We start from the raw sequence: 139,327 nt of genomic DNA, 5'->3' as shown, positions 1-139,327 counted from the left end.
AAATGTCTGTTAAGTCTAAATTATTGATTGTGTTATTGAGATCTATGGTTTCTTTGTTCAATTTTTGTTTGGAAGATCTGTCCAGTGGTGAAAGAGGCGTGTTAAAATCACCTAGTATTATTGTGTTATGGTCTATTTGGTTTCTAAAATTGAGAAGGATTTGTTTAACATACATGGATGAGCCACTGTTTGGGGCATAGATGTTTATGATTGTTATATCTTGCTGATTTATGCTTCCCTTAAGCAGTATGAAATGTCCTTCTTTATCCCTTCTGACTAACATTGGCTTGAAGTCCACTTTATCTGAAACGAGGATGGATACTCCAGTTTTTTTGCTGAGCCCATGTGCATGGTATGTTTTTCCCCATCCTTTCACCTTTAGTCTATGGGTATCTCTTTCTATGAGGTGAGTCTCTTGCAGGCAACATATTGTTGGATCTTTCTTTTTAATCCAATCTGCCAGTCTATGTCTTTTGATTGATGAATTCAGGCCATTAACATTCAGGGTTATTATTGAGATATGATTTGTATTCCCAGTCATTTGGTTCATATTTAAAATTTTGACACATCTTGGTTCCTCCTTTATTTGACAGTTCCTTTAGGATAATTCCTCCCTTTGCTGATTTGCTTCTTTGTTTTTTATCTCTTCCTCATGGAATATTTTGCTGAGAATGTTCTGTAATGCTGGCTTTCTTTTTGTAAATTCTTTTAGCTTTTGTTTATCATGGAATGATCTTATTTCATCGTCAAATTTGAAGGTAAGTTTTGCTGGGTATAAGATTCTTGGTTGGCATCCATTTTCTTTCAGAGCTTGAAAAATGTTGTTCCAGGCCCTTCTAGCTTTTAGGGTCTGGATTGAAAAATCTGCTGATATCCGTATTGGCTTCCCCCTGAATGTAATTTGGTTCTTTTCTCTCACAGCCTTTAAAATTCTGTCTTTATTTTGTATGTTAGGTATTTTCATTATAATGTGCCTTGGTTGGGTCTGTTGTAATTTTGTGTATTTGGAGTCCTATAAGCCTCTTGGACTTGATTTTCCATTTCATTCTTCAGATTTGGGAAATTTTCTGATATTATTTCTTCAAATAGATTGTTCATTCCTTTGGTTTGTTTCTCTAAGCCTTCCTCAATCCCAATAATTCTCAAATTTGGCCTTTTCATGATATCCCATAGTTCTTGGAGATTCTGTTCATGATTTCTCACCATCTTCTCTGTTTGTTCAACTTTGTTTTCGAGGTTAAATATTTTGTCTTCAATATCTGAAGTTCTGTCTTCCAGCTGTTCTATCCTATTGGTTGTGCTTTCTATGGAGTTCTTAATTTGGTTTATTGTTTCCTTCATTTCAAGGATTTCTGTTTGGTTTTTTTTCAATATCTCTAACTCTTTATTGAAATGATCTTTTGCTTCCTGAATTTGCTCTGTTAACTGTCGATTGGTGCGATCGTTCAATGCCTGCATTTGCTCTTTCATCTCATCGTTTGCTTCTCTGATCATTTTAATTATGTACATTCTGAATTCCCTTTCTGTCATTTCTTCTGCCATGTTGTCATTGGATTCTATTGATGTAACATCTACATTTGGTTGGGGCATTTTCTTCCCTTGTTTTCTCATATTGTTCAGGGATCAGTGGGTCATTAAGATATTGCAGATTACCTCTATTGACTTATAATGTCCCTGAAGATTGCTAGTATATCCCCTCTTATCCTTCAGTAGCCTGAAGTCTTGGAGGAGGTTGATAATGCAGAGCTCCACGAAGAAGCTGCCTCTCTAGGGTGGTGACCCTCAGGTGGCGTATATTCCCTGCTAGTGGGCAGAGGTGTCTCCACTTGTTGACCAATGGTCATCCAACGGGGAAGTAGGCTGCGGGCTGAGGCAAGGCCTGTTTGTGCCTATGTCTCTGACTTTACTGTCCCTGTGGGAAAACCTCCCTTGGCCGGGAAGAGTCACTCGGTGGGGACGTCTCGCTAGTCAGTTGCCCTCCTTGAGGTTCCCCTCAATCTACAACTACCGCCTGGGCTGGGCTGTCTTCTTCTGCAACGATCCCAGGGGCCCGGACCTACGTCCTGGGCCTGGGAGCCTCACCCTTCGCAGGCGAGTCTCCTTAGGCTGCCTCTCCCAGAGAGTCTGCCCGCCGCCCTGGAAACTTCGCTCCGCCCCTAGGCGTGTCTCTGTGCGGCTCTTCCAGCAAGAAGCCACCTAGCTCCTGGGACCCTGCTCTGCACCAATCGCCTGGCTATGCGGCCCCTCCCCTGAGCCACCACCTGGAGCCCCGTACAATAGCTCCGAGACACAGAGACCCGCCACACACCTCCTCCTCCGGACAGCCGCCCGGTTTCCGACGCAGTCACTAGGAATCCAAACAACTCAGTTTGGGTCTCCTCCTCCCACCAACCACCCGTAGCCCTAGGCAGTCACTCCAAGTCCAAGTGACCCGCCCTGTTCCTCCTCCTGCCCGGGTGTTCAGGAGCGGTGGCTCCGAGACCAGGTGACTCACCACGCTCCTTCTCCAGGCAGGCCACCGGTGTTCCGGAGCGGTTGCTTTTAGACCAATCAACTCACCACTCGCCTCCTCCTCTGGCAACCGCCTGTGGTTCTGATGCAGTCACTCACAGACTAAGCGTCCCACCGCTCTCCTCCTCCAGGCAGGCCACCAGTGTTCTGGAGCAGCTGCTCCGAGTTCAAACAGCTCGTCACGCAGCTCCTCCTTCGGCAACCGCCCGCAGCTCTGATGCAGTCACTCCCAGGTCAAACAACAAGCCACGCTCCTCCTCCTCCTCCGGGCAACCTCCCGGCACTCAGGAGCGCTAGCTCTGAGTTCAAACAGTTCACCACACAACTCCTCCTCTGGCAACCGCCTGTGGTTCTGATGCAGTCACTCCCAGACCAAGCGTCCCGCCGTGCTCCTCCTCTTCCTCCGGGCAGTTCCCCGGCGCTCAGGAGCGCCCACTCTGAGTTCAAACAGCTCACCACGCAGCTCCTCCTCTGGCAACCGCCCGTGGCTCTGATGCAGTCACTCCTAGACCCAAGCGACCCGCCGGGCCTCTCCTCCTCCTCCGGGCAACCCCCGGTGTTCGGAAGCGGTCACTCTGGGTCCAAACAGCTCACCACGCAGCTCCTCCCCAGGCAGCCGCCCGGAACCCCAGCGGCTGCTCGAGTCCAAGCGCTATGCTGAGCCGCCTCCTCTACGATGATCCCAGTTGTCCGTGTTTACCGCTCCAGTGGGGGGAGGGGCGTCTCGCCGAGCAACTCCACTTCACAAATTCCCTGCGTTCCGGGGCTACCGCCCCATCCGGGACGCCTCCCCAACAGGAGAGACTCACCCGGCAGCTTTGAGTTGGTCCCAAGTCCCAGGGTTTTTATAGACTGGGATGGGAGGGGGTCCTGTTGAGTGACAGGTGGGTGTGAAGGGTCAGTGGAACTTTCCACCTTGCTGCGAACTTTCTGGTCGCCTTTGGTGGGCTGGTCTTTGTTCTGGCTGCTCAGCTTTGCCTCCTACAGTCGCCTAATTTCCGACCTAACAGAGGTCATTTCCATAAAGAAATTTCCATAAAAGTAGACCACAAAGCCTGGCACATGCTTGGGAGGCTGAGACAGGATTACAAGTTCAAAGCCAGCCTCAGCAACTTATCGAGGCCCTGTCTCAAAAATAAAAATAAAAAGGGCTGGGGATGTGGCTCAGCATTTAAGCACCCCTGTGTTCAATCCCCAGTTCCAAAAAAGAAAAAAAAGGAAAAGAAACTTCCCCAAATTCACACAAGCAGACAAATCTTACCTGGGGCTACTTGCCTATCAACACCCTTCTCCCCTCCTTTCCTAGTACAAAACACAGCAGCATTCAGAGCTCAGCTAGAAAGACCACATAGGAGCTGGGCATGGTGGCACACACCTGTAATCTCAGTGACTCAGGGAGCTGAGGCAGGAGGATCACAAGTTCAAGGACAGTCTCAACAATTTAGCAAGACCCTGTCCGAAAAATAAATGGTTGAGGATATAGCACAGTGGTGTAGCGGCCTGGGCTCAATTCTCAGTACTGCAAATAAATAAATAAATAAAATAAATAGGGGACTGGGAATGCAACTAGGTGGTAGAACCCTTACCTGGCAGGCATGAGGCCCTGGGTTCAATTCCCAGCACTGCAAAAGTAAATAAATAAAGTAAACAGAACCCCATCTCCCATCCTCTCCTGTATCCAGGGCAGGTTACATGATACAGTTCTGGACAATGAAATGAAAGCAGAAGTTGCTGAACAGGGTTTGCTCAAAGTTCTTTTAAACTTTGTCACTCAGAGTGTGATACCTTTTTAGGTTTCATTTGTTTGTTATTTCCAGAAGCCCAGAGTGCTGGGGACTCGAACCCGGGCCTCCAGCATGAGAGGCTGGCACTCTACGAGGTGTGCTATATGGTCTGCACTGGTACCTTTTTAGAAATAAATGTGAATCTTGGGCCCAGCCCATGCCTGGTGAATGTGAACCTGTATTTTAACAAGATCCCCCTATGGATTGACACACGCTTAAGGGGGAGCTGACGTAGCTTCCTCTTTCTTTCTGCCTGGAATATGGATGTGATGGCTGGAGGTATGGCTGTCATTTTCTGATCATGATGTGACCTTGAAGACACATACTGTGGGTGCAGTGGCCCATGCCTGTAATCCCAGTGGCTGGGGAGGAGGAGGATAGCGAGTTCAAAGCCAGCCTCAGCAATGTAGGAAGGCTGTAAGCAACTCAGCAAGACCCTGTCTCTAAATAAAATGTTATAAAAAAGGGATAGGGATGGAGCTCAGTGGTTAATGCCCCTGGGTTTAATTCCTGGTACTAGAAAAAGGAAAAAAAAAAAAAAAAAAAAAAAAAGACACATGGTGGGGATGGAAGTGGGAAAAACAGGGAGCCTGCAGTTACGCTGCTTGGAACCGCTTACCTCTTGACTTCTTTAACATAAGAGAACTTCGACCACGTGCATTTACTACCAGACGTACAGACTCAGGAAGAAATCAGAAAGCCCAAAGCAGGAGTAGATAAACCCGCTGGTCACACCATGGTACATGCATGTAATTCCAGAGACTTGGGAGTCTGAGGCAGAGGACTGCGAATTGGACGCCAGCTAAAGCAATTTAGAAAGACTTTTTTTTTTTTTTTTTTTTGGTACCACGGATTGAACCCAAAGGCGCTTAACTACTGAGCCACATCCCCAGCCCTTTTTATTTATTTTTTACTTTGAGACAGGGTCTCACTACATTGCTTACAGCCTTGCTAAGTTGCTGAGGTTGGCTTCAAACCTGCGATCCTCCTACCTCAGCCTCCAGAGCCATGGGGATTACAGGCATGCACAATCACACCCAGCTAAGACGCTGTTTTAACATAAAAAATAAAAAGGACTGGGAGTGCAGGCCATATAGCCCACCTAGTAGAGTGCCTGCCTCTCATGCTGGAGGCTTGGGTTCGAATCCCCAGCACAGTGGGATTGTGGAAATAAAAAGGACTGGGAGGGGCTGGGGTTGTGGCTCAGTGGTAGAGAGCTGTGTGAAGCACTGGATTTGATTCTCAGCACCACGTATAAATAAATAAAACAAAGATCCATCAAAAAAATAAAATAAAGATCCATCAAAAAATTAAAAATTTAAAAAAATTAATAAAAGGACTGGGGATGTGGCTCAGCAGAAAAGCACCCTGGGTTCAGTACAAAGATCCATCAAAAAAATAAAATAAAGATCCATCAAAAAATTAAAAATTTAAAAAAATTAATAAAAGGACTGGGGATGTGGCTCAGCAGAAAAGCACCCTGGGTTCAGTCCCCAGAACCAAACACAAAAACAAAACAAAAAAGTTGTGGCTCCACCTACTCCTTGGGTGGACAGTGAAAAATCTGATCTTTTCCCACATTCCTATATCATATCCATGAGTAGGCCAGTAAAGGAAAATTCAGTTGCTATTTTATTACTACTACTTGTGTTTCCCAATATGAGAATTGATATTAAGTAAATCTATTATTTTTAAACTATTAAGTATTCCCACTTTATGTAACATTATCTTTTTCTAATTTTAGGTAAACCTGGACATACTTTTCATCTATACAGAATGTCAGCTATTTAAGATGTCCTAATGAGTCACACATACTTATATAAAGTTTTCCGGAGACATTAAGCTTTTAAATTTGTTTATTTCTAACAGTACCTTATGTCCCACATTATAAACTTTACATATATCCCAAAATATGTAAATTTTTTAATCACTGCGTTCTTTTTGGAGTTCAGATAGCTAAGCCCTGGAAATAATCTGCAATAGGTCAGATCCCAGACATACTGAATAAACAATGTTCTGCTATATTTTTAGAAATGTTCCCAAAGATTTGTCACATAAAAAATTAGCCAACTAAGAACAGAAGGAAATTTCCTTTACTTGGTAAGGATTACCTATCAAAAAACTTTAGAAAATATACTTCATGGAAAAACTCTAGACATATCCTCTTTAAGGTCAGGAAAAGGGTTATGGTACAGCTCAGAGGTAGAGCTCATCTGAGCATTCACGAGGCTCCAGGTTCCATCCTGACACACGCACATGCACGCGCGCGCGCACACACACACACACACACACACACACACAGAGCAAAATCAAAAAAGATCAAGAAGAGGGGCTGGGGTTGTGGCTCAGTGGTAAGAGTGCTTGCCTGAAATGTATGAGGCCCTGGGTTCGATCCTCAGTACCACATATAAATAAATAAATAAAATAAAGGTTCACTGACAACTTAAAAAAAAAAAAAAAAAAAGGATCAGGACGTGCTGCGGATGTATTTGCCTAGTATGTTGAGGACCTGGGTTCAATCCTTAGTGCTTCAAGAAAAGAAAAATAATCAGGAACAAAAGGTAGCCTCTACTACTGTTACTACTTAACATAGTACTAGAGATCCTGGTCAGTAGTGTAAAGAAGAAAAACAAATAAAAGGCATAAAGTTTTGGAAGAAAAGTCCACTATTTGCAGATGATCTAATTTACATGGAAAATCAACTAGAATCAATCAAAAAACTATTAAAGAAAAACTCTGTTATTGCTAAAAAGAGAGTTCAGCAAAGAAGTTAGATAAAATATCAACCAATACCATTTCTCTCTACATCAGTAAAAAAATAAAAAATAAAAAATAAAACAATATATGTAGCCAGGCATGGTGGTGCATGCCTGTGATAACAGTCACTCGGGAGGCTGAGGCAAGAGGATTGCAAGTTCGAGGCCAGCCTCAGCAACTCAGTGAAGCTCTAAGCAACTTAGCAAGACTCTGTCTCAAAATAAAAAATAAAAAGAATTGGAGATAAAGTTCAGTGGTAGTACACTTACCTAACAAGTGTGAGGCCCTGGCTTCCATCCCTAGCATCACACACACACACACACAAAAACAAGAACAAAATAACTTAAATAAAAGAAGGAGGCATGAATGTGAGGGCAATCTGTCTGTGACATCTGTCACTCCATTGATTGCCAGGGTTGATTTGGCTGATCTGGCTGGGCTCCTCCCTCATGGCTCCAATGTGCGTCCCTCCTGAAGATGCGCGCTAGGTTGAAGAGGACGACCTTCCCCAATAGATCTTCCCAGATAGAGGAGGATCATTCTTCAGTCAAGGGTATATGAGGAGCTGCGCTCCCCTGCTAGAACCTCCAAACAAGCTCTCAAGAAGGAGGCATATCATGCTTTTGGATGGACCACTTACTGTCAGTTTCCTCAAAATAACCTATAACATCTATGCAATTCCAGTAGAAATGACATATGTTTATTAGTTTCAAAGGCAACTCTGCAAACATTTTAAACAAGCACAGCAAAATTCAACCAAGTCTGAGTGTTCCAGGAGCCCATCTTCACGAGGAAACCACACACACCAGGTCCCTCTCACGTTTATGAAGCACTGCAGCAGCCTGTGCACACACCGCGCGCTCCTTTTCCGGCGTGCTTCCACTCTCACATCTCACACGTTGTCAGAAAAAAACTTAAGTTAAACAAAACAAAATACCATTATTTAATCTCTTCCCCACCACCACCACCTAGTACTGGGAACTGAACTCAAGGCACCTTATCACTGAGCTATGTCCCCAGCCCTTTTATTTTATTATGAGACAGGGTCTCACTAAGATGCCCATTGTGGGGGGCTGTGGCTCAGTGGTAGAGCGCTTGCCTAGCATGTGTGAAGCACTGGGTTCGATCCTCAGCACCACATAAAAATAAATAAAATGAAGGTATCATGTCCATCTACAACAACAAGAAAAAAAAAAAAAAAAAAAAAGATGCCCAGTTTGGCCTTGAACTTGTGATCCTCCAGCATCAGCTATCCAAGCTGCTGGAATTACAAGAGTGTGCCGCCCCACCCAGCTTAAACTATATTTTGAATCCAGTTATCATAATTTGGATCTTTTTTTTTTTTTGGTACTAGGGATTGAACCCACCAGCCCTTTTTATTCTGAGAGAAGATGTCACTAAGTTGCTTAGGGCCTTGATAAATTGCTGAGGCTGGCCTTGAACTTGCCACCCACCTGCTTCAACCTTCCAAGTCACTGGGATTATAGGCGTGTGCCACTGTGTCTGGCTATAACTTGGATCTTAAGTATCTCTCAGAGGCCCATGATTAGTCCTCAGTTTGGGAGGTGTTCCAGTCCTTGGGGCTATGTCTTTGAAGTGGGACCCTGGTCACTTTTCTCTCTCTCTCTCTCACCCTCCCTCTCTCTTTATGGCAGTCCTAGGAATTAAACCCAGGGTCTCAGACATGGCAGGCGAGTACTCTACCACTGAGCTGTACCTCCAACCCCTTTCTTTCTTTTTTGCTTCTCCACCATGAGATGACCAATTTTGCTCATCTACACGCTCCCCACTGTGATGTACTATCTTAACACAGGACCAACAAGTATGGGCTGAAACCTCTGAAACTTTAAGCCAAAATAAAACTTTTTACTTTATAAATTGATTGTCTTGGGTATTTTGATACAGTAATGGAAAGCTGACCAACACACCCATTTTTTTTTTTTTTTTTTGCGGTGCTAGGGATTGAACCCAGGGCCTTGTGCTTGCAAGGCAAGCACTCTACCAACTGAGCTATATCCCCAGCCCAACACACCAGTTTTTTAAATTAATACCTATTACAACATCCAAACTGGCAGAATTTTCTGGAGCAAGGGTGCATGCCTATAATCCCAGCAACTCAAGAGACTGAGGCAGAAAGAACACAAGTCTAGGGCCAGTCTGGGCAATTTAATAAGACTCTGTCTCAAAATAAAATTTAAAAAATGGGCTTAGGATATAGTTCAGCAGTATAATAACCCTGGGTTCAATTCCCAAACCAAAAGAAGAGAAGAAAAAGACAAGAGGGCTAGGGATGTAGCTCATTTGGTGGAGCATCCTTGCATTGATCCCCAGTAGCACAAAAAAACAAAGAAAAAAACCCAAAACAAAACTGGAAGAACTCACACTAAATCTGTAACAAGAGAGTAGATAAGCAGATAGCAGTATACTGATGCTATACAGTAAAATTCAACAGTACCCATGCCACTAGAACATAAACTCACAAGAGAAAGGATTTTGGTTTTTTATTCACTGATGATCCCAAGCATCTAGAACAGTAACTAGCACATACAGGTGTGCAAGGAAAAAAAGTTAAACAAATGAGTACATAGAGAAAAAACAAAAGACTGTACCTTTTTTTTTTTTTTTTTTTTTTTAATAACACATAAGAATGGCACACAGTGACATGTACCTATAGTCCCAGCTACTTGGGAAGCTGAGACAGGAGGATCATTTGATCCTAGAAGTAGGAGACCAGCCTGGGCAACATAGTGAGACTCCATCTCAAAACAAAATGAAAGCAAGAGAAAATAACACATGTTAAATCATTTGCAAATGTATTCCCCCAAAAGGAGTACTTAACAGGTTCCCACTTAGCTATGTATTCATCCAAGAGTGCATAAAGCCACTACAGGGTTTGTCGAATGAATACTGAGATGCTATAAAGATCGGGGTTCTCTGCACACAAGGAAAAGAGATGTAAGTCATGGGTGAGGGGGAGCCTACAAGGTAGTATATACTCACAAAGGTCAACTGTGGGAGGTGTTCAGATGCCAGTCCAAGGGATGACAGTAAAGGGCCCTCAGCAACTTGAGAGTGGGAGGGGAGAGAAGATTAATCACCTGCAGAACCATTCACCTCAAGGGATCTCTAGATATATGACTGAGGAGATCTGGAAAGCTGCAATGTAGACAATCCTACTGGAACACTGTCACATAGCTTGCTGACTCCAGTGGCTGAGCTCAATCAATACCCCTTTTTTGAATTCTATACAGTTTGATTTCCTACATACTCTCTCATAGAGAAAAGACGTGTGACGAATTTGCAGAATAGTCTTATTTGCTTGTCAGATATAAGATCGTAAATTGGCATGCTGGTTAATCAGAACAGCTTGGAAGTTACATAAATGTCCAACAATAGGGAATCGGTTAAGAACAAAATTCATTATAGTGCTCATGTATAATGTAAGACTATACAGCCATTAAAAAACTATGTAAATGAGAGTAGAAAATGCCATAGGGAAATGTTCACAATAGGCTTTTCCTTCTTTCTTTCTTCTTCTTCTTTTTTTTTTTTCCAGGACCAGGAATGGAATCCAGGGCCTTGCAAATGCTAGGCAAATGCTCTACCACTGAGCTACACCCCAGCCCTCACAAGAAGACATTTTAAAAATCAGGTTGCAAAACAGATGTATCAAATGATCCCAGCTAAGTTTAAATATATACTCAGGGAAAAAAAATACTGACAGAACTCTTACTAAACATGGGGTTATAGCTCAGGATGGGATCAGAGATGGTTTGTTTCCTTTTGTAATTTTGTAAATTATGTCTTTTCTATATTTCTCAAATATTCTATAATGAACAATAATTACAATTACTTCTATTGTTAGAAAATGAAAAGCAAATTATAAAAAACAATTATTACTGCCAAGCATGGTGGTGCATGTATGTAATCCCAGAGACTCAGGAAGCTGAGGCAGGAGGATCACAAGTTCAAAGCAAGCCTTAGCAATGTAGCAAGATCCCCAGCAACTTAGCAAGATCCTGTCTCAAAATAAAAGATTGCAGATATAGTTCAGTGGTAAAGTGACCTGTGGACTTAATACTCAGTACCAAAAAAAAGTGGGGGTCAGACTGAGGATGTAGCTCTGTAGCTTAATGGTAGAACCCTTGCTTGGCATACATGAGGCCCTGGGTTAAATCCCCAGCACTGCAAAAGAGAGAAAGAAAAAAGACCTTCACAGCAATCCTACATCAAAGCAAGACCTAAGATAAAAATCAATAAAGAGGAAAAAACATATAACTCAAAAACTTTTAGAATTATTCACTCCCCTACCAGAACTGAGGGTGGAACCCAAGGGGCTTTCCCACTGAGTTGCAGTTCCAGCCCTTTCAAATTTTTTGAGACAGTGTTTTACTAAGTTGAGGAAACAGCTTCTGGAGCTGCTGGGATTGCAGGGATGCGCCACCGCATTTGGTTAGAATTATTCACTTTAATTTCCAAGTGAAAGGAGAGCAGACAGGGGCCCCGATCCTTTCTACACTCACCAGTCTGGGTCTCTCAGTACACGTGGTTGCAGCTTTGCCCAGTATGGATACACAAGAACCAGCTGACCGCCACATTCATAAGATAAAAATCCTATTTGTGGGCAAAGGGTGAAAATGTTAATGAATTAGGTATTCAGCCAACTGTCTGCTTATTAATCCTCTAATATGGCTCCACAAAAAGTAGCCCTTCTTAATTCCTTACCCCTAGGCTCCTTCCCACTGACTCTAGATACCTAATTTGTTTCCCTCTGTGACCAGAGCTCCCCCAGTTGATGATTTTAGGACACACTCTCTCCAAGACTAGCTACACACTCCCCAGTACGCCATTTTCTCCCTGTCGGAGTTAACCTGAAATGGCTTCTCAGGTCAAGGTTTTCTGCTAGTCACTACAGAAATACTAACAATGGTCTTAAAGCCTGGTCTATATTTCCTGGTTTCCTTTTTAGATGTTATCCTGGGAATCTCCTTTCTACCACACCTCCATATCAAGTGCTGAATCGAAACCTACACCATTCTTCCATAATTTTCTCCAACACTTAGGCACTTGGGTTGTGGGCCTTTTATTTTTGTACTGGGGATTGATCCCAGGGACACTTTACCACTGAGCTACATTCCTAGCTCTTTTTAATATTTTATTTTGAGACAGGCTCTTGCTAAGTTGCTGAGGGTCTAAAATAATGGAAGTTGGCTTTGAACGTGAGATCCTCCCACTCAACTTCCAGTCACTGGGAGCTTGGTCTTTGTCTCTGTTGCCAAACTGATAAAAAGGAAAAGGTTTTGAGAAAAAGGAAAACTACCTTTATTGATTTGCCAGCAAAGAAGAAACATGGAACTTCTGTCCCAGAGGTGTTGAGTCTCCCTGCCCTGGGAAGGCTGGGTTTTAAAAAGAGGAATACAAGGGCTAGAATCCAAATATTATCAGTAGATATAATTAATTAGTGTCCACTGAGTGTCCTTCAGAGAATCATTGCTCCAGTTCCCAGGTTTAGAGGACTTTTTTGTTTGTTTGTTTTGGTGAGCAGTGACACTCTTCCAGGCAAGTGGTGAAAATGTCAGTCCTTTCCGTGGTTGCAAGGGAGGAGGAAGAAAAAAAAGTGAGTTTTAAGATAAGTCACTTTGCTGGGTGCAGGAGTGCATGCCTGTAAAGCCAGCAGCTCAGGAGGCTGAGGCAGGAGGACGGCAAGTTCAAAGCCAGCCTCAACAACTTAGCAAAGCCCTAAGCAATTTATCAAGATCCTGTCTCTAAATGAAACACAAAAGGAGGATTGGGGTGCAGCTCAGTGGTAGTGTTTGCTTCTCATGTGTGAGGCACTGGTTTTGATCCCCAGCACCATATAAATAAAATAAAGGTATTGTGTCCATCTACAACTAAAAAATATTAAAAAAAAAAAAAAAAAAGCTAACAAAAGGAAGGGTTGGGATGTGGCTCAGTAATAAGCACCTGGGGATTCCATCCCTGGTACCTAAATTAATTAATTAAATAAGTCATTTGGCTGGGCATGGTGGCGCATGCCTGTAAGTTCAGTGGCTCGGGAGGCTGAGGCAGGAGGATAGCAAATTTTGAGATCAGTCTCAGCAATTTAGAGACCCTGAGCAACTTAGTAAGATACTGTCTCAATGTAAAAAATATAAATATTGGCCTGTAGTTCAATGGTAAAGCTTCCCTGGGTTAAATCCTCAGTACCAAAAAATAAATGTCACTTGCAGTGAAGCAGCAAGGTTTGCACTCAAAGCATTAAGTGGAGCAGCTTTCCAGGATTACAGGCATGCTCTCAGACTTACTTAGAGAGAAAGGGACTTCTTTTTTAACTATAGGAGTAAAAGGAGTTGCAAACACCAGGTGGAAGTCTTCCACCCTAATGTCCCCCCAATTTAAATCTAAGTCATTCTAACGCGAGATTATCATGACAAAAAGGGCAAAAAAATCCCATTTCATATATTTGAAGAAGTCAGACAAATATATTTTCTCTGGGGCTGGTGTATAGTCTGAGACCTGGAAAGCAATATGGTCCTTGCAGGAAAGTCCTCCTGTGTGTGGGTCATGGGCCGGCCACCCAATAACTATAGCTCAGCTCCACTCCTAGGATCCTTCTGTGGGACTAGTTCCAGAGAACTCCAGCTGTACAAACCCTTAGGACTGGGTATTTTGATAAGAATAAGAAACGAATCTGGGAGTATTCTTTCCCTGTCAATACGGGGCATCTGGAACTACAGCTCTACTCGGCAATGCTCTGCCAAAAGGACCTGCTGCATCAATAGGGGACATGGGCAAATTCCAAGCCTTTTGTCTAACATAATAATAGTTTTAAATAACAAATACTGACAAGGAGAAGGAAGAGACTGCTTACTATGATAGACAGTTCAGGGTCTATTTTGGCACTCCCCACCACACACGAATGGGGTACCGGAGGAACTCCCTCCCACGCCCCAGTTAGTAAGAAACAGGTGAGCCTTCCAGTCCGAGCTGCTCGGGGTCACCGCAAAGGTCCTCCCGCGGTGCGATGGCATTGCCACAATTCTCCAGCGTCGGTCCCTGCCGGGACCCGTCCCGAAGCTGCCACCCTTCGTATCCGAAGCCAAAGGAGCGGACTCCAAGACAACGGGTTCCTGGGTTAGGAGGCTAGTCCGATATGGGTGCTGTCACGCCCCCCTGCTCTTCCAAAGACACACGGGCCTGGAGACTCAGAGGTGTGGCGCGGGAGGACCGGAGGCATCGGACGGCACCGAGGCTCTCAGGGACCGACGGAGCCAGGCGACGGCAACACAGCTAGGAGAGCAGGAAGGGACGGGTAGTGGGTGAAGAGTCGGAAGTCCACGCTCCAACGCAGTTTCCCACCAACCGCGCTGGATCTGAGAAACTCCGCGGTGGCTGCCAACTCCGCCCCGGAGCCCCAGGCCCCGCCCCGGCCGCCAGCCGCGTCCCCTCTAGGCGCACGGAGGACCTGCGTCTCCCTGAGCTGGGTACCGCTGTCCAGGCGCCTGGAACCCGGGGTGCCCGGCCCCGGGCCTCAGTCCCGGGCTAAAATGAGCTGGTGCTCTGCTGCTGAGGAGGCGCGACCTCCTCAGTGCTCAGACAGTATGTGAACTGTCAAAACGCCTTTCCCCCAGGCGTTTCCCAGTCTTCTCTGTCAGGCGTCAAAAGAAAAGCAATTCTCCCAGTAGAATGGAAATCATTACTTCTACATTTTAGTGAATCTTATTCCAAGGTCAAAGGACAAAATGACAAATTTAAAGTTGTTAGTGGGTCTTATTGTGCGTTTTAGAATCGGGCAAAAACCTCATCTCATAGGACAGAAGTGTTCTAATGAGCCCAGCTGGGGTTGGTTTTATAGACAGAGGAGGCTGAAAATAAAAAAAATAAGAAAGCAGAAACAAAGAACACAAAGCAGATTGGTCATTTCAAAGTTACTTTCCTTTGAAGGCGGGAACAGAGAAAGAGATCAACAGAAAAACAGCAGATTGGTTAACATCAGATTACTTCAGGTTAGCTTTTTTTGTGTATAAGGATTAAGGAAGAGGAAACTTCATCATCATACCAATTGAAACTAGCCAGTTTGGGAATTTTGGCTGTTATCCCTCCTGATTTTCTGGAAGGTCAAATAAGAATTTAGAGTGCCAGGAATGGTGGCGCACGCCTGTACTCCCGGCGGCCCGGGAGCAGCCTCTGAGGCTGTAGGATCACAAGTTCAAAGTCAGCCTCAGCAATTTAGCGAGGCCCTAAACATTGGGTTCAGTCCCCGTTAGCAAAACAAACAAACAAAAAACTTAGTTTGGGTTTGATGACAAGAAATTTTAGCATGAATGACTCCATTTTCATTTTCAACCTAGTTTGTTGGGCCCTGTGCAGGAGCCCAGTCCCAAACCACTGTTTCCTGAAATCTTATTTAACATCATAAAAGGCAAAGCCAGGTCAAAGAGTTCTCAGGAAGGAAAACACTTGACAACAGAATAGTCATGTCTAGGAAAAGATATTTGAGAGCAAAAAGGACTATTCACAATTGCTTATGTTGAAAATAATATTCATTTTCTTATATTTGTAAATTTGAAAGCAGATTTTCCCAGATTCTTAAGATTAATTTGTATACCCTGATTTATTTAGAAATCTTATAAATTTTGTATAAAAATAAGAGCAATAACTTGTTCCCTGATTAATGTTCAATTAGCCCATGGGCTTGACATATTAAATTTGGTTGAACATTTTTCATACTATTTACAAACCTAGTTAATTAAATTCTCTTAAATATTTAAACTACACTTACAAATTTAACATACTTGATTTTTTTCCCAAGCACTTCAAATTCCTCAAAGGACAGATTTACAAGTCAAACGAGAAAAAAAAAAAAAAGTGTGAAGCATGTAAATAATTCTCATAAACCTAATAATTAAAACTTTCAAATGTGGCAAATCAAGTCATCTTAAAGATTCTAATATTGTTTACAAACATAATCAAAATATCTTCTACCCTTCAGCTGCAAGTCACAAGTCTAAAATAAATCACTAAATTCAATTTGAAATCACAAGAGTCATCTGTGAGATTCTTCCACATGCCAAATTCTCTTCAGTATTATAGACAAATTAGGAAATAGACACATTAAGCTGGACCCAGTGGTGCTTGCCTGTAATCCCATGAATTCTGGAGGCTGAGGCAAGGAGGACTGCAAGATCAAGGCTAGCCTCAGCAATTTAGCAAGGCCCTAAACAACTTAGCAAGACCCTATCTCAAAATAAAAAAAAGTGATGTGGCTCAGTGGTTACATGTTCCTGGGTTCAATTCCTAGTAGTACCAAAATAATAATACACACACACACAGACACACACACACAGACACACACACACACACACACACACACACACACACGGAATATGTGTTCAGATATACAGACCAGAAGAGGTTGATGTAGCTCAGGGGCGAAATGTCCCTGGGTTCAATTCCTAGTACTGCAAAAGAAAAGAAAAAAGAAGAAATTGGTTTTATTGATAGAAAATGACTGAAAAAAAAAAAAAAAAAAAAAGCAGAAACAAAGAACGAAAAGAGATTGGTCATTTCAAAGTTACTTTCCTTGTAAGGTGGGGACAGGGAAAGTAAGCAATAGAAAATAACTAATTGGTTAACATCTGCTACTTTTTGTAAGAATTAGAAGACTAAGAAATGTAAGGATTAAGGTACAGGGAACTTCATTGTCATGCCATTTGAGACTAGTTTGTTTAGGAAACCTGGCTGCTATCTTTCTATCCTGATTTCTGCCAAGGTCAGATAACAGATTTGGTTTGGGAACTCAGAACTTCAGCATGATTGACTCCATTTTGATTTTTGATATTTTAATGTAGGAACCTACCTCAAAACAATGGCCCCTTGTTATTTTTATTTAACAATATTCTTTTAAAAATTGAAGGGTTGGGGATGTAGGTTAGTGGTAAAGTGCTTGCCTAGTGTGTACAAGGCCCTGGGTTCAATTCCCAGCATGAGAAAAAAAAAAAAAAAAAGAATTGTGAAAGGCCAAACAAACTATTAAAAAAAAAAAAAAAAAAAAAAGCGAATTACAGCCCTGTGTGGTGGTGCACACCTGAAATCCCAATGACTTGGGAGGCAGATTCAGGAGGATCACAAGCTGAGGATGTAGCTCATTTGCCTAGCATGCGTAAGGGCCGGGGTTCCGTTCCCCAGCACCACCACCAAAAAAAAAAAAAAAAAAAAAAAGAGGAGGATCACAAGTTCGAGGCCAGTCTCAGCAATTTAGCAAGGCCCTAAGCAACTTGGCGAGACCCTGTCTCAAAATAAAAAATAAAAAGGGCTGGGGGTATAGAAGGATGTAGCTCAGTGGTAAAGCACCCCTGGGTTCAATCCCCAAGACAAAAAAACAAAACAAAACAAAAAAAACAACTTATACATAGGGTTCCAAAATGTAAAATGCAATACTCTTCCTACTTGAACAAGGCCACTAACTATCCAAAGAATAGATTCCACCTGGAGAAACTTACCCAGAGTTGGTCACTGAGGGATTCCTGGGAGAAAAGGAATTAGCAGGGGGTGTTAAAGGTTGGACATTGATATAAAGAATGGTAGGAGGAGACATCCCAGGTGATATTGTTAAATAGGGAGTGTAAACCAGGTGTGGTGGAGTGCATCTGTAATCCCAGGAACTTTGGAAGCTAAGGCAGGAGGATGGCAAGTTTGAGGATAGCCTGGAAAATTTAGCTAGATCCTGCCTCAAAATAAAAGAAAAAGGGCTGGGCATGTAGCTCAGTTGTAGAGTGCTTACCCATCATGGATGATGTCCTAGGTTCAAACCCCAGTACTGGAAGTAAGGAAAAAAAAAAAAAAATGTGGGGGCTGGGGAGATAGCTCAGTTGGTAGAGTGCTTGCCTCACAAGCACAAGGCCCTGGGTTCAATCTTCAGCACCACAAAAAAAAAAAAAAAAAAAAAAAAAAAATTGTGGAATGGGCTGGGGGACTGGGAGAGGTGAAAGTTGCTATAGAGACTCCAGAAAGTGTCTGGGTCATCTGACTGCAGGGAGTAAAAAAAATGTCTGGAAAGTCAGAGAGAAGGTCAGGAGTACCTGTGTGAACGTGACACGTGAGTTTGTTAAAGGGAATGGCTTATTGTTTCCTCCTCTGAAAAGCCTCCCTGGGTCACCCCAGACCAGATTTGACACATCTATTCTAGGCCCCACAGGTCTCCTGAACCATTTTTTATTTTATTTTTATTTTTATTTTTTGGTACCAGGGACACTTAACTACTTAACTACTGTGTCACATCCCCAGCCCTTTTTATTTTTTATTTGAGACAGGGTCTTGCTAAGTTGCTTAGGGCCTCACTAAGTTGCTGAGACTGACTGAACTTGTGATCCTCCTGCCTCAGCTTCCTGAGCCTCTGGGATTACAAGTGTGCACCCTTCTATATACAAAGGGATTCAAAAATTTCAATTGTGTTTAGTACTGTATTAAAATGGAGTAATTTATCTAAATTCAGAAATTTCATAAGAGTTGTTTCGGAATGTGAACAAAAGAGGGTCAACATACAGGAAAGAAAAATAAAAGGTTCTAGGTACAAAAATATATTTAGTAGAAGGGAGAAGAAAATGTTGCTGGGTAGAAACCTGGGATGGAATCCACAGTCATTGCCTGCTGGCTCTCCCCTCACAGGGATCCGAGTTGCCTTGACCATGCCCGCTCCTCCCTAGCCAATATCCACCATAGGGTGTCTCTGCCTCTTGCCGTTGCCGACCTCCTCACCCACCACAGAATTCAAAGCTGGACAGTCTTCCCTCTCCTGGTGTAGAGTCCTCAGAGCTCTTCTATGGTGGCTCTGAACTCACACTCTCTCTCCCTCGCTCTCTCTCTACGAAAACCTCAGTACTGGGTCAGGGTCTCCCTTGGCTTTGGACGCAGACCTGTCAGGGATGGTGATGACCCTCACTGAAGGTCTGCTCCTATGTGGGAAATCAGAGAAGTTGTGGGGACACCCCTTCCTCTCCTGTTTCCCTTCTCCCGGCTCCTGAGAACTCTTAGCCATGGGCTCTGCCCAATCTAACTTCTGTCACCGCAGCAGCAAGCTGGTAGAGATTCCGTGTTCAAACCTTCTCTTCTCTTCACTCTCGCCCCTCTTTGTGTTAATAAGAAGAGTATTTATATCACTTAATGTTCTATAACAGGACCCTTAGAGCATGATTTGTTTAAAGTTTAATAGCCTGAAACATGAAAGCATTTTGCCACTTTGCCACACAAAAGGAAAATTAAAAGTTCTGCCAGTCTTTCTTTGAACTAATGTTCATATAGACTCAGGAAACAATAGATGTCTCCTGAAATTCCACTACTTAAGAATAGCTCCCCCGCCATTCTCTCTCTTTCCTCACTTTCACTCTCTCTCCTCCTCACTCTTGCTCCCTCTCTTGCTTGTTCTTTCTCTCTCTCTCTCTCTCTCTCTCTCTCTCTCACCCTGAGTGCAGATACTCTGCCTGTCCGCTTAATAAAAACTCTTGTGTGAGTTCCCACGTCCATGGTTTCTGGGTGCTTTCATTGGTGCCGTGGCTCGGATGGGCTCTTCTACCGCCACTTAGGCGAATCCCATCTGGTGCCCCAGATGCCACCCCCGCAGATGCTGGTCTCACCTTCCATCTGCCTGGACACTCTCCTCCATATCCATACATGGGTCTCATTTGGTAAGTTGCTTCTCCCTGGCTTTTGGTTACCTGGGAAGTGACCCTTGAGTGTCTGGCACCCCAAATGCTCTCCGCAGGTGGGGGGAACCCCCAGACACCGTTCTTGCAACTACGGCTCAATCCCTATGTCTGCAGGGGACTCTTCCCTGAGAGGCGGGCAAACTCCAGACTGGGTTCTTTCCTGAGAGGACGGCCTCTTGCGAGACCTACTCTGGTCCTGGGTTCTCTCTAGGACATTTTTGTCTCTACGAAAGCCCCAGTGCCCGGGCACCCAGGGACCCCTACAGGCTTAGCCTCAACGCTTATCTAGTGGTAGCGATGACTCTCTGGATAACTTGTCCTTTGCTCCTGTGATTCCCTGGGGGCCGAGGGACGCCTCGCCTCTACATTCACCAATTCCTCTCTCACAATGGGCAGCTCGCTCTCAGTCCCCACCCAGACCCCCTGGGTTGCCCTTAGTTAAGAGTCCCTCCGCCTCACCCCAGACCTCAAACCAAATGGCACTTTAGATCCCAACATTTTTAGGAATCTTTTTAATTTCTGAGAGCGCTCAGGGAAATGGAGATTTCCCTATGTTATCTTTGCTCTTCCTGCAAACCCAAACTTTTTCTCCTTCTCTCTCTCTTCTCCCTCCCTCTCTCTTCCTCAAGCTTTTATGCTAATGGCCATTATCATTTTTTCTTCTAGGACTCTTGTTTTGTTTTTCTTAACTGTTATCTATAAAATGTCTAATATCAATTGTTTCTAAGACATTTCTTCCACAGGAAAGAGACGGCAGGTACTATACAATACACTTGTTTGATATCTTGGTTTTTACAGTAAAATCAGTAGATTTGACACGAATGGGATCACTCAAATGTGTTTGTTAGAGACATCTGATTAATTTACAAAGTTAAAATGCTAACTCCTTAAGTTCCATGTGGTAACATACTTAAACCTTATTGGTGTTTTCATAGATTGGTAGTTAAAAAGGGTTTAAGTTCTAACACATCCTGTACTCAGCCCCCTGTATTTTCTTGATGCAGCACTTCTAGCCTGGGTCATCCCTCCTCCACTGGTCTGGGTGGACCCAGAGGAAGGACCATTACCAAAATCTGGAACATTGAGAATATACCTCTGGACTGGGGTATAGTTTAGTAGTAGAGCATGTGCTTAGCATGTTTGAGGACCTGCAAAACAACTTTTTTTTTTTTTTTTTTTGGTGCTGAGGATTGAACCCAGGGGTACTTTACCACTGAGCTACATCCTTTTTATTTTTTGTTTTGAGATGGGTCTCACTAAATTGCAGAGGCTGGCCTTGAACTTGTCATCCTCCTGTCTCAGCTTCTTGAGTAGCTGGAAGTACAGATGTGTGTCTCTGCACCCAGTTAGTTATACCTTATTTTGTAGTACTGGGGATTGAACCCAGGGTTTAACCAGGGCCTGGTGGATGTTAGGCAAGAGCTCTACCATTGACCTACATCCCCAGCCCAGACTGGGATTGAACTCACAGTCTCAAGTGATCCTCCTGCCTCAGCCTCCTGAGTAGCTGGGGTTACAAGTGTGTTTCACCACACCTGGCATAAGGCAGGCATACATTTAACTTAAAAGCCATGTGTGGTGGCACATGCTTAACATACCTGTGGTTCCAGGTACTCAGAAGGATCATTTGAGATTACAAGTCTAATATCAGCTGGGGCAACAAAGCAAAATCCCCAATTCACCAAAAAAAAAAAAAAAAAGGGAAAACAAAAGCAGACACTCCAAGGCCTTTGCACTGGAATTGAGGTCAGAGATGGGAAGCTGAGTGAAAAGCCTACATCTTCCTAGGGAGGCCGCAAGCAGAAGGGGCAGAGTGACAAGAAACTTTGGTGCCAGGAAGGCTTCTGAGCAGCTAGCAGAAGAGTCCAATGTAGCAGGAGAGGGCCTCCTCCCCCTGGCCCCCTGTGCTCCAGCTCTCCTCCTTCACCCTCTACCAGTCACTTTTCACTTAAATAAAACTGCTCTAGTTCTCTTCCTGTCATGCTCTGGATTTGAGACAAATTATGCAACATCACACAACCTGGCAATAGGCTTTCTTGGGTAAAGAGAAAACAAGTGGTCAGCCAGGTGCTATAGCGCATGCCTATAATTCCAGCAACTTGGGAGGCTGAGGCAGGAAGATCACAAATTCACACCAACTTCAACAATTGGGTGAGGCCCATCTCAAAATAAAAAGGAAAAAGGGCTGGGAGTGTAACTTAGTGGTACAGTGCCCCCGGCTGGGTTCAACACACACACACACAGACACAGACACACACACGCACACAAGGTCAGGAGGAAGGGGAACTACATGGGTCCCTGATCCTGCTCTCCTCCTGTGGGAGGCCACCAGCACAGCAGTAGCTGGGTCCACTTCACAGTGTGTGTTCTCATAAAGGGCCTTTCTACCATCCCTCTACCTTTGCATAGGGCCAGCCTGAGAGAGTGACCTTGTAAACCAAGGAATACCAGGCTGCTTGGCACCACACAGTCTGGAGTAGGGTGCCAGTCCACTACAGGAATTGTCTGAGGCTGTTGTCATTGAGCGAGGCTCACTGTCAGATGCACACAGGAGTCAATACCTGGCACTGATTTTTGTTTTGATTTTGTTTTGCAAAAAGAGAAAGCTTTTTTTTTCCTTTTAAATTTTTACAGCACTGGGAATTGAGTGCGGGGCCTCACAACCCCGGCTCAAAGAGGGATTGTGGTCTACTGGCAAGGAGACCAGTAGGTATAAACTCAACTCTCCTCCCAGACTGGATTGGACTGGTTGGTAGTGGGGGAATTTATAGGAAGGGAGAAAGGAGAAACTGCTTATTTGTTGAATAACAAAAAGGTACATGTTTCTTGGGACGGTTGTGTTCTGCAAGAGGGATTTTGAGCTTGTGATGTCATTGAATTGAACAACCTGGCATCTGCTCATGTCCATTTTTGAAAAACTATAGTTTCAAAGCCCTAAGAATCCTTTTTTTTTTTTTTTTTTTTTTTTTTTGGCAGTGCTGGAAATTGAACCCAGAACCTTGTACACTCTACCACTGTGCTACAATCCCAGTCCTGAATCCTAGAATCCTTAGTAAAAGCCTGGAGGCTTTTCCTGGAAGACAACTTAAGAACTTTGTTTTTGAAGGAATTTACGTCCAGATGTGTCTAGGCCTCAGCTGATTTCCATGCCAGCCTGGATATGGTGGGCCTGCGCATATCACAGTGCCCCACAGGGATGCGGGGGGCGGGTTCTATGTGTGGGATACTCAGAGCCGTTCTCAGTCCTGTGGTAAGCTGAGTTTTAGAACCTAGGTGTGACCCCTTTCACCAGGAGAATTAACGACATTGTTCAGGCCACCCAGAATGAAAATCCAAGGTCACGTTAAGTCAGTCTTGCCAGGTGCGATCGTGCACACCTGTAATCCCAGCGGCTCGGGAGGCTGAGACAGGAGGATCTGGAGTTCAAAGCCAGCTTCAGTCATTGAGCAAAGCCCTAAGCAATTTAGTGAGAACCTGTCTTCAATTCCCAGTACCAGTACATACATACATAAACAAATACAGTCTTGCCCATTACACTACACATCTCACCAGGGGGATTTTCACAGCCCCTTACTAGGGTAGCACTTGGCTTTTAACACTGCCCATAACGCTTCTTTACATTTTTGTTGCTGTTGTTTTCTTATTTTCAGAACTGGGGATTGAACTGAGGGGCACATAACCACTGAGCTGCAACCCCAGCTCTTTTTTATTTTGAGATGGGGTCACCCTAAGTTTCCAAGGCTGATTTCAAACTTGAGATCCTCCTGCCTCAGCCTACCGAGTTGCTGGGATTACAGGTGTGTGCCACCACACTAGTCTCTTGTGTTTGTATATGAATGTGTGTGTGTGTGTGTGTGTGAAGGTGGGGATTGAACCCAGGACCTCGTGCACGTTAGGCAAGTGCTCTACCACTAAGCAACATCCCTAGCCCACTGTTGATTTTTGATAAAGCCTAACTATCCACTAGAAATAAACTGGAGAAGTTGCCAATGGGATCAGAGGTCAGGTTTGAGAGGGTTAGGTCAAAACTTGAGAAGGTTCGTGAACCCAGCTTCCATGTAGCCAGTTATCACATATGTCTGTGCCATGAACTTTACAGAAAAGGTTCACCTGGTGATGTCATGGGGCACACAGATTTGAGTTGTCTTCATGCTTGTCCTTAGCCAAAGCTGATTGGAAAAGATTGAAGCACTGGGAACCAGGGACAGTTCCAAGATTGCAAAGAAAGGGCTGAGAATAATGCAGCTGAGTTGTATTGATTCCTACGTTGATTCTAACCATCAATGCCCACTCCTGTTACTCACCAAATGTCACACACGTACATTCACGCCCTCACATGCATCCATTTGGTTCCTGCCCACATCTGTTGCAAACTCACATACTCCAGGTGCAGGGAGATTCTGTGGTTTTAGATTTGTGTCAACTATTGTATGGCTTCATTTGGACATGACTGCAGCCATCTTGAGTCATAGCTGCCATTAGTGCCCCTGAGTAACCCTAGAAGGTTCTTCCTGCATAATTTCCCAGCAAACCATAAATAGAAAAAAACATTAGAGTCATATGTGGGACTTTATAATCAGAACCTAGCTCCACGGATGAGCCTGACTCTTCAATATTTGCTTAAGATACACTGGGTTCATTCCAACCCAGATGAAGTCACCTTTTGTTCTAATGCAAATATGCCCCTCTTTCTGATCCAAACTGTGGGGTTCCAACTAGTCTTTCTGCTGCCCAGGGCCACACTTTTATCAATAAGTCCTCCAAGAAACTGCACCCTATGCAATCCTGGATCTGTTTACCTTTCATGGTCTCATACCCTTTGGGGCCAGTCCTTCATATTCTAGGATAACTCATTCCAGAATAGTTACGAAATGACTTTTCTCAAGTCTGGGTTTTGCCTGTTATACTCCATCACCTGATCTTGGTGATGTGAAATCACCCCTCTACTACATCAGTCATCAAAATTTCCAGGGGCTCTGCTTCTAGTCACAGTGCTCTCAGTAGGCTAGTTCATCACTTTTTGTTCTATTACCTGGTGGACTGAATCCTCCTGGCGCCCACATCTTACTTTTATATCCCAAGAGCCTTGTGTTCATTTTTCCCCCTTATGTTTATTTTTAACATGTCCCAGCAGTTGGTGAGCACACCCTAGAAGCTGGATTTCACTGGTTTTTTGACCCCTGATTTTGAACAACTCCAGCAATCTTTGGCAACTTCAGACAGACAGACAGACACACACACACACACACACACACCAGATTAGGAGTATCTGCTCTGCTCAAATTGAATTTAATCTGTCTGGAATCAGGGGCCTCTGCGTCTGAAGTGTGTATAACTAGAGCAGGATATGGTGTTTCCATTTATCTTAATTAACTAATTAATTCTTTTTAGTTTTATTTTTATGCTGTCCAGGTGGCTGGGTCATAAAAACTTGTTCAAATATAAGGAGTGGTTTTAGGAAAATAATTTTTTCAAATTGAAGGATTTGAATGGATATTCAGTGACCTAAAATCAACTTTCTTCGGAGCAGATAAAACAAATACATGCTTGGTGCAGCAGCTCATGTCTGTAATCCCAGTGGCTTGAGGCAGGAGGATCCTGAGTTCAAAGCCAGCCTCAGCAATTTAGTGACACTCTAAGCAACTCAGCGAGACCCTGTTTCTAAATAAAATATTAAAAAGGGCTGGGGATGTGGCTCAGTGGTTAAGCACCCCAGGTTTACTCCCTGGTACAAAAAACAAACAAACAAAACCACAAGAAGGTAAAACTTCTGGGTTGGGGTAGGGAGAATGCAAGGCTGCTGTCAACAAGGAAAGTTGGATATTGCAGAACTGAGCAGATGACAGCTAAACACTGGTTGGACTGTGAACTCAAGGGTAATAAACTATGATGAATCCAGACATATTGGTGGAAATAAGCCACAATTTCAGAAGAACTACAACTTCTGAGGAGTAAAATAAGTTTTTTTGATTTTTTTTGTTGTTGTTGTTGCACTGGGGATTGAACCCCAAAGGTGCTCTAACACTGAGTTACATTCCCAGACTTTTTCACTTTTAATTTAGAGACAGGTCTCATTAAGTCACCCCGGCTGGTCTCAAACTTGTTTTTCCTGCCTCAGCCTCCTGAGTCACTCAGATCATGGTCATGCCCCACTGTGACCCCGACCCACAAGTTCTCTTGATTCATTTGCCTTAACGCCTGCTCCCTATTGTCCCCTAGCCCTTGGCTTATTCTGTCTATCCTAACTTCAACCCCCTTGGTTTTGACAACTCAAGAATGCACTGGAGTTAGGTTTTAGAAACTTTATCTTGGCAGAATAGAGGGTATAGAGGGGGCCAGGCTAGGCAAAGACAAAAGTGGGGTGGGGGAAAAGGGGTGGGGTGGGGGTTAGGTCTGCAACTCAGTGGTAAAGTGCTTGTGGTCTAGTGTGAACAGTGACCTGGGTTTGACCCCCAGCACCATATGAAAAAAAAATCCAACCCAATTAGGCAAAGGCCAAAAGGCTAAAATCTTTTTTTCCGTTTCTTTCGGGACAGTGTTCCAAGTCCTTACTTAAGAGAAGCAGAGAAGATCACAGTTCCTGCCACTGCCTACCTCGCTTTATTTCCAGCCGGAAGTCAACCGCAGCATTTCCCTCCGTGCCCCACGCCGTTATTATCCTCAAAAAAACGCCAAAGCGAGAAGCGGAAGGGGGCGCGTCCTTGGCGACTCCGCCCACAAAAGGGTACGCTTGCGTGCTCGACGCAGCGGCGGCCATCTTGACCTCGGGCAGCCGCACATCTCCAGCCTTACTCTGTGAGATCAAGCATTGACTCCGCGGCTGCAGAGGGAGAGGCTACCTAGCAACCCTATTTCCCTTGGCGGACGTGCCCGCGAGACTATCGGCCTTTCCTTCCCTTCCTGTCTCCAAGTAAAGCCTGGAGTCATTATTCAGATGGCCTTTGTTAGCCGCCTGCCCTTACCTTCCTGGGTGACTCTGGGAAGGCACCTGTTTCCCGATCCGTAATTTGGGCCCTTGAGAACACACGCGCGCGCACCCATCACCATACCTTTTGCTTTGGGCAATGATAATAAATTCTCCGAATAAAGCTTGGCACAGAAACATAAATGTTGTGTATGAGCTTTTCCTGGTTGCAATTTGCCTTGTAGCAACCACCCTTCCAGCCATTACTGCCCTGGGCTCTGCTTTTTACTTTCCACCACTGCCATCTGTACAGACGCTTTGAAGCCCACGTGGAGAGGCAAGGGGCTTGGCAAGCCAGTACCAGGGGAGTGAAAGTGAAGGTCACGGGTTCTCCTGAACTCACATGTGACAGTTTTGGAATGGTGTCAGAAACACAGACCAGGGTGCCCAGGGCTGAAAAGACTTGGTAGATTTTGGAACATTTCAACGCCCCCGTGCTTGTTATTTTTATCACCTCTGACTGCCTCCCTATAGGGACTCCCATGCAGCATCAGACTCCTGGAATGAAAAAAGTCCTTTGTGTGTGTGTGTGTGTGTGTGGCTATGGGGACATCAAGAAAGGGGAGCTGGGACACTGTGTCCCAGGCAGAACTAAGCGTGGGGGAGAAGAGCCTTTTGAGCCAGCGTGGGCAGCAGCCCCAGAGGGAGAGAGAGAGAGAGAAAGAGGAATTCAGGCCAGGCTTGGGGTGGCCTTGGGGGTCCTCAGTCTTGGGTAGCTTCTATACCTGCTCTGTAAGTCAGAGTCCCTGGCTTACAAAGTGGGTAGGAGAATGTCCTGGAACCCAAAGAAATAAGAGGGAAGTGCATGCAGAAGTGTATAGAGAGTTGGTGGGGCAGGACCAAAGTCTTCTAATCCACACCCAATTTCAGGATTCTGGAGGCCTAGAGAGACCTTATTCAGTAATAAGATAGTTACCTGCCAGCATGCTCAGCTTCCTACAGTCGAGTCTGATGGACTGAGATAGCAGAGGATACAGAAATACCAGGTGGGGTGGGAGGATTGCACAGTTTATTTCCAAACACAGTCAGAGGACAGGGGTGTCAGGTGGCCAGCATTCTCTATCTGTATCCCCTCCCTGCATTTGGCTTAATCAACAACTTCCCTCCACTTACTCCCAAGTCCCTAGGCTGTGCAAGATAGAGAAGGTACTGCCTCCAGGAGGGGCCTAGGCAGGTGAGGAGCATGGAGGGTGGGGTAAGGGTGGAGTTCAAGTATTCACAGTTCTCCCATTCAGATTACACTGTGCCCAGGCCAAGAGATTCCAGGTCCTGGATGGCTCCTGGTGGTATAGACCTCTCCCACTCAGACACTCCCTACTCCTTTTCCTTGTAACAAACCAAGTCCTAGGCCCTGCACTTTGGGTAGGAGGGGTCTCAGCATACCTGCTCAACCGAGGACCCTGGGGAGTATCTATATCTGTAGTGACTGGGTTGGAAGCAAGTAGTTATCAGGTGAGGGGAAGGGGAAAAACTGAGAGGACCTGGGGGTGGGTGGGTGGCAGGCTTGGAGGGTCCTGATGGATATGTTCAGAACATTCTAGTCTACACTGCCACCTCCAACCCCACCTCTACCTCACACCCCAGGCCCAGAATCCCTGAGAGTCCAACAAGGCCAACATGGGGTGGGGGGGTGGAACAGGATCTTAACCCTCTCAGCCCAACCAGTCTTGTTCCTGGGAGTCATGTTTAGGGAGGGCCAGGACTGTGCTCAAGTCCCACCTCTTAGGCTCTGATCTTCCAGAATAGCTGAGTTCTGGGAAACACAGGTTTGACCCACTGACCACCAAACCCTAGATAACCTGACCTTGACAGAGTGGTGGGAAAGGGGATGGGTCCTCCCAAGGGTATTATAAAAAGCTAAAACCATTAAAACTTCCTGGGAAGAAGTGGTTCCCAGCCTCTTGCCTCCCTAAGGTATCAATCTCCCCAACGCCTTCAAAACAGGACTCAGGGGGTCCCAGAGAGCTGAGGGAAGAGGCTACAGCCCCTCTCTGACAGGATGGGGTACAGAGAGGTGGCCCATTAGCACCATGCAACATTGGGGCACCTGTACAACCTGAATGACCCCTGGGCAGGGCCCTCTGCTGGAATGCCCATTTGCTAAAGCTTCTGTACTCTTGTGGGGACCCCTGCAGGGGAGAGGGGAGGGAGTTTTGGCTGAAATTCAAGCAGGAGTCTCCACTGGGACCCCAATAGGGTTCCCCAGGAGTCATGACTTGAAGAATCTTCGTACCACAAACTGACCCAACAGAACCACAGCCAGAACCACCAGCACATTCCGGATTGGACCGTTGCCCAAGTCCAGGGCTGCCACCTGCCAGAAGAGATGAGGTAGTCAAAAAGAGGCTGGTACCCTGGCCCCAGGGCAACCCCAACAGCACGAAGGACTGTGCCATCCCAGGCACTCACCCAGCCTCCTCTCTGCGCGATCCACCGGGCGATGCAGCGGTGCAACATGAAGTCGGCCACAAAGCGGGTCACTTGGCCCAAGAAGCCTGTCAGGCCTCGCTGGTAGACGTGTAAGGCCAGGCGATAGCCAAAGCCCAGGAGAGCCACCACACGGCCCCAGTTGATGCCACTCTCAAACAGGCTGTGAGCAGAGCGTCCCATAGGTCAGTGGAGAGCTCCCAGGAGCCCCTTCCACCTGCCCTCCCTCTCTTGCCTCCTCACACTCCACCCCTCTCCCAGCTGGGAAGCTAAATGGCTTAGCTATGAATCAGAGCTGCAGAGGCTGCCTTAGCCTGGTCTTGATTTGGGAAAGGCCTGGGTCTCTGTGAAAGGAGAAAGCTCAGAGGGCATATGAGCTACTACTGGGGTGTAGCTCCCCAAGGCTATGGGCATAAGGGGCACAGAAGGGGCAGAGGGTAAATGAGTGGACAGAAGCAGCAGGGAGATTACCTGTGGGTGTTGCTGCTGGCCTGGCAGCCCGAGGGACAGCAGAGAGAAAATGACAGAAGAGAGATTAGGACAGGTCCCAGAATTACAGTAGCACGGGAGCATGGTGGCCTCTAAAGACATGGGCTGGACATTTCAGCTCTGAGCACTAATTCTAAATCTACCCCCACCTTCATCACCTTCGATTTTCCCTGACACTGACTCCCTAACTCATGTGAAATGACACTTTGCAAGTGATGACACTGTTCGAAGAGTATCATTCCTATTTCACAGACCAGGAGACTGAGGTCTAGAAGTTTCACAACTACAATCAAAGATAAAGCTAAGATTTGAGGCTGGGCGTGGTGGCACATGCCTGTGAGCCCATCAATTCAGGAGGCCAAGGCAGGAGAATCACAAGTTCAAGGCTAGCCTTGGCAGTTTAGTAAGGCCTTCAGCAATTTAGCAAGACCCTGCCTCAAAATAAAAAAATAAAGCTTGGCGTGGTGGCGCAGGCCGGTAATCCCAGCAGCTCAGGAGGCCGAGGCAGGAGGAGTGTGAGTTCAAAGCCAACCTCTGCAAAAGCTAAGTGCTAAGCAACTCAGCAAGACCCTGTCTCTAAATAAAATGTAAAATAGGTTGGGGATGTGGCTCAGTTGAGTGCCTGAGTTCAATCCCTGGCATCCCCCAAAAAAACAAAAAATAAAAAAGGGCTGGGATGTGGCTCAGTGGTAAAGCTCCTCTGGGTACCAAAAAAAAAAAAAAAAAAAAAAAGAGTTAAATCAAGATCAGTTTTTTTCTTTTTTTTCCTGAGGTTCTAGGAATTGAACCCAGAGCCTCACACATACTAAGCAAGCACTTTTCCACTGAGCTACACCCCAAGTTGTGTTTGATGTCTTTGGTCACTATGTGAGATTGCCTCCTAGGTGCCAGATTGCTGGGAGCCATTTCCAGGTCCTTGCGGAGTTTAGTACCCTTAGCATTTCTGGGCCATCCCTAGATGGCCCATCTTACCATCCCCACTCAGGGCTCCTCTAGTGTCCTGATCTAACTGGTCAAGTCCCTGGTGTCAGAGCTCATAGGATCTGTGAGCTTGTGCACACAGGATGAGTCTGAAACCCAGAGTGAGAGAGAGAGAGAAAGACAGGGCCCAAGACCACAGTGAGCGAACAGACACCAGGGACAGCACACATGTCCCGACACTGACAAGGAAGAGTGTGCCCACCCATGCTGGAGAGCCCATCGCATATGCGGGGTGCAGAACAGTGGTGATAGGACGGCAGAACAGAGTGACCACTGGGTACCTGGAGGCGATCTTGGTGAAGAGTTCATAGGCATTTGCGGCTGTAGGCTGCAGTTGTTGCAGCATGCTCTGAAACTCGGAGTCATAGCGCCGGTTGATGTCGTCACCGATGATGGCGAGCTGCCGACCCACCTGCCCCATGGTACTGCAGGAGCAGGAGGCAGTGGGTGGGCAATTGGCTCTGGTGCTTGGGCTTGCAGCAGAGGGGTTCCACCCAAGGGGCCCCAGCTTTGTGTACCTCTCCTTGGAGATCCCTGATAGTATTAGCCAACATGAAGGCTGGACTCAGGGACAAGGGGCAGGCATGGGTCGAAGCGGGGCATGATCTCATATGGGAGTGGGAACTAAAATGAGAAAGGAGTGGTAATGGGAGGAGAGAACTCCCCAGACCTCCCTGGCTCCCAGACCCACACATGAGCCTCTGTTCCGCTAAAGATGTCCCCGTGGGGGCTTGAGCTCACCTGGTAGGTTCTAGGGGCAAGGCAATCATCTCTGGGTCAACAGGGGCAGCCGCCCCTTCGGCCTCCTGCTCCTGCCGATGGCGATGAAAAACATAACTGCGGAAAACCTCCTCCGTGTCCCGGGCTACCTGCTGCTCTGAGAGTCAAAGCTGGGAGTCAGCAAGGGAAGACTGAACCCCAGCAGCTCATCCTTTGTGGGGGTGCTCTCTTCCTCAAAGCCACAGCTATCCTCATGTGTGGACAGAAATGTTCCTACTCCTGCCCCTGTGACCTAGTGTCACTCTGGGGTCCTCTGCTGGGATTTTCATTCAGTCCTCACAGAAAGCCAGGAAGCGGGTGAGTTCCAGTTTACAGAAACCACAGCAGAGGGGACCACAGGTCACACAACTGGAACAAGCAGTGGAGTCAGCCTGTAATTCCAGGCATGTGGGCTCCCAAGACTATTTCAGTGTGCATGAGGTACCCAGGCCCTAGGGCTTAGGAAGTCAGAGAAATAGAACCCCAAATGGTAGTCTTGGACCAAGAAAAGTCACAAAGGGAGATAGCGACATACAAGACCTGAACCCCAAGTCCGGGAAAACAGCCTCTAGTGGCTGCGAGCTCGGCCTCCCTGGCTGTCCACTTGGAAGAGGGAACACAGGCGGCCATCTTACTTCCTCCCCAAGTCACAACAATTGCGTTCCCTGTTCAGTGAACCTGACTCACTGATAAGCCAGTTCACTTCCTTATTTCTCCTACTACAGGGATACGACATCCAGGCCCCATCTTCCTGTCCTCCCTCACCTTCAGCCCTGCCCTTCCGCCCAGGGATGGCACTGTGCCCACTTGCACGCTGGCTCTGGGCCTCTCCCAACCTCTGGACCCTCCCAGCTTGGACTCCTCCCACTTCAGCTTGGCCTCAACTCCAGCTCCCACTTCTGAGCCCAGTGGGCCATCATCCTTGGGCTGGGAGATACTTTTCTCCTTTATCTGAGGGGCTAAGTGGAGGTAGGACCTCAGCCCTAAGTCCTCTTGGCCCTATTGTGGTTATGGGAATTCGTGGTCAAGAAGACCTTTACCAGAATCGGAGGTTGGCTCTCTACACTCTTCACTGGGAGGACCTGGACCTTGCCCAGATGCCATTTTTCAGGTTTCAGTAGAGGACAGTGTCAACCTGTGGGAATGGGTGAGAAAAAGAAGAGATGGTTATGGGCAGGGGCCTCTGACTAGGGACCCCAGAGATGTTGCCACTATCTTGGGTCCCAGTGGCTTCTTCCAAGAGGAAAGAGAGCTCATTGAGCCCTTCACTGGCCATCCTTCAAAGGAGATGGGGTCGGAGAGGTGAGGCAGTTAGGGAAAAGACCAAGGTGTCTGCATTGGCCCTCAGGACCTCTGGGAGGGTGTGGTCACAGCCATGCCCTGGTGGCTCTTGTGTCCCGTTTCACATCACTCCTGAGTGAGTGACACTAGTTTCAGAGGCTGAGATTTCTTTCAGCTACTCCTCGGGCCACCAGCACCCTCCCCAGCACACACCGCTGCAGGTCGACACCTCCCAGCCAGTGACCCATGAAGGCCCTCCTCAAAGGCCCACTTCCCCTTGGCTGGCAGGAACACACCTGTTTTCCAACTCAGGCCTTTTAGCCACAAACGCTTCCTGAGAGTCTAGGGTGTACTCCTACCATGTGAGGGTTGAAAACTCACATACCCTAGTGAGATAAGGCCTCACCACCCTCAGTGTACAGGTGGGGAAAGTAAGGCGCGAGGGGGGTGCCTGAGGCCATGGAGCTGGTCGGGGCAGGGCAGGGTGGTTATCTGAAGCTCTGCGAGTACACACCACGCTCATTTACCTTCCCGTCTGTGGATCACAAATGGTGTCCCTTTTTCCAGGGCAGCTCTCTCCATTTCCCTCCTGTTTGTGCCCTCTCCACTCCTGCCCTGCAGTGAGCTGATGGGGACCTCAGAAGTCAGGGTGACACGGCCCCTACCCTGCCTCACACCGCGCAGCCCCGCCGCACACCTGCGCTGCTGTTCCCAGCCCGTTTTCCTCTCTGCCCAGTCCTGGCATGGCCTGGAGCCCGGCACAGGGAGCATTTCCTGATTTCAACTGTTTCACTTTCAGTTTGTACCCCTTCCAGAGCCCCATTTCTTTCCAAGTGTCCTCCATCGCCCTGGCAGGAAGCGCCCCTCCTCCTGTCCTTGAAGAGGACACAGCCCCACCCTGTTCCAAGCATAGCAGACCCTCCACCCAGCCCTGGATCTGGATACCCTCACTCACCCTCCTTCCGCTCAGGCCTGGGACCATTTTTGAAAGTTACCCAAGAGCTCTCTGAGAAGGGGAAGAGGAGAGCTGGCCCACCTGTGCACTCAATTTTTCCTACCTCTACCCTCTTAGGGACAAGAATGAGGCAAAGGCAGACCCTCCTGTCCCCTGGGAGCCAGGCCTCATACAAGTCTTTGCCTGCACACTTCAGCCGGCGGCTCCTTCCTGAGAAAGACACCCTTTCCTCTTCTCTGGTCTCCAAAATCTGGTCCCCTCAGGACAGCACTGCCAGGGGATGCTGACTAAATCACCAACTCCCTCTAACACCATCCTCCCCAGGGACTCACTGCTGGAGAGCAGGCAGAGTCTCAGAACAGCCCCCAAAGTCAGTGGCCTGTGCTGACCAGGGCCTCCGCCTACCCCACCATCCAAGTGGCCTACTTCCCTTCCAACCCCACCTCCTTGGCTTGCTGGGCCCAGGATGGATGTTCCCCGGGAAGATATGCCTGGCCTGGCCCTAGACTCAGACTAGGATCCTGAGGCAGCAGGAAGCTCTGTGAAAATTCTATTCCCCACCCTTGACCTTGGCTCTGACCTCCACTCCCAACCCCCCAGATTGCTAAAGTATCCGGTTCTCTGGCATTCAGAGCCATCCAGGGCCGGGGCAAGAGGGGAAGCTGTTTGGTGGGGAATCTAGAGGTAGCCTGTGGTGTCCAGGCCCCCAGTGGGCATGGTGAATCTGCCCGGCAAAACCTTGAGGCTTCCCCTCTCCACCCAGTTTTCGGTGGGCTCACTGCCCCACCCTGGGGTTGGAACTGGCAGGATTAGGGAAGATGGAGGGAATTGCCAGCTTACCTGTTCAGACTCCGGTCCAGATCCAAATGCTCAGCAGGGCCAAGGCCCAAGATCCCAAGGGGCTGGTGGTCGCTCCCAGGGCAGGGTTTCGGGCCCAGCTTCCAGGAACCGGCGTCAGTGCATTCTTGGTGTCAGGATGCAGCTCTTGCTTGTCCCGGTGCGGCCCCAGGGACCCGCGCGGCTCCACCGATCATAGAGGTGCCGGCAGCACCCGGCTGCAATCAGCTCCCTCTAGAGGAAGTAGCTTGGTGGCCACCGGATGCGGATGCACAGGCCTATAGCCTAGAGGGATGGTCTGGGCGGGCTAGGGAGCAGCTGGTCCTCACCTCCCCCCGCCCCCGCCCACATCCCAGCCAGACAGAAAGGCTTCCCCGGACTCACTGCTTTTCCCACCCCTTATTCCAGTTCTCCTTATCTTTCCCCTCGTCCCTCAGTCAACACTAATAAGAAACCATGATGACAAAGTTTCTTAAGCACTGCCGTTAGCTATGCAGTTTAGCAATCCTTCTTTCCTTGTATGCTCTCCACACCTTTGGAAGTAGGGGCTGTTGACTAGACCCATTTTACAAATGGACAAAGTGAGGCTCCACTGGTTTGAGGAACTCTCCCAAGGTCACTGAGCTGGGCTCATAATTAGATTCATGGGTGGTGAATAATAATACTAAACTGAGATTCACTGTGTAATCACATCTGTACACCAGGTACTTTGGATCCCAAAACTTGAAGGTGACAAGCAGGGAAGCAGAGATGAAGACCCTGGAGTCTTTGCTACCACCTGGACCTGGGCAAGCCAGTCGGGGGAAGAGGGAGGACAGATGCCCCGTGGCTTTGGGAATGTTCCCAAGCACAGAATAAAACTCCAGAAGGACAGAAGTGTGTGCAGAGTCCCCAACAGTCCCCACTTCCTCCCTAGGGTCCCTTCCCTCCCAGTCTTCCTGTCCACCCCCTGCCAGGCCTCCTGGGCTCTCAAAACACTTTCTCCTCCAAGTCTTGACCTAGACTTTGGCCCCATGGCCGCCCCTGGCTTACCCCCCAGCATCCCCAGAGCCCCAGAGTCGGTGCCCTGTCTTCTGCTTCACCCACCCGCCTTCTCTGTCTCCAGCTACAGCTCCCCGCACTGTGCTCCCCGCCCCATGCCAAGCCCCCCACCCCCACCTCACCTTTGCCTTCTAGAACTCCTGGAAGTTTCCAACTGGAGGTTTTAATTTGAAAACTCCTGTTCTTAAGCAGTTGGTCCTGGGCTGCTGCGACCTCTGAGTCAGGGTCCCTCCCAGGATGGAGGCCCCAACTCGAACCCCTAGATCACGGTCACGAATTTTGGGCCGCTCCTCGGTGTTCCGCTTTTTCCGAAGCTTGGTGGGGAGCAAGGGCAGCCCAAAGAGCTCGGACAAGGCCCTGGCCAGGGGCCAGTTGTGCCTGCTACAAGAGCAGGACACCACCTCCCTGAAGACAGGCCTCCAGGGGGGCTCCGGGTGGAGGGAGCCAGGGCCACTTGCCTCGCTGCCCTGTACCCTCTCAGTGGCCGTCCCCAGGGGCTCCTCGCACTTGTTACGGCATGAGGCCTTTGGGCTGGGCATGGGGGACATGGGCACCCAGACCACTAACCCCAAAGGGATCCTGAGGCTTACGGCCCAGGGTGTAGAAGTGAAGTCATTCCTGCCCAGAGGAAGCCTGGAGGTGCCCGGCAATCTGTCAGAGAAGGACGAGAACCGCAACAAGGAAGCGGAGTCAGCAGGGGAGGCCTCTGGGAATTCAGAGGTTTTAAACAGGTGAGGTGTTGGGGTCAAGGAGGGTGGCTGTGTTGGGGATCTAGGTGGGGCAAGGGCCTAAGGTAGAGGTACTGGGAAGAGGCCTAAATGTAATGCCTGGTATGGTAGCTCAGGCCTATAGTCCCATCGACTCAGGAGGCTGGGGCAGGAGAATTGGAAGTCTGAGGCCAGCCTCAGCAACTTAGGGAGAACTTACCTCAAAAGAAAAAATTTAAAAAGGGACTGGGGATGTAGGTCAGTGGCGAAGTGCTCTGGGTTCGATCCCCAGTACGGGAAAAAAAAAAAAAAAAAAAATGGGAGAAGTATATAGGCCTGAGATGGGGGAACCCAAGTTGGGGAGGTTCTGATCAGAGTCAGTAGATGGGTAAAGGGCTGGAAGAGCACCAAGGTGTGAAGGCAGAGATGGGGTAGGACCAAGGGATGGGGGCCTCAAGAGTCGGGGAGTCTAAACTGGGCTGGTGGCACAAGTCTGGAATCCTAACCACTTGGGAGGCTGAGGAGGGAGGATGACAAGTTTGAGACTAGTCTCACCAATTTACTGAGGCCCTAAGCAATTTAGTGAGACCCTGTCTCAAAATAACAAAAGAAGCTGAGGATGTGCTCAGTGTTAAAAGGGTTCAAATCCGGTACCAAAAAAAAGTGGGGGAGGCTAGAGATGAGGGTTTGGAGGGAGAAGGCTGATAGGGGTCCTCCTCAAGTGCAGGGTTGTAGATGGGGCACCTGGCACGCTTGAAGCCTGGGTTTGGACCCCAGCACTGCTAAAAAAATCAGAGAGGGGGATGGGCTAGGGACTGGAGGGAGTGTACCAGGGTGGGTTCAGCTCCCTTTGCCACCAGCTCCTTGGCCAGGCCCTCCTCCCCGCTGGCTGCTGCCCCCATCTGGTTCCCCACCCCCCCACTAGGCCTGGTAGCCATCCCCTGTGAGGAAGGGGGATCACCTCTCTCAACTGCCTCCCTTCCTCGACACCGACTTTCTCCCAAGGGAGGATAGCCCCTTCCAGGGCCTAGGCCCCTGGGAGAAGGTGAATGGAGTGGGCCAGGCAGCCTGGGTGGCAAGGTGGCTGCCACTTCTCTGGGCCCATCTGCCTCCCCCAGCTGACTGTGCTTTGGGATTAGGAGCCACTTTGCTCAGGCCCTGGAGGTGGAGCAAGAATGCCTGCCCAAGAACACCGGGCTGCTGGAAGTCAGCCCTGAGGCCTTCACCAGGGAGGAGGAGGAGGAGGAGGCGTGCCTACTTGATGGTGAGTAATGGTGACCTTAGGCAGAGGGGGCTGCCAGAAATGAGCCCTCCTCTTGGCCTTCTGAGGGCGCAGGGTCTGGCAGCACACAGGACACGTTCTGAGGAACGCTGGAGTCAGATCCTGGGTTCAAAGCCACTTCCATGAAGCCATGTGAGGTGGCAAGTTGCTAACCTCTTTACCTCAGTTTCCTCGTCTGTAGAATGAGAGTAAATCAGTGCCCCTCTCCAAGGGTAGTTGCAAGGATTAACTGAGTGTGCTTTGTCAGGTGCCTAACACTGGGCCTGGCACACAGCAGGGGTTTGGTAAAGAGCAGCGGGTAAACCCACCCCAGCCCAGCTGACCCCACATCCCTGCCCTTGAGACACCTCCCTCCTCTAAGCTGCCAGCTCATCAGTGACCACTACCCTTTCACAGGAGATCTCAGGCTGGCCTCATCCAAGGCAGGAACCCCCTGGAACCGCCTCCTCGGTTTGTACAAGCAGCTCCAGAAATCGACCATTGCCAAGGTCTGTGGGGGTGGGGTCCAGGCAGAGCCTAGGCTACGTGGCTTGGTCCCTTGGGGAGCAGTCTCCTTTCTTGGCCTTTGGGGACTGTTCTCTCCTGCTTTCTGTTTTATGGAGGGAGGGTGGGTCTGCAGGCGTGGGGTCCTGGCCTTCTTCACCTGCTCAGAGACTTGGCACATCCTCAGATTCCTCTCAAGGAAGGGTTGCCCCATGAGGAGAAAAGGGAGGAAGAGGAAATGGAGGAAGAGGACAGTTCATTCAAGCTTTGTGTCCCAAGCATTGTCAGCTTCCAGTCACCACTGCATAAGACTTTTAGGTCCACGGATACAGTGGGTAAGTCTCTCCACCCCACCTCCCCGCCCAAACTGTTCCCCGGCCCAGGAAGCCTCACTTGCAAGTCAATATAAGCATTGACACCAGGTGGCACCAGAGGACCTAAAATGACCAACTGGGATGGGGACCGATTGGGAGACTGGAGGTCTCCACGGCCAGCAAGGGTTCTCGGCCCTCAGGGTTTCTGAGGCTGCAGGGCTGGGGTGGGGCCACTCAAGCACCACCCTTTCTCCAGCCCAGAGGCTCTATCTCTTTGGGAGGAGTCCCTGGTTCATGCACTGATGTGACAGAGCCTTAGAGAGTCCTCTCTCCTAGTACAGCCACAAACATGAAGGGCAGTTGGTTCAGAATTGGTAAGACTATAAGACAGAAATCATTGCTGGCCTGTAATCCCAGCTGCTTGGAAGCCTGAGAAAGGAGGATTGACTGGCAGGAGGATTGATCACAAGTTCTAGGCCAGCCTGGACACCTTATGGAGTCCTTGTCTCAAAATTCAAACAAAGGCCTAGGGATAGAGATTTAGCTCAATGGCAGAGGGCTACCTAGCATGCATGAGGCCCTGGGTTCAATACCCAGGACCACAAAAGCAAAACAAATGAACCAAAAAATTGTTGGGCCAGGGGTATAGCTCAGTGGTAGAAGGAGTACTTAGCATGTGTGAGACCCCTGGGTCAATCTCCAGTAACTACCCCACCCCTCAAAACCAAAAATCATTGTTGACACTTATATAGCCATCTCTGGGTGACCAGACCCTCATATAAGCACTTTTCATAAAATGGTACATTACAACTCTATTGTCATCTCCACTTACAGTGGAGAAGCACAGAGACATTAGATAATGTGTCCAAGGTCACACAGCAGTAATGAGCAGAGTAGGACTTGAACTAACAGATCTAAGCCTTTTTTTGTGTGTGTGGTACCAGGGGCATTGAAACATTGAGCCACATCCCCAGCCCTTTTTAATATTTTATTTAGAGACAGGGTCTCCCTAAATTGCTTAGGGCCTCGATAAGTTGCTGAGGCTGGCTTTGAACTTGAGATCCTCCTACCTCAGCCTCCTGAGCCGCTAGGATTACAGATGCATGCCACCCTGGCTAGACCCAAGCTCTTGAGTAGGTGGGTGGCGACATCTGCTCCACAGGCTCTTCCCAGGAGCAGCCTCACATCTCTGCTCTGCAGGAGGGAGCCCACAAAAAGCCTGTCCTGGAGCAGGAGAGCCTGGCTGGCTCCAGGTAATTGAAGAAAGCCCTTTGCTGGGGGCGATCTGGGCTGGCAGAGCTGGAGAGAGGCTGGAAGAGCAGTCGCCCCCTCTGGTTCCTTGTGTCCTCAGCAGCTCTTCCACTCTGCTCCTGCGTTCTCATGCTCTGGGAATATAAGAATGACAAACTCAGTTTCTCCTATACTGTCATAACACGAAATACTTGTGACACAGATGTGTGGCAGTACATTCCCACACGCAAAGCCATCAGCCAGCTCCCCAGGTTCTGCAGTGGATGCCACCCAAGGTCCTCTAATCTAATTTGGCTCTGACACTGTCTCCTTAGAGAGAGCATCAGAACCCACAGATTGAGGACTTAGTGCCATAAGACTGTCCCTCACTTCATTTGCGATACAGGGGATTGAACTCAGGGGCACTCTGCTACTGAACTATACCCCCAGCTCTTCGTATTTTTTTTTTTTTTTTTTTTTCAGCTACTGGCTAAATTGCCAAGGCTGGCCTGGAACATCTGATTCTCCTGCCTTAGCCTCATGGGTTGCTGGAATTATAGGTATAGGCCATTGAACCTGGCATGTCCCCTACCTTAAATGCCAATCTCAAGTGCCAGGTTGTTTTACCAGTGCTTCTGACCAACCAGCTACCAGTCGGGGTTCCTGTGACCCCCTCCTCCTTTACCAGTTTATTATGAAGGGTATAGATGAAGCCGAGGGCGGGGAATGGGGACTTCATGCCCTCTCCTGGCCACCCACCCCTGCACTGCAGCTATCCAGCACTTCAGCCACCCACAAGTTCAGTTCACCCCGAGGGAGGCCTCACTCCACTTGGAGTTCTCCGAGGTCCATCCTTTTGCTTTTTCCTAGGGATGATGGATTACATCTTTGACCACTGGTGATCAATTTAACCCTCACCCCACCCCCTCTCTGCTCCCTGGAGGCTGGGGATGCAGAGGTCAAAGTCCCAACTCTCTGACATTGCCTTGGTCTCTCAGGTGACCAGCTGGCATCCCCAAGCTGCAGAAGGGCTGCCAGCTATCAGTCATCCATCTGCATACTCAAAGACACTTACCACTTTGAAGATGCCAAGGATTTTTAGGAAACAGAATGCCAGGAAACAGAATGAAGACCAGATATATATTTCACAATATCACACATGCCCATCTCTCTGGCCCTCAGGTTTTGTGGAGTCTGAGTTGAAGAAACTTCTGGCAGTACAGCGAGAGGCTCGCCTCTGGAAGATGGGCAGCCTCGAGGGCCGGGAGCTGCTGACCCAGCCAGAGATGACCCTGGAGGAGGCCGGCATGGTGGATGGCCAGGTATGCCTAGCTGCCCCAGACCACCAAGCCCCCTGCCCAAGGTACTGGTGAAAGTGGGGCTGAGGCTTCCCACCTCCTCGGGCCTCAGCCCCCTTGCCTGGGTAGAGCTGGGGAAGACCCCTTCTTGGTTATAGCACTTCTGAGTTCCCTGTGCTCACATGCATATGCATGCGTGCTCACACACGCACTCACACTTCCTCAGGCATTTCTCACTTGAACCACAGTCACGAACAATGAGGGGATTTGGTCTAGACAGGCTGAGATCATATAATAGCACCATATTGCTATCCTCCTATTCTCTCTTCCACTCCCGCAAACTCCCAGAGGCTCTGGGGAATGACTCCACAGGGCCAGACCAAGGACCAGCCGCTGCTCACCATCCTTGACATCCACCAAGAACGCTTAGGCCTGTCTCAGCTTCTCTGAGTGCCTTGATGGATCTTTTGTTGAAAAACGTGTCAACGTTTTTGAGTTAATTTCCCCCCTGCCAGTCCATGCAGTTTCCAGAAGGAATGAGCCCGGGGTTTGGAGGCCAGAGTCTTTAGGCAAAGCCTCTACTCTGGCATTGACTTGCTCTGTGATGTTGAATCTAAGCCTGCAAGGTTCTACAGTTAAAGGCCCTGCCATGTTGGGGACAGTGGCATTATGCCTGCCTCACTTCTGGGTTGGTGGTTACCAGAAATATATACCCACTGGGCACTGGGTGTACCCCCCATTTGTCCTAAGCCTCCCTGAATGCCCAGGTCATGGGAGGCCCCTCCCACAAGTTCCCTTTTGGGGGCAGGCTACTCACTTTTACCTTTTCATGCTAGAGAGTTCTAATCTTGGGACCCCCATTCTTCCTTCCTTCTTCTTCTGAACTGTCCCTTGAGCTAGCCTTCCCTGTCCCAGGGCTCAGTCCCAGGTAGCCTGAGCAGCAGAGCATCACTGAGGGGCCCTAAGATGCCCTGGTGTCCCATCCAGTCCTTGCTTTGGGACCAGAGCTGCATCCAGAATGTCTGCCTTCTGTGGGTGTTTCAGGGTCCCCTCTTCACTACCACCCCCACTTTCTCCTCTGCTCTCAGGGACACCAAGCTGAGTGGGAAAGAAGCCACCTCCTAGTCTTTGGGGAATGCTGGGGACCCGGGGGGAGGGAAGGGTACAGAGCCCCCTTGGTGTGGTGTCCAGGATGGAGGTGAGGGAGGATGCCTGGATCCTGGGGTTTGCCGGAAACCCCTCAAGTTGAAGGAAGATGGGTGCCTCCATTTTATGGGAAGGAGGCACTGAGCCAGTGTTGGGATTCTGGAACAGGTGGCTCCAGGGTGCTTCTTTCCTGAGGCAGGGAAGCTTCTTGGCGTGTGGGGTGGGAAGGGAAGGAGCCCATGGAGCTGAGACATTTCCTTTTATCCTTTTCTGCTCCTCAGCACTTGCTCCTTGAGGAGGTGGATGAGATGGGAAACTGGCCTCCTCCAGAGTGAGGCCAGTGCTGGCCAGAGTCTGTCCTCCCCACACCCTCGGGCCCACATGTAGGAGTACACCGCTCTTCCCAGGACACATCCAAGAAGCCCCTAGAGCCTGGGGAGCTTTGGAATGAAGTGTCCACGCATCCGTAGGGTGTGACCCAATATACTGTCCCTATCCCTCAGACTCGGGCCTATGATGTTATTAATAAAAAACCTGGTTAAAAAAACAAACAAACAAAAAAAGCTGGTTTGACTTTGGCCTCCATGACTTTCTGTCTTTGGACCTTGCCGCCTCATCCTCCACCAGTCTGTTGGGGTCTCACCCTAGTCCCCAGTCTGTGCCCAGAGATGCTAGTGCAGCACTGGCTGCAGAGTGCTGGAGGGCCAGAGGGCAGGTGGGCCTGACCTGGGGTGGGGAAGGACCCCACAGCCCAGAGTGCCCTGGACTCCTGTTGCCCACAAGCTCTGGCCTGTTAGGAGGAACGTCCCTGAACTCCCTTGCTAAGTTCCCAGTCATGCTGTGGCCTCACAGGGAGGATCCGGGAATTCTCCAACAGGAAGTTCCTGCCCAGCCAGCTCAGGGACAAAGCCAGGAAAGAGGCCCTGGGACTGTGAGGACCAGCCTCAGGAGGGCTAAGCTGGGGGGCAGGGGTCCCTAGATTTGATGCAAGAGGAGTGACTCTTCAGGCTAGGACACCATCCCCTGCAGGCCTATGCCATGGGGCTAGGGCAGGGCCCACGCCGTGCCATGCTCGGGGCTGGGTACGTCTATGTATTCCAGGCAGGACAGGTCAGAGGGGTGTGGCATGGCCTCAGGACAGGTCCAGATTGCTGGAGGACCCAGTACTGCCTAATTCCAGAAGTAAGGGGGGGGGTGCTTGGGATGGGGGTGTACAATTATGTGTCCTTATGGTCCATGGAAGGGGAAGGGTTCCCAGGATCAGATGGGCAGGGAGGCCAGGCCTTTTTTGGACACCAGGGGGTGCTGTTCTCCAAGAGGTCTTGCTGGTTGGGGGTGGGGGGGGCAATTCTTCCGCTTCCACTTGTCCCAGGCTCTGAGCAACCCCAACATATGTGTGAGAAAGAAAGCTCAGTAGCCTCCATTCTTTCCTGCTGGTTTGATGTTTCCTGTGTGGTCCCTGCTGTGTCCAGTCTGGGGCCTGGTATGGAACTGAAGTTCAACACAAAACAAGGTGACCATCCTTTTTTTTGGTACTGAGGATCGAATCCAGGGATGCTCTACCACTGAGCTACATCCTCAGTTCTTTTTATTTTTGAGACAGGGTCTCACTAAATTGCTGAGGTTTACCTTGAATTTGCCATCCTGCTGCCTCAGCCTCTGAGTTGCTGGGAATACTGGCGTGTGCCCTGCCTCTGGGCCACTGTTAATAATCACTGTGATAGATAACAGCAGCTGTTAGATGACTGGCCCTGTGGCCACATGTTGGGGGGGAGGGAAGGAAACTGCAGCAGCTGATTCCCTGCCCCAACCCACTTCCCACTTCCTGCCTGCAGGGGGCTGGGGATCCTAGTGAGGTTTAGTGTCTTATGGGTGCACAAAATGGGGGAGTCTTTCTCCCGGGCTTCCTGGCCTGGAACCATGGAACCCTTGACTCAGAGTTGAGCAGGGCTGCTGGTAGGGCATCTGCAGCCTCTGAGTCAGCCAGGAGGCTGCCTTGTGACCAAATGACTCACCTGTGCCCTAATGGCCCTGCTAATCATTTCCTCCGAGTGTGGGCTCTCGGGAAGGGTGGGGCCTGGAGGACAGCCATGGGCCCTCTGGAACCTTGAGGCCTTTTTCCTCTCTGCTTCTCGTCTCCTAGTCTGTGGTGTGAATTGTGGCAGCTCCTCTCTGCTCCTGGGATGCCTGTGAATTAGAAAGGGCTGTGGCTGGGCCTTGTGGCACCTGGTGCTGTCCCTGCAGCAGGACGAGGGTCTGTGTGCTGGCGCAGGAGCGAGGGCCTCCTCCAAGCACCACGGGTCCTGGGCCTGTTTCTGCCAATGGCCTGGCTTGGCACTCCTAGGGGCCGTGGCAGGGGTGACCTGGGGCAAGGACCTGCTATGGGGGAAGGCCCTGTGGTGAGTGCAGAGGTTCAAGGTCAGCATGGAGATAGCCCCTGCATTCCTGGAAGGCTTTGGAGAAACGCTGCAGACATACCCAGGGGTCAGACCTGAGGACTAGGGCATTTCAAAGTTGCCTTGGTCCCTGGGTGTGCAGATAGTGGGGGATGGCTTCCAGGCACACTGTGTGGGCCCTGTGCCAGGGTCCTTGGCTGCAGGGCCAGGGGGCTCTGAAACGCAGTCCACCCGGCTCAGCTCACCACACCCTGCTCCCTGGCACGGGGCTGTGTCCTCCAGAGCGGTGCCTTTCTGATTTGCTCACAAGGGCCAACTGGGTTGGCAGTGACCCTGGCCAGGCCCATGAGGACAAGACTTGCCAAGTGTCTGTCAGCTCTTAGTTCCTTCCTTCTCTCCCATCTTCCTCCTCTTCCCTCTGCTGGTCTACATGTATCAGTGTGTCTCTGACTCTGTCCCTGTCCCTGTCTGTTGCCTAACGTCTCCCTCCCTCATTGCCTTACCCCCTGACATATTGTGAAATGAGGGCAAAAAAAGCAGTCCTCCTCAGTCCACTCAAAAGGACTCAGTGGAGACTGAAAAGATGGCAGTCAGTTGGATCATTTGGAAGCAGGGAGCGGGGTGGGTCTAACTGGAGGAAATACGGGTGGGTTCAAGGGTGGTTTGAGGGTTCACCTAGGAGATGCCTGAGTGCTCTTTTTGTGGACCCCTGGCCATGACCTACAAGGGAGATGGTGCCTCTGGCCCTGTTAAGGGTCAGCCTTGACTACCCAGGGGTGAGGGAGGGCAAAGCCACCTGCAGTGTTCCACAGGGGTTGGGGAGGTGGGGGGGAATGTGTTGGAGAGTAGAAAGGCAGAGGAGAGAGACTCGGTGGAGACTGTAGACCAGTCTCTGAATCTCTTTCTACATCTGTGAAATGGGTGAATCACAGGCTTCTCATGTGGGCTGAATGAAGAGTTCTTGGCTCTTTAATCCCCAGCACCAAAACCAAACAAATAAAAAACAAAACAAACAAAAATTGCTGGTTGGCTCAGAATGTTCCCAAAGGATCCATGGAACAAAAAAAAAGAAAAAAAAAATTTTTTTTCTTAAGCATCTGCTACATCTGATCCTATTCTGGGCATTGAACAAAGCACATAAAACCTCCATTTTTCAGGGGCTTCAGTTATTGCTGGCAGGACAAACAATAAACAGAAAATCTGTCAAGGAGTGACTAGGAGGAAAGACAAGTGACTAGGAGGAAAGATGAGGCTGGGTAGTGGGGTAGGGGACTGTAGAGATGCTGTTTTAGACAGAGTGATGGGATGGGAGGGTCTCTCTGAAGAGGTTATATATAGGGAGGGATCTGCAGGAAGCCAGGGAGGGAGCCATGGGAATATTTGGGAGAAGGACATTACTGGCTAAGTGAAAAGCAAATGCAAATGCCCTGAGGCTGAAGCAGGAGGGGGAGTTGATATGTTTGAGAAGCCCCAAGGGGCTGGAAGGGAGGGAGAGGGAGAAATCGGAGGTGAGGTTGGAAGGAAAATCACTAATCAGTGATTTTTGAGTTTCTTTTATCAGAGCAGGGTGATGTGGTTTACAGTTTGAAAGCCTCCTTTGGCGGCTGAGAGGGGTCATGGCAGAGGCGGGGCCTGGATAGGGAGGCCAGTTAGGAGGCTGCTGACAGGTCTGCCGGTTTGTGGCTGCCACTGTATGGAAAGGGGTTGGGGCTGGAGGGATGTTCCTGAGTTCTTCATCGCTAGGGGGCACCCCTCGGTCCTACCTCTCCAGGGATGATCTGGTCCCCTCCGCGGTGGTACCTCCCACCCAGAGGGTGGAGCGGGGAGGTCCGGGAAGGGCTGGTTCAAGGCCTGTGGGCGGCCCAGGTCACGCGTGGGCGCCCGCGGCGGGAGGCCGGGACAAGGCGGTTGGCACCGGCAGGGCGGCCGGGCGTGTGTGCGCCAAGGCGCAGCAAATGCGTCCTGACCACGCCAGTTGGGCCACCCAGGCTCCCGCGGAGCGCGCACACCTGGGACCCGCTGAACCGTGCGGAGTTTCCGCTCCCCGGGGCCTCGCTCTCCGCCTGACCCTCAGAGGGCGGCCCGCGGCGGAGCTTCGCGCTTCCACTTCTGAAGGCGGCTTAATCGAATCTACCTGTCGCCCAGGGATGAAACACCTCCCTACCCTCACGACATTCACAGTCCGCGGTGGGAGGGCCGGGACGGACCATGCAGGGAACACCACACCGGGCTCTAGCCAGAGCCCAAGCTGGGGGAGCTCAGGGGGTGCAGGGAGGAATCCAGAAGCCCTCCAGGAGGAGGCGCCGTTTGCGAGCGGACTTGCAGCAGGACACTGGACGGGGGAAGTAAGGGGAGCAGGGCCTGCCTGTCAGGGGAACTGTATGTTATGGGCAAGTGTCCAATCTGCACCATGACCCCACTTTGCACCTTCTTGACCAAGCCAGAGCAATCCCTGATGGTCTCTCAAAATGGGCCTCCTTGCTCGTTTCACGTATTTATGCTTATCCATCCTGCTCCACACCCCCACTCTCCATGCCTTAGCTGGGTCTTTAAATCACCTCCAGAGCTCTCAGTACATCCGCCCTGCCCAGCGCCAGGATGCCGTTTGCTCTCTTCCGGGCTCCCCCTCCATCACCCCATCCTGTGCAGCTCAGCTGCAACACCTCCCCCACTCTGGTGTCCTTATAGCTCCCTGGCCACCCCAGCTAACAGGACCCACAGCGTGTGTTTACTTGCTCTCCTCCAGTGTAGACAAACAGCAGGAAGGCAGGTTTGTCTCTGTTATCTCTAGCAGGTCCCAGCACAGGGGCAGTTTCAATAGATGGTCCTAGAATGAATGTGCAGAGTGGCTAGCAGGAGGAGGCTCAAGGATAGGGGTGAGTGAGAGCCAGAGAATTAGGCAGGGACCAGATTTCATAGGGCCACTTATGTCGATCTAAGTGGCTTGGCAGCTCTTCTCAGGGCAGTTGGATCCACAGAGGCTGTCAATCTGGGAGCGTGGCATGGTAAGGTGTGCAGTGGAGGATGGAGAGGCCTGAGCTGGTACAATGGAGATGGGGTGGACAGGTCACTTGAGCAGTGATTCTCAATGGGGGAGGGGGACAATTTTGTCTCCTGGGAAACATTTAGCATGGTCTGGAGATGTGTCTGGGGTCACAGTTGGGGGAGTACTGCTGACATTTAGCAGGTGACCTGGGATGCAGCTCACCATCCTATAGTGCACAGGACAGTCCAGACCCCCACGACAAAGGGTTGTCTCCATAGTGTCTCAACAGTGCTGATACTGAGACATGCTACACTCCATGAAACCCAAAAGGACAGCCTGCTGTGCAGAGGGAACTGGAGTAGGTCAGAACTCTTGAAGCCACACCTCCTGGGTTCATGTGAAGCCTGGCTCTTCTGTATATGGGCTGTGTGGTGACCATGGGCAAGTCTCCTAACCTCTCAGGACATTAGTTTCCTTATCTTTACTATAGGTTATTGGGAGAAGTTAAGTAGTTCAATGCATGTTTGGTGTCTATAAAAGTTACTGATAACTGGGCATGGTGGCACACCCCTGTAACCCCCGCAAGTCAGGAGTTGGGAATCAGGAGAATCGAAAGTTCAAGGTCAGCCTCTGCAAATTAGCAAGGCCCTAAGCAACTTAGCGAGATCCTGTTTCAAAATAAAAAATAAAAAAGGGCTGGGGATGTGGCTGTGTGGTTAAATGCCCCTGGGTTCAATCCCCCCCCCCAAAAAAAAATGACTGCTACATATGAAGCCTCCTATGACACGAGCTACCACTATTTAAAAACATAAATCCTCTGTTCAAAGCTTTGCACTGGCTCCCATTGCCAAAGTCCTTCCCAGGGCTGACAGGGCATCCGGTCCCCTGACTCTTCCTACATCTTCAGCTCCGTCTCCTGCTGCTCTCCTCACTTTCCGTGCTCTGGGCACACTGGTTTCTGGGATGTCCCCCTGGGCACACTCTGCCCATGTCTACCTCTGGGCCTTTGCACTTGCTCCTCCTACTGCCTTGGAGACTTCCTGTAGGATCAGTGTGACCCACTACCACACCCTGGGACTGTTCAGCTGTCACCTTCTCAGGAGGATATTTCTTTTTCTTTCCTTTTTTTTTTTTTTTTTTTTTGGTACTGGGGATTGAATCCAGGGTGGTTTATCACTGAGTTACATTGCCAGCCCTTTTTATTTTTTATTTTGAGACAGGGTCTTGCTACGTTACTGAGCTTGTCCTGGAAACTGTGATCCTCTTGCCTTAGCTTCCCAAATTGCTGGGATTACAGGTGTGTGCCATCACGCCCAGCTAGGATATTTCTTAACCACTGGCAAGAAACAAAAGAGAGAAAGAAAGAAAGAAAGAAAGAAAGAAAGCAAGCAAGCATCTGAATGGACAGATGGATGGAGGAATGGACTAAATGAAAAGCTCTACCTGGAGCCCCAAGTGGGAGGGGGATGGAGAAGGTGGGATTGTAGAAAGGAAGAAGGGGCAGGGTCCTGGCATGGCCTGGGGCACAAGCCTTGCTCATCTGCCCTCCTCTGGGGCTTGATTCTCTGGGGTTCCCCTGCTGGGCCCTGGACATGGCACCTCCAACAAAGGCAGTGGCCAGGCCTGAACAAAGTGTCCCTTTCTCTCTGATAAGTTGCCTCCTTTCAGGGACATGAAGGACAGGATGTGTTCTGCTGCTCAGGAAGTGCCCAGAGGGCCTGGGCGGGGCTCTGGAATGGCATGGAGGCCTTGGCAGCTGCCCTGTCTGGAGTCAGCCACAGGGAGCACGGGGCTGGGGCTGGCACACACCTGGCTCACCCCTGCCCCACAGCATGCACCCACTCCTCATTCATAAACAAATCTTTTTCGAGAGCCCTTGCGTGCCCCTGAGAACAGGTCACTGCTTGTGAGAGGTTGAGAAGGTCTGGGTGACTGGCCGCCCCTCACTGGGAAACTGGCCTGCCTTGGGCTCCTTTGTCCTGAGCTGCTATGGCTGGAGGTTGGGCTGGGTGGGAGGTTAGAGCAGCTTCAGAGACTGCTGGGACAGACTGGCTACTGTGAGGGGTATGCGGAATGCCCCTGGACCTCAAGGAGGGGACTGAAGGCCATGTGTTACCCAGGCCTTCCTGACCCTCCAAGTCCCCAGCTCCCTGTCTCTGAGGGCGCTTCCGTGCTCAGCCATGTGCTGCCAGGAAGCTGCCAGTGTGCCTCAAGATGGGCTGCAGCTCAGCTTCTCTTGAGCTTGAGACCAGGTCCAGAGTCCCAGTCCTTCCCCGTCACTTCCTTCTAGGCACACACTCCTGACTCTCCATGACCTTCATTGCCCCTGACAGGCAGGGCAGGGCAGGACAGGGACAGGTGCTTGGGCCAGGCATGACCCTGTGCCCTCTGGCCCCCAATCTTGGAATCTGGAAGAAACTTGGAGGCAGACCTAAGGTCTCTTAGTGTCCTCTAAACTACCACAAGAGCTGTTTGCCCAGGTCTTTGATAATCTCTGCTGGAAAGTCTTCCATCTGGCTATGGCAGTTCCATTGGTCACAGCCACCAGAATGTGATAGGAGGGATGAGTTAAAGCCCCAGAAGCAGCCCTCGAGCAGTGACCAGTCACCAGGAGTTGGTGAGCAGACACCTGGACTGGCTGCCTGACAGCAGAGGATGTCATGACTTGGTTCCCCAGCTCCCAGAGAAGCAGGCTCTCATCGCCTGCCCACTGCGATGGCTGCTTTGACAACAAGCCTGTTCTGGTGTCTTCCCTCCATGTCTTCCTGCCTGTGCATCTGGGGGCACCTGCACCAAGACAGATCTAATGAGGTTAGTCTTCACTGAACTTATAATCAGGTGGGGAGGTGAAATCAACAGAGACATGATAAGGAAGGACCAACAAGAATATGTGTAATTAATTAGCAATGGTGACCCTCCGCTATTGACAGTCAGCCCTGTGCCAGGGGCTGATGGTAGGGTTTGATGTCTGCTCTCTCACCGAATACGCACCATGGTTCTCTGCGCTTGCCACTTCCTTTCCCCATTTGAAAGATAAGGAAGCTGAGGTTTAGGGAAGTTGTTTGTTCAAAGTTAGGAGCGAGGAAGTGGCAGGGTGGTCTGAAGGTCCCTGTGCTAAAAGAGGTCAGAGATTGTTGACCTCTCAGGAAGTGGGACATTTAAGCCAAGCCTTGAAGAATGAACAGACATCAGGAAGATGAAGAGTCCTGGGAGTCTCTTGGGCCTCAGTGTTCTCATCTGTCAAGTGGACATAACAGCACCCCTTGCATAGTGTGTCTGGGGAGTAACTGAGTTGATACAGACATAAAGAGCCTGCAGTAAGGGTTCAATCTCATTGTTGCTGGGCATGGTGGTGCGCCTATAATCCCAGTAACTTGGATTGTGAGTTCAAGGCCAGCCTGGGAAATTTAGGGAGAGCCAGTCTCCAAAATAACCAAAAAACCAAAAAAGTTCAAAACAAAAACAAAGTAATTGTTATTGACCTTGAATGAGAACAGTGTGAGCTGTCGGGTGTGGTCCTGGTTGGAGGTCTAAACAAGTTCTACAGGTGACCTTGCAGCTCCCGGTCCCAGCACCAAGGAAAGGAGAGATCTGAAAAACCAAAAGTTATAGTCTGGAGCCCCTAAATGTGGGATTTTACACCAGCAGTGTGGCATATTCCTCTTTTAAGAACTGCACAGCCAGGTGCAGTGGTGCATGCTTGTAATCCCAGCAGCTCAGGAGGAGGCTGAGGCAGGAGGATCGTGAGTTCAAAGCCAGCCTCAGCAAAAGCTAAGTGCTAAGTAACTCATTGAGACCCTGTCTCTAAATAAAACACAAAAAATAGGGCTGGGGATGTGGTCTAGTGGTCAAGTGCCCCTGAGTTCAATCCCTGCTACTAAAAACAAAAACAACAACAACAAAAAACTATACAACCTCTGGCACCCAAGTCTTTATCTCCAATTATGACAACTTGGAAGTCCTTCTTGCCATCTAACCTCTTTACCTGCTGCTGTGCATTTTGTCTGTGGGGATAAAAGGAGAGATAATGAACTTCAGTGACTGGTGTTGGAGTCTGCTGGAATGGAGGCAGGTAGAACCTGTGTGTGGTTCACAGACTGGTGCCCAGAGAGGACACTTAGCTCAAGATGGAGAGAGTGTACACTAGGCACCCCTACCCCCTGGAAGGTGGAGCCAGAGGAAAAATCTAGATGGCTGTAGGTGGAGGCTTGAGACACAGGCCTTGACTGAGTCCCTGTCCCAGCTTCGGGGCTCCTCCCAGCCACTGCCAAGGAGGCGTTTGGGGCAGGATCTGCAAGGGCAGGAGAACCGCGCTCTGCCTTGCCTTTGGGCGTAACTCCTGAGTGTCTAAGATTCTCGAAGATTCCCTGTGTGTGACCCTTCTGCAATGTGGAGGTGAAACTCCGTAGTCAAGTAGCTCCGAGTTTGATTCCCACCTGTCATGTATTAATTTGCAACATTGAGTGAATCCCTTTACCTCACTGAGCTTTCCTTATGTGAAAAACAAGGACACCTTACTAGCTGCACAATCTTCACCAACCCATTAAGTAACTGAGTTTCCACCCCCATCTATGGAATGGTAATGATTTATTAGCTGTTTGTCCACGATTCTCATTGGCTCTGTGTGCCTCAGTTTCCTCATCTGTGAAATGGGACTAGGGGGAGTGAAGACTGGTGCTCTAATAGAGCCATAAGTGCGGCCACAGAGTCGGCCGTGGGTGGTTCCTTCTTTCTGAATCTCTGCAGGTGTCTGGCCTTGGACAGCCTCCCTCTGCTCCCTCAGCCAAACCTGGACAACTCCAGAGGGACCACTGATGTACTAGGACCACTCCTAGGAGTGACTATGCTTAGAAATAGAGCATAGGACCAGGGCAGTGCCACCCTAAGGAAGGAGCTACGGAGGCTCAACTGTACCCACCTCAGGTCTGTGAAAGGCCTTCCGGGGGTCAAGAGCTGAGTTGGTACTGGGGGCCAAGGCAACAAGGTATGCGTAGGTCCTTGGGAAGACCTCACCCTCATGCCCCTGCTTTAGCTGGGAAGAGGTGGGGAGATGTGACAAGAGGGTCCCAATGTCCTTTAGGGATTGGTTCATCCCTATGGACTGAGCAGGGGCACTTGGTGGGAATCTGCCTCCAGGAACACACACTTTGGGCGCTGAGGAGGCTGACCACAGGTCCTCCCAGTCCCAAGACTTCCCTTCTGGGGAACTTGGGATTCTATGCTCTAGTGCTTTCTACAGCAGAACATGTTACCTGTCATGCAATGGGCCCAGCACTGGCCTGGCACACAGCAGGTCCCCGATAAGGGTTTGAAGGATGAATGATTGAGTGGAGACACCCAGAGGAAAAAGCAGAGGACCTCTGCTAGCCCTCGACCTGTCTCTGAGTTCTTCTGCAACCCTGCCAGAGTCCTCTGCCTCCAGGCCTCCTCACTCTCCCCAGGGAGATAAACATGCTGGAAGTAGAATCCCTAGGATAGCCCTGAACCATAGAGAGGGCAGGAGTGAGTGGATATGTACTCCCAGAGTGTCACCAGCAGGTAAGTCTCGGGTACCCATGGCTGGGATCTTCCTCTAAGCCCTGGCCTCAGGGTCTGCTTTAAGGAAACCCAAATAAAGCCAGGGTCTTAGCCTGGTCACTACCGTCATGTGACCTTGAGCAAGTTAAATGACTAACCTCTCTGAGACTTGATTTCCTCACACATCAAGCGTCTCCATGGTGACCATTCTGAAGGGTGGTGAGGATAACATCTCCCAAGAGGTGAAGAGCGCTCTGTGGGCTGGAGAGCACTGGCTAGAACTTGCTTTGGAATTGCTCTCCCAGGGCGGTGAAACCCTCCGTACCATACTGCAATGGCGATCGCGCCACCTTCAGTACGTCACAAGGCATGGAGAGTGCACCGTAAAGAGGGAAGCCTGAGAATGAATGAAGTCCAAATCTAGAATTTTAGTTTTATTTCCAAAAATTAAAACAAGAGTAATCTATAGTAGTAAAAAATATGTATTAAACAATCAAATTTTCCCAAGTACTTAATGGAATAAAACTCTAACCCTGAAAAAAGAAGAGGGGAACCTGATGTAAATGATGAGCTTCAGTTAGCTAATAATATATCAATATTGCTTCATCAACTGTAACAAATGTGCCACTTAAATGCAGAATGGCAATAATAGAGGAAACTGAGAGTTGAGGTATATGGGAAACTTCTATATTATCTGCTCAATTATTTTGTAAACTGTTCTGCCAAAGTGAAGTCCATTAATGGAAAAAGAAAAAGATCAACCTATGGGCTAGAAAGGAGAGCTGGAACTTTCTTTGGAATTGCCCTCCCAGGGGCTCCACCCACACTGGGATGAGGTCAGAACTGAGGAGGACATCAGCAGGGCAATGATTCAGCCACTGGACTCCCCCCAGCCCCAGGGCCCAGGATTCTGGAACAGACGAGTCGGGTCAAAGCAGGGACCCAGAAGGTTAGAATCTTCTTGTGAAGCAGGTGGACACCCTGCGAGGTTCATCCTGGGAGGCTGGAGGAGGGAAAGCAAATGTGGAAGAGGAAGGAAGCCCCCTCCCCCACTCACGACAGCCTATCTGGTTCTTCAGCTCCCATGTTGTGACATGTCCTGCAACACCCTCGGATTGGGGGAGCCCGAGGGCAGAAAAGTCATCCTCATCTTCTGTATCTTGTCATCTCCAAGGACAGCTGTCACTTGCTCTGAACTCTTGGGCTGTTTGTTTCTCCCTCCCACCCAGCGCGCCCAGCACCTCCTGCCTGGACCCTGCTGCAGCCCCTTCAAGCGGTGCTGTATTCGGATGCTGGGGGTGGGTTTCAAAACCCAGATGCTAGTCAGTCAGCCAGTCCTCCCAAGGGAAACCCTCAATGGCTTCTTGCTGCTGCTGCTTCTTGTTCTCTTTTTTTCTTTTTTTGTGGAGCTGGGGATCAAACCCCAGGCCTCGCATATTCTAGACCAATCACTCTAATCACTGAACTATATCCCAGGCCCTTTTTATTTTATTTGGAGACAGGGTCTCATACTTTTGATTTTCCTGCCTCAGTTTCCCAAGTAACTGGGATTACAGGCTTGCACCACCATGACCGGCCCCAAAAGTCTGAGGCCAGATAGTACCTTCTAGAAAAAAGCTGGTGCAGATGTGGAGGGTTTTTGCAGCATCTGGGCCTCAGCAAGGCAGCATTTTCCTCAGCACATAGAGATGCCTGAGTGCCCTGGCTGCCCCAGCGGTCCTGGCCCACTGAGGTGGGGGCTGCGCCCCACAGGGCCTTAGGAAGGCCTCCTCTGTTCCTAGCCTCAGAGCTGGGTGGGGGTGTGGGAGGAAGAAGCCGACTCTCAATCCAGGCCGGCTGCTCTCCATCTGGCCAGCAGCCTCCCCCGCTGCCCCAGGACAAGGGCCCCAGTGTCTGTTCCACTCCTGTGCAAACAGCAGGCCTTTCTCTCCCTCCCTACTCCAGAGTGCCTCAGCTGTGACCCCTTCCTGCCCCCTAAGAAGAGCATGGCACACCCCTCCATGCACAACCTCTTCCTTCTGAATGATCCAGAAATACCCTGACCCACCCAGTACGTTTGGTGGGTGAACCCCATGTTTTAGCAGTTCCGAGCTCTGGCCAGGCAGCCTGGGCAAGGACTGGCTGGTTGGGCCTCAGACCTGCCAAGGTGGGTGTGGGTGTGACTGGAGGCCAGGGTCCCGCCCAGGTGGACTTGACGTCATCCTCTTCATCTCCTGTCAGACAGCCTGCTCCCGCCTGGTCCTGCCCAGGGGAGGTTTTTCATGCTGTCCCCACAAAATTGCAGGGCCTGTGCTCCCCACCTTCTAACCCACCCTTCTTGTTGGCAGGTGAGGCACCAAGGCCTGGCACACTCACAGAGGCCTGCGGAGATCTTCACCTGCAAGGCCTCTCTAGTTGTGACAGAGAAAGGGTGGCCAGAGGTCTCCTCTCCTGGAACTCCTGCCAAGATGTTGACCTGGGCATTGGGCTGAGGTTACCTCAGAGGGTGATGGAACAGCTCTCAACCTTCACTGCAGCCGTGCCCCTCCCCCTCTCTGACAGTTCTCAGGGGGGTTCAGCTCAGCCCATCCTCCAAGCCAGTGATGGGAGAGGCTCTCAGGAAGTGATCATGAGGAGGGGCTTGGAGGCCTGATTTGTGGAAATCTTGATAAAATCTTCCACCTGGGAGGATTGCAGGAACCCAGAGGTTCAAGGCCTGCATGAGCAATACCGTGAGACCCCATCTAAAAAAACAAAAATTGTACCTTGCACATGCCCTGTCCTCGGTCATCCATATAAACCAAAAGTCTACCATTAGATTGTCATTTCTTCAGATCTACCAGCACTTAACTTTTTCAGGAGTACTCAGGACCAGGCAATAAAGACAATTACAGAGAATATTTACTGACCAAGCTAAGTGCTTTGCAAAAATGGCTACTTAAGCTAGAGGTTTCCATTCTACCCTGCAGACCCACTCTTCTGTTCTTTCTCTGCACCTCAGGAGCTGGCCCGTGTGGCCTGAGTCACAGAGCTCCTTTGCCACGGGTTTCCCATTAGATTGTGCCAACAGGAGGCTCTGGCAAGAAACCAGAGGGCTGGAGGAGAAAGGTAGTGGCGTTGGTTCCATTAGTCCCCTCACCGGGTTGGCAGGGGGTGGGCCTTGCTCTTTGCAGACCTTCCTGCCCTCTTCTACCTTTCTGGGGCTGAGTGGGGACATCTCCCTGCAGTTGCCAGCTCTGGGCACCATCCCCAGTGGTTCTTGACCCTGCCCATACCTCTGCAGGTCACCGGGTCCTCAGCCTGCCTCTCTCCAGTCACTCACTGGGGCGGTGTGGCCAGTTTTCTGCCAGTCCCTGACGAGTGCAGCTCTGCATTCTCATTTCACACATAATAAAACTGAGACCCAGGGAGGCTGGTACCTTTTCTGTCCAACCAGTAAGTGGTCAGAGCTGGGACTCCAGAGGTTCTGCTCCAGGACTTGCTTTTTGCTGTGTTTGGGAAGGTGCTGGGTGTGGGAAAAGTCACAGGGGACCTACCAGCACCTCAGGGGAGGGGGAAGAGGTGATGCCTGGTGATGGGATGTCAGTCTGGAGAAGCTCCTGGGGTAGAGGCCCTTTGGTTTCAGGTCTCCAGAACCAGGGGCTTCACTTTAAGAAGGCCCACATTTGAAGGAAAGGAGGCCAGGCCTCTTTCTATGAGCAGTGGAATCTCGGTAGCAGATTGCTTTTATCTCTTGCTTTACTAGACCAGGACCATGTGGTCGGGTTGTCTAGCCGCATTCCAACAGTCTGTTTCCCCTCCAGTCCCTTGCATATGGTAGGTGGTCAACAAACGTCTGAATAAATAGATATGGCATCGCCGATGGGTGGGTGTGGATGTGGGGCTCAGAGAAAACATGGCAAGTTCCGTCTCCTTTTTAGGCTTCCCAAAGGCTGAGAGGGCGTCTCAATGTGTGGTAAGAGGATGAGAGAAAGTGTCGGTGCCTGAGCTGGGTGTGTGTGAGGGAGGGTGTGTGCGGAGGCTCCTGGGCCAGGCATCCTGCACAGTCTTCCTGGCTGTGGCTAAGTGGCTGCCGTGGGCTGGGGTGCCCGCCCAGGGCAGCTGATGGCATGGGGAAGGAATTCTCTGGGAACCCCAGCGGGCCTGGGCTGGCACCCCACCCACAGTAGTGACCCGGCTGGGTGGCTGTGGCACTGAGTCAGCCTTTCTGCCTGACTCCACCCCACCCATCCTGGCCTGGCTGTCATCAGAGTGAGGGGCAGAGGAAGCCCTTGAGAACTCTCTGTCATCTGCCCCAAACCACAAGACTGTCACAGCTAGCAAGAGGAGATGTTCCTACCCTTCCCAATCCCAGTCAGAGAGGGTCAGTGGAGAACAGTCAGAGCCTAAAGAACAGTCAGAGCCAAGGGTGGAATCTGGATCTGTGATGTGAACCCCACTTACAAGGAGGACCCTGAGACCCAGAGAGGTCTGTGCTTTGTGCTTTGTGTCACACAGCAGACCTGGGAGCAAGTCCCTAGGTTGGGTTTGAGGCAGTGGAGGAAGCCTAGGGCTCAGAGCTGGTGACCTTTCCGCATATATCACCTCCCATCCCAGTGTCCCCTTTCAAGTTCATGGAGAAGTTACCCCTCCTTTTGTTGCCTCCCCAGGTCCAGGTTGGGAGTAAAGTGTAGGGGTTGGGTTTCTTGGGGGTTTTCCTGCTAGGTTTGGAGTTTGGGGTCGACGCTTTGAACATCTTTATTTTTGGTTACTGTTATGTATATACATTGTCTGAATTCAAAATTTGAATAAAGATATGGTAAGCTGGTGATTACCCAGTGACCCACACCTGTAATCCTGGCTACTTGGGGGGCTGAGGCAGGAGGATTCTGACTTTGAGCCCAACCTGGGCAATTTAGTGAGAACCTGTCTCAAAATAAAAAGGGCTGGTTAGTGGTAGAGTGCTTGTCTAGCATGTGCAAGTCCTTGGGTTCAATTCCTAGGACTGGGTGAGAGGGAGACAGAGGGTGAACAGTAATCTCACCCAGTCACTGCCCCTCAGTTCTCTACCCAGAAGTCCCTGCTACTGGCTTCTGGGGAATCTTGAGTTGGAGATTTCTGATCTGAGCTTTCCGTCACCTCTGTTCTCCCTCTGGGAGAGTCTCCCCTGGAGGTGGGGTTAGTGGGTGCTGAGAGACACCCAGTCATTGAGGTTAGGGCCTGGGTCAGGCACACCAGTTGCCACAGGGATGGTGGTGACCTCCTTCCTGGACCTGAACTTGGCCTCAGCCTAACTGTCCCACTCAAGCCACTCAGGAGAGGTGGAGTCTATTATTTCTCCATCCAGCTTCTTAGAGCATCCCAGGAAGCTCCTCACTCTCTACTTGGGGGACTCAGGCACTTGTCACCTCAAGCTGGAGCTCCCGCAGTCTCCCTGTGTATTTATCTCCTGGTGGAATGTGTGTACTTTCCCATTCTTTCTCTAACAGTTTAATTCCACATAGATTTACTAAGCACTCACTATGTGCCTGGCCCGGGGATAGTGCAGTAGACACAACCTCTTCCTCCAGGAGCTCACAGTCGACTGAAGTGTGGGAAAGAAGATAGATCATTACTACCCATGACATGTGTCTGATAGTGGGGGAATAAAGAAATTGCATTTTTGAGGCTGCCCTCAAACTTCCAATCAAGATAGTTGACAACGTTCTGTCCTTATGACCCAGCAATTCTGTTCTTTAAGTTTTTATTCTAGATCAGGGTTTAAAAAAACTTTTTAACAGGTATCCTCAATAAGATATAATACACTGTGACCCAGGATATACACACAACATACCCACGACAGACAACTTTCACCTTAACAGTGACTCTAATTATGCATGACACATGTTGATATTTTCTAATCAATTTTGAATTTTAAAAATGCTGATCTTTACCCATTCAATTAATTTCATAACCCATAACCTATAGGCTTTAATCTATAGCTTGAACCAAAGGACCCTTGGGACACTTATGAATGTACACAAGGACAGAAGAATGTTTACTCCAGCATCGTTGAGTAGCAAAAAATTAAATAGGTCTTTTTTCTTTTGTGGTGCTGGGAATTGAACCCAGGGCCTTGAGCATGCTGGGCAAATGCTCTATTACTGAGATACATCTGCAACCCTTAAATAAATCTTATCACCAATGGAACGAATGAACAGTGATGTGGTCAGGAAAGGGACTATCACATTGAGAGACATGTATCAAAGGCAGCACACAGGGTGAGAGCATTTATATAAAATGTAGCCCCTGCAAAGTGATACCAGAGATTGGTATGTGGTACATTGGTACGTGGGACAAGCATAAAAATCTGCACGAAATGCTACTTAGCCAAATCAGGACAATGGCTATCTCTGGAAAGAAAAGGGAGGGAGAGGGGTGTAGCTGGAGAAGGGTGCATGAGGAATTTCAGCTGAATTGCAAAGGTTTAGTTCTTAAAATACTTGGAACTAAATTTTGCAAAATGCAAGCATTTGAACAAAGCTGGAGGAAAGGTACAAGAATATATATACCCACAATGCATATATATATATATGTATGTACATATACACATAAATGGATGTGTGTGTATATATATATATATATATATATATATATATATATATATATATATTTAATTTTGAGGTTTGGGGAGTTGAACCCAGGGCCTCACACATGCAAGTCAAGTGCTCTACCAGTGAGTTAAGTCCCCAGCCCAATCTATTTTTTTTTCCCACTGCCCCCATCCTGGGTACTGAACCCAAGAGCTCATACTCTGCTGCCGAGGTATATCCCCAGCCCTCATTGTATTATTTCTTACATGTATTATTTCTTAAAATATTCATGATAATATTTAAATGATTGGTGCTCCAGTACTTCAGGAAAGAAGGCTTTGTTCTGACCATGGCGAGAAGAAGCGGGGTGGTAGAGAGAGGAACAGGAGCCCTGGGCAGAGGTATGCATGGATGAGCACTGCAACTTGAGTCCTTCCTTCCTGGGGGCTGCTGTGCTGGGGTCTTGTGCCTCCTGAGTGTGGGTGTGATGCTCTCCCCATTCAACAGAGGAGGAAGCAGGGGCTGAAAGAACTGCTGTTAGAACATGGCAAGTCTTGCCTGCACTTTTTTTTTTTTTTTTTTTTTAAATGTGCCTTACTGGGGATCAAACCCTCCCACTGAGCTCTATCACTGAGCTACATCTCCAGCCCTTTGTATTTTTTATTTTGAAACAGGGTCTCACCAAGTTGTACAGGCTGGCCTGGAACTTGAGATCCTCCTGCTTCAGCTTCCTGAAGAGCTGGGATAACAGGCATGTGCCACTGTGCTTGGCTTCATGCCTGCGCTCTTGATCTGTCCACAGCACGGTTCCTCCTTGAGGGACAAATTTGTTGTCTGCAGAGGGGAAAGGGGTAGGAAGTGTGGGGACAGGGGTGAGGGTCTGGTTGGAGTAGGGCCTGCAGACTGTCCTGTGGGCAGCAAGGAGATGCAGATCTTCAAGCAGCAGAGCAAGAGAATGAACTCACCAGAGTTGTACCATCTGTTTCTTTCTTTCTTTAAAAAAATTCCTTTAGGTTCTGGGATTGAACCTAGGGCTTCACACATGCTAAGCATGTGCTACACCCCCAGCCTTACCATCTGTTTTTTAAACTTTTTTTTTTTTTAACCAACTGAACTTTTCTTTAAACAAACTCTAATTCAGAACCCAGATATATAAAGAGCTTACAGTGGGGCTGACTTGGCAGAAGCAGGTGATTGGGGCCTAGAACATAGGAGTGGTTCCTGTAGAAATAGCATGGGCCTTGTGTTCCAGAAAGATTCCTAGAAGCACTGTGTGGCAGGAGGCTGGCAGGACTTCTTAGTCAGCTGAGGAGGGAAGGCATGCTCTCCATCTCTGAGTCCTCCTGGATGTCCTGGTGGGCACAAACACAGAGACTCAGACACCTACGCTGGGGACAGAGTGGGGAGAACCTAGGGATGAGCTTTGGGCACACAGGCCCAAAGAGCGAAATGGCCTCTGCTTCCTGGCTGTGAGACCTTGGCTGAATTATGGCACCATCTACTTGAATCTCAGGAGAGGAAGGACATGAACATGTAGACATCCACAGGGAGACATGGGGAGGCAAAGTAGGCACAAGTCTGAGTATGGCCACTAAATAGTGTTTTCACCTCATCCCTCTTCATCTCATTTGGAAGGAGAAAAGGCAAGTAGGCCCAGGCTGGCGGCTTGATCAGAGCCTGGTGCCCAGTAGAGGTCTGACACATGGCAGGCCTTCAATAGATGCTTATGGAATGAATGTATATTTTCCCTTTCTAACCCCAGGGAATAAGGGGTGGCCTGACTCCTGGGAGCAAGTGGAACTGCCTTCCCAGTGAGGCTCCACCGATAAACAGGGACAGGTCAGGAAGCTCAGTCGGTACAGGGTGGTGGAGAGTATGGGCCAAGCGAGGAGCTTGGCTTCTGCCTCCAGTTGTGAGGAACCTGCTGTGTGACCTCCATAGTTGACACTCCTCTGGGCTTTGGTCATCTCTTTTTGGCAGAGTGGAATGTGTGAAGTTTTTCAAACTGCACTTGCAACTCTTTAATACATTTTATTTTTTAAGTTTTTGCCTTATTGGAGATTGGACCCAGAGATGCTCTACCACTGAGCCTTATCCCCACCCCTCTTTATTTTTTAAGTTGAGACAGGGTCTCCCTAAGTTGCTCAGGCTGGCCTCAAACTTGGGGTTTTCTTGACTCAGCCTCTGGAATCATTGGGATTACAGGCCAGTAACATTGGCCTGCTTCTTGATACATTTTTTAAAAAAAGCAATTTAGTGGATTACAACCAACATTTAAAACAAAACAATCGAAATAGAGTAGAAAATATCGGACTGCATCACAGGTCATAAGGGTAAGTATTGTTCTGTGAAACTATTGTTTTGTATATATATAGATGAAGGTGTGGACTGGTCTGATGTAAAACTTATTTGTGGGCCCTGGTGGAAAAGCTGTGAAACACTGGATTAAGCGATTCTGGAAGGGTCCTGCCTTCCCACGTTTTAAGCGTCTTTTGTGAAAACAAAAAAAAAAAACAAAAAAACAAAAACCAAAAAACAAAACACACACCCAGGGGTTCTTCTCCTGCCCGGGTCAGCAGCGGGCTCCTGGCTCTGAGTTGTCTCCACCCCTCCCGGGTCTCCGTTCTTCCTGCTTCAGTCTCAGAGTCCCCTCCTCCGCTTCTCCCAGGGACAAACGCCCCCGCCCCCACCCCTCAGGAAATAGGGGGGAGTAAATATGATCGAATGGGGGTGGCAGTGGGTACTCTACCTCGGGAGTTCAGATAAAAGCACTAGGAAGCAAACACCCCAGCATCCGCAGAACAGAACAGAAAGTAGGCGAGCTGGGGACGACAGTTTGAGGGCAGGACCTCCTCAGCAAGAGTCTGGCGGAGGCGTCGCAGCCGGTCACTCCCAGAGGGCCGGCAGCCGGACTTGTCATTGTCAGCGCTTGGGTGCGCTATTAACTAGCCAAGGTAATTTTCTCTTCCTCAACTCCATTTTTTTTTCTTTTTCTTTCTTTCTTTCTTTTTTTTTTTTTTTTAAAGGAAAAACAGAAGGAGCCAACAGTTTTGGAGCCAACTCCTGGAGAGGGAGCGGCTGAACTGATTCGGAAGTTGGATCCCTTTGTACACAGGAATGCGGAGAGAAAAAAACAAAACCCACCCCATTGCTTCATTTCCCCTCCAAGCCCGAGCACTTTCTATTGTGCAATGAAAAGTCTTTTCACGTTGAGAAAACGAATCCCGATTTGCGCTGCAAAGGGACGAGCGCTTCCGCAGGCGCAAGACGCCCCTCAGCTGGGCGCCGAGGCCACCGACAGGGCGCTCTGGGGCGCGTCCTCCGCGCGCCGCTCACAGTAGCGCTTGCTGGGGCGCTGGACTCCCCCTCCCGCGGGCGCCTGCACTGATTCTCGGCGACCCTGGGGCCGGAGAGTAGACAGTTCGGGGAACTCCGAGGGCGGAGAGCCCCCTACAACTCATGGGCTTCCTGGGGACGGCGGTTCCTCGAGCTTGCGGGAGCTCCGGAACTCCCCGGAGTCTCTCGGGGCGTCTTTGGGGTTCAGGAGGCAGGCGGTGCGCTCTGCGTCCGGGAGGCCGGGCCGGGACGCGCGAGGGACGCGGAGCGCCGGGAGGCGGGCCGGTGCACATGGGTGCCGGCGGGCGGGCCGCGGCTGGGCGCGGGGGGGCAGGGGTGTGGCCTCCCCGCCTCCCGGGCGGGATTTGCATGTGTGTGTGACGGCCCCAGACTTCCTGCTCCTTCTACGCTGCAGGTACGAGCGGGCCGGGCCGGGCTGGCGGGCGGCGGGCGCGCCAAGACGCGGGCACCTCCTCACCCGGACCCGGGGCCGCGCGGCGCCTCCTCCCGCTCCCGTGGCCGCCAGCCCGCCCCGGCCGCCCGGAGTGCCGGGCTCTGAAGTGGGAGTGCGCCCCTGCTCGCCCCCCGGACGCCTCCGTCCTCCGCACCCAGCCTGACCGCACGCCCCTGGGCACCCCTGCTGCCCCGGGCCCCGGGGGGCCGCAGCCATGAGCGAAATGTCCAGCTTTCTCCACATCGGGGACATCGTCTCTCTGTACGCCGAGGGCTCGGTCAACGGCTTCATCAGCACTTTAGGGTGAGTGAGCTGAGCTTAAGCGGGGCGCAGGCAGGGAGGGGACGCCGAGGGTCCGGGTGCCAGCTGCGAGTGTCCCGCCGCCGCGGCCCGCAGCCTTTTAACAGAGGACCAGGACTCCCCAGTCTTAAGGAGAGAGGGAAGGGCTCGCCTCCTTCTTTTACAGAAAGGAAGTGAAATGTTTGTTCAGGTAGGAGTCGGGGGCCCTGCGGGAGTTGGCAGGAGGCGCCCGGGTCGGTGGAGCCTCCACCCGCGGGCGCATGCCTTTCTTCGGAGGGGGGCGGAGGGGCCAAGACTTCCTCTCAGGTGGTCCCGCGGGCAAGCAGGTGGGTGCCTGGGACGTGAGTTGGGAAAGGCATCGGCCTGGACGTGGTCGGCTCCGGAGTGGGGCCGAGCTGCGGCGGTTGGCCAGGCTCAACCTGGAACCCGGAATCCTCTAGTACTCATCCAGTGGCGCCTTTGAGGGGTCGCACCTTCTCCTCACTGCCCTCTCTCCGTCCCGTCGTCTTTCTGTAGGACTGTTCTCAGCCCTCCCCTTCCAGGCGACCCAGGTTCTGGCCGGCTGCCCCCCTTCTCCCCGCCTCTACTCGTCAATTTCCTGTTCGGCTCATCTGGCGCCCCTGGGTCCCTGATCCCAGGTTTTCTAGAGCGCTTTACAAACATTAATTAATTCTGGTCGCCACCCCCTAGGGTCCCTGGACAAACAGGGAATCAATTCTTGTCCTTGGTGACCTGTACCTGGGATGGGGCAGAAGCCGAATTAGGCAGAGAAAATGGTTTATTTTTAGAGTAGTTGGTCCACTGTAGCCTTGGATGGGGTACAGCAGTTTGTCCACCTCTCCTGCCAGGCCCCAGGGCAGGACCTGCACCTTTTGTCCCATTTACAGTTTGGGGGCCTGTGTTCAATTGTCTTATCTTCTCAACCCATTCTACTCTGCTGACCCCACTCTGCTGAACACTAGCCAGCCCCAAGGATGTGCCTCCTCTCTGGGGGCTTTGGAAGTCAGTGATGGCACCCTCAGTCCAGGGCAGGCTCTGAACTGGGCTTGGCTCAGCCTTTTGTGGGGAGATGGGAGTCACATGTCTCCCTTGGTATTTTCTGCACTATCCAGGCTCTCCTATTCCCCTCCTGGGTCAGATGTGGTCTCCTACCCACTTCCCACTCGCTTGGATTCCTCCTGTTGGGTTCCCTGGAGAATAGGAGTGGAGCCACATCTGGGGCAGCATCTGTGCAGGCCTCCCCCAGAGGTCAGGGTCTACACGTATTAGGTACACAGTGAACACCTCAGAATGCTGAGGGAAGGGAGTGTGGGAGTTGTGGGGGAGAGTGGAGGCTGAAGGACTCTGGGGACCTCTGGAGACTTGGGAATTCACCATTTTTTTCCTGTTGCTTATGCCTGGCTCAGGGCCAACCACACAGTGGGTGTTTTTTAAGTATCTTGAGCATTCCCTCCCCTTGTATATTTTGCAGTACTGGGGTTTGAACCCAGGGCCTCATACCTGCTGGGTAGGTGCCTTACCACTAAGCTACATCCTCAACCCTTTGTATTTTGAGATAGGTTCTCACCAAGTTGTCCAGGTTGGGCTTGAACTCACAATCCTCCTGCCTCAGCCTTCTGAGGGATTAGGTGTGCACCACTGGGGCCAATACACATAAGACTTAACAGAGCCAAAGAAAACATCTTATTTCCCTCTCATGGGTTTCCCTCTGTTATTCCCTGACTTAACTTCCTCCTACTGTGACCCTTCCTGCACCACAATCAGCTTTTTCCAGTCTACCTCCATCCCAAGGCAAGTCCTGGTGACCTGAGAGCCCGTATACCCCAGGTCCCCTCCCTCTGCAAACACCTCCAACATCGATGGACATCCACCCTACCAGCCTGGCACTCTATCACCAGATTGTGCAGACCCCAACTTAATCTGGGTTTTTTCCTCATCTCCCTCTGCATACACCTGAAACTCCAGGTGCAGTTCCTGGAACCTGTCCCTGCGCTCTTTCTCTTTACCTTTGCTCTTGTGTTGCTCCACTATGCCATTTAGCTGCTAGTCTCCACCTGAGTAAGTCTGTCCCACCCTCTAAGACCTAGTGCAAAGTGGCCTCTTCTGAAAGATCAGCCCCCTTCCCCATTCCAGGGAAGAATTAACCCTTTTAACCCAAACTGCTCTCTGGTGTTATTCAGATTTTGTCTGAGGGTTCCCTGTAGGCCCATCTAATGATGGGTACTTTTCCAGAATTAATTTATTAATTATACCATTCATGTATTTGGCCCCTGTCATAGGACAGGCACTGTATTGGGTGCCAGGGACTTGGTGGTGAATAGGAAGTTGTGTTTCCCACCTTCTTCAAAGTCAATGAAGGAATGATTTGTAAGTGGTATAAGTCATTGATACCTTGCAGTTTTAGCATCACTGAGAAACTTGGTGGAAATATGGAATCTCAGACCCTGCACTCAGTCTTACTGAATTGAAGCCTACAGTTTAATAAGATCCCCAGGGTACTGGTGGGCCAAAGTGTGAGAAGCATGCTCTAAGTGATTCTTTGCTCCATTCCCAACTCTGGCCCCTGTTCCCTTTCCTGGGGCTAGTGTTGTCATGGTCTGGAACCCTGGAGACTGATATGACTGAGATCCTGGGCTGGTGTAGCGCCCAGTGCCTGCTGTCCAGGAGATTGCATAAGGGTTGGGTGAAGTGGATTTGTTGAGGACAAGGGTGACCTTGGTGGGTAGAGGGCTGGGTCAACTGGTGACATTTGGTGGGGTAGGGAGGCTGGGGCAGCCTTCAGATTCATGCCGGAACTCTTCAGGGCAAAGTGAAGGTAACCAATTACATCTTGCTGGATAATCTGGGCTCTGAGAAGATTGTACATTAACTCTGTGGGGAGGATGGGAGGGGTCTGGGGAGTGGATCCTGCAGTGGGTTGAGATTGCTGGCCAGCAGGGAAAGCAGGCCCACACCTGTTCTTGGCAGGAAAGTGTGGTCAGGGCCCTGCCTTGTCCCTCACCCAGGTGGAGGCAGTGAAGGCAGAACAGGAGCAGCTAATCAGGGCCAGCAAGAGGTGGAGGATTTGGTGTGGCTCCAGGCCAGCAGCTAGGGAGAACTGGTCATAGGACTACAGAGTGGACCTTTTGGAGCTCATGTCTAGTCCTCTGAAGATCTCCGTTGAGTGGCCAGAGGAGTAGCCCCAGACCCTCAGGAGTGGGGGAATGCAGGCGAACTTGGTCTTGAAGGTGATTGCCCAGCACTTATGCTTCTGTTCACCCTTGGCTGGCCTGGAGCACCACTGGGGAGCCCCCAGGGCCTCTGGACCTGGATCACCCAGACTGGGCAATTAGTGAATAGGATCAGAAGGGTCCCTGCCTTCTCCCATGGGGTTCTCTGTCCCTCTTCCATCCTGACATGCTTCCTGGGAAGGTGGGTGCTGGAGATCAGGACCCAAGAAATGTGGGAATAAGTGTGGAGAAGCCCCAAGTCCCCAGGGTTAGGATTCTCGAATAGGGAGCCCCAGGGCATGGCTCTCAGAAAGGGAATCTGTCTCCGTTTCTATCAGTAACTTGCTGGGTGTTTTTGGCATCCCTGCCTTCTCAGAGTGTGTTTCTGTCATCCTGCATATCTTCTAAGGTGCTTGGGCTTTACCTGAGAAACTGCTGGGGATCTTTCAGAAAATTTTAATTTCTAAGTCCCATGCCATATCAACTCTATCAGCATCTCTAGGGGTGGGATCTGGGTGTTGGATTCTTTAAAAATTCCCCAGGTGATTTTAAGGTGTACCTAGGTTTTGGATCTCTGAACGGAAAGTTTCCCAGGCTGATGGGCTATGATGAAGCCAGCCTCCTGGGTCTCCTGCCCCTTGGGTCCAGAGAGCCACCTCTGCCCTCATCAGACTTCATTAAGCCATTCAGTGATCATTTATTGAGCACCTACTATTGCCAGCCATTGTTTTAGGCACTGGGGAATCAGTAGTAATCAAGCTGAGTGCCAGATCGTTGCATTCTGTGCAGTGGCGAGAGTGAGGATTCTCAAGGACCTTTTGAGCCTTAAGTCTCTGAGACACATGTAATTCCACGAGGAGGGACTGCCCCTCCCAAGCTGACCGCATTCCCCAGGCAGATTTCAGACCTGCCTTGGCTTTCATTTAATTGTGATTTCACTGGAACAAGATGTTAGGCTTCTGTTCTATAGCCCAAGGCAGGGGCTTGGTCTTGGCTAGCCCGATCCATGCAATTCATTTTATGAAAATATGTATTTTTTTCTGATTAAAAAATAAATTCACGTTCCATGAAGAAAACTTGAAAAGCTCAAATAAAAAATTACCTAGAATACCACTGTGACTTACAGTAATATCCTGTGTAGACCTTCTAGCCTTTTATATACCCAAATAAACATTTGCAAACATATCGAGCTGCACATATGGCTTCGTATCCTGTCTTTTTTTGGATACTGTCATCTGTCTCTTCCCATGCCAACTCACCATTGTTATGGCTGCATAGCACCCATGATAGGACGTTCCTTAATTGATTGAAGCAACTCTTGCATTCGGCATTCAGACTAGGCGTTTGCTGTTATAGACAATTTGCCCTGAACATCCTGGTGCACACGTGCATAGATGCTTGTTCAGTTATCCTCTGAGGGTGACATCCCAGAATGAAGATCAAAGAGAAGGCACAGCTTTTGCCTCACTGGCTCCCAAAGCTGCGTGTTTCTCTGGTGCTGGAGGCGGATGGAGAAGGAACTCTGTGCCACCAAGGGTCTGACTCATTTCATGTCCCATTTGTGTGTGTTGCACTAGCTGGTGGGGAGAGAGACCAGCCCCCTGGGAGTTGGGTGTGGTGGAGGTCCCAGGCAGCAGGAGGGCACGAGAGGAAAGGGGGTGAATGAAGTGGGGAGGAGGAGAGTGTGGGATTGGCTGAGGATAAAAACAATCCCAAGTTTCCACCTTGGACTCCTTGGCCTTAAAGAATCCTGTTCTAGTCACTTGCCCACACTCTGCCCTACCCTACATTCCTGACCCCACGTCCCCTCCCTGACTTGGCCCATGGGGTGGTGGCTTGGGTTGGGGCTAGGGACACATGCTGGGTTTTAGGGTGGGGATGCACCAGCTTTCTGCTCTCAGTTTGGGGGAAGGTTTCTGGGTTTCAATGATGCTTGCACACACATCTGGAATCCTTGCATGGCCACCTCCAGCCCTGCTGTGTAGACTTATTCCAGGTCGGAGTGGAGCTGAGAGAGGAGGGGAGGAAACTTGGGGGGAAGGGAGCGGAGCAAAGTCCGAATCTCCACTAAGTTCATCTCAGGCCTCTGAACATGAGTTCTGAGCCCCCCAGTATTAGTTGGGCCCTGGGGCCTGTGGTACTCAACCTCAGTGCCTGCAGTCAGGACCCCTGGGAATCACACAGCTGGGGAGAGAGGAGGTCAAAGGGTCTTTCAGGTCAGGGCTGGTGGGAGAGGAATGGTGGAGGCAGAAATGAGACTGGGCTTCACCACAGCCAGTCTCAGATGTGAATTTGGGTTGGGGTCAGGTGGGGCCACAGGCGGAGGAACTCATCACAGGGGCTCGAGTGAGGGAATCAGATAGTCACAGGGAGCACAGTGCTGTTTGTTTGGCCAGCAGGTGGGCAGAACCAGAACAGGCAGCAAACACAAATCTCAGCCCAGGGGCAGCTGCAGGTGCTGGAGGCAGACACCTGTGTATATTTGGGTAGCAAATCTCTTTCCTAGCTTCTCAGCCAGCCAGCCCACAGCCCCTCCTCCAGCCTGCAGGACGGCTAGGATCTGAGTCTCCAACGTCTGAGTTCAGACCTTAATGACAGGGGTGATATGGGTCATGAGGAGAAGTAGGTCTGTCTCAGAGATGATGATGGTGATGATGGTGGTGGTTTCCATTGAGCTTTACAGACCATTTACAGTAGGTGGCTCTGGCCTTCATCTGTGCTGTCCCTTCGACTTCTCACCACCAGCTGAGGCCTAACTATAATTCAGGAAAAGGTCAGAGAATCATTTAGAACACTAATCTATTCACCACCTAGACATAGTAATTTCCCCATAGTTGCTACCTTTTTTTTTTTTCAGTATTGGGAATTGAACTCAAGATATTCTACTACTGAACTACATCCCCAGCCCTTTATATTTTCAATTTTAAGACAAAATAAGTTGCTAAGTTGCTCAAGCTGGCCTCAAACTTGTGATCCTTCTGCCACTTAAATCCCAGCCACCCAAGTTGCAGAGATTACAGATGTGTGTCACTGTGCTTGGTTGCAATGCCCTTTTTTTTTTTTTTTTTGCCAAACTATTTTATAGTAAATTATATACATTGCATCTTTTCACCTCCACAAAGTTCAGTATACATTCCTAAGAAAAAAGGGTATGTTCCTATGTAACCACAGTGCTGTGACCACATCAGTCATTTCCTAATAGCATCTAGTGTGCAAGCCATGGTCAAATTGTCCCCAGTCTGTCTTTGACCACTGGTTTCTTTAAGTTAGCATCCTGTCAAGGTCCTTGTGTTCCATTTGGTACTCAATACCTCTGAAGTCACCTTTCATCTAGAACAGGGCCCGCCCCCTGCTCCCCTACCATGATTCGGAGTTCTCATGTGGTGAGAACTCCCTAGGCTGGCTCACTTTCTGGATCTCATTGTCAGGCTGCTTTGCTGCTCTGCTTCCCAGAGAGCTCTGTGGAGGTCTGGAGCCAGGTGGTCTGGTCCTGAGGGTCTACCCTGCTGAGGTCATCCATCAAGTGGGACAGATTGAGTGTCCAGTTCTGGGTGATGCATAGCAGCAGAGAGGCCTGGACCTAGTAGGCCAGTGTGTGAAGCCAGGGCATGTTGGGTGGCCCATGGTTACTTCTTTTTTCTGTTTCTTCTCAGCTTTCCCTCTTGTCTTCTGCTCCTTCTCTTCTCCTTTGCCCTTATAGATACATCTTCCTGTGCTCCCAGCTGCACTGTGGAGCTCCTAAGACTTGTCACAGCTCACCTAATCCTGAGCCAGAGATGCAGACTTGGCTGGTACACGTGCTGAGGAACTTTATTTCTGTTGGGCCGAATTTAGTTGTTTTTGCTGTCCTCCTGGAGAGACTCTTGGGGTTCTCTGGGTATGCAGTTTACTGTACCTTCTAGGCTTTAGACCTTCTGAAAGCATGAGCCATGCCTATGTTTAAATTTCATATATTCCCTCTGGTGACACAGGGTGGATCCTGGGTAAAGATATGTAGAGGTAAAGGAAACAGGTGCTTTTGCTGGGATGCAGGAACTAATTTCTTTTCTCTCGTGAGCCAGAGACTCCAGCTAGTGCATTTGGGTCCTAATCTCAACATTCCTATCCCACCCCCACCTAGCAGGTATGACTGAGTATCTGGAGAGGGTCCCTTGGGTCCTCCATCTACCACCAGCCCATTAGTGCACTTCTGTTGGAAGTGACCTTCATCAGGGCTGGTCTAGATGTGTGGGTGGTGGCTGGTGCCTCTGGGAGGGGGCCAGTGGCTCAGGCTGGTAGTCAAGAGACTTAGGTCTGGAATAGCTGTTCCATTAACTCATGTGACCAGGGCTGGTCAGTTTCCCCTTCCATGTCCCAGTTTCTACAGCTGGATGGAGGAGGGGGTTTTTCAGGGTCCCTCAGGGATTTCCCCAGTCTGTGATTTCCCCTCCCATGGAAGCTCTGATGGTGGCCAAGCTGGTAGGTGCAGGTTTTGAGTCAGGTTCTCTGATAGTCACTATCCCACTTCTATCTGGCTCCCTTCTTCCTCCTCCTTATCTAATCTTTCCAGACAGCACTGACCTGCCCCACTGCCTTTCCCATGGCTTCTACCTGGATATCAAAGTCCACCCTGGGTGGAATAGGGCCACTCAGGTCCTTGAATGTAGGTCTTCCTCTCTTCCCATTTGAGGGACAGCACCCTCTTCCACCCCCTTCTACAGCATGCTATCAATCAGCTCCTCTCCTTGGGATCTAGGCTGGTCCTGCTCACATGTGATCTTCCAGGACCTCAGTCACACCCCATCTCCATGCCCTGCTGGGGCCTCTACAGATCAGACTCCAGTTGGTCTTGTGCCTCCCAGTAGGTGGAAGACTCACAGGAGGGACTGTCCTCAAGATTCTGAGTGGCTGCTGTCCCTGAGTCAGGGAAGCCTGATGCACAGGTATAGACCTGTGGCTCATGTTCTCTGAGCACTCAGCCTGGTGGGTACGAGCTTCCTGAGGGTGGGAACCAGACCCAGTGCCCTGGGATAGCTGACTTGCAATAAGGTTTTATTGAATAGATGGAGACTGGGTTGTGGCCCAGGTGGTTCCTTCCACTCTGGGATTCACATGGGACTGTAGTAGGAATAGAATGAGATATTTGGATGTAAAAGTGACTTACAGAGTTCTGCACATAGGGCATGGGTTTTTTCAAAAGTGTTCTTGGCCGGGGTGCTGCCAGCCGGTAGACAGGGGGTATACCTGTGGAGGGAATGACCAGAAGACCCTGCAGGTACCCAGCACCAGGTCTTGAAGGATTCATATGGGGTCCCCAGCATAAGTAAAAGGGGAGAGGCCAGAGGGTGAGATTGGTGGGCAAAGGTCCTTCTCAAGACCTTGGGACTAGGGACCCTGGGGGAGTGAAGCCTGTGCCACTTCAGCCTGGAGATCTCGGCTCTGGTTACAGCGTCAGTGCCAGGTGCACACCTGTGGCTGGGCTATTTTGAAAACACAGATGCTCCCTATGAGAAGAAATGTGGGGGTACCAAGACCAGAGACGTGGTGCCACCAGGTGGGTAGGGGTCCCCCGGGACCTCCCTTCGCGGGTACCCGCGCCGAGAGGAGAGGAAAGTGCCGGCGCGCGCAGTCACCTCCCCGCCCGGGGCGCGCCTGGCGGAGGCCCAGCGTCGCGGCGGCTGCTGGCAGTCGGAGGCAGGCCGGGGCGAGGCCGCGCTCATCCTCCCTCCGCGGCGCGGCGGCTACACGTGGGGCGGCGAGTTTCGCTCCGCCGCGGGGGCGAGGGCGGGCTGGACGAGACGAACGCGCGAGGGCTGCACGGGGGCGCGGGCGGGAGGGGCGTCCAGCGACCGCCGGATTAAGGCTCGGCCACCGGCGGGGGCCCAGGGTCGCTCCTACCGCACCGCGGCCTTGCGCTCCCAGGCTCCCCCTCCATCAGAACTCACCTGTCTGGAGTCTTTGGGCTCCTGGTCCTGGGTCTCCTGGGTCTCCGGCAGCCCAACTGATAAGGGCTTTCTTGTTTATCTGTCATTGGCTTCACGCTAGTCCCTTTCCACCCCCTCCCACCAGGGAGCACCTTCGTGGGATGCATCGGCCCTAATGAGTGCACAGAGGAATGGGTGCAAGGCTTGTGGGGGGTGTTTGGGGCACTCTGGGACTCTGCAAGCATCTCTTGAATGACCACCTTCTTTGGCCACAACTAGGTCGGGGTAGGGAGACTGTGCCAAGACCCAAGTGGAGAATAAAAATAGGAAGGCAAGGGGCCACCTCTGAGAGGATCTTTGGGAGGAGTACAGATTGGTGCCCAGTGTGCCCAGGTGGTGCTGGCTCTGCTGGTTCCCTGCTCAGGAGGCAGCTCTGATGGGTGGGTGGTCCTTTCTCTAGCCTCTCAAATCTTCACTACAGGGCTGGGTTGTAGCTCAGGGTAGGGAGCTTGCTCAGCTTGTGTGAGGCTCTGAGTTAGACCCCTGGCACTGCAAAAAATCCATCCATCAATCAATCATCTTCTTCACTCCTGACCTCCATCCCCTCACGGGTCCCATTTACCCCCACACACTGCTTGCTACTTGCTTTGCTTTTCCATCCTGCTCCCTCAGACAGCCATGCCTGACTCAGCTGCAAACCTGGCACGTTCTCCTTCCCATCCTTGTTTGCACACTCTAGCGTCCTCATTCCTCTCCCCAAACTCTCCTCTTCGCTAAGTGACTTCAGTTTGCACTCTGGGCTGTGAATCTGCTGGGCATTGGACATGGCTGGGGGGACTTCAGAAGGTGTGCCAACCCGGGCAGGGGCAGATGGATATCCACCTAACTACCAGGTGGGTTTGTGCCAGTGTGGGGGGGGGTAGGAAAAGCAGGTGAATATCCACATTTGCATGTCTTTCCCAGTAGGAGTGACTCAGACCAGGGGCTCCAGGTGCAGGCATGGAGGGGTCCTGGATTAGGATGGGTTTTCCTCAGATAGGTCATCTCTGTGGAAGGGGACTAGGACCTCTTCCTTTTTCCTCTTGCACAAGGCCTAGTGCACTGGCCAAGGGGGTGCTGCAGGGTTGCCCCAGTCTCCCCTCAGAGACAGGACTTCCACCCTGGCAGAGCTCAGTCCCAGGCCCTGGTCATTGCTTATGCTCCTCCCCACCAAAATGGATTCATCTTGTGTCCTCTCCCTTTAGACTTTGCTAAGAGAAAACCAGCTGATCTGATTCACTGATGTCTTACAGGAAATTCTATGCATTATTCAAGGCCCTGAGCTGCTGCTTCTTTCATACCTTGTCTGATTGGCCATACTTTGACCTCTCCCATCCGCAAATCCGGACACAACCTACAGCAGTACCACCAGTTGGCACCAATGCATATTCCTGATATCATTATTCTTCTGAGTATGTGACTTGTCTTCCCAATGAGATTTTCAACTCCCTGAGGCAGGGACCTTATCTTTTGCTTCTCATGCACTTCCCTCCACAGCTAATGAAACGAATTAATTTACTCACTCAATATGTATTTCGTGTTGGCCACTCTGCACCAGGCCACTGCTGGTCTGGGTGCTGGGGATACGGCAGGGAGCCAAACACACATCTCTGTCCTTGTGGAACTGACATCCCATGGGGCGGGAGTGAGGGACAGTAAACAAAACAAGGACGATTCTGTAGAGCTAGGGTGGTGATCTAGATGTGTGGAGAACAAGAAAGCAGGAGGGGCCCAAGGAGTGTGGAGGAAGGAGTGTACAATTTTAAAAGGGACAGAGGGAGCATCTCCATGGGTGGGATCATGTGAGCTGAGATGTGCAGGAAGTGCAGGGGTCTAGAGGAAGAGGGTTCCAAGCAGAGGAAGGAGCCAGTGCCAAGCCACCTGGGAGGTTTGAGGAACCTGGAGGAGGGCTGTGGGGCTGGACTCGGTGGACCAGGGGAGGATGAGATGAGGTCACAGAGGTGAGTGGGGAGGATCATGTGCCATATTTGGTGTTACTCTCAGATGGGTGGTTTTGGAGGATTCTGAGAAGAGTGCAGTCCTTACTTTTTTATTTTTATTTTTATTTTTCTGGAGCTGGGGATCAAATCCCAGGCCTTGCCCTTGCTAGGCAAGTACTCTACCACCGAGTGCTTACCACAACTTACCTTTTTTTTTTGGTACCAGGAATTGAACCCGGGGACCCTTTATCACTGAGCTACATCCCTAGCTCTTTTTATTTATTTTTAAAATTTTGAGACAGGGTCTTACTAAGTTGTTTAGGGCCTCACTAAGTTACTGAGGCTGTTCTTGAACTTGTGATCCTCCTGCCTCAGCTTCCTGAATCTCTTGAATTACAGGCATGCACCACTGCTCCTGGCACTAACTGATCTTTAAAGGGATCCCTGTGTTGTTTTGTAGGGTACAGGGTTAGGGAGCAAAGAGGAAGCCCAGAGACCTATGAGGGGGCAGTTACTGAAGCAGAGGTGAGAGTGTGGGTACTGGCCCAGGATGGTGGTGGAAGTGACAAGAAGTTGACAAGAAGTTGGTTCTCATGTATTTTGAAGCCAGAGTCCACAGGGTTTCCCATTAGGTTGACTGTGAGGCATGAGTGGAAGAGGACTGGTCTGAGGTTTCTGACCCCAAGCACTCCAAGGGATGGAGTTTACATTGACTGAGTTGGGGACATCTTCAGGAGAAACACATTTAGGTGGAAGATTAGGAGTTTTTTTTTTTTAAATTTATTTTTATTTTTTTAAAATTTTGTTCTAATTAATTAGGAGTTTGGTTTTGTACCTACTGTTTTTGAGCTGCTAGTGGATTCCTGAGCAGAGATGTCCAGTAGGCAGTTTGGGGGAGGAGGAACTTGGGAGTCATCAGTGAGAGTATTAGTGGTACTTCTGAGCCCACGAGTGTGGCCAAGATGAGCTGGACTGTAGTGCAGATGAAGGGAAGAGTGTTGGAGGCGCAGGAGGGAGACAGAGGGCCCTCTCCCTCTCCCCTTCACCACGAGGTCCCCACGGCACCTGTTGATTCTGGCCAGCCTGGCTTCAACGCCCAGCTCTGCGGTCTATCTTTTAACTTCTAAAATGGAAGTAATAACTAAGTAGATTTAGAAAATTAAACAGCAATATATGAAAACATTAGGTAACTTTCCAATTCTCCGCAGACACCAACTGGATGTTCTGCAATTCAATTTAATTCTGACACTCTCTGCCAGGAGTTAGTGCCAGATCCCACTGCATCCCAGGATGCAGGTCAGCCAGATGGAGGGGATGATTATGGTGAGGCATGGGGGAGGGGTGGAGCCACCAGGGGCACACCACCCTCCTGCACCTCCACGTGCTCTGAACCTGTCCTTTTGAATTTTCCTGGAGCTTCGCTATATAGACATGATTAAATCATTGACCACTGGCCATGAGTTCAACCTCCTGCCAATCTCCAGCTCCTTCTTCCACTCCAGAGGAAGCTGTGATGGGTGGTGGGGCTGAAGTTTCCACCTTTAATCACATGATCAGTTCCACGGGCAACCAGTACCTTGCCCCCTTCCTTAGGGGCTTTCCAAAAGTCCCCTCATTAACATAAATTTAGGTGTGGTTGAAAGGGACTTGAGATGAACAAAATTCATACCATTTCACCCTTATTGTTCTATAACTATTCCAGGAACGGGGGACAGAAAATCCAAATATTATAACAAAAGATGCTCTTATCTGTCTTATCACTTAAGAAGTTAAAAGGGTCTTAGGAGCTGTGGCCAGGAGCTGGGATGGAGCCCAAATGTCAATTTTTTATTATATCATTATTTCCCAGGACTGTGTTGTGCAAAGATTCCAGGTGGAAAAATACAGTGGTCCCAGTTGCGAGGAACTCAGCAGCAAGTGTGGAAGTAGACAGGCCAGGATCAAGTGCTGAGGGTACAAGGGGAGGGGTGCCCCCCAGGAGGGGCCACAGCTGCCTTCACAGAGTAGGAAAGAGGAACTCAACGGGGAGGAAGGAGTCTGCTAGGCTTGGGCTTCAGGGTCCAGGGTTGGGTGGGCATGAGGCCTTGTAGGCTGCCAGGACTGCCTGTGGAGAGCTCCCAGGAAGGGGCCTTGGGGTGACCTGGAGGTTTAGTACAGCTGGATCAGGAAGTGGAGCTAAAAGACCAGTTGGGAAGTGGAAGGAGGTTAGATCAGAAAAGACCTTGTTAGCCAACCCAAGGGGGAGGTGTGGGAGGAACATGAGCTATCAGCTCTGGTATCAGCTCTGTGATTTCAGACAAATTATTTAATCTTTTTTTTTTTGGTACTGAGACTTGAACCTAGGGACTTTACTACTGAGCTACATCCCCAGACCTTTTAATTTTGAGACAAGTTCTTGCTAAATTGCTTAGGGTTTCAGTTGCTGAGGCTGGCCTCGATCTTGTGATCCTCCTACCTCAGTCTCCTGAGTCACTGGGATTACAGGTGTGCACCACACACCTGGCCAAGTTATTTAATCTTCAGATTCAGTTTCTTCCTCTGGAAAATGGTGCTAATGGCCATCCCCTTGCTGGGAAGTTGATGAGAGTTCAGGGGCAACAGGTATGAAGTGCTGAGATAGAGTTGGCCTTGGAAATGGCAGGTGACTGTCATCACTTTCTCCTGGAGATGCTTTGATGATTTTAAGTGCAGGAATGGAATAGATGAATGGAAGGATGGGTGGATGGAAGGATGCAGAGGTGGGTGCATGGATGGATGGATGGAGGGAGGAATGGATAGGTTCTTGGATGGGTGAGTGGGTGGATGGATGAGTGGATGTCCTCAGGGGATGTAGGATTAACCCCAGCCCTGTCTGAAGGGGGAATTTTCAGGCCATAGGATAGGTCAGAGAGGCTAGTCTGGAATGGACCCTGAGACTGGGAAGGCATGAGGCTTCTTGTCCTGCCTTGGAGACTCTAGCTCATGCCCCTGGCTTGGTAAACTTCTCTCATTGGTGTCTCTGGTCTCTTGCAGTTCCTGTATCTCCTCTTTTTGTCTTTCTCTCTTTGTCTTTCTTCCTCTCTCTGTTTCTCTCTACCATGCTCTCACTCTTCTTCCTCTCTTTCTGTCTCTCAATCTGTCTTCTTTTCTCTGTCCTTCCTGTCTGGACAGTAGGATCTCAGAAATTAGATCTGCAGTGTGTGACAGCCCAGACAGGTGGCAGACCCCCACAGGAAAGCTCCAGTGCTAGTCAGGGAGCTGGGGTGGGCTGGGGGTCTCTGAGTGCTTCCTGGAGTCTCTGTTCCAGTCCAGGAGAACTTGCCTTTTAATAGTGGAGAGAGGATGATGTGGTGGGGTGGGGGGGCATGGTTTGTCAGTGACGGAGGGAGTTTCAAAGAGGCCTCTTTGTTGACCTGGAATCCCCTGTTCCCAAGGGAAGGGTGCTATGGAATCTCTTCTTTCCCACTGACTGAGCTGCCTTGTCCCCTAGGCTGGTGGATGACCGCTGTGTGGTGGAACCTGCAGCTGGGGACCTGGACAACCCCCCCAAGAAGTTCCGAGGTAAGACCTCCTCTTCCACTGTTAGTGTCCCTCCCAGGCTCCTGAGTTCTGGACCTGGCTCTGAATTTATTCACCTTATTTGGCCTCAGTGGCCAGATTAGGCTGGACCCTTGCCGTCTGTGGAGTCGCCCTTGGTCTGTGCAGTGCCATCTTGGCACAGTACACCTCTCCCTTTCTGCAGCCACACCCCCTCGCAGGCACACCCACTTCTGGACAGGGGCCCATTCTTTGCCTAAGTCCCTGCCAGCCACAGGGCTTTCTTTGTCTATGTGAATGGACTTTTTCTGAAGGATTAGAGGTGAAAGAGAGTCTCCTCAGGCAGTAGGAGGTCCTGGGGAGAGCCCTTCCATGTGCCTCAGTCTCCCCATCTGTGTGGTAAAGGGATTAGACCTGATGCTTTCCAAGGAATTCTGACCCTGGTTGTGTCCTCGGGCCTTGGCCCTGAGCTTTGTGGGTGACTCCTGCTAGAGGGGCCTCCAAGTCTACACCTAGCTCAGTGCTGTGACCTGGGCGAGTGGCTTCCTGAGTGGGGCCTCCATGTCTTTCAATATCAGTGGGCTTCTCTGTCCAGCCCAGCAGGCCCAAGGGCCTTGTGAAGAGGAAAGGATGTCCTGGCTGTCCCTGTGTCAAACTGTTACTGTTGTGATTACCTGTGAGTTGGGACAGACAGACAAATCCTGGGCATGGTGGGCAGGGTGGGAACAGACCAGAACATGCCTGCTGGTTGCTGCCACCAGGCCTGACATCTGGTTGCTCCTCTCCCCTGGGGGAGGCTAGCTGGGATGCCCTCAAGGGATGAGGGGATGGGGATAAGACAGTCTTGCTGCAGCCTTGGCTGTCTGTCTGCTGGGGTGTAGGGAGAGATGGAGGGGGACGCTCCCAGCTTGCAGTGGGGCCCATGTCTGTTCTTCTGATCCTGCTGTTGCCATGGGATTCTGAGTGGGGGCTTTGCCTGGGGATAGGGTCCTGGGTCAAGTGGGAACTGCCTCTGGCCTGGATCACTCCTCGCCATCAGTCCCCGCTGCCCTCCATATCTGGCCTCTTCCCTGCTCCCTCAGCCGTACCAGCCTCCTGCTGTTGCTTTTGGTTATGGGCCACACTGGCACCCCACAGCCTTGCACTTGCTGTCCCTTTGCCTGGATGTTCTTATCCCACCTATCCTTGTGGCTTGCTCTCAGCGGCCTCAGGTCTAAGGCTTCAGCGAGCCCTTCCCTGACCACCCACAGGAGGCTGTGCCTCTGATCCCGTCTTTTTCACCTGCTCCATTTTTCTCCACAGCTCGAGTCTGACATGCTGCATGTATTTTAATTAATTTTTTAATCATTTGTCTTCCTCGCTGGAATGGCAGCTCTGCCAGGGCGGGGATCTCTTTGAGCTTGTCTTGTTCACAGTTTTATCTGCAGAGTCTGCTGCCTAGTTCTTTCTGAAAAACTAGAGATTGTGTGGTGAGGGCTCCCAGGGGGCCTCTGCCAGTCGGGAAGGGACTGGGACTGAGAGGGGAAGGTTGTGCAGTCAGATCTGTGGAGTGACAGGCTGGCCACAGGGAGGTGGGTGTGGCAGAGAAAGATTTGCTCTAGGCTTCCAGTGGGCAGAGTTTGGGGCCAATTTTTGACAACAAAAAGCCACTTAACAGAACAAATGCTCCTTTGACATCTTGCTTTCCTCTGCTATGGCTTTTTTCCCACACTCCCTGTCTCTTCCTCTCCATTTTCTTGAAGCCTGTGAGTGCCTCCCCCCAGAAACCCTGGGCCATGCCAAGGTCCCCATGGCCTCTGTAGGCCCATCCCTCAAAGTGAAGTGAAGAGACGGATTCAGACTGTACCCACCCCCTCTTGTCTGGCCCAGGCTTTTGGTGTCTTGATGAGGTTCAGAGGCCACTCCAGATTTTCTGTGGTCCTATTTGGACCTGAGAGGAGCTGAGGTTGAACAGGTGCAGGTCTTAGTGCAGCCTTGTGGCTGTTGGGTACAAAGTTGAGCACTTGAACTTGGGGTGAGAGATGTAGATTCCAAACTCCTATTTTGAGCCTAAAGCCCAGAAGAGCCTGGCCTCAAACCAGGAGGCCTCACTTTCATTGTTTCTGTGTCTTTCCTGTAAACACCCTGACCTGGGAGGGGAGGAGGTGTGGGGGCTGTGGCAGGCATTTGAGAAGTTGGCTGGTGGTCATCAAAGATGGCCTTACCCTGAGACCTCCCAGAAGTTCTATCCCCGCCATCTTGGGGTAAGCCTGCCTTTGCAGGGGACTCCCTCAGTCCCCCACAGCTCACCATTCAGTGCTCTGCCAGCTCCCCCTGTACCTGCTGCCCCTGGAGGTCCCCAGCAGGGCTGCAAAGCCTCCATCAGCCCCTGTTTGGTTTCTTGTCTGTGGTTTCAGTTCTGTCCCCCTTCTGAGGCCACCCCAAGCCCCAGCATGTTCAGGGAGTTCTTTCCAGACTTGGCAAGGCCCTGGAAGCCCAGGCTGCTGGCGCCTGAGCATGTGGCACCCCATGCCAGCCCAGCCTCCTGATCCCTGCTTTGCTGCAGGTTTTAGGGTTTGGCTGCTGTGAGTCCTGCCCTGCTGACTGGGCCTGGGGTGGGGGCTCATTGCCTTCCTAGGCCCTTTCTCTTCCCCCCATACTGGGGCAAGGGGAGATCCTCTGCAGAGGGACTTGGCAGCCCTCACCTCTGAGTATACCTTAAGAAAACTCAGAGCTCATTCATCAGTCACAAAGATCCTAGGACAAGTGTGTTGGGGTACCAAACTGTTGGGGGACAGGGAGGAGGAGGAGGGTGACAAGGTGGCCTTTTTCTGTTTGCACAGCTGCTTCTTCTCTGGCCTCCTCCTCTGCTTTACCAGAGCATCTTCCAAACCCAGTTTATTGATGTTATTATTATTATTTAGTCTTATTCCAACTCCATACAAATGTGGAGAGAGAAATAACACTCATCTCATGGACCCACTACTAAGCCATATAAATCCTTTTTGCCACGTTTATTTCAGATCTTTTTACTTTGAAAGAAATAACATAGCTGTGGTGGAAGTGCACCATGCCTTCCTCCTTCCCCATCTCCCTACACCCTCTCCAGAGGAGAGTAATGCTCAGGAATCCGTGTGCCTGTTTTAAGGCATTTGCCCTTAATACATAGGGAAATATCCGTGAACAATGTGAGGTAGTGTCCATTTTTCGAACTCTGTGTGTCGTAGGTAGTCTTCGGTACAAATCTTTTCTGCACTGGTTTTTGAGATTTATCCATGTTGATACATGTGGCTCTGGTTCATATGTTTAATTGCTGGGTAACATTCCACTGGGTGAATTAACTTCAGTCTGTTGCTTGGTGCTGCTGGTGATGGACATGTAGCTCATTTCCAGTTTTGGCAATCATCCACATTGCCGCATTGAGCGTTCTGTGCGAGGCTCCTCGGGCTTGTTTCTCTGGTATGTTCCCATGAGGGGACTTGCTGGGTGGGAGGAAATCTCCTCTCATGAGCAATGACCCTGTTGCCTCCTGCAGGGGCTGTCACCTTCCCACCCTAAGCAGGCTGTGGGTGCAGCTCCCCAGGGTCTACCTGCATCTTTGCCAGTACTGGTTTCATCCCACCTAGATTTCTGGGTGTGAAATGGCATCTTGTTGTGGGTTTTAAAAAAATAGTTTAATTTTTTTCAGTGCTGGGCATGGAAGTTTAAAGTATTTTAATGGCTAACTTACCAGAATAGCCCAGAAAACAGACAGCAGTAAAAACAAGTGCTTGTCTGAAGGACAGCTCAGAAAGGTCTACAGAGTGGACGGACTCTCCTGTAGGAGAAGAGTGCTGCAGACGCCCTTCAGGTGCCATTGATAAGGAATTTACTTGTTTAAAAAAAAGAAAGAAAGAAAATTCAAGTGCTGGCATTGTCCAGAAAAATCAAACAGATTTATTTACAGTTGTTACAGAGCTGAACTGCTGAAACTTGTTCAGGGAAACATTTTGGCTTGCATTAATGCTATACATCCCTGCATTTAGAGTGTATTAAAATTTCACGCATGGTAGCCCAGCGGGGTGGTAGGAGCCTGTGCTCCCAGCTACTCTGGGGCACGAGGATCACTTGAGCCCAGGAGTTCGAGGACAGCCTGGGCATCACAGTGAGACCCAGACTGCCCCCCCCCAAAAAAAAAAAAAAAAAACTAAAACAAAAACAAAAACAAAGAAGAACTCATGCATGAATGAAAATGGGAAAAAATGCCAACACCTGATTTCTGTGTTCACTCACATCATATTTTTAGGTATCTTTCGGCCCCGTGGGGTGGGGGGCTATGAGTCTAATGTTCAGAACTATTAAGAAAAGCAAGAAGAGAATTTAAAAAAAAAAAAAAAATTTATTTTTGAGAATTCATTTATTTTTTTGAGAATGAAATATTTCCCTTCATGGTGAATTCTTATGTGTGTGTAATGGGAATTGAACCCAGGGCTTCACGCTTGCTAAACAAGAGCTCTACCACTGGGTCACACCTCTAGTCTGTTAGTGCATTCTTTTTTTGTTGTGGTTACTGGGGATTGGACCCGGGGGCACTTCACCACAGAGCTACATTCCCAGCCCTTTTTTTTTTTTTTTTTTAATTTTTTTTTTAAAGTTGTCAATGGACCTTTATTTATTTATATGTGGTGCTGAGAATGGAACCCAGTGCCTCACACATGCTAAGCAAGCCCTCTACCCCTGAGTTACAATCCCAGCCCTTTTTATTTTTTATTTAAGACAGGGTCCCTTTAAGTTGCTAAGGCTGGCTTCCAGTTTGGGATTCTCCTGCCTCAGCCTTCAAGTCACTGGGATTACAGGCACACTACACAGTGTCCAGATAAACATAATTCCTGTTGTGGTTTTAATTTGAATTTCTGAGACCACTAGTGAGGTTGAGCATCTGTTTATACGTGTACTGGCCACTTAAATTTTTGTTCTTGGGCTGGGATTGTAGGCTCAGTGGTAGAGCGTATGCTTTGCTTATGTAATCCCAGCTCTGCAAGACAAAGACAGAAAACCAAAACGAAATAAAAAGTCCTATTCTTACTCATCAAGATTAAAGCATGGTCCCCAACCCCAACCCCAACCTGTTCCCATCCCCAGGGGCCACCATACTAGAAAATGTGACTAGGGAGTTTATTTATATGGTTAAAACATCAAAATGTTATGCAGTCCAGTGACTCCAGAAGCTAAAACAGGAGGATCATGAGTTCAAGCCCAGCCTGGGCAGCTTAGTGAGTTCTTGTCTTGAAATAAAAAATAAAAAGGGCTGGGAATGTGGCTCCATGGTAGAACACTTGCCCTGCTTGCAGTCCCCAACACTGCAAAAAAAAAAAAAAAAAAAAAAAAAAATTGATACCAGCATACCTTGAGAATCTTGTTCCCACTCTCTCCCTGCCAACTCACTGCCCCTTCAGGGAATTATTTTAGTTTCTTTTGTATTTTCTAGTGTTTTCTTTTCCCTTTTTGGTACTGGGGATTGAAACCAGGGGGGACTTCTACTGAGTTACATCCCCAATCTTTTTATTTATTTATTTTTTAAATTTTGAGACAGGGTCTCGCTAAGTTGTTCAGGGCTCTGCTAACTTGCTGAGGCTGGCTTTGAACTTGTCATCTTCCTGCCTCAGTCCACTGAGTTGCTGGGGTTGCTGGGATTACGGCGCTGTGCCACTGTGCCCGTTCAGTGTTTCTTAATGCAAAAACAAGCATATATTCACATTTCTCCTCTTTCTCACATGAAGGTAGTGTTCTGTATCACTGTTCTGTGCTTCGCTGCTTTTCCTTTGTCAGTCATCCTATGGAGAGAGGTGGGAGAGGTTGGGATTCGAGATTCCCACCAGTACTCCCGCTAGCTGCCCCCACTTCCGCCCGTTGTCATACCATTTTACACCCTGACAGCTTTGTAACAATCCCACTTAGTTCTTTTCATTGTTCCTTCTGTTATGCTTATTCCACTGTTTTTGGATTTATCAATTTTAAATAGTATCCATTTGTGTCTTTATTTGTTGTTTTTTTTGGGGGGGGGTCACAGGAATTAAACCCAGCAGTGCTTAACCACTGAGCCACATCCATAGCACCCTACCTTTCTTTTTATCTTATTCTGAGTCAGGGTGTTGGTAAGTTCCTTAGTGCCTCACTAAGTTGCTGAGGCTGCCTTTGAACTTGGGATCCTCCTGCCTCAGCATTCTTAGCGGCTGGGATTACAGGTGTGCACCACCACACCCGGTCCATTTGTGTCCTTCTAAGATAGATGAAAATTTAGCTTGTGCGACCCACTTCTCCTTTCCTAGCCTGCATCCTCCCCAAGGTATCCTGATTCTTCCTTGTCACCTTTATAAATCCAAGTATCCCATTTACCCCCTTTAAAGTGGCCTATCCCGAAGGCTGGGAACGTAGCTCCGTGGTAGAGTGCCCCTGCGTGGCATGCCCAGACCCCGGCTTCTATCCCCAGCACTGCAAAAAGAGAAAAGTATGTGCCCAGCCACCCCTCACCACCCCTAGCTCGTCCCTCAGACTGCGGAGTTGGTGCTGTTTGAAGCTCCCCACCCCAGGGATGATTCTACATGGCAGCAGTGGGTTTTTGGATTGAGACCCTTCTTAGTTTCCGGTGATTGTCAATCCGGTTGTAGCCTCACAATCCTTGTGCCCTCTCACTCCCAGGCACACGCAGCCTTGTCTTTTCTCTTGGCCTGTGGTGCTGCGGCTCCTGCCTGCCCAATCTCCTTGCTTCCCTTCCCCCTTTCCTCTCTCTGCCCTTCAGCCCTGCTGTTTGATGAGAAGGAAGGTTCTGGGGTTCTGACAGGGCTGCCTTTGGGCAACGCACACAGCACAGTAAAAGAGTGGAGATATTCATTTGCTTATTTATTCCATAAGCATCTTCTGACATGTACCGTGGGTGGTCAGGGCTGTGAACGAGGACCTGTGCAGAGGCAAAGATGGATCTGACAGTTTTCAGGCAGTGAATTTCCATGCAAGTGCAGAGAGATAGGGAGCAGGAGGGGGCTTGCATGGCAGGCTGAGGGACGAGGGTCTTCATGCAAACACAGGCTCTGACCCTTCAATGGCTTGTAAAGTCCCTTTAATGGGGTTCACCTGGCCTTTAAAGAATTGGATAGGATGGATTTAGAATATGCAAATCATACTCAACATTGTTATTGTTTCATTAATTTTTTTTTCTTCAGATCTGGCTCTTCTTAAATATATCCAGTGAGTTTTCAATTTTGGTTATGGAGTTTTTTTATTCTAGAAATTCCATTTGGTTCATTTTTAGTCTGTGGTGTTACTTTTACAGTTGCCTGTTCTCTGCAGGGATCTTCAGGCTTTTCTTTTATTGATGGAGTGGAGAAGGCCTCTCTGCTCTCCAGGATGTCTTGTCTGAAGTCTCTGCACGTCTGTTTCTGGGTCTACTTTTGCGGATTGTCTCCTTGATAGAGTCTGCTTCTAGGGCTCTGGTTCTCTGATTGTCATTATTGCATTGAAGTCTGTTGTGGGTGGTGGTGGACCAGGACAAAGGAACCCTCCTTTAGAGAGGCCTGTCAGGCCACCTACGGCCACACACCCGGAGGCATCACCGATCTCAGTCTGCCTGAAGCCCAGCTCCAGTATGGGGCTTCTTGAGCTAACCAGGGGTTTCCACCTGGGCTCCAGTTCCGGTAGGGGCTGTTGAACTCTGGGCTGAGCTTGCTTGTGAGGATAGCCTTCTTGAGTCTCAGTCTCTTGTTAGAACCCTGCCCTTATACTTGGCGAAACTGTCAAAATATATGTTTTCTGGAGTCTGCAAGTATCCTCAGGGTGAAAGAAGCTTGGGTGTTTCTCTGTTTGCCCTGTTTCCTGCCCACACCCCCTGCCCTCCATACTGAGGATTGAACCCAGGGGCACCCTCCCACTGAGCCCCATCCCCAGCCCTTTTTACTCTTTATTTTGAGACGGGGTTTGCTAAGTTGTCCAGGCTGGCCTTGAACTTGGGCTTGTCCTGCCTCACTCAGCCTCTGGAATGGCTGGGATTCCAGTGTGCACCCCTGCGCCTGGCCTTGTTTCCCTTTCGATCATCACTTCTGGCTGGAGAGTTCCTCTCTGACTTGTCAGTTCAAGAAGTCTTAAAATAACAGATATTTGAAAAATCCAGTGATTTCAGTTGTCCGGTTGGGTTGGTCCAGACATGGTGAGCATGGATCTCGGCCCTTTCAGACCCAGAGCCCACTGCAGCCAGGGCAGGGAGTCCTCATGCTGTTTTATGGCAGGTGTTTCTTAGGTGGGATGACGTCAAAGAGCTTGAGACCCTGGCTGTAGGGCAGCACCTGTCTCTGCCCCTTCTCCTCTCTCTGGATTAGGGTGATGGGGGGGATATGTGTGCGGAGACCAAGGAGTGACAATCAATGGCCAAGGCCTTGGGGTCCTGGCCTCACTGCCTTCCCCTGGCTCCAGGTCCACCCAGACTCAGGGCCTGAACCTCTCCCACAGCCTCAGCCCAGGTCACCAAATTGATGGGTGACCAGCAGGAGTTTCACCATCTCTGCACCTCTCCTGCCTGACCCCTGTTCCCATACGTGTTCCGTGTTCCTGCCAGGAGGGCCCTGTCCTGTTCCTAGACACACCAAATCCTTCCCTACCTTTTACCCTTATTCCAGTTATGGAGGCCATCCCTCTTCTTCTCTTAAAAGCTAATTTGAGCCAGGCCCAGTGGTGCCACATGCCTGTAATCCCAGCATCTTGGGGAGGCTGAGGCAGGAGGATTGTGAGTTCAAACCCAGTCTCAGCTACTTAGCAAGGCCCAAGCAATTCAGTGAGACCCTGTCCCTAAATAAAATAAAGTATAATAAAGGACTGGGGATGTGGCTCAGTGGTTAAGTGCCCCTGGGTTCAATTCCTGGTACTAAAAGTAGCTAACATCAAGGCCCCTTATCCATGAGGACATCTTTTCTATCTATTAATCTGGCAGACATCTGCTGAGCCCAGGCTGGGGCTGTGGATACTTTGTTTAGTTCAGTAAGGGCCTGTCTGCCTGCCCCTGAGTCTGGCGAGGGCATCAAAGAATAGACAGATCAGCCTGTCAGAACCAGAGCTCCCTTTAAAATTATGAAGTGGAGTTCATAAATGATATAATATGTCCATGTTTATATAATGTGAAATGATATCAGTCCAGGGCCAGTGAGCTTAGAGCCAGAGGAGAAATGAGGCCAGTATAATGCCCTAGATGTGACAAAAGAGGAGGAAAAAAATAAAAAGCAATTTATAATAAGATAGCATCTTTTTCCCCCCCCAGTACTGGGGATTGCACCCAGGGGCTCTACCACATTCCCAGGGTCTTAATAAATTGCTGAGGGTCTGGCTAAGTTGCCCAGGCTGGCCTCGAACTTGCCATCTTCCTAGCATGATAATATTTATTTTAAAAGTAAATGTTGAAGGACTGGGGGTGCTGCCCAGTGATAGAGTGCGTGCCTGGCATGGGTCAAGGTCCTGGGTTCAGCACCTAGCATGGGAGGGAAAAACAAAACCAAAGAAGTAAATGTTGGGCACAAGTAGAAGCCCCAATGAAGCAGTCACACGCCTGCCTCTGAGTCATGAATATGGCACCCACAAATGCACATGTGTGAAAGAGTTCTAAAACAAAAAAGACGGGGCCAGCACGTCATCAGCACCCAGAATCCGTCCTTTCTCCTGTTGCAGAAGGGTCTCTGGAGACCAGAGTGAGGAAAGCGTCTTACTCTTTCTGGAGTGTGACCTGTCCTTCAGAGAGTCCCCTCCAAGGGCTGGGCTGTTATATTCATCATAATCCAGGATGCTGTCAATCTTCTGGGTTCTCCCAACCACTTCTCTAGTCCCACTGGGGCAGGAGGGTGGAAGCAGAGCTGCAGGTTGGGGGTCCTTCAGGGAGGCTTTGAGCCCCAGATGAACCTCTGACCCCCATCCCCGCAGACTGCCTCTTCAAGGTGTGCCCCATGAACCGCTACTCGGCCCAGAAGCAGTACTGGAAGGCCAAGCAGACCAAGCAGGACAAGGAGAAGATCGCCGACGTGGTGTTGCTGCAGAAGCTGCAGGTGTGTGTGCACCTGTCTGTGCACCAGGAACCTGGGTGTGCACTAGGGCCTTTGCTTGTCAGGGGGCTCTGGGGCTGTGGAGTGGCTTTTAAAAGCCAGTGAAGGAGAATGGTGTGATTGCTGTGATTGAGCAAGGGCTGGCGAGCAGAGTGACCAATAGTCTGTGTAAGTCCTTTTTACCAATTAGAGGGTGCCCTTTCCTCCAGGCTGGTGTAGCCCTATGCCAGGGCACATGGCTCAGTTAGTGGGATGTGGACACCACAGTGCAGTGAACAGCACCTACAACTATGCATGGACTTATGGTAGCTCCTGAGACGAGGCTCCAGAGAATCCAGCTTGAGAACCCTGGATCTAGTCTTAACCTCCATATTTTTTTTTTTTTTTTCTCAGTGCTGGGGATTTGAACCCAGGGCCTTGTGCTTGCGAGGCAGGCACTCTACCAACTGAGCTATAGCTCCTGACACTCCCCTATGTTTTATAGAGCTGGATCCTGGGGCCCTTAGATGGGACCTGTCTGTCCTCAGTCGTTCCACGAGTTTGCAGTAGAGCTGAGAGTGTCTCCAGGTCTCAGATTCACTTTGGGTTTCTTGGACACATGGACGGTGTCATGGTGCTGGGTCCTGGTGGGCTCAGTTCCCCAGCCCCCCAAGTGCTGATGTCAGAGTGGGAGTTGACCTGCAGCTTTGTGGCTGTTCCCAAGACCCGCCCTTGGTCAGGTGCTCTACCCTTTGTCACGCAGACCTTTCCTCTGTCCCCTTCTCCTGGGCCCCTGCTCTGAGGAGGTGGGACTGAACTGGGAGCAGGGTGGGCCCTGCCCTAGAGCTGTGACCTGGGCTGGAAGTAGGGGCCAGCGGGGGGCTGCCTGAGCTCTGGTCCAAGTAACACCACCTCTCTTCTGGGAGCGGGCCGTCCTGGATGCTGCTGCGGCCGAGGCGGGCGGGGGTCTGGCCGGGGCAGGGCATTCACACCGCACAGCCACATACTCAGAGTCACGTGTGCAGCTTTGTGGAATGTCACACGGTGTGTGGTGTGGCTCCCCACTGAGCGGGAGGAGAGGACAGGGTGGTGCTCTTGGAGAGTGCCAGCGTGATGGAGGAGACAGAGCACCTGTCCTCAGGCAGCTTTCAGTTCAATGGGACAGAGTGCTTAAAAAGGTGTCCCTAATGGGAGGTCAAACAAATCCTTAGAGCCACCAGAGCTGAAGGCATCAGAGTCGCATGTGGCCAGTTGGGGACGGCTTCCTGGAGGCAGTGGACAGGAGCCACTCAGCCTCCAGGGTCTTGGCCCAGTGGAGCAGAGCGGGGAGCCAGGGAATGACCCTAAACATGCCCCTTCCAGGGCCTGGCCTGGGGAGGGTCTCAGACAGGGGCATCGAGTCTGGTGAGAGGGGGTGGAGGTGAGGCACAGTTTAGGTTGTTGGGGGGTGTCAGGGGGCAGGGGGATCAAGGGCCTGCTGGCATGGCCCCTCCAGGGGTGGGGCTCCTGGGCTGTGTGTGCTCTGGGACCTGGGGCTGCCCCTCTGCTCTCTGAGCCCCAGACCCTCATCAATCACGAGTTAGGGGCAGGGTCTCAGGGGGCCCTGGGGCTTGTGGTGAATGTGTGCCCCCTTCATCTCCCTGTGTGTCTGTCCAGCATGCGGCCAAGATGGAGCAGAAGCAAAACGACACTGAGAACAAGAAGGTGCACGGGGACGTGGTGAAGTACGGCAGTGTGATCCAGGTGCGCCTGTGGGCCCTGCCCCTCCCTCCCTGCTGAAGGGGCGGGCTGGGGCTGGGGTTCTGGTGGCAGCAGACAGTGTCCTCGGGGTGTGCGTGTGCCCTAGTGGGTGGCTCTCAACTGTACCTGATGCTGTGTGTGGCCTAAGCAGCTGTGCCCAGGGGAGCACATCTGGGGCTACCTTGTCTGCTCTCAAATCTGGGCTCTGCCACCTTAATGGTGTGACCTCAGGCAAGTGACTTATCTTCCTGGTGCCTCTGTTTCCCCATCTGTAAAAGCAGGCCAGTGATAGTGTCTGCTTTGGGGTTGCTGTAAGATTGCATGAACTTTCACCTGTCAAGTTTTGAGAACAGCTGCTTTTCTGTGCTCACCTGGCTGCTCTGCAGGATGGTCACGTTGGTGGCTCTGTGTGCCTCTGTCTGGTTCATGACGGTGTGTCTGACTCTATATGTGCATCAAGGCTGTGACCCAGGGTCCTGTGGCCCCCCTTCCTCTCCGAGGGGCTGGCCTCCTTGGGCCTGGTGACCTCACTGCTGCCTCACCTGACCCCAGCTCCTGCACATGAAGAGCAACAAATACCTGACCGTGAACAAGCGGCTGCCAGCTCTGCTGGAAAAGAACGCCATGCGGGTGACCCTGGACGCCACAGGCAACGAGGGCTCCTGGCTCTTCATCCAGCCCTTCTGGAAGCTGCGGAGCAATGGGGACAACGTGAGCACAGGGCTGGGGCAGCAGGATCCTGGGCCTCTCCAGAGGGTCTTCCATAGGGTCTTGATGTGGGACTGAGGAGGCCATGCCCATTTCTTAGAAGGGCAGACTGAGACCCCAAGGGAGGCCTGGAGGCCTGGCATTGATAGGTGCCCCTGCCTTTCCCACCCTCAACCTGCTCTGCCTGTCCCCCAAAGGTGGTCGTGGGGGACAAGGTGATCCTGAATCCTGTCAACGCCGGGCAGCCTCTGCACGCCAGCAATTACGAGCTCAGTGACAATGCAGGCTGCAAGGAGGTGAGTTGGGCAGGACAGAGGAGGAACTCCCACAGCCTGGTTTTCCACACCCCTCCCTACCTCCACCTCTGCCTCCAGGTGGAGGGCGCTGGTGGAGGGGGGCCTCACCGCTCCCCACCTGTCTCTCAGTCTTGGCCTTGTCCTCCTCCCCACGGCTGGGGTCTGGGGACTCTGGCTGCAGAAGCCACCCTGTCCTTATGCTGCAGTGGGGGCTGGCTTGCTCCTCCCAGCAGCCCTCCTGGCCACTGCTGGCGGTGGGGTCAGGCCCGCCTCATGCGCCTCTCGGTGCCTCCCAGGTCAACTCTGTGAACTGCAACACCAGCTGGAAGATCAACCTGTTCATGCAGTTCCGGGACCACCTGGAGGAGGTGTTGAAGGGGGTAAGATGGGGACCCCCACACCCACCTGCCTGCCGCCTAGTCCCTCCCTGGCCGTCCCCTCTCCTTCCTTCTTCTTTCTGTACCAGGCCCCAGGCCCCTGGCCACCCCCAGACTCTGCACCCCTCCAGCCTCCCTCCTCCCACACGTGCCCCATCTGAAGCCCCTTCCCTGGTCTCTGGTCATGGCCCTCCCTGTCTCCCCTCCTCCCTGGCTGACCTCAGTCTTCTCTTCTGATTAGGGGGTGTCAGTAGATTGGAGTCCCTCTCTCTCACCTTGTGGCAGCCCAGGTCCTTTGTCCCCTCCTCTGCCCTTGCTCCACGTATTCAGCCCGGCTTCCATCTTGTGCCTCTCCTTGGCAAGAAGGAGGGGCTGCCTGTCCCCTGGTCCCAGACATGCTGGTGTGGGCTCTAGGAGAGCAGGGTCTTGCCAGGCCAGAGGGGGTTGGGCCTGCAGGGTCAGGGTGACCTGGAATATACCGCAGCAAAGACCAGGTGGGACCAGCTCTGAGGGCAGAGAAACCCTGAAAACCAGACGTGGGGGATGAGGGGAGTGCAGAGGTGTCCCAGTGGCTGCAGGGGTGCGGCCAGCCTGTGGGGGGCAGATGGGAGAAGCTGATTTGGGGAGTAGCGGAGGGTGTGGGGCCCCAGCTAGGGAATCAGACAGGTACTCCTGGCTGATACCTGTTAAAGGGATAAGCGACTGTCTTGAGAGCAGCTGCTGCCTTGGGAAGCGCATGGTGGCACCCGCTGCCCTCCTCAGCCGGATGCTGTTTTAGACTTCCTGGCAGTGCAGCCGCTTGGCCCACCCTCCCTGCCCTCCCAGGCTGTCCCCGTCCACCTGTGCTCTGCCTAAGTGCCGGCTCCCTCCCTCCCTGAGTCTGCACACAGTCCACGCTTGAGTCAGAGCCCAGCCCCTGCCTCCCTCTCCCCGAAGCCTCCCTGATGCCACACGCCAGCCCTGACTCAGTGGCACTTAGGAAGTGGAGCAGTGCTCGGGCCTCTCCCTGTGCTGATCCTCCAGAGCAGCTTCTGGGGGGTCGAGCTACTAGATTCCAGGCAGCTCAGAAACAAGACTTTCTCGCCCCTGTACTCACCCTGCACTGCCTGGGCGCAGATGTCACTAGGTTCTGCCTCAGTGACTGCAGCCATTCACTCATTCCCTCCCATGGTCACTTACAGAGGTTCACTCTGTAAGTGTTTAGTGCCACCTTTGGTGTAGGGGAGGCTGCTAATGCCATCTGTGACCATCATCCAGGACCTTGGGTGGCAGGCTTACGGGAGGAGGAGGTGTGCAGGAGGGATGGAGGCTTGGGCCCTGGAACCCAGGCAGGACTCATGTCCCATTTGCCACTAGCAAGGGGGCCCTTGGCAGGATAACTACCTTCTCTGTACCTGAGTTTCCCCACCCATAAAGTGGGGATAATGATGTACTACCCAGTAGTTAGTGTAGAATCAGGTGAGGAAGTTCTTGTGCAAACAGTGTTTGCACAGTGACTGTGCAAGTGTAAGAGTTCAGTGTTACTTCATTAAACATCTGGTCCTCACAACTTCTGCAGGAGGTCAGGGTATTCCCATTTTACAGAAGAGGCAACTGAGGTTAAGAGAAGTTAAGCGACTGGGTGCAGTTGGTACATGCTTGAAATCCCAGCAACCCGGGGAGTCTGAGGCAGGAGGATCACAAGTTCGAGGCCAGCCTGGGCAACTTAATGAGACCCTGCCTCAAAATAAAAAATAAAAAGAATTGGGGTTATAACTCAGAGGTAAAGCATTCTGGGTTCAATCCCTAGTACTTTAAAAAAAAAAAAAAAAAAAAGTTAAGAAGGTCATACAGTTTTTATAAATACAGAGGGAGGATCTAAGCTTTGGTCTTTTTCCAAAGCTATTGAGATGAACAGGCCACACCCCTGCCTTCCAGCTGCTCCAGTGGGGGAGGAAAAAATGGGCATGAACTCCCAACAGGCAGCAAGGGCCCCAGGAGAGGGCAGCCATGGCCTGGGAGACCAGGGGAGCCCGCCTGCCTTCTGGGAGAGGTGACTGAAGATGGCTGTTAGAGGCGAGGTGGGGCATCCAGGGGGACGGGTAGGGAGGGACGTGTCAAGGATGAGTTTGAACGTGGCTTGGGGGTCTGTGTGGGCCGTGGGCAGTGCCTGGCTATGCTGATGGGCCCGGGCTGCCCTCTGGTGGGGCCCATCTCCAGTGTCCCTGCCTGCTGGCCCTGGAAGGAGGAAGAGGGGCCCTGTGTCACTGAGAAGAGAGGGCCCAGGTCCCTCCTAAAGCCACACCACCCTGCCTGCAGGGAGATGTGGTGCGGCTGTTCCACGCGGAGCAGGAGAAGTTCCTGACGTGTGACGAGTACAAGGGCAAGCTGCAGGTGTTCCTGCGTACCACCCTGCGCCAGTCCGCCACCTCGGCCACCAGCTCCAACGCCCTCTGGGAGGTGGAGGTCAGAGCCCTGCACCTGGACTCCGCCCCTCCCCTTCCTCTGGAGGCCGGGCTGTCTACCCCTCCTCTCCTCTGAGCCCCTCTGGAGCAAGAGGCAACCACTTGCCCAGTGATGTCCAGGCCTCCTGGGGTCTGGGCTCCCCGTCCCTGTTCAGTCTCTCACCTCTGCATCCCCCCAGGTGGTCCACCACGACCCCTGCCGAGGAGGAGCTGGCCACTGGAATGGCCTCTATCGCTTCAAGCATCTGGCCACAGGCAACTACCTGGCTGCCGAGGTGAGTGGGAGGCAGAGGGCATTCTGGGAGCTCAGGCTGCGTGTGTGCTCCCCAGGGCATGTGGGGCGCGTGTGCACACCTCTGCACACACAGACACCTGTGCCTGTGGGCCCTGGCTCTACTGCACTCATGCATTTTTTTATCAAATATGATCAAAGAAGTGTACAACAGTAGGTAAGCTGGTGTGCACCTACCGTGAACCAGGCGCTGGGGCTACAGCAGGGAGCAAAAGTGCAGCATGTCCACAATGCTTGTGTGTAGGGGACACTGGTGTGTGTGTGCTGGTGTGTATGTGTGTGTGTTCACAGGCGAGTCTATGGAGAGGGGCCATGAAGAGATCCCAGTGGTGGCTCCCCGGGAGTGATGTGGGCTGGGGTGGGCACCCCTGGGAGGGTGGGGGCTGCCTGCCCAGAGCAGGGGCCTCTGGGGATGACCTCGTTTTGGGGTGGGATCTTGGGAGGGTATCTTGGTGACCAGTAGCTCCTCATCTTGTATTTGTGTCCAGGAGAACCCCAGCTACAAAGGTGACGCCTCAGACCCCAAGGCAGCAGGGATGGTGAGGACCAAGACGGGGCCACGGAGCCTGGGGAAGCATGAGCCTGTCCTGGGGCAGGGGCAGGGGAGGCCACAAGGCCTGGGGGACGGGCTGGAGGGAGAAGGTCTCTGAGGTGGGTTCCCAGGTGACTTGGACTTCTCACCCCAGGGGGCCCAGGGTCGTGCAGGTCGCAGGAATGCCGGGGAGAAGATCAAGTACCGCCTGGTAGCTGTCCCCCATGGCAACGACATCGCCTCTCTCTTTGAGCTGGACCCCACCACATTGCAGAAAACGGACTCCTTTGTGCCCCGGTGGGTGTGCGCCTTGTGCTTGGAGCTGGTTGGGCCATCCTGTCTCTAGGACTCTCTGAATGTCTTGCTGTCATTTGGGCCTCTGGGGTTCCTGCAGGTCCTGCCTCTCTGAGCTCTGAGAAGCTGGCTGCCATTGCTTGCCTTGTGCCCAACCCTGGGTTCTGCACACAGTGGGTGCTGCCCTGGGCTGGTCGCATTATCACACAAAGCCTCCTCTCCAGTGTCACTTGTCCATTGCCTGTCCCAGCCAATCTGGGTGATCAAGCACAGGCTGCACCATAGCTTCTGTCCAAGGCCCAGAGGCACAGGAAACCTGGGGAGATCAGTCTCCCTACCTGCAAGATCCTGCCGCCCCTGAGATTACAGGACATAACATCAAGAAACTTCCAGAGTATCGATCCAGGTCTTAGCATTTGCTAGTTGTATGACCTTAGGCAGCTGACTCAGTCACTCTGCCTCAGTCTTCTCATCTGTAAAGTAGGACTGTCAGGTCTACTTGTCCACCAGGCTGCTGGGAGAATTAATTGAGTCACATCCTTTGCCTAAAGCTCTTGGGGCTGTGCATTTTGAAATTCAGATTATTTTTTCATTTCTGAAGCGTGACCTTATATTTCATAATCAGAGACATGAGTAGTTATATGGATCAAATGCATCTTGCATTAAATGGGATAAATAGTCTCAATAGCCTCATTTGTCTGAATGAGTTCTGGCCCCAGGTTTGCCGGGAGGTTTGGTTTGGGAGTACCGTGAGGCCTGTGGGCCTAGGTGAGTGCTGGCCGTCAGCCTGCTCCTCTCTCCCCTGACCTCAGGCCCACCTGGGGTCGCTGGTGGGCCCTGCCCCATGGCTGTTGAGGTGGAATGAGGTGCAAGATGACTGCAGGGTCATGCTCTGTGGCACACTCCCGCCCTGTCCTTCCTGCCTGCAGGAACTCCTACGTCCGGCTGCGGCACCTCTGCACCAACACGTGGATCCAGAGCACCAACGTGCCCATCGACATCGAGGAGGAGCGGCCCATCAGGCTCATGGTGCGGGCCGCCTGGGAATTGGGGGATGGGGAGAGGGCAGGAGCTTTGTCCCCAGCTGCTCTGCTGACCTCTGTCCTTGCAGCTCGGCACCTGCCCCACCAAGGAGGACAAGGAGGCTTTTGCCATCGTGTCTGTGCCAGTGTCTGAGATCCGAGACCTGGACTTTGCCAACGATGCCAGCTCCATGCTGGCCAGTGCCGTGGAGAAGTTCAACGAGGGCTTCATCAGCCAGAATGACCGCAGGTAGGCGGTAGGGGAGGGCCCGAGGGTTTGGGGAGCAGTTTGGAGTCCAGGTGGGTGGGGCAGGGGTGTGTTTTGGGGTAGAGCTGGGGCTTGGTACTTTGGGCAACAGGGCTGGCAAGTGACTCATGAATGCTGTGCCTTGGGAAGAAGGGCTGGTTGCCTGCGGGTGGGTCCTGGGAAGGCTGCCTAGCTCAACACTTCACACTGGTCACCCATGTGGCTCTCGCCCAGGTTTGTCATCCAGCTGCTGGAGGACCTGGTGTTTTTTGTCAGTGATGTCCCGAATAATGGGCAGAATGTGCTGGACATCATGGTCACCAAGCCCAACCGGGAACGGCAGAAGCTGATGAGAGAGCAGAACATCCTCAAACAGGTGCTTATGTGCATGTGACTGACAGGTAGGGCTGGGTGGTGGGGGACAGGCTGCCTGCTTGACACGGACTTTGCCTTTTCCTGTTTCCACCCGTGATTTCTCAGCACTGCTTTTAAAACATGATTGTCAGGCTGGGGATGTAGCTCAGTGGTGGAGCACTTGCCTCGAATGTGCGAGGCATGTGCTAGGTGCCAGGTGCTTCCCCAAGTATGGACTCATTTGGTCCTCCCTGCCTGGAGGAGGCGCTATTATCATCATTCCCATTTTACTGATAAGGAACCTGAAGCACAGGCTGGAGTAACTTGACCTGCGCACACAGCTTGGCAGCAGGACCAGAATTTGAACTTAGGATGTTGAATCCAGAACTTGTGCTTCAAATTTTTTTTTTTCTAAATTTTTATTATGAGAATTTTTTAATATTGAGAAAGTGTGGCGAGAATAGTACAATGAGCACGGTTCATCCACTCTGACTCGTTGCATTTCACAAGTTTGACTTTATGTGACTGTTATGCATCCCGTCCCCCTTTCCATCTATGCGTTTCCAAATAGATTGCCCTTCACCCTGAAATTGTGCACTGTGCATCTTCCAATAAGGACATTGTTTTCCATCACAGTGCCATTATCACACCTAAGAAAATTAGCAACGATACCCAGACGGTCCACATCAAACATCTCCAACTTTCCCAAAAATCTCTTGTTGTTTTAACCAGGATCCAACTAGGGCTTTTTCATTCTCTTTAGTTGCTTTGTCTCCTTCATTTCTCCTCTAGAAATGTTTTTCATTCCACCTGGGCCCCCACCTTTAAAATTTTTGTAATTGCATTTTCTTTTTTTTTTTTTTTTTTCTTTAACACTTTTTTTATTTTTACAGACTGCATTTTGATTCATTGTACACAAATGGGGTACAACTTTTCGTTTCTGTGGTTGTACACAATGTAGATTCATGTAATCATACATATACATAGGGTAATACTGTCTCATTCTATTATCATTCCTTCCCCCACCCCCTGTATTAATTTTCTTTTTGGCAAGGAGGGGTGGGCTGAGGTTGGTGTTGGAATTTTGGCAGGAGTAGGGAGCATTAGGGTGAAAGTGGGGGTGATGGTGGGGTGGGGTGGGATTGTGGTTTAGCTTGGATTCACCCAGGGTTAATGTCAAGGTGGCTTTGTGGACAGTCCCTTGGAGCTTGGGGTTCCTGGGATGACTTGGGGTATGAATTGGTGTGGGAGAATCCCTTCTCATCTTCTGTGTCCTCCAGATCTTTGGCATCCTGAAGGCCCCTTTCCGGGACAAGGGAGGAGAGGGCCCCCTGGTGCGACTGGAGGAGCTGTCTGACCAGAAGAACGCCCCCTACCAGCACATGTTCCGTCTCTGCTACCGCGTGCTGCGGCACTCCCAGGAGGACTACCGCAAGAACCAGGTGCCAGCTGCCGCCAAGCCCCGCCCCACCGGGCTCTTGCTCACGTGTTCACTAGGTGCACATGTGTGCCAGACATTTCTCAGCACTGGGGTATGGTAGGGCACCAACAGCAGGGCTGGCTTCCATGGGCGTGCAACCTGGCAGGCACAGGGGCCTTGCTCTGGCTTCAGTGGTTTACTGTTGTCATCTTGAAGTTCTTAATTTTTTTTTTTTTTTTTTTTTTTGTGGCGCTGGGATTGAATCCAGGGCCTAGTGCATGTGAGGCAAGCACGCTACCAACCGAGCTACATCCCCAGCCCCCAAATTCTTAATTTTTGAACAGTTCTTACTATTTCATTTTGCACTGGGCCCCACAAATTGTGTAGCTGGTCCTGCCCTCCTGGAGATTTCCCTCTGGTTGGGAGACAGACCATGAGCTAAATAGTGGTACAGTAGAAAACTGCTCTTCTGCCTAGGCTGGCCTCTCCTTCACACCTCCACCCTCTAAGGTACAGTCCCCAACCCAACAGGCAGGGGTCTGTATCTCTGGGTCAGGGGCAGTGTTCTTACCCTGTGCCTTGCTGGTGGCTCCTGATGACTTCTGGCCCATCTGTCCCCAGGAGCACATCGCCAAACAGTTTGGGATGATGCAGTCCCAGATTGGCTATGATATCCTGGCTGAAGACACCATCACGGCCCTGCTGCACAACAACCGCAAGCTGCTGGAGAAGCACATCACCAAGACCGAGGTGGAGACCTTTGTCAGCCTGGTGCGGAAGAACCGGGAGCCCAGGTGGGCCTGCCCCCTCCCGCTCCCGCTCCCACTCCTGCCGCCCTCTCTCCCGCCTCTGCCCAGTGTGGAAAGTCGGCTGGTGCTGGTTGTTAAAATATTGAAATGCTCCTGGACTGTTGGTAAATCACTACCTCCCCAGCCCCTCTCTGGGATCCTCCTGAATTTGGCCCAATCTAGCAACAGAGGAGTGACTCCTGGAATAGCAGGAGCCCCCCTACCCTTTTCCAGGGACAAAGTCAGTGCCTGTACTGAGCTAATCGTTAAATATTTTGAATATTGCCACTGCCCTTGTGCATCCCTCTGCCCCTCTAGACCCCCATGTCATCTTCCCTCTGTCCCAGGGTGATGCCCGTGGGCTGTGGTCAGCTGGCTCCAGACAGACTGCTGCTTCCAGCTGGGGAAGGGGAAGGTGGGCTTTCTCCCTGTGGCTGCTGAGCTCCCTCCCTCGCCCTGGTGTCACCACCCCAGGTTCCTGGACTACCTCTCAGACCTGTGTGTGTCCAACCACATCGCTATTCCTGTCACCCAGGAGCTCATCTGTAAGTGTGTGCTGGACCCCAAGAACAGCGACATTCTCATCCAGACTGAGTGAGTGGCTGCGCTGCCCGGTCCACAGCCCTGAAGCCCACCTAGTGGCCTTAGAGCTTGGGTCCCGCTGGGGTGTAGGCGAGAGGTGGCACCTTGCCCAGGTATCTGCCATGCCCAGCTCTGTGCCTGGCACTGTGGGAGGTGGGATTCAGACCCAGAAGCAAATGAGCCACAGACCCTGCCCTTGAGGAGCTCACAGGCTGTGCTGGGAACAGAGGTGGCACGGGTGCCTGGCACTCAGCAGGGAGAGCTCTGTGTGGCTTAGGAGCCCGGCCTGGCTCCCCATGACAGTGCTCTTGGTCTGCAGGCTCCGGCCCGTGAAGGAGATGGCCCAGTCGCACGAGTACCTGAGCATCGAGTACTCGGAGGAGGAAGTGTGGCTCACATGGACCGACAAGAACAATGAGCACCACGAGAAGAGCGTGAGGCAGCTGGCCCAGGAGGCGCGGGCTGGCAATGCCCACGACGAGAACGTGCTCAGTTACTATAGGTGCCCGGCCCTCTCCTCGCTGTCCTGCACCCTTTGGGCAACTGCTGTGGGGGATGAGCTCCAGTGGCAGAGGTGGTGGTGGGGTTTTCCCCGCCTCCACAGGAGGGCGTCCTGCCCTCGTGCCCGCCATGCACACAGCCTTCCTCCCAGGAGGGGTGACAGGACCACTGTGCTATTTGAGTAGCCCTGGGTGGCCCCGAGGCCAGGCTTAGCACCGTGCCCAGGCTGCAGAGAAACCAAACCTGTCTCCACACATATGTGCTTCATTATTTTTTCAAAAATATTTTTAATTGCAGATGGACACAATGCCTTTATTTTGTTTATTTGTATGAGGTGCTGAGGACTGAACCCAGTGCCTCACATGTGCCAGGCAAGCGCTCTATCACCGAGCCACAAGCCCAGCCCCAAACATATGTACTTCGAATAGTGATGCTGGATGGCCCTTCTGAACGGCTCCCTCTGCACCAGGCACTGTTCTGAGCACTTCCCTGAGCACACATCTGTCTCACAGCACAGGAAGTGGGTGCTGTCATTGCCCTCCGTGTAAAATGGGGAAATGAAAGAACAGAGAGGTAAAGGAACGCTCCAGAGGTTACACAGCTGTTCACACCCAGGTTGCCTGCCTGGACAGGAGGCAGTGTGGTCTCTGAGGAGGAAGCCGAGGCCATGACATCACCCAGTGCAGATCAGAGCAAAGCCTCCTACAGGGCTGGCTCTTATCTCCCGTCTAAGCCACACACCTCTCACCAGCTGGTTCTTCCCAACTCACTCTTCCCGCCCTCTCCAGCCTTCCTCTCATCTTTCAGCCACTCACTTCCTGTAAGGACCTGTTCTAGCTGAGCCAGGAAGTCTTTTTCCTCCTTAACCAGGAGAATTGCAAATCCTCATCATCACAGATGGGGTTTCTTCCATCTTTAAAACATGTCCTTTCTGTATAGTGGCCAATCTGCCACTTTATGGACTCCTCACCAAGCCCAAGTACAAGCAGCAGTCCTTGTCCCCAATATGCTGTCCTCACCATGCTCCCTTCCCTGCAGGTACCAGTTGAAGCTCTTTGCTCGAATGTGCTTGGACCGGCAGTACCTGGCCATCGATGAGATCTCCCAGCAGCTGGGTGTGGACCTGATCTTCCTGTGCATGGCTGATGAGATGCTACCCTTTGACCTGCGTGCCTCCTTCTGCCACCTGATGCTGCACGTGCATGTGGACCGGGACCCCCAGGAGCTGGTCACTCCTGTCAAGTTCGCCCGCCTCTGGACCGAGATCCCCACAGCCATCACCATCAAGGAGTGAGAGAGAATGGGCTGGGGTGGGGCTAGGGCAGAGGTGGGCTGGGCGGGTCACAGGGACCCTCACGCCTCGGCCCCTCCACCCCCAGCTATGATTCCAACCTCAACGCTTCTCGAGATGACAAGAAGAATAAGTTCGCCAGCACCATGGAGTTCGTGGAGGACTACCTCAACAATGTGGTCAGCGAGGCCGTGCCCTTTGCCAACGAGGAGAAGAACAAGCTCACCTATGAGGTGCACTAGGGGCGCCCAGGATTGGGGGGGTTACTGGGGCTCTAGTTTGCACCCTCACTGGGTCTCAGTCTGCACCCTGGGGTGGGATGTAGAATCTTTGATCCCATTTTCCTCAGTGCCCCCAGCCAGCACAGGGGGACCACGTAATAGCTGGGACTCCCGCAGTGGGAGGCATCCTTTTGGATGCCTGGGAGAGGGCTGCCTCTTACTGATCTACTCACTCCATCAGCTTAGGGCCTGCCTTTCCCGAGACCCCACCCTCCTGGGAACCCGACCCTCATTATAACCCCTTTCCCAGCCTTTCCCAGCCTTTCCCTATCTTGGCCATACCCGCTACAAAACCACGCCTCTGCATGCATTAGCCCCGCCCACCCTCACCTCAGCCACGCCCCTCCGCAGGTGGTCAGCCTGGCGCACAATCTCATCTACTTCGGCTTCTACAGCTTCAGCGAGCTGCTGCGGCTCACACGCACACTGCTCGGCATCATCGACTGTGTGCAGGGGCCCCCGGCCATGCTGCAGGCCTACGAGGACACAGGCGGTGAGGCTTTGCCTGCAGGGCCACCCACCGCCTTGGGTTCCTCAGCCACCTCTGAGCGCGGGAAGTTCTCTCCATTTACCCCGAGCTGTGCGATCTGCTTCCTGTCTTAGCCAAGAGGGTGTCATAAACAGTATGAATGCTCTGCCTCCCCTGTCAGATGGGGACCCCTGTTGTGCACCCCGGTGACTCCCTCCTGTACACCCTCTGTAACTCACAGGCAAGAATGTGCGGAGGTCCATCCAGGGTGTGGGGCACATGATGTCCACCATGGTGCTGAGCCGGAAGCAGTCTGTCTTTGGCACCCCCAACCTGCCTGCTGGGGCTGGGGCCACTGAACCTCTAGACAGAAGCAAGTTTGAGGAGAATGAAGACATTGTAGTTATGGAGACCAAGCTGAAGATTCTGGAAATCCTGCAGGTGGCAGAGCCAAGACCATGGTGGGAGGGATTGGGAATGGGGACAGGTGTAGGGGGAACCCCTATGATCTGAGTATTTCATACTGGAAGGTTCTATAGTGAATGCTGTCTAACTTGGTGGTCCTCAGGGTGTAGTCCCCTGGACCAGCAGCATCAGTAGCATCAGCTGGGAACTTGCTAGCAATGCACATTCTTAGGCCCACAACAGACCTACTGAATCAGGTACATTGGAGGAGTGGCCACAGTCTGTTGTGACAAGCCCTTCAGGTGATTCTGATGTGCACTAAAGTCTAGCTCAGTCCTCCCATTTTCAGATGAGGGAAGTAATGGGGAAGGTGAATTTCCCAAGGTCACAGGGATTTTAAAGCAGAGATAAAGGTGGGAGAACTATTTCTTTGTGAGGTTATGGTCATCCCTGTCCTGCGTCTTGCCTGAGTGTTCCCTAGCAATACCTAGGGAAGGGGCTTATGGGTTTCTGAGTTGGGCTGAGGTCTTGTGGTCACCAGACGGCAGGAGGGTAGTGCAGTGATCTGCATGGGGGACCTATTCTGGCCAGGATATGATAGGGGGAATCAGAGGAGGGGGCTTCTGACTCATTCTGGATGCTGGGGGTGTCTGCATCTTGGGTGTGGCCAGAGACTCTGCACCTTGGGGATAGATTTGCATCTTCAAATCTCTCCTTCGTGCCTCAGTTTCTCCTGCCGTGAGAGCCCCAGGCTCTTGGGCCAAGCGGGATAGGAGTGCAGGAGTGGGCCCTGTGGACCTGGGGGCTTCCTTCCCTTTCCTATCAGTGTCGGGCTGGGAAGGAGGGCCTGAGTGGGCTGGCTGGGGACTCGCCTCGTGTGGGGGAGGTGCCAGCTCTCTCACTGGAGCAGGAGCCCAGGAGAGGGTGCCCTGGGCATCCCTGGGAGAGGGACCTTGATTCCTTAGTCGTGACATCCCAGAGCATCCCTGAAGCCTGGGGTGCTAGAGGCCTTTTAGGGCCTCCCTCACCTCTCACGGAGCAGGAAGGGCCTCTGACCTCAGGCCGTCCTCTCTCTGTCCTCCGCCTCATCTCCAGTTCATCCTCAACGTGCGCCTGGATTACCGCATCTCCTACCTGCTGTCTGTCTTCAAGAAGGAGTTCGTGGAGGTGTTTCCCATGCAGGACAGTGGCGCCGACGGCACAGCTCCAGCCTTCGACTCCAGCAGTGCGTACCTCCACTTCTACCCCCTCTGTAGGCAGTGGCCCAGGGACATAGGGCACAGGGTAGAGCAGTGGAAGGGGGACACCTGGGCAGCTGCCCTGCCCTACCCTTTTCCAGTCTGAACAGGCAGTTCCTCTCCATTGTCCCGTTTGATTGCCACAGTGGCGGGGAAGGGCAGGGAGCCTCCTCCCTCCTCCTAGATGGGAAAGGGAGGGTTACCCAGTGGAAGGACTTGCCTAAAGTCACAGCCGATCAGACTGAGCTAGACCAGGACCCAGGTGTCCTCCCTCCCAGGTCGACAGGGCTGCTGGAGTCCTCCTCTGCTCCATTTGCACCTCTGCCTGGGGAGGGGTGGGCGGAGGGCTGCCAGCCAGCCAGCGCAGGCCAGGGGGTGACTCTGCTCTCCATCTCATATACCCTGTGCCCCATCTGCTCCTCTTACTCCCCATAGCTGCCAACATGAACATGGACCGCATTGGGGAGCAGGCGGAGGCCATGTTTGGAGTGGGGTGAGGCCGGGGTTGAATGGGGGGCTGGGTGGGAGTTGGGCGGGTGATGTGGACACAGTCTTGATACCCACTCTTTTCTGAGGCTGGGTGCTGGCTGCTTTCTCTTCTGTCATTCCCCTGCAGAGCCTCATCAGCATGTGCACTCTGACCCTCCCTTGCTGCCCAGCCCCAGCCATGTAGGGACCACCTGGGTCTCAGTCATCCTGGTCATTCCCCTGTCCCATGCAGGGCTGTTGTGCAGCAGGATTGGGTCAGGTGGCTGGCAAATGTCCTCCTGTACATCAGCAGGGCGGAGCTGCGGGGGCTTTGCAGCCTGCTCCACTCAAACTGGGTGGCAGGGCTGGAGCTTCTGACATTGCTGAGCCCTGCCTTTCTCAAGGTCTAGCGCAGCCTGCAGACCCCTTCTCAGAGTGGCGTTTTAAATTCATAAAATAAAGCACATAAAATTACAAAGGAAACCAATGGCAGTTGAGAAGCAGTTATCAAAATATTGACGCAAACAAAGTTGAAACGACAGTTATATATGGGCCTCTTTATTAACACATTAAATAACAAGCCGTGCCGGTGGGTGTAATTAGCGCCATCAGTTCGAAGTAGTGGTGAATGTAAACAGTATTTCACAATTTCTGCTAACAACTCTGAGGTGATGTGAAAACATCTGTTGATTTTTATTGGTAACAAGCTCACAAAGTACGGCTCGTATTTCCTCATGGAAGGAAGTGTTCCATTTCCGTTAGAGATTGGTAAAAATAAAGATAATCACGTTTTCCCACCTCTGTTCAATCTAAATTGTCTTTGGTGGGGTGGTGAGGTCTGTGGGCCCATAAAAAGGGTCCCTGCTTCAGGTGATTAATCCAGGGAGTCCTGAGGGACGCACAGGTCCCTCCAGGGCCTCGGGCCCCACTGGCTGTTTGCCCACTGGTGGGAAAACATCAGTACCTTGAACAAATGTTATTCTGGGTGCTGCTTCTGCGGGGTGGGTGGCAGAGAGCGTGCCTTGCCAGGCCTCGGCCCCTCGGGAGCAGGTGTGTGCCAGCGCACCCATGGCCGCGCTCCCCGGTGTCTGCAGGAAGACCAGCAGCATGCTGGAGGTGGACGACGAGGGCGGCCGCATGTTCCTGCGTGTGCTCATCCACCTGACCATGCACGACTACGCGCCACTGGTCTCGGGAGCCCTCCAGCTGCTCTTCAAGCATTTCAGTCAGCGACAGGAGGCCATGCACACCTTCAAGCAGGTGACAGAGGATCCCCTGGCCTGCACTGGGCCCTGGGCCTGGTGGGCACTGGGGGTTTTCAGCTCGCAGCTCAGGGGAGCTTGGGCTGCCCACTTGGGCTTGCAGCCCTGCTGAGCTCCTTAAACACGAGGCACACATCATGGCCACCTTTGTTCCTCCCACCTGCTCAGCGCCTGCCACTTCTGATGCTGTGGACGCACTTGACTGTTTGCAAACTCTATTATGCACATCTATGCTGAGTGCTCTGAATCTGGCCTGGCACTTGGGCAGCCGGAGCCGAGTGCCCAGTGTGACTGATGTCACAACCTCTTGACGTCTCCCCATGAGAGACCTGTGCCAGTTGGGCTGACGGTTAACAAGTGCCTCCTTTACCTCACATCGTCTCCTGGGATTCTCAGTGGCCCTGACTGTGTGGCACTGCTCTCACCTGTTTTTGAGACGGGGTGGAAGTCGAGGCCCAGGGAGTTCTCCACCCCCCAGAGTGAGGAAGGCAGGAGTTAGATGCAGGTCCCGTGTTCAGCCAGTGTTCATTGATACTGATGCACTTGGCCCTACCTGTGTGGGATCTGGTGAGCAAATGACAGGCCCCAGTAAGAGTAATGTAGGAGAGTAGCTGAAGCCAGGGGACGTGGCAGCTCAGGCAGAGCGCCTGTGGCTTCAGGGAAAGCTTCCTGGAGGTGGTGGGCTTACGGCAGGCAGGAAACACGAGGAGGATTTGGCTTGATGCAGAGGAACAGGTGGTGGTGGGAGACACTGGGAGGGGCGTCCTGGCCTAGGGAAGGCACTGGGGTTCTCTGAGTGGACCTGGAGGTGCCCATCCCACGGCTAAGACCATCCTCCACCTTCAGGTGCAGCTGCTGATCTCGGCCCAGGATGTTGAGAACTACAAGGTGATCAAGTCAGAGCTGGACCGGCTGCGGACCATGGTGGAGAAGTCGGAGCTGTGGGTGGACAAGAAAGGCGGCGGCAAGGGCGAGGAGGGGGAGGCAGGCGCCGCCAAAGACAAGAAGGAGGTGAAGCCTGGTTGGGGGAGCTGGGGCGGGGAGCTCGTGAGAGCCGGGCCTGGCTGACCCCCATCCTGTCTGTGTCGCCAGCGGCCCACGGACGAGGAGGGCTTTCTGCAGCCACCTGGGGAGAAGAGCAGTGAGAACTATCAGATCGTCAAGGGCGTGAGTGGCAGAGGGTCCCTGAGGATGGGGCTTTGCAGCCCTCTGTGCCCTGGAGGCTTCAGCTGGCCTGGCTCCTCCGCCTCCTCCCTCCGGGCCCTCCATATAGATATCTTCCAGCTTTTCTGGCATGTTAAAAACAACCCTGCCAAGGTCCAGATGGAATTATTTTAAAGCCGAAGGAATTTAATGAAATTCCATTTCACAGTCATATTGTTCTATTTACTTTTATGGGTGGAATTGGGCTTTTTAGTGCTTCCCTGGCTTGATGTGATGGACTGATTCAACAGCTGTGACCTCTGTCCCCCTTCCTGCCCTGGATGGAGACTGGGACTTGGTCAAGGTGGGCTGGGCAGAGGGGGCATGGGGAGTGGCAAAGGGGCTTTGGGCTCACTCGTCTCCCCCACCCCAGATCCTGGAGAGGCTGAATAAGATGTGTGGGGTCGGGGAGCAGATGAGGAAGAAGCAGCAGCGGCTCCTCAAGAACATGGATGCCCACAAGGTCATGCTGGACCTGCTGCAGATCCCCTATGACAAGGTGACCCTGACCTCTGACCTCTGACTCCATGGGGCAGCTCTACCCGGAGCCCTGACCCAAACCAAATTGGGCATTGGTCCCCACTGCTGACCTAACCCAGCCTCACCTGACCTTTTACACTGACCTGTGCCCCCACTTACCTTGACCCTGAGTCCACTTATAGTATCCTCTCCACCTTTGCCCCTCCACCCCCATCCTGATCCACCTCAACTCTGATTTGACCCAGCCTCACTCCACTTACTAATCTGACCCTGACTTCCTTCCCCTTTTCTAGGCTAACCCTGATAATCTCAGTTCCATCTCAACTTTTGACCTTTAGCTCCTTAACTTGACCGTATTCACTCTGCTCTGACCCATCCTCCACCTGCGATATCAGCTCTGGTCTTGTCCCGAACCTTGGTTTTGATTCCCTACCCCAGCATCATCTGGACCTCTTCCCCTGACCCGACCCCAGGGCCGCTTGGACCCTGACCCCGGTCTTAGCCTGGTCTTGACCTTCAGCTCCTCACCTTGGCTGCTGTTGATCTTGATAGGTCCCAAGCCTCATCCTGACTCTTGACCCTGACCCTTAGCCTCCCCCACCTCCCCCTGCACTCCAGCCTCCACCTCGGTCCTCAGCCCCTCACTCTTTTCTGTCCTGGCTCAGAGGCCCAGCTTTCACTCTGGCCACTTTGCGAGCCCCATCCCAAACCCTGACCACACGGTGCCTGTCCAGCGTGGGCCCAGCACCCTCTCCCCTTCCCACGCCCAGAGCGATGCCAAGATGCTGGAGATCCTGCGCTACACACATCAGTTCCTGCAGAAGTTCTGCGCGGGGAACCCCGGCAACCAGGCCCTGCTGCACAAGCACCTGCACCTCTTCCTCACGCCGGGGGTGAGGGCGCACGGCGGGGGCGCACGGCGAGGGCACCTGGGCCGAGCGGGGCACGGTGCGCAGGCGCCTTGCTGATCGCACCTGCCCTCGCCCTCCCCAGCTCCTGGAGGCGGAGACCATGCAGCACATCTTCCTGAACAACTACCAACTGTGCTCCGAGGTCAGCGAGCCGGTGCTGCAGCACTTTGTGCACCTGCTGGCCACCCACGGGCGCCACGTGCAGTACCTGGACTTCCTGCACACCGTCATCAAGGCCGAGGGCAAGTACGTCAAGAAGTGCCAGGACATGATCATGACCGAGGTGAGGGGCAAGGGTGGCGCGGGGCCCTGGGGTGGCGGGCTGCAGAGTTAGACAACTCCACTGGGGTTGTGGGGGTGGGGGCTGCCGGAGGGAGAACTCAGGCTGCGGGTCTGGAAGAACTCAGGCTTTGGATGCAAGCAAACACCTGCTTGCTGAAGGCATGTGGCGTGCAGGGCTGAGTCTACCTCTGCGGCAGCCGTGGTCTCTGCCCTTGAGCATCTTGCAGTGTGGGACAGGGAAGAAGGGAGTTGAGGCGACGAGATTAGGGACAGATTAGGGACATCAGAAGTGAAGCTGGCGGGGCGGGAAGTGCTTTACAGTGCTAACTCCGAATTGCCATCACTGTTTCACCGTGAATGACACAGTTGCTGCCACAAGAGGGACACAGTGTGTGCCCTGTGAGGGTCTTGATTACACGCTGCGGGAGCCCAGGGGAGGCAGGGGCCAGCCCACAGGGTGAGATTAGAGGGGCCACCTCCCAGACCAGCCTGGGCGGGACTTCCTTCCAACAGGAGGAGGGCTTTGGGGGCCCTGGGGGAGTGTTTCTGATGACAGAGGGTCAGAGAGCTTCCAGGGCCCCGGCAGGGGCGGGTTCTCCTGATGCTGGGTGAGGGCTGGGGTCTGGGTCCCAGCTCTCTCTGGTGAGCGCAGAGAGGGGTCGGGGGCCGGGGCCTGCCAGATGGAGGGGTCTGATGCCCACCACCTCCCGCCCGCAGCTGACGAACGCGGGTGACGACGTGGTGGTGTTCTACAACGACAAGGCCTCCCTGGCCCACCTGCTGGACATGATGAAAGCCGCCCGAGATGGCGTGGAGGACCACAGCCCCCTCATGTACCACATCTCCCTGGTGGACCTGCTGGCTGCCTGTGCTGAGGGCAAGAACGTCTACACCGAGATCAAGTGCACCTCCCTGCTGCCTCTGGAGGACGTGGTGTCTGTGGTGACCCACGAGGACTGCATCACCGAGGTGGGGCCCGCGGGCTGGGAGCCTGGCAGGGGTGGCAGAGCCAGGCCAGGAGCCGTTCCCTCCTGCCTGGGTGGGACAGGGAGAGGGGCGAGAAGGAAGGGGGAGACGGGAACGGGGAGCCCAGAGGCGGAACGGGAGAGCCTGGGCCCGGCCCTGCCCCTCTCAACCCCTCCCGGCCCCGCGGCCCAGGTGAAGATGGCCTACGTGAACTTCGTGAACCACTGCTACGTGGACACGGAGGTGGAGATGAAGGAGATCTATACCAGCAACCACATCTGGACACTCTTTGAGAGCTTCACCCTGGACATGGCACGGGTCTGTCCCTGTGGGGGCCGGGGGGCTGGGGCAGCCTCCCACAGGGGGTGCAGGGACCCCTGTGTGGACTGCCGGGATCTCTGTCCTCCCCCAGGTCTGCAGCAAGCGGGAGAAGCGCCTGGCAGACCCCGTCCTGGAGAAGTACGTGCTCACTGTGGTGCTGGACACCATCGGTGCCTTCTTCAGCTCCCCGTTCTCGGAGAACAGCACCTCGCTGCAGGTGAGCCTCTCGCCGCTGCATGGACCTGGTGGCCTTGGCATAGGGAAGTGGGGTAGGAACAGAGTTTGGCGCATGCCTGTGAGTTGTGAGGCTGAGGCGGGAAGATCACAAGTTTCAAAAGTCAGCCTCAGCAACTTAGCGAGGCCCCGTCTCAAAATAAAAAATAGAAAGGGGCTGGAGACGTGGCTCAGGGTAGAGCACCCCTGCGTTCAATCCCTGGTACCAAACCAAACAAACAAACCAAAAAACCCAACAAGACAAAACCAACAAACCGCCCTCCCCACCCAGAGTTGTTGTTGTTGCCTGTGGTGCAAAAGAAATAGCAAGAAGATATGTAAGTATATTAGCTAGCTATGCTGTGTAACAAGTTAGCCCCAAACTCTGTTAAAGCATCACCTATTTATTAGCTCATAGTTTCTGGGTCAGGAATTACAGTGAGAAATGAGCTATTGAACAGGAATTCCTAAGTTTAATAGGTGCACAGGGTCCCGGGGTGACAGGGGACAGCTGGCAGCACTTACTCACCAAAGACAAGGTGGGCTTGGTCACTGGACGTCAGGGTGGGCTGGCTGGTGGAGGTCTTGTGCTGGCTGCTTGACGGTGGTGCCCCCAGACCGGAACTAGGCAGGCAGCCTTCTGCAGTCTCTCTGGTTCTCCCCAGGGGAAAGCTCTAGGCCAGTGGAGACGTCTGACTTGATTCACTGAGCGTCAGAGCCCCTCATTATCCCTGACTCCAGGTGGGAGCCAGGCCTCAGTCCCAAGTCCCTTGAAGGAAAGGGAGCCAGGTTCCCCTGAGGAAGGCTCCTGACGCACTACCCAGATGCTTAGTGCTGGAGGGTATGTAGGAAGCCAGGGGGAGGCACTGTTCTTGGGCTGGACGGGATGAAGATAATCTCAGAAGAGCAGTAAATAAATAAAATGTTGGGTCCTGCCCCCGAGCAAGGCTGATTTTACTTTGATGCACATTTATTTTGGCCTTGGGACCCCTTTAAGACCATGGGACTCTGGTAAATTTTCTCAGTCTTCCTAACTCCGATTAGCCCCAGGACAGTGGGGAGATGGGGACTGTGGGACAAGGATGGGTGGGGAAGAGCCTTTTCAAAGCATGCCTTCTAGTCACCTTTGCTCTGAGCTATGCAAATACATCCCTTTTTTTGGGGTGGGGGTACCAGGCATTGAACCCAGGGGCACTTGACCACTGAACCCCATCCCAGCCCTGAGTTGGTTAGCACCTTGCTTTTGCTGAGGCTGACTTTGAACTTGCAATCCTCTTGCCTCAGCTTCCTGAGCTGCTGGGATCACATGCACGCACCACCGCACCTGGCTATTTTTTCCCATTAATTTATTTAAGAATTTTTGGAGACTGGAGATGTAGCTCAGTGGAAGACTGCTTGCCTAACATGTGCAAGGCCCTGAGTTCAGTCCTCAGCACCACCAAAAAAGAAATTAGTAACAAAAAGAATTTTTTAAAGGAACAGAAGAGTAAGCAATATTACTATGAGCCCCAGGCTTGCCCCTTATGGAGTAACTCAGGGCTGCTGTGTACAGTTGGGCAGGTTGCTCACTGCTGAAGGGAAGGGGGATGACTTTCTATCGGGCACAGATGTATGTGGTGGCTAGTGAAGGCCCTGACCTTCCACTGGTGCCATTCTCTGTGGACTCTGGTCACTGGGCCTGGGTCTTCCCGGGTGGGGTGGGCCGAGCTGCAGCAGTGGTCGTGTGGTCTCTTGCAGACGCACCAGACGATCGTGGTGCAGCTGCTGCAGTCCACCACGCGGCTGCTCGAGTGCCCCTGGCTGCAGCAGCAGCACAAGGGCTCTGTGGAGGCCTGCATCCGCACCCTCGCCATGGTGGGTGAGTGTGCCAGGCTGGCCGCTCCAGGCCACCCGTCCCCTCCTTTCGCCACAGGGGCGCCTGCCCTCATGGTTAGCACCCAACCCTAACCTCTCCCATCACCTGCTCCCAGGTGGTTCTCTGTAAGTCCTTCTGGGTGTCTACCTGGCATCCTGGCAACTGAGAGAAGCTGTTTTCTCCTCTGAGTCAGCTCCTCCGAGGAAAACACAGTGACATTCCCCAACGAGAGATTGTGTGTGTGTGTGTGTGTGTGTGTGTGTGTGTGTGTGTGTGTGTGTCTCAGGCAGGAGAGAGGCCCGTCTATGGTGAGGAACAAGTGGAAAAGAGGCAGCAGAAGGCGGGAGGGAGGAGAGAGGGGTCAGGGTGGAATCGGAGGCAGAAACTGTCTTTTTACCCACAAGGGGAGGAGAGCAGCACCCTGACCCTCACGGGGAGCCAGGGTGGGACCCTGTGCCTTGGTCTGGGTTGCCCTGAGCCTGGCCTCCAGTCCCTCCCCCTCCCCCAGCCAAGGGCCGGGCCATCTCGCTGCCCATGGACCTGGACGCCCACATCAGCTCGCTGCTCAGCAGTGGAGCCAGCTGTGCGGCCGCAGCCCAGCGGAATGCCTCGAACTACAAGTCGGCCACGCGGGCCTTCCCCCGGGTCACCCCCACCGCCAACCAGTGGGACTACAAGAACATCATCGAGAAGCTGCAGGTGGGAGCGGGTTGCCTGGCATCCTAGGAAGGGCAGCACCCTGTGACCAGGGACTGAAGTCTCAGGAGAGCCCAGGGGCCTGTGGGTGGGGCCGGGGCTCCTAGAGGGGATCGAACCATCCCTTGTCCTGATAGCACCTTCCTAATTATGCCACACAGTTCTGCCTTGCTGGCCGATAGAGGGAGCATAGAGGGTTGTTATCCCCACTTGGCCCGAGACTGAGGCTCAGAGAGGGCAAGGAGTTTGTCCAAGGCCACACAGAGCTAGAAGAAGGAGATAAGCCAGGTCTTGGGGATCCCAGCCAGGTGCTCTGCGCGGAGTTCATGCTTTGTTCAGGGAGTGTGGGGGCCGAGGGCCTCTCAGATGCAGGGCCGTTTGTGGGGCTGTTTGGCATTTGGGTGGGGGGAGTGGTGGTCAAGCGTTGAGTGTCTCTTGGGCCTGACGGTGACCCTGCCTGGCCCTTCCAGGACATCATCACAGCCCTGGAGGAGAGGCTGAAGCCCCTGGTGCAGGCCGAGCTGTCCGTGCTGGTCGACGTGCTGCACTGGCCTGAGCTGCTCTTCCTGGAGGGCAGCGAGGCCTATCAGCGCTGTGAGAGCGGGGGCTTCCTGTCCAAGTGAGCGGACGCTGGGGCAGCAGCGGCACAGTGACTGGGCTGGGAAGGGTCTGCTGGGGACCCGATGGGCCCAAGGGTCACGGGCTCGGGGTGTGTTCCTGCCCGGGCCCTGGCTGGGGACGTGGCTGGAGGGAGGCGGCCTGGGCTGCCCTGAGCCACCTGTCTCACTGGTCCAGGCTGATCCAGCACACGAAGGACCTCATGGAGTCAGAGGAGAAGCTGTGCATCAAGGTGCTGCGGACCCTGCAGCAAATGCTGCTCAAGAAGAACAAGTACGGGGACCGGGTGAGTGCCAGGCAGGGGTGAGCGCTGGGGCGGCCGGCGGCCAGGCAGGCCACAGCCAGAGGGCGCCGGCCACCCTGGAGCCTCACTCCCGTCCTCCCGCAGGGCAACCAGCTACGCAAGATGCTGCTACAAAACTACCTCCAGAACCGGAAGTCCAGCTCTCGAGGGGACCTCCCGGACCCCATGGGCACTGGTCAGTGCTGCCTTCTCCTACTCTGTCTCTGGGTGGCCTGTTCACCCAGTCCTGGGCCCTTCCCCCACCCCACCCCTGCCCACCAGCTTTCCCTCAAGTGAGTCCCCTCCCCAGGCCTGGACCAAGACTGGTCAGCAATCGCTGCCACCCAGTGCCGGCTGGACAAGGAGGGGGCCACCAAGCTGGTGTGCGACCTCATCACCAGCACCAAGAATGAGAAGATCTTCCAGGAGAGCATTGGTCTGGCCATCCGCCTGCTGGACGGGGGCAACACCGAGATCCAGGTGTGCATGGGCGGGACTGCACCTCTGCCTCCTTTGGGTGGCACGTGCTATGGGGGAGGTGGGTCACTGAGGCTGGGGTCTTGGCTGCAGGCCTGGTGCTGGTGGCCACCCATGGTGGCTCCACCTCCCCCATGTGACCCCTGTCTCCCTGAGCCAGGCCTGAGCTGTGGCCTCACTGCCCCACCCGAGTCCCCCCATCCTCCCTCCCTCCTCTCCCGCATCCTCAGCCTCCGAGCCCAACCCCAGGTCTGGCTCCTCCACAGGCTCCTCTGCTCAGCCTCATCCATCCATCCATCATTCACCATTGATAAATCATCACTGAGCACCATCTGTGTGCCTGGCAGTGTTCTAGACACTGAGGATTTACAGCGAAGGGACAAAACCTGTGTTCTCTTGGTGCTTGCATCCTAGAGGGGACACAGGCAATAACTAACCGCATGCAGTCTGGAGGACATGGCTCAGGCCAGGGGCTGTGGGGTGCAGGCATGGGATTGTGTTAAAGGGAGTGGCGGGCAAGGCCTCAGCGGGGAAGGGAATAGGGACCTGAGGTGAGCATGTGGACAGCGGGGAAGAACCTCTGGGTGGAGGGGCACCTGTGCAAGGGTGTGAAGAGGTGGAGGAGGTGGCGGCCATCACGAGGCTTCATGGGCACCAGGAGGTCATGACTTTTCTTCGGGGGACATGGAGCCGCTGCTGGGTTTCAGGCAGAGGAGGGACATGACTTAGATTTCAAAGGAGCCCTCTGGCTGCTGTGGGGGGCGGATGTGGGAGCCAAAGGCAGCTGCAGGAGCTGAGGAGGACCATGCAGGCCTCCAGCATTGCAGCTGCAGCAGTTTGGCCCTTTGGCCCTTCCCTGTTCCCCTCTGATGACCCTGCCCACTATGTCAGCCTCGGTCACAGGTCTGCTTCCCTGCCTCAGTGTGCTTTGGACATGTCTGTGTCCTGCCTTACAGCACAGGGTGGAGCACTTGAGGCCTGACCCAGGGCCACTTAGAGCCAGGCCCAGTGCTAAGGCTGCTTCCCTCCAATGTCCACCTCTAGAAGTCCTTCTATAACCTGATGACAAGCGACAAGAAGTCAGAGCGCTTCTTCAAGGTCCTCCATGACCGCATGAAGCGGGCCCAGCAGGAGACCAAATCCACAGTGGCTGTCAACATGAATGACCTGGGCAGCCAGTCACGCGAGGACCGTGAGCCAGCAGACCCCACCACCAAAGGTCAGGGGTGCAAGGCAGGGCCACAGGTTGTGTGATGGGGGGCACAGAACAAGACGTGCATGGCAGGGGGCCATGTGAGGGGCTGGCGGCTCCCAGTTGCCCAGCCTCACCTGGTCTCCCCCGCAGGCCGCGTGGCCTCCTTCTCCATGCCTGGCTCCTCGTACCGCTATTCCCTGGGCCCTAGCCTGGGCCGGGGGCACGAGGTGGGTGAGCGCGTGCAGAGCAACGAGATGGGCATGTCCGTGCTCATCATGCAGCCCATCCTGCGCTTCCTGCAGCTGCTGTGTGAGAACCACAACCGCGACCTGCAGGTGAGCGCCTGGCCTACACCTGCCCCGCCCCTCCGCCCAGCCAGTCTGTGGGCCCGCCTGCTACCTGGCTGCGCACCCTAGCTGGTGCGGGTCATGTGGCCTCCCCCCAGCTGCTAGAGCATGCCATGCCCACCCCATCTATGGTCTGCAGAACTTCCTGCGCTGTCAGAACAACAAAACCAACTACAACCTGGTGTGCGAGACGCTGCAGTTCCTGGACATCATGTGCGGCAGCACCACTGGGGGCCTGGGGCTGCTGGGGCTCTACATCAATGAGGACAATGTGGGCCTTGTGATCCAGACCTTGGAGACCCTCACTGAGTACTGCCAGGGCCCCTGCCACGAGAACCAGGTGAGCTGCCCTGGCCAGGTGAGCGGCAGTTGGGGTGGCAGGTGAATGTGTAGGTGGGTGGAACGGGTTGGGGCAGGGAGAGAGGCTGAGGCCTCTGAAGCCACCACAATTCCTAGGGGTCTGGACCCCGTGTCTCTCACTGCTTCCTCTAGACCTGCATCGTGACACACGAGTCCAATGGCATAGACATCATTACTGCACTGATTCTCAATGACATCAGCCCCCTGTGCAAGTACCGGATGGATCTGGTGCTGCAACTCAAGGTGGGGCCCGAGGCAGGCCCATGTGAGCGTGCCTAGGCTGATGCCTGTGCACGCGTGCATGTGACTTGCCTGCTGTCTGGGTTTGCGTGTGTTTTTCACGGGGTGGGGTGGAGACAGGCCTGGGGTGGGGGATGGGAAGGTCATGGCGCATCTTGGGGACTGGCGGTAGTGTGAGGAAATGGTTATAGGGTGTGGGGGGTGCCCTTAGACTGTGGCCTGCTTCCTTGGCCCTCTCCACCCAGGACAATGCCTCCAAGCTGCTCCTGGCTCTGATGGAGAGCCGGCATGACAGTGAAAACGCCGAGCGCATCCTCATCAGCCTGCGGCCCCAGGAGCTGGTGAGGCAGGCAGGTGGGACAACAGGACTGGGCGGGGTGTACTGGGCAGGAGGAGGGCCTTTAAGCAGTGCTGCCCCTCCAGGTGGACGTCATCAAGAAGGCCTACCTGCAGGAAGAGGAGCGGGAGAATTCGGAGGTGAGCCCACGCGAAGTGGGCCACAACATCTACATCCTGGCCCTCCAGGTACCGGCCCCACTTGGCTCCGCCCCTGCGGCCACGCCCCCAGGGACCCTGCTGGTAACTGGTAACTGCGCTGCGCTCTGCTTAGCTTTCCAGGCACAACAAACAGCTGCAGCACCTGCTGAGGCCCGTGAGGCGCATCCAAGAGGAGGAGGCTGAGGGCATCTCTTCCATGGTGGGTGCAGTGGGGAAGGCAGGGGTGGGTGGGGCTTAGGCCTAGGGGCGTGGCCTCGGGAGATTGGGGACCAGGCCCGGGTGAGGGCAGAAGTGGGAATTTGGAAAGGGCAAGGTATGGGGCCTAGAACCAAGAGGAGTGGCTTGGTACTAGGGAGGAGCTTGGATCTGAGTTGGGCTATAATTTGGAGGCAAGGCTTGGGGCTGGAGTTGGCCAGAGGGCCAGGGGTGAAACCTAGATTCAAAAGTAGAAGTAAGCCGGGCACCATGGAGCCAGTGTGTAATCCCAGTGATTCTGGAGGCTAAGGCAGGAGGATTGTAAGATCAAGGCCAACCTCAGAAATTTAGCAAGACGCTGTCTCAAAAAAAAAAAAAAAAAAAAAAAAATGGGGATGTAGCTCTGGTATAGCACCTCTGGGTTCAATCCCAGAACTGGAAAAAAAAAAAAGGTATGAGCAAGACCTGTGTGCATCTGGTCTGGGTCTGGGTCTGGTCGCACCTGGACCCGACTGAAGGTGCTGATTGACCTGTAAGGTTCTCCGGTGTGACTCTTACTTCCAGACGCTCTGAGCTGGGTCCTAGAGGGTGGGCTTGGCCTGGATTGCTGTGGGGGTTGGGGGAATTCCCTGGGGTGTAGTGGGACTGCAGCCAGGTCTGGCAGGTTGGGGTTGGGTGCCAGGCCTGGCTGTGGGAGCCGTGGGGACTGACGTGGGCACCCTCCCTGACCTCAGCTGAGCCTCAACAACAAGCAGCTGTCCCAGATGCTCAAGTCCTCAGCGCCTGCGCAGGAGGAGGAGGAGGACCCCTTGGCCTACTATGAGAACCACACCTCGCAGATCGAGGTGAGGCCCAAGGGCATTGGGACTGGGGTGAGGGAGGGCCTTGGCCAGGTGTGACTCTGGGCCTGTGTGTGCCCAGATCGTGAGGCAGGACCGCAGCATGGAGCAGATCGTGTTCCCAGTGCCTGGCATCTGCCAGTTCTTGACGGAGGAGACCAAGCATCGGCTCTTCACCACGACTGAGCAGGACGAGCAGGGCAGCAAAGTGAGCGATTTCTTCGACCAGTCCTCCTTCCTGCACAACGAGATGGAATGGCAGCGCAAGCTCCGCAGTAAGACCTGGCGGGCCAGGGCAGGTGGTCCCCACGCCCCGTGCCGATGCTCCTAGGCCTCCCTGGCACCCCACCCCCACTCTGGAGGGGCTCTTCCAATCACATCTCTCTCCAGAGTGGGGCCTGGAGCTTGGGGTGGGCTGGTGTCAGTCAGAGACCCCCTTCCACCAGCGTGCCACACCCTCCCCCCAGGCATGCCCCTGATCTACTGGTTCTCCCGCCGCATGACCCTGTGGGGCAGCATCTCCTTCAACCTGGCCGTGTTTATCAACATCATCATTGCCTTCTTCTACCCTTATGTGGAGGGAGCGTCCACAGGTGAGGACCAGGGGCCAGTCACCCGGGCCCTCCTGGGCTAGGCCAGAGCCTCAGGGCCAGCCAGGCTCCGAGGGAACCACGTGCAGAAGGGGAGGAAGCACCCTGCACTGCCCTCTGGGCTCACAGGCCATCATGGGGAGTCAGGCCCAAGGGATAGGCAGGATCTTTGGTTTCATGGAGGTGGCACATGGACACATGCACATGTACATGGGATGATGTGAGCCAGAAGCCAGACCTGGTGGCTGCAGCTGGGCAGGGTACCTCCACGAGACCCCAGAATGCAGGAGTAAAGGAGGAGGCTAAAACCAGGCAACCGGAACTCAGAACGGGGAGAGGCTTGGGTCCCTTGGACCCGCATCAGGGCCACAGTGGGCTTGAGCGAGCCCCACTCACCCCGCTTGCTGGCCCCTAGGTGTGCTGGGCTCCCCACTCATCTCGCTGCTCTTCTGGATCCTCATCTGCTTCTCCATCGCGGCGCTGTTCACCAAGCGCTACAGCATCCGTCCCCTGATCGTGGCGCTCATCCTGCGCTCCATCTACTACCTGGGCATTGGGCCCACGCTCAACATCCTGGGAGCCCTCAACGTGAGTGCTGAAGGGGCCCCTCCTCTAGTCAGAACAGACGCTGGCCTGCTGTCCCCAGCTGCCGCTCTGCTCCATGTGCCTCTTCTCGGTTGGGTCCCAGGCTCATCATAGACTAGCACTTGGGTCTATTCTGTACCTTCTCTCCCTCAGCGACTGGGGGCATCTGGCACTGAGAGAGACAGCCAGACAGGAAGCACTTTGGAGCAGTGGCTTGAGGGCTGTCGTGCTGTGTGCTGGCTCCGCACAGCCCAAAGCCACTGCTCACAGGTAGTCAACAAAGATTCATATATTATGATGATTTCCTGACACATGGAAATAAAGTGTCTTGATAAGGCACTGTAAAGGCCAGGGAGGTCTCTGCCCGCATCCTCCTTTACCTAAACCTCAGTTTCTTCCTGGAGCTGGAGGACCCAAGGGGCTTTTCTTCTGTTCTGAGTCCCAGGATCCCAGGTGCATTTTTGGAAACCATTTCATCAAGCGGCACCTCGCACGCTGAGCAGGGTCAGCTCCTGTTCACCACACTGGAGCCCCAGCCTCTGCTTCGGGCATGGGGCGAGCATGGAGGCAGGGGTGGACAGTCCAGGTAGGTGGTGGGTCACTGACCTTCATGCCCTGCCCTTGCCCCTAGCTGACCAACAAGATCGTGTTTGTGGTGAGCTTCGTGGGCAACCGTGGCACCTTCATCAGGGGCTATAAGGCTATGGTCATGGACATGGAGTTCCTCTACCACGTGGGCTACATCCTGACTAGTGTCCTTGGCCTCTTCGCCCACGAGCTCTTCTATAGCATCCTGGTGAGCCTGCTGGGTGGGCGGAGCTGGGTAGGGGTGGGCAGGTGTTGAGGGGCTTCTCTGGTGCGAGGGGTTCCCCAGCACCGTCTGTCAGCCCTTTTGCTTCTGGGCTGGGAGGATTTTCGAGTCTTTCTCCACCTGACTCCAGCCTGGCCCCCATCTGCCCCAGCTCCCCTGTACAGGGAGGGACAAGCCTGGACTTGGGAGCCAGACCATAGGCCTGCATGCTGGCTTGGTAGCTCCTAGCTGTGTAACTTTGGAAAAGTTTCTTAGCTGCCCGTGGCTCAGTTTCCCTATCTGTAAGATGGAGATAACAGCCTCTACCTTCTAGAATCATTATGAGAATGCATGAAAACAAACAAATGATGGAAAGCCCTCGGAATGTTTCCTGGTGCGTGGCAAATGCACTGAGTGGCTGTCTTTCTCCCTCTCTGGCTGGCATCTGGCTGCCTATGCCACCTTCACTTCCATGGTCCTAGACTCCGGGTTCCTTCAGGAAGCCTCCCCTAACAGGTCCACTCAGCTCAGTTGCTCCTATCTGAGCACCAGCCCCACTGGCAGAGCCTATGGGAAATCACCAGGAGCCCAGGGAGCCCGTGGGGGTCTGGCAAGGTCCCCAGGGAGATTTGCTGGCCCAGCGCCTCAAGGCATCCTCCTTTCCCTGCAGCTCTTCGACCTCATCTACCGTGAGGAGACGCTGTTCAATGTCATCAAGAGTGTGACTCGCAATGGCCGCTCCATCCTGCTGACTGCCCTGCTGGCCCTCATCCTTGTCTACCTCTTCTCCATCGTGGGCTTCCTCTTCCTCAAGGATGACTTCATCCTCGAGGTGGACCGGCTACCAGGCAACCACTCCAGAGGTCTCAGGGGCTTCCTCTGTGGGGCAGGGATGTGGGGAGGGACTGGGCCACACAGGGCAGGACAGACCTGTGGTGCTTATTCCCACCAGTCTCCCTGCCTGGTCCTCCTGTTGGATTCTGGGGAGGTCTAGCTCACACCAGTCAACCTCCCAACTGGTCTAGCTCACGCCAATCTGATTGACGGGGTGGGAGAGCCTTGGGAGCCATGTGCTTGAGAGCTGAAGCCCCTTACTGACCTGTCAGTTTGTTAGCCCTGCTTGCCAGGTTCAGAGATTCCTCCCTGCCCTTAGTGTACGGTCCAGTGGGGCAGAGGCATGAAGACCCTGCACTGTAGCCAGACAGTAGGGAGCATACAGGATCAAGGAAGGTCTTCTGGAGGAAGTGATGTTGGGGACAGACCCAAGGGGCTGAGAAGGCCAGGCATTTGGACTTACTCATGGCATCATCCTTGTCCCCTATAGCCAGCCCCCTGGGGATGCCACATGGAGCTGCTGCATTTATGGGCACATGTCAGGGGGACCAGATGGATTGTGTTTCTGGGGTCTCAGTGCCTGAGATCCCCAAAGGCGGTATGTCTGTGGGAGTCTGGGTGGGGGTTGGGGCAGAGGCAGGTGGCCTGGGTCTGAGCCTGCTCTCCACTCACAGAGGATGAGGAGCTGGATAGCACAGAGCGGGCCTGTGACACTCTGCTGATGTGCATTGTTACCGTCATGAATCACGGGCTGCGCAATGGTGGTGGAGTGGGTGACATTCTCCGCAAGCCCTCCAAAGATGTGAGTACCTTCCGCCCCACTCACGAATTCATGAGGCCCAAACCCTGTCCATATCAGCATCTGTGAAGAGCCCTGCCCTTGGGTCAGAGCCAGTCAGCAGCCCGGCTTTGCTGGAACCTTCAGTCTTGGCCACACCCCCAGCCCCGCCCAGTTGTTGGCCTGTTTCTCTGCTTTCCCGGCCACCAACCTCCAGCTCCCACCTCTGCCCTGCCCCCAGCTCACTGTAGATGCCACAAGGAAAGACCTTGGCAGACTTCGCCCCAGGGCTAGGGAAGGTGTGAGTCAGGCTGTGTCCTCTGCTGGGCACACTGCAGGCCCGTGGTAGTGAGGGTGGGGCGGGACTGGAGGCTGAGTCGGCTTCATCAGGAGGCCTCATGATTTGGCTCAGGCAGCCGGCCATTCCTGATTGCAGTCCACCCCCAGCTGCTTGGGAGTGAGTGAGAAGCCACCTCCCAGCCAGTCAGAGCTTTCTAGAATGTGTGAGGCCAGGCATCCTGAGGGTGGGGCAGAGAAGTGCAGAGCTGGTATTTTTCTTTCTTGCAGTGCTGGGGATGGAACCCAGGGCCTTTCACATGCTAGGCAAGCGCTTTACCACTGAGTACCTCCCGGCCGACAGAGCTGGTTCTTCCCTAACTAAAAGTTAGGGGCAGAAACAAGCCTAGACTTGTAGCCCCAGCCCTATGCCAGGCGACAGGGCTTCCTCCTGGCATCCCATCTGGGCCCACTCTTCCCAGATCCAGACTCAGGACTTCTAGTTGCAGTGCTCACTCCATGGAGTGGGGCAGGGGTCCATGCCATACGTATGGCCTCTGGAGCCAGAGACTTTCATTTCCTTCTGCTGGGCCCCCACTACCCCAGCCCTAACCCCCTGCCTGAGTCCACTGTCCTGCCTGGGTGAACTTGGGGACTGCTGGGCCCAGCCTCACTGTCTCGCCCCTGCAGGAGTCCCTCTTTCCTGCCCGAGTGGTGTATGACCTCCTGTTCTTCTTCATCGTTATCATCATTGTGCTGAACCTCATCTTTGGGGTGATCATTGACACCTTTGCCGACCTGCGCAGCGAGAAGCAGAAGAAGGAGGAGATTCTCAAGACCACGTGCTTCATTTGTGGTGAGGCCTGCTTCCTGCTGCGGTGCTGCACAGCTGTTGGCCTGGGGCCGGGTTGTTTTCTGAGGCAGGTGGAAGCCTCAGTCCTATCCTTCCTGCATCCCACCTGAGAGCTTGCCGTGGGGCAGATGGCCTGATGGCTGCCCGCTTATCCTGAAACAGAGTGTGCCTTCCTGCACTTCCTGCCCTGAGTGATAGAAGGCAAGGAAAGGGCACCTCAGAAGCCATAGCTTCAAACCTTCCTAGTTAACAGATGAGGAACCTGAAGCCATCAGTGACCTTGCTTCAGTCCAGTGCTTTTCCCACCTCTGGCAGTCCCCTCACCAGCCACCTGAGACTGAGGGGCCTGATACCTGCAGGACACATCCCTTACCCAGCTATTTCTGCTTCTCCTGGACTCAGAGGATTCTGGCGTTTGCTCCTGAAGTCCCCAGCTGCCATTGCTGGGAGGCTGCAGCTGGGCAGGGGAGGATCTCCATGACTAAGTGGCTGATGCTTTAAATAGTGACCTAAATCGTCCAGGGTGGGCTGATGGAAGTATTCATCAAAAGAACTAATGTCCCCACCACCTTGAGAGGCCCTGTCCCCTCCACAGGGTGGCCCCACCATGGCTCTTGAAGGCCGATGGCTTCATTCTCACCCTCTGCTCCCTTAGGTCTGGAGAGGGACAAGTTTGACAATAAGACGGTGTCCTTTGAGGAGCACATCAAGCTGGAGCACAACATGTGGAACTACCTGTACTTCATCGTGCTGGTCCGAGTGAAGAACAGGACGGACTACACGGGCCCCGAGAGCTACGTGGCCCAGATGATCAAGGTGAGAATGGAGGCTGCGTGGGGCCGAGCCGGGCCTCCTAAGGTCACCGGGCTGTGCACCAGAGGCCCCCCCGGCCATAGCTTCCCAAGGCCCCTCGGCCCGGGAGAGGAGTGGCACATCTGCCGGCACTGTGCTGGGAGGCCTGGGCGTGGACAGCTGCAGACACTTGCCGGAGGTCAGCAGGGAGCCCGGAGCAGCTGGAGCCAGCCCTCGCTGCACGGAGCCCCACCAGCTGCCCATTGCTGTGCGGGGACCTCCTCACTCTTCTGGTGTCCAGAGAAAGCACACCCATGGCAAACCTGCCCACCCAAACAAGGGCAAGGGTGTCCCTGGGCCTGAGGGTGTGGTGATGCTGAGCAGCGATGGGGGTGGGGACACTTCCTGGGGCTGCCGGTCAGTGGGTCACTCTGAGGGGCCTTTTTTCTTTCTCTCCCTCTCTCTCTTTGGGTGGTCCTGGAGGCTGAGTCCAGGGTGCTCTATCGCTGGGCTCCATCACAGCCCTTTCTTTATTTCTGGTTTTGGAGATAGGATTTTGCTAAGTTGCCCAGGCTGGCCTCAAACTTGCAATTCTGCCACAGCCTCCCGAGTTGCTGGGATTATGAGGGGGTCTTTTCTAGCTTGTCAAGAGGGAGGGCAGCTTCCTTGTTCCCACTCTAAGAGGTAGCCTGGGAAAACTTAAAAGTATCAGGCTTGGAGGAATCAAATATTGTCTAATTTCCATAGTCATGGAGGAGAGAGGGCGCGAAGAACGGGAGTTTTGTGTCTTGAGTCTGTAGTTTGAATGGTGCTTGAAGCACAGGTTTATCTGTGGCCTGAGAATTCACAGCTAGTAACAAGAGCCAGAAAACTGCCTGGTGCCCCTCCCTCCCCCTTCTCCTGTCCCAAAGACGTGGCTTTCCTCGACACATGTCAGATGCCAGCCCTCCTCAGCAGAGCTGTTTGCTCCCTCAATTTGCCATTTGTCTGGCTCGCATCTTCCTGGAGCACGGGGTGTGTGTCAGGAAGGAAGGAAGGAGACTTGGGGTCTGGGTGCAGAGGCCTTTGCTGTACCTGTGGGTAACAGATGGCACTGATACCAGCAAAGGACTCAGATTGTCCACAAGGCAGTCTAACGACGGAAGGCAGACTCTCATGGTGGTAGAGGTTTCACTGCGGGCTCCCTCTGGCTGGGGAGGACCCAGGTCAATTCATATTTTCCCATGACACATCCCTGGCAAGTAATTTTGTCAAGGGTGTGGCAAAAGCCTCCTGCGGAAACACTGTTTTCCTAGGCAAGGCCTTGGTGGGCCAGGCTCAAGCCTGCTCACCCCACTGGTGGTCTCTTCCAGAACAAGAACTTGGACTGGTTCCCCCGGATGCGGGCCATGTCCCTGGTGAGCAATGAGGGTGAGGGTGAGCAGAACGAGATCCGGATTCTCCAGGACAAGCTCACCTCCACCATGAAACTGGTGTCCCACCTCACGGCCCAGCTCAATGAGCTGAAGGAGCAGGTGTGTATCTGCCCTGCCCCTGCTTAGCTTTGGGGTCTGCTGGTAGGGGACCCACCACCCATCAAGTGGTGGGGAGTGAAGTGTCGCAGCCCCTCCCTGACTTGGGATGTGAACGTAGGTTCCAAATGCTCTCCCCTCCGTGGAGAGCTGGGCTGGGGGTCACCCCTGCCCCAGGCCCCCGGAAGACAAAGCCAAGTAGAAGATTGGGGCGCTCCCTGTCTGTCCTCCTCCAGCCGCTGGGAGCTCCTCCCGGGGCTGGCTGGTGAGATCCCGCCTCAGTTGCCCAGGGCTTCCTCCCCGACACCTGGCAGTGGCTACACGCTGAGGCAGCGCCTCTCGCAGTGGGGTGGTCGGCAGCTGCACCAAATCAGGGGTTTGTGACACACTAATTGAGAACGAGAGTTTGAAAGCTGACATCTGTGCAGCACCCTGAGGGCCCTGGCCTGTCACCAATGTTGAATGGCCGCTGGGCCCAGGGTGGGAGGGGTGCTGGGCGGCCTGACCAGGCATCTGTTTAACCCCAGATGACAGAGCAGCGGAAACGCAGGCAGCGCCTGGGCTTCGTGGATGTGCAAAACTGCATGAGCCGCTGAGAGCAGCCACGGTAGCCCCCACAGAGAATCACTGTCACTGGAGACTGTGACTGGGAACAGTACTGTCCCTTCCCTCGGGTCAGGTGCCTGATGGGCCTGCCAGGCTCTCAAGGCCAGGTGCCCATCCAGCCTCCTGCTCCTACTCTGCCAGTTGCCCCCTACCGGCCAGGCTTTGGCCAGCACGGAGGGGGAGCCTTAGAGCTGACAGTCCTGCCTAGAGCCCATAAGAGACTCGGAAATTCACCGGGACTCAGTTTACCTTAATGCCTTAGGGAAGTCCTTGAGACCTTTGTCCCTTGACGCAATAACTGACATTCCTTTGTAGTCCTCTTCGCGGGTGGTTAGGAGTGGGGTCACTTCTTTATCTCCAAGCACTACATTTTGGTTGCTGCCTGCCTCCGGGGGCAACAGTAGTAATGCTGTTACTAGCGATTTTAGGGCTTTGTTATTTAACTTATTCCAGGGTGTGTGTCCAGCCCGTGTGGCTGCACAGCTCCCCTGTGCCTTGATCTGCTGGGACAGGGTGCAGACCTCACAGCCCTGCCTGGGCGGCCTGATGACTCAAGGATGGACGGCCTTGCTCCCGTCCCTGGGGGCCTCTCCCATAGCTTCCTGGGGAAGTTGTGTGCATGGGACAAGGTCCGAACTGTGTGAGTGGCTGTTTTTTGACTGCTTGTTTTTTCTCTTTTTGGTGTAATGTTTTACAAAGCCTTTGTCCCAAGAACTAATATGTTAATTTCCTTAAATAAATTAATCAAAACCTAGTCCATTAAAAAGTGATATTTGTTGTACTCTCCTGGGGACTGTGGGATTAACTGGTAGCAAGCAGGAACATCATCTGCTGGCCTGCTCTCCTGGGCTCTTAGGAGATGCTCTGAGCAATATCTGTCCCACAGTGAGTCCCAGTAGGACTCCCTGGACAGAACTGGATTTCTGGTTTTCATGGTGATTCTTAGTAATTTATTCAGTGCATTTCAAAACACCCCAAGGCCTCCAGGAGCCCAGTCCCATTCTGTACCTAAAGGGGTGCTAGTGCCCTGCCTCGCCCCATCTCTCAGCAGCGCTCCCGACAGCAGGAAGCGCAGGTGGGAATGGGAACATCCACTAGCACAAGCCAAGGTGGCGTGGGGTAGTATGGCTGTGTCCACGGCCTGCAGCCTTCCACAGAACCTGTCCAGCGCTGAATCACAACCTCAGGTTCTACCTGGCCAAGGCCTGTCTAGAGCTTTGCTGTCCCTTAAAATGACTGAGCACGCAGGCCAGGGGCCAAGGTTTGTGCTCTGTCCTTCTAGTCAGCAGTACACACAGGATCCGCTCTCGTGGCCTCTCCCATCCCTGCTGCTCTTTGCAGCACGAGGTCCTTTTAGATATTTGCTGCTGGCTTTGGCTTCTTCCCAGCAGCTCTTATAACAACAGGGAGCCCGAGAATCCTGCTGGGGCCACCAGACCTGCTGGCAAGGTGCAGCTCCCAGGGCTGCCAGGAGGCAGCTACGTGCAGGCCCTGCTGGCCCCCTCCCAGGCTGAGGGTACTGCACTTCCTCTCCCCAGGAGCTTCCCTCCCGTCCTGTCTTGGTGGGCACTCACACAGCACAGCATCCCTGCTTGGGCAGACATTTGCCCTACCATGGCAGGGTCTTTCTTTTGGAGAAGGCCAAGTGAGATTTCTGAACCATGAGGTCAGGGGTAAGTCGGGTGGTTTTATTAACAATGGCAACATATGAAACTCCACACTTAGGTACGCGGGCGAGATAAGACCCGGGCCCAGGCCTTGTGTTTCTCCTCAGGACTCTTGGGGGCAAACTTCTCCTGCAGCTTCTTCCACATGCCCTTGTTCATCTCCTTAAATTCTTCCAAAGTGTCTGCACAAGAAGGGAAAGAAAGAGAGAGACACTGAAGTCTACAACTTGATTTCGTGGATGGCCCACAGTGCTTTTCCTGACAAGCACACCCTGCTTCCATAGTGTCCCTTCTTTCACCCTCAGCATCCAAGCAGGGATGCTTGCTCCACAGAAGGCAAAGAAATGGCACTGCAGTATCAGCTATGCAGTCTCTGACTATTGCCAAACCTACCACTCCACACAGGCCTTACTATCGCCATATTTCACATGTGGAAACTGAGGCAGAAAGAGGATAAGCACATTTGCTTAGGTCACACAGCTAGAAGTGGGGCAGCTGGATCGGACTCTGGTGACGTGAGTCCACTGCATGCTGTGGAGCTGTGCAGCATGGGGAGGGAGGTGGACTTGGACCTGAATCCCTGACCATCATCCCCCCAGGGCCCCTCAAGCAAATCCCCTAACCCTCTGAGTCCTGGGTTCCTGATCTGTAAAATGAGGATGAAAGCACAAACGTCAAAAATTGTGAGGACTGAAGAAATAAGGGAGGTCACTACTCTAGAGGCAGGAGAGTTGGTGAGAGCTGATGGGACCCCTGTTTGAAAACATTCCCCACACTCACACCTAGCAACCAAAGCAGGGACTCGGCCTTCATGCTGCTGACTTTGTGTGTGTGTGTGTGTGGTGCTGGGGTTTGAACCCAGGGCATTATACACGCAAGGCAGGCACTCTACCAACTGAGCTATATCCTCAGCCCTACACTATTGACTTTTTGAGCCAGGTAATTTTTTTGTGGCGGGCTGTCCAGTGTCTTGTAGGATGTGTGGCAGCATCCTGACCTCTACTCACACTAGATGCCAATAGCATCCCTGTGCCCACCAGCTGTGACAACTAAAATGCCTCCAGACATGGACACATGTCCCTGGAGAGGAGCGAATTCTGCCCCAGCAGTAAGTCCCTGGTCTGCAGTGTCTCCAGGGCTAAGTTTCATGATATCCAGCTTCACCTGCACTTTACATTTAGGTATTCTCATAGTATGCTTTGACTCTCAGGGCCCAAATTTTTATCCATTAACAAAGCTTCTGGAAGAAAAAATTTCTTTTTGAACAAAAGAGGTAACAGATTATTTATTACTCTTTGTAGTCAGTGGGTTCTTGACTAAATTGTGGCACGCAAATGTACTTCAGCTGTGAGTACAGCTTCTCACCCTGGAACTTCATGACACGGCAGGATCCCTGTCCACCTACCTGGCTACCCGGCCCTCAAAGTCTCTCACAATACTGTGCTGCAGGTCTCTTCTTGTCCATCAGAAGAAATATCTGATAAGCTTACTCTACAAAGTTGCAACAAAAATCTGAGGCTTGCCTGAAAACATATTATCAGCAAATTTCGTAGAACCGAATTCCCCGCCAGCACAAGCTGCAGCTCCGTGGGAGGCGGCATTTCCCAGGCCTTGCTTCTGCCTGTGGCCCACTCAGAGGCCTCCTGAGGGTTAAAGGGGCAGAGGCAGAGCCTCCGGAACTTATTCCCATTCTAATTTCAAGCTCAAACTGTGCTTAAACTCTCTGGGCCCTCACAATGACACTGGGCACCAATGCTAGTAATTATATGGATCCAGGGACATGGAAGTAAATTAGGGAAAAAATGAGAATGAAGTGATTCTGCCTGGACAAAATATCCTCACCCTAGTTTTCCTGAGAGTCAATACACAACAAACAGCAGGTGACATCACCAGGTTTTAATCTGCTCTGAAGGGTAAGAGTTTTCTAGAAGGTCAAATCCCCAAAACTTAGTCGCTGAAAGCTGCCAGAAGAGGAGGAAAGGGAAATTTCTAGAGTACCAGATGGCAAATGTTGCAGGGCCATGCCCTCCCAGAAAAGGTTAACCTATTTTTGTATAAAATATTCTTGGCAATAAAAATAGTAATTTTCCAGTACCTGCCTACTCTGACCCTGGCTCCCCTGCCCCCACCTCCCTTCAGTGACAATGGATATAGGGAAGTAAGGAGGGGCTGGGCTGGGCAGGGGGTTTCCTTTCTTGTTAACTGAGTCTATCAATGACTTCAAAACACACATAGCCAGACCTCTATCTAACCCACAGACCGTGTCCCCTGGGTCAGATAACTCATAAGCGGATATCCCCATACACATTTATTGAATGGCTTTTTGTTTTAATTAAAACCCTTATTGTTTATAAGACCCTCTTAGGACCATAAAAATAAAATTATTTTCCTTCCATCCTGATTTCAATGACTTCCATTTGGCAAATATGTATTTCCCTGCTCCCTGCTGCCCAGCTTTGAAATTAACAGCACCAAAGATGGATTTTCTTTTCTAAATCATGCCTTTGACCTCTACATTCTATGCCCAAAAAGCATGAGCCCTATAGCTTCAGAATTTCCTCTGGGCTATTTCACAAAGGCTTCGTCCATCACCATGGTTTTGATAATTATGGTTTTAGATAATTCCTTTAGGCCTCTCAAACTCAGAAGAATCCCTTGCAAACCAACCAGAAAGGGTAACTCTGCTTTCAATACCTGTGGACAGGATCAGTTTGTACTCTTCCACGGACAGGCCACTGAAGGTGGTGTCTCTGGGGCGAGGGTACTGGCACAGGGGCAGGAGAGAGAATGGAGGGAGAAGATTAGTTGTGCAGCACACCAGCTTTGCTCTCTAACCGCAGTTCACCAGGGCCCTGGGCATCCAGAGGCAAGAAGAGCAGCGCCACCTTGAGGTCAACACTAGTTCTTGCAAGAACCACTACCATCCTAAGCAGGCAGCCCCAACTCCAACATGCAACCAAATCCCCTAGAAAATGCATTCAACTGCTTGGGGAAGGCCCCTGGGTCTAGGTGGACCCCCGATCCTGCATTTCTAACTTGTTCCCAGGTGATGCTCAAGCTGCTGCTCGCAGACCACATTTTGAGTAGAGAGGATTTAGAGAAGAAATCCCTTTTGCATGTAGGCTTTTCCATTTGGCCATGTCTATTTGTGGAGTTACGGAACATATTTTTCAAGTCTGGGGAAAATCAATCTAAGTAGAATTTAACAGTAGTCATGTCAGGGCCGAGCAAAAGCACAGCTCTGTCTGACAGGACTTTCCCAGCCAGCCCATCTTTATTACAGAGAGTGAAGTATCAGTTCCATCAGAGTAGATGGGAAAATATGTATGAGATCCAATGGCTGCCACACTCTCAGGAGCACACATTGGCCCATAAAATATATGGCTGTCATTCATAATTTAAAAAAGCTTTTATTTAGGTGACCTAAGACCTCTACCAGGCACCTTTGTTGGCTTGGTTGAAATTGCTGGTTACATTTGAAAGTAGGAAAACTGCCATTCTTTACAAAATATTGTATAATCAGATTTTCAATGTTCTTGGTCCACCAACAGAGGCTAGGATATAAAAGACTGCGGCCCACTCACCTTGTGTTTGTAGTAGTTTGAATGGAGTCGTGCTAAGCTCTCGTACATCTGATCACAGGCCTCAGGCTCTGCAATCTGAAAGACAAAGAGGCCCAGAGGAGTGAGTGGAGGAGTCCAGCCCCACACCAAGTCTGCACTGTGAAGGAGGGCCACAGGTAATAAGCTATTCCCAGGAAGCTGCCTACAGCTGGCACTGGCCTCTCTGCTCTGTGGGGAGCACACCTGGCCTACGGTTCCTGCTGTTAAAAGTCACCTTTCTGGAAGAAAGGCTCTACTTCATCAACTTCCAAACCCCAGAAAAGCCCCATCAATCAACCAGCAAACAAACATGTGCTGAGCATCTGTGGCTTGTGACCCACTAGGCCAGCACAATAAAAATCCTAAGCCTGGAAAGACAAACTTAACAAAGGGAGAGCCAGGGGCAGTGTGGACTGCAGGAATCTGAAGGGAGACTGGCAGGAGGGAGGGAGGCTTTGCTGATGGAGGGGACGAGACGAGGGAGGCAGGATGCTGCGTACACTGCAGGCCAGTCCAGTCCACCCGAGGGCCTAGGCTGACCAAAGACAGCTTTTTGAGTTAAACCTTCAATATGAAGTACAGTAAATAGAGATTCTTTAATGAAAAGAAAAAAAAAATCACCTTAAATTTCACTGGTGGCAAGTGGGGCTGCTGAAGCTGTGCAAGGAGGGAAACAAGTACAAGGCAGGGTTTCAGACTGTGGGGGCTGGAGATGGAGACCAGCTGGGCCCTGTCAAAGGAGACACTGGAACAGGCCTCCTGGACAGAGGGGAGAAATTAACCAGGTCCTCTGGGTGCCTGAGGCAGCGGTGCCCCTCCTGGAAGTTCCTGGGGAGACAGGCCATGTGCCCAGAAGAGGGCTCTCTCCTCAGAGCTCCTGTAATCTGCCCGTCCCTCTGTCCTTGCTCCTGTTTATCTACACAATTCCTTACTGTTTTTTTGTCAAGAATTCTGAAAACTCCCTAGAATACAACTTTATTTTATATTTTTTCCCAGAATTTAGATGACATTTTTTTCCTTACATTCTTTCTTAGAGTGTATGAATAAGTCAGGAGTTAAGTGTTTTAATAAGGCAGCTCTGCTTCTGCCTCTGTGTGCATGTCAAATGAGGTCCTGCTTTACAGCAACAGAGACAGCCCATTATTTCGTTCTGCCTGACCCACCCCTGGTTCAGGCTACTCCAAGTCTGCTGAATAACAAAGGCAGGATCTGAGCGTCCAAAACTGAGGGCGAGGGGTAAGGTCAGTGTCTGCCAGGCAGGTGGGGCCAGGACAGGATGGGCAGCTACACCTTGGAGGGGCACCTGTGGCACATTCAATCTCCAGCAGGCACCCACAGCCAGGTGCCTCTTGGTTGACAGAACACTACCAGGTTGGTGCACACCTGGAGTTCAGCTACTTGGGAAGTGGAGGCAGACGAATTGCAAGTCTGAGGCCAGACCAGGCAATTTAGCAGGCCTGCCGCAAATTTAAAACAGGGCTGGGGCTGCAGCACTGCGGTAACGTGCTTGCCTGGCATGGCAAGACCTGGGTTCAGTCACTGGCACCGCTCTCTCAACACCAACATAGACACTTAAAAAAAAAATGGCCACATTCACTTTATTGCCCTCTATGTGCATACACATATTTTTCTTTGGCAGATCCATTTAAGAGTAGGCGCATAAGGCCAATTGGCCCCATAATATCTCCTAACAAGGACATTCTCTTCTGTGACCACAGCTGGAAGATCATATTCAGGACACCTGACACTATTACCTAATCCTCTGTCCACATTCCAATTGCGGCCAACGTCTCTGTCCACCACTTGCAGAGCCGAGGGCCACCTACTGCATTCCACTGCCATGCGCCTCCTTTCATCCAGGACACTTCCTCCGTCCTCCTTTGTCTCCCATGCATTGCCATTTTTGAGGCATGCTGGTCGACTTAACCTTTCTTTTTAAAGAAAAGATAATAATAGCCCCTACTTTCCAGGGTGGTGTTGGGGTAAATGAGGTAATGCCTGGACTGTTCTGGATTCCAGGCCTTGAACGCTGGTGATGAGATTAGTGCTTGTTACCATCATTAGCAGTAAATAGCCACAGTAGCAAGCACAGGTCCCTACATCACGAACTAGAAGGGAAAGGGGTTGTTCAGGACAACCCTGGTGGTAGTGCATGGGGTACTGTGGGACTGTGCAGGGGGCACCAATCCTGCTGGGGAGCCAAGGGAGAGGTGCTGAAGAAAGGCCAGCAGGTACAAAGAAGGAAGGGTGCAGTCCAGGAAGGAACCAGGTGAAGCAAGAGGCAGTGGTCAGGAGTGCGTGGGTGAGTGGCTGGTACATTCTAGGGGGCTGTGCTGGGCTGGAGAAGGGTGTGGAGGCGGCGGAACCATGGAGGCCTCACTCCTGACCTGACTGATGGCTCGTGGCGGGCCACTGAATGCTCCATGGTTAAAAACAAGCAGCTTAAAGACTCCCGGAGAGCGAGTGAGCCGCTCACAGGGCCCTTCCTCTTCCTCTTCCATCACCATGCTAGCCCAGCACGTAGGAAAGGTGTCCTTGCTGCCTTCTTCCAGCACCTCCAGGGATCCTACCCCCACTTCCTGATCAAACTCCTGTTCCACAGACCTGTGCCCTCGGCAATCTTGCCCACTTAGGTTCCCCTCTGCTCCTCCCTCAACTGCTCTGCTGGCGAGGTGCCAGAGGGCTGCTCTGCTACCTCCCTCTACACTTTCAGGATGCTGAAGAAGGTGTCATCCTTCCCACCTCTGACTGGTGGCAGTGCAGACAGGAGGGACACAAGGGGAGGATGGGGACCACCTCTATAGATAGCTGCTCCTGTGAGAGAAAACTGCCACAAGGCCTGAGTGCAAAAATAGAGGACCCTCTGGACTCTCAACCTCTTAAAGGCCATCAGTGTCTTCTTGACAGTTGACATAATGCCTGGAGCACAACTCATTATCTGAGAAGGAACTAAACACCTCCGAGTCCTAAAAACGGACTTGTCATCCAATGTACCATATAAGGTCAGAGAGCATCTACACGAAGCTATAAAAGTAGCTTAGAGGAGGTGAGGGAACTCTGAGGTATACCAATTTGTAGCAAGTTCTTAGAGAGAGGTGGAGCGCCACGGCCTTGGGTTCACAGTTACACCTAGCTCCAGCTCGGCAATTAAACAAGTCTTGTTTCCTACTTAAAAGGCTACCAGTAAAGAAACCTGATTTCAGAAGCCTTGCCACGCACCTACATCTTACACTTTATTCACACACTCTAGCACAAACACTCCTGCATTTCAAAATATACAGTTTTTCTGATATATTACGCACCCTTAGAAGTAGTCTTACAGACAAGCTTTAAATTACCTGGTTTTGCATTCATACCTAATGAGATTACGGACATTTTAGGACTAATAGCAGTGCTGGGTCTGAAAAAGGCAGCAGTAGGGACGTTATGAAAAATTCAGCACTGCTCCCTAAATGTGAATAAAATAGATGTTCAACTGACAAAGTGTCCTTTATAGCTCTATTTTTGCTCCTTTTGCATTTCCCCTGCTCAGTCGTCAGTAAATTTCTCTTTACCATATTAAACTTTTATACATACAAATCTACATCAGTGCCGTAGGCACTGATTTCGATTTTCAAAATTGAATTTTGGGTGGTGACAGCAATTGGTACAGCAGCCCCTATTCTAGTCACACAAAGGGACGCATAAGCACTTTTGGGAAAGGGTGTTGCAAATTGCTTTGCTAATTAAGGTAGAGCTGGATTTGGTCCAGGAGGATCTATGAAAAAAGGTTTTCATGACTTGGTAATGAACTTCTGAAATGAGTTCATTCTGTTATGGAGCTTACTCCCTTCAATTCAATTGGATTATCTATTTCTTGAGTACCTAGAATATTTTGCTAGGGGACTGTAGGGAACACAAACAAGACCTAGTCCTGGCTCTAGAGAAGCTGACAGGCAGGTTGAGGAGAGAAGATGCATATATATCCAAAATCGGCGATGCCCTGGTTATGCGGAACCAAGTGGCAGAGCTACACAACACTGGCACTGCAGATCTGGGGTGGGATGGGAGCTGCTGCCAGGCCAGGCTGACTGGGTAGGTGGGTGGGAAGGATGGAGTTGCACCACAGCGACAGTGCACAGAGCACTGTCTCTGGACTTCAGCCTGAGCGACCCGGGGATCAGAGAAGTGACTGGGAAGACAAGGCATAAAAAGGCTCAGGACAAGGGTGTCCCAAGGAGGCAGGGCTCTTAAGTGGAATCCAGGGAGGACTTCAAGGGCCTGGGAAGCCACAAAATTCTTGGCAAACTTTGTGTGTTTGGTGTGTGGGGTACAGTGGCTCACAAGTCTCCAAGGTTAAGAACCACTTGGGCTACAGCCAGTTTAGGAGGCAATGAGGACACACCTGCTGAGGCTGGGGCTTCTTTTGGGGGTGGGGAGAAGCAGGGCTGGAAACAGTCTGGATCCCTGAACACTAAGGCTCACAAAGTTGCTTGCCACTTGTTCAGGAGGCAGAGAGCAGATTCTAAAGATCTTTTGTGTGAAGTGGTGACCACTAGATGTGGTCAAGAATTTACCCCTTTAGGAGGAGCAACTGCCTCTTTAAAGATACACAGACCAACACAGCCCCTTGGTCTGAATATTCTTTCTCGTTCCACCTCCAGAGTTGGAAGAGAAAAATGACAGAGATGGTTCCATTCCCACTTAGAGGTTATTCTTCGCACAACCCTATTTTGTAGTGGGCTCAAGATTCTAACTACAATCAGCATAACCTATTCCTAGGTCACTCCTCAAAAACCTGACCTCAGGGGTCAACGTACAGGGGTGAGCAACACTGAGATGGCTTTGCTGCAGCCAGCACACACCAGGAGCTGGGGGACAAGTTCCCAGCCACACTGAGATGTCAAAGACCAGGCTTCCATGGGATAGCTATATAAAAACCTTTAAATTCTCCTTTGAAAAGATGGAAGTATCATTTATATTGCTAGAAACTCAAGACGAAGTTTAACTTCTTTCAAACAGGGCCAATTATTTAATCCTGGATTTAATACAATTACAATGGCTCACTGCTGGCAGGCAGGCCCTCTCTGGACAGGAGCATTTCCGGCCTGTCCCTAGAGCTTGCCTATGCTAAGCGAGGTTGGTGTGCAGTCAAGATCTTTCAGGAAGCTGCTTGTGCACCTAATGAACTCATTAGAAAGATCTGCTCCTTTCCCTGTTGTTAAGTCAACAATCACAGTTGTTCTGCCACCTTCCCCCATGTTGTGATTCTTTTATGAGGCTCTCAGTGCTGTGGGGAACATGTTTTCTTTTAAGGAAATTGTATTCAAAGGGGGCAAAACCCATATGCACTAACTTAAAAAACTGTACAATAAGATAAAGGGTGTAAGAGGTGTTACACGTGCGCCTGCTTCCCACTGCTACCTCCTTCCCGGTGGGTCAGGGTGGACTGTGAAACTCCCCAAAGGGCAATTTGAGGAGGAATAAATGGAGGCAGCAGTGTTTGTGAATTATTGTGTTCTAATAGGCCTGCCTTTTCTGTGCTGGTGTCCCACTGAGGTCCATCTTTCTTCTCATCTGCACTGTGGAGGTAGTGGGTGTGGTAAAGAAAAGCAGGTGGGTAAGTGTGGGGAGATGTTGGATTTTTTGTTCAAACTAACCATGGACCAAATTGGTTTGAGCAGGGAATGAGGGGAAGGCAGAGAGGCCTGATGCTTATGGAACAAGAGACTGTTCTAACAAGATATAACACAGGGGAAGCGGCAGTTGAAGAAAGGCCAAGCTCGGAGGAGACACTGCCAGACCAGGGCCAGGACAGCTGGTCTGTTTCTTACTTGACTCTTACTGCCAGGGGACCCCAAATGGCTTATTTTTCTGGTTTTGTTCCCTTCTCTGTAAAATGGGAATAGTAACAGCTATCTCATTTGGCTGCACTAAGGATTAAATTAAATGAGACCATGTCTGCAAGTGTGCTGTGCACCTACCTGAGTTACTGTTAGGAAGCAGGAAGCAAGGGCACCAAGAAGAGATCTGCCTGTCTCTTTCCTCAAAAAGGCTGCTTCAACAGACCTGCCCTCCCCCCAGTCTTCTTCCTGGTAAGTGGCATAACCAAGGGGGACCCATACCAATCAGCCCATTGGATCTCACCCCCAATTCCTGCCAGTTTCATGAACTGTCTACCAGAACCTTTCTTTCTCAAGGTCTTTAAAAATGACCCGGGGTCGGGGGGTGTCCATTAGAGTGACTCACAGTACTGTTCTCAATCCAGCAAGGGGCGGCTCTCTCCAAAAATTACCACAAAGATTTACTAAGCCCAGGCGCATCCTCAGGTGACATCAGGATGAGGTACCTTGACAGCAGTTCTGAGTAATGTGCCAGCTGCCATCATGATGCACTGGTTCACTCTACCAGGAATGCATTCATCAACTGCTAAGGAACTATCAGCAGAGCCATGACTTGCATCTGCAGCTATGACTCAAATCTGTGTGGGCCTTCAACTGATCAGCAACTGTCTTCCTGGGTAATGTTTAACTCCCAAAGAGAAATCTCTACCCTCCTTGCTGGCTGCTCTTACACTAACAAATAGGTGACTGTTACATGCTCGCCTCCCCAGGAAACTAGCTCTGAATGCCCATCTGTAAGATCCTTGGTCCTAAGGATCAGGCTGTCCCTCTTATGTAGTTCCTGCAGCTCCCCACAGAAAGTTCCAAACTGATTCTTAACACTCAGGACACAGAAATATTCCCTTCTCACTCTCTGCCATTTCTCTCCACATAGTTTTGCTACATCTGCAACTATATTCAAATGACTTTTGTCTCGAGTCATAATCAATTATTTATTTATTTATTCATTCAGACATTTAATGATTTTTTTTTAAATGTGCCAAAAACTACACTGGACAATTAGGGTAGGGGAGAAACAAATGGCATCCTCTCTAGTTTCAGGAAGCTCACACAAGAAATATACAGGGAGCTGGTGAAGATCTAAATGGTGTAAGGATCCTGTGTGTGGAGTGACCCTCCCCACAGCCCAGAAGTCCTGGGCTAAACAATGCATCCATGCCACAATCTAATCAGTGTGCTCTTGCTTCATTAGGTGGGCTGGTTTGGTTCTGGGTAGGGTTAAGCTGCAGATCATGTCCTACTTTAACAGTTCTTGGCCAAACTCCACAAGTCATTTCTTCAGACTGTATGTGTTATATATCTCACTTCATACCACTGACCTCTTGCCTGAGCCCCAGGATCAAGTATCCCACTGTCTACTTGACATTTCCAATTGGAAGTCAATCTACTAGGCATCTCAAGTTTAATGCGTCTAACGTCAAATTGATGATGTTCTTGCCACACCCCACCTGTTCCTCATCTAGTCTTTCCCACCTCAGCAAATGGCACCCAGATGCTCAGGCCAAAAAATAAAAATAAAAAATAAAAATCTAAGGATTACCTCTTGGTTCCTCTCTTTCCCTTTACCCCAAATGTGATTAGATAAATAAGTGAAAAAGTCCTATTGATATGACTTGCACATTACAACCTGAAACCTGCTTCTTCTACTTCCTGGGCTGCCATCTTCATCCAAGCCACCATCACCTCTTGGCTAGGGTCCCACAGTGGGTTTCCCTCCAGCCTCTGTATTTCGGTCCTTGCTCTCTATAATCCACTCACTACATACAACCAGAGTGACCTTTTAAAAAATGAGGAAATTAAGAGCCAGGTATGGTGGTCCATGTCAGCAATTCCAGCAACCTGGGAGACTAAGTTCGAGGTCAGATTCATCAAGTTAGCCAGGGACTGCCTCAAAAGATTACCAAAAAAAGGGGGGGGGGGCTGGGCTAAGGGTGTAGCTTGATGACAGAGCACCCCTGGGTTCAATCCCAAGTACTAGAAGAAAAAAAAAAAAAAGTAAATTAGGTCACATCAATTCCAGACTAAATGTCCCCAGTGGTTCTAACTTCTCTGTGATAAGATCTAACTCCTAATCACAGCCTTTAGGAATCTCTAGTGCCTGGCTCCTGACCACTTTGGACCACAGACCTTACCAAAGTCCATCTCACTCACCACCCTAAAGTCACTTGGGTTTTCCTTCTGTTCTTTAACATGCCAGTCTAATTTCCTTTGCAGTGCCTAGAATGCCATGCCCTCCAAGTGCACACTGTCAGCTCATCCACTTTCCTTAGGTCCCACTCATGTGTCACCTCCTCAGAAAGGCCTACCATAGCTACTATTACTTTTTATCATGCTACCCTATTTTACATCCATCACAGTACTTGTCTGAACTGTTTTATTTATGTCTACTTGTTCACTGTGTGCTGAACTAGAATGTAAAATCATGAGGGCAGGACCCCACTTAATTCACAGTTGTTTCCCCAGCACCCAGGACAGTTTCTGGCACACATGACAGGTACTTGATGCCGTATTAATGAATGTGAATGAATGATTCCGAGAGACAGCACCAACCTGGACGAGAGCAAGAAGGCCTACTACTCACATACAGGGTCCCGAGTAGAGGACCCAAACCTGCTGCACAGGCTTACAAGGGCTCAGGAAGGTAGGCAAAGGTTTAGTGGAGATCGTTGGGCATCCGCTCAAACAATTACACATTGCGATGTAACAGCATCATATCATGGAACCTGCGTCACCATCTGACACCGGTGCTGTGCGCTTTCAAACCTGCTAGCATCTTGAATCACCTGCGGAGCTTTTGAAAATACCGAGGCCAAGGCCTTACCCCCCAAAATTCTGATTCAAAATTCTGATTCACCTGGATTTTTTTAAAGCTCCCTCGGTAATCCCAAAGTGCAGCTAGGTGGGAGCGCTGAGTGGAAGGAGGGGGCGCTCTGCTCCTAACTCCAGGGGTTCAGAGGACCGCACGCACGTGCGCTCAGGGAGGGAGGGACGCGCATGCGCAGGACCGCCACTCTCCCGCCCCTGCCTCGTCCTTTCCTCCCCTCTCCCCAACCGTCTCCCGACCGGTCACCTGGGTATTTTCTCCCTCCCGAAAGGCCTGTGCTACCCGCTGCCGCAGGTAAGCGCCCAAGTCCCGGCCCCGTTTGGTCTCGTCCACTGGCCATTCCTCACAGAGCTTAAGGAAACGCCGGTAGCGGCTAGCCGCCATTTTGGGCGCCGCTAGTCCCGCCCCTAGGGAAGGAGACCGCACAGGCGGACGACGCTTGCGCACTGAAACTCGCCGCTCTTCCCATGTGGGCATGCGCGGCTCTGCGGGCGCCCCCGCCGCTCTCCGGGCAGGGGCGCTGCTTCCCTGTGTCTGCAAATCAAGCTAATTCGGTCTTCGTTCTTCTGGAATTCGCCCAGCCCCCAGGGACATCTTTGCTTTTCTTTTTCAATGACTGCACAAGCTTGAGACTAAAGAACTGTCCTCGGAGACCTCTGCT

General features: G+C 51.9%; 4 protein-coding genes and 1 long non-coding RNA gene across 7 annotated transcripts; 2 read left to right on the top strand and 3 right to left on the bottom strand.

Moving 5' to 3' along the window:
• Positions 1-7,730: 7,730 nt before the first annotated feature.
• Positions 7,731-26,435, bottom strand: LOC124989092 (uncharacterized). Of its 3 annotated transcripts, none has more exons than XR_007109557.1 (5): positions 26,351-26,435; positions 16,459-16,513; positions 11,576-11,666; positions 10,053-10,117; positions 7,731-7,965 (listed from the first exon to the last, which is right to left on the bottom strand). It is a non-coding gene; the product is annotated as an uncharacterized LOC124989092 (long non-coding RNA). The 3 variants fall into 3 exon arrangements; XR_007109559.1 differs by having other exon boundaries at positions 7,731-7,943; XR_007109558.1 differs by lacking the exon at positions 7,731-7,965 and adding an exon at positions 9,764-9,811.
• A 1,277-nt stretch (positions 26,436-27,712) lies between these two features.
• On the bottom strand, positions 27,713-34,684 carry Bak1 (BCL2 antagonist/killer 1). The gene is made up of 6 exons (XM_047558361.1): positions 34,453-34,684; positions 32,417-32,511; positions 31,359-31,494; positions 30,899-31,042; positions 29,130-29,310; positions 27,713-29,034 (listed from the first exon to the last, which is right to left on the bottom strand). The coding sequence occupies exons 2-6, from the start codon at positions 32,478-32,480 to the stop codon at positions 28,930-28,932; spliced, it is 630 nt and encodes a 209-aa protein (XP_047414317.1). The 5' UTR covers positions 32,481-32,511; positions 34,453-34,684; the 3' UTR covers positions 27,713-28,929.
• Positions 34,685-35,727: 1,043 nt separating this feature from the next.
• LOC124987998 (gametogenetin-binding protein 1-like) lies at positions 35,728-42,285 on the top strand. Its single transcript, XM_047557130.1, has 6 exons — positions 35,728-36,221; positions 37,337-37,461; positions 37,876-37,977; positions 38,133-38,297; positions 40,689-40,828; positions 42,232-42,285. The coding sequence occupies exons 1-6, from the start codon at positions 35,728-35,730 to the stop codon at positions 42,283-42,285; spliced, it is 1,080 nt and encodes a 359-aa protein (XP_047413086.1).
• Positions 42,286-63,077: 20,792 nt separating this feature from the next.
• On the top strand, positions 63,078-125,451 carry Itpr3 (inositol 1,4,5-trisphosphate receptor type 3). The gene is made up of 58 exons (XM_047558116.1): positions 63,078-63,472; positions 78,030-78,100; positions 87,989-88,110; positions 89,743-89,829; positions 90,379-90,537; positions 90,732-90,830; positions 91,127-91,210; positions 93,506-93,652; positions 93,831-93,926; positions 94,432-94,482; positions 94,630-94,772; positions 95,699-95,798; positions 95,881-96,041; positions 96,273-96,414; positions 97,673-97,834; positions 98,434-98,606; positions 99,075-99,194; positions 99,502-99,684; positions 100,722-100,973; positions 101,063-101,207; positions 101,607-101,748; positions 101,966-102,165; positions 103,225-103,354; positions 103,803-103,860; positions 104,930-105,095; positions 105,944-106,108; positions 106,190-106,264; positions 106,674-106,799; positions 107,551-107,673; positions 107,774-107,974; positions 108,691-108,942; positions 109,132-109,257; positions 109,352-109,477; positions 111,211-111,331; positions 111,837-112,027; positions 112,495-112,643; positions 112,820-112,928; positions 113,031-113,121; positions 113,236-113,405; positions 114,447-114,621; positions 114,748-114,932; positions 115,084-115,284; positions 115,437-115,547; positions 115,790-115,885; positions 115,968-116,069; positions 116,155-116,241; positions 116,972-117,082; positions 117,159-117,351; positions 117,544-117,669; positions 118,082-118,254; positions 118,883-119,047; positions 119,712-119,904; positions 120,366-120,473; positions 120,550-120,677; positions 121,620-121,785; positions 122,438-122,598; positions 123,927-124,088; positions 124,613-125,451. Exons 1-58 carry the CDS (start codon positions 63,384-63,386, stop codon positions 124,679-124,681), a joined length of 8,019 nt encoding a protein of 2,672 aa, XP_047414072.1. The 5' UTR covers positions 63,078-63,383; the 3' UTR covers positions 124,682-125,451.
• Positions 125,452-126,343: 892 nt separating this feature from the next.
• LOC124989733 (ubiquinol-cytochrome-c reductase complex assembly factor 2) lies at positions 126,344-139,087 on the bottom strand. The gene is made up of 4 exons (XM_047559724.1): positions 138,913-139,087; positions 129,943-130,017; positions 129,053-129,122; positions 126,344-126,540 (listed from the first exon to the last, which is right to left on the bottom strand). The coding sequence occupies exons 1-4, from the start codon at positions 139,048-139,050 to the stop codon at positions 126,413-126,415; spliced, it is 411 nt and encodes a 136-aa protein (XP_047415680.1). The 5' UTR covers positions 139,051-139,087; the 3' UTR covers positions 126,344-126,412.
• Positions 139,088-139,327: the final 240 nt, after the last annotated feature.

Source organism: Sciurus carolinensis, chromosome 7 (assembly GCF_902686445.1).
Source record: "Sciurus carolinensis chromosome 7, mSciCar1.2, whole genome shotgun sequence".
Lineage (NCBI taxonomy): Eukaryota > Metazoa > Chordata > Mammalia > Rodentia > Sciuridae > Sciurus > Sciurus carolinensis.
This window is presented reverse-complemented; position numbering and strand designations above follow the sequence as displayed.

Bases quoted from the DNA above. Each gene is read 5' to 3' on its own strand.
- Bak1 (XM_047558361.1), bottom strand. From the start codon at position 32,480: ATGGCATCTGGGCAAGGTCCAGGTCCTCCCAGTGAAGAGTGTAGAGAG. The intron at 31,043-31,358 runs GTGAGCTCAAGC...CTGCTCCTGCAG, and splicing joins TTGCCCCTAGAACCTACCAG to TACCATGGGGCAGGTGGGTC. The intron at 29,311-30,898 runs GTACCCAGTGGT...CTCTGCTCACAG, and splicing joins TTCACCAAGATCGCCTCCAG to CCTGTTTGAGAGTGGCATCA.
- LOC124987998 (XM_047557130.1), top strand. From the start codon at position 35,728: ATGGAGGCCCCAACTCGAACCCCTAGATCACGGTCACGAATTTTGGGC. The intron at 36,222-37,336 runs GTGAGGTGTTGG...CTTTGGGATTAG, and splicing joins AATTCAGAGGTTTTAAACAG to GAGCCACTTTGCTCAGGCCC. The intron at 38,298-40,688 runs GTAAGTCTCTCC...TCTGGCCCTCAG, and splicing joins TAGGTCCACGGATACAGTGG to GTTTTGTGGAGTCTGAGTTG.
- Itpr3 (XM_047558116.1), top strand. From the start codon at position 63,384: ATGAGCGAAATGTCCAGCTTTCTCCACATCGGGGACATCGTCTCTCTG. The intron at 98,607-99,074 runs GTGGGCCTGCCC...TCACCACCCCAG, and splicing joins CGGAAGAACCGGGAGCCCAG to GTTCCTGGACTACCTCTCAG. The intron at 117,083-117,158 runs GTGAGGCCCAAG...GTGTGTGCCCAG, and splicing joins ACCACACCTCGCAGATCGAG to ATCGTGAGGCAGGACCGCAG.
- LOC124989733 (XM_047559724.1), bottom strand. From the start codon at position 139,050: ATGGCGGCTAGCCGCTACCGGCGTTTCCTTAAGCTCTGTGAGGAATGG. The intron at 130,018-138,912 runs GTGACCGGTCGG...TTTGTCTTTCAG, and splicing joins GGGAGGGAGAAAATACCCAG to ATTGCAGAGCCTGAGGCCTG. The intron at 126,541-129,052 runs GTATTGAAAGCA...CTTCTTGTGCAG, and splicing joins CAAACTGATCCTGTCCACAG to ACACTTTGGAAGAATTTAAG.